The sequence below is a fragment of the Staurois parvus genome, unplaced genomic scaffold, assembly GCF_062004578.1.
Source record: "Staurois parvus isolate SC_StPar_1 unplaced genomic scaffold, SC_StPar_1.0 ptg001405l, whole genome shotgun sequence".
In the NCBI taxonomy this organism is placed as follows: domain Eukaryota; kingdom Metazoa; phylum Chordata; class Amphibia; order Anura; family Ranidae; genus Staurois; species Staurois parvus.
Window position 1 is genome coordinate 1 of NW_028319201.1, and position 144,179 is coordinate 144,179.

At 47.6% G+C, this 144,179-nt stretch overlaps 1 protein-coding gene across 1 annotated transcript; it reads right to left on the reverse strand.

Annotated features, from left to right (window-relative positions):
- Nucleotides 1-1,089: 1,089 nt before the first annotated feature.
- On the reverse strand, nt 1,090-107,579 carry LOC149436184 (nesprin-3-like). Its single transcript, XM_089661916.1, has 15 exons — nt 107,490-107,579; nt 54,456-54,613; nt 41,676-41,848; nt 35,010-35,319; nt 31,246-31,404; nt 27,737-28,081; nt 20,597-20,733; nt 17,828-18,005; nt 16,462-16,644; nt 14,023-14,166; nt 11,860-11,994; nt 8,263-8,412; nt 5,855-6,027; nt 4,422-4,487; nt 1,090-1,890 (listed from the first exon to the last, which is right to left on the reverse strand). The coding sequence occupies exons 2-15, from the start codon at nt 54,597-54,599 to the stop codon at nt 1,818-1,820; spliced, it is 2,370 nt and encodes a 789-aa protein (XP_089518042.1). The 5' UTR covers nt 54,600-54,613; nt 107,490-107,579; the 3' UTR covers nt 1,090-1,817.
- Between the last annotated feature and the right edge of the window lie 36,600 nt (nt 107,580-144,179).

The window sequence follows — 144,179 nt, forward strand, 5'->3', positions numbered from 1 at the left end:
ATATATATATATATTGAATACGGCCAAAATTGTAGCATTTCCAATATATGTCAATATATTTGGGAAGAATATTTTTAGAATATATTTCAAATATATTTTCTTCCAGTGGGAGGCTGTCTCATATCACGTTCTGTGTGATCTCCCTCTTCCAGCGCAGCAGGACCCTCAAACGTGTAGTGATGTTTTCTATTAGAAGTTATGTTTTCGGGCGGAGAGGGAGGAGCCTGTACAGCTGTGCAAGACTGAGAGGGAGGAGTCAGTACACCTGTGAAAGACTGGAGGGGAGGAGCCGGTACACCTGTGCAAGACTGGAGGGGAGGAGCCGGTACACCTGTGCAAGATTGAAGGGGAGGGAGCAAATACACCTGTGTAAGACTGAAGGGGAGGAGCAAATACACCAGTGCAAGACTGAAGGGGAGGAGCCGGTACACCTGTGCAAGACTGAAGGGGAGGAGTCTGTACAACTGTGCAAGACTGAAGGGGAGGAGCTGGTATACCTGTGCAAGACTGAAGGGGAGCAGCAGCTACATCTGTGCAGGACTGAAGGGGAGGAGACAGTAAACCTGTGCAAGACTGAAAGGGAGGAGCCAGTACACCTGTGCAAGTCTGAGGGGGAGGAGACAGTAAACCTGTGCAAGACTGAAGGGGAGGAGCAGGTTCACCTGTGCCAGACTGAAGGGGAGGAGCCGGTACACATGCGCAAGACTGAAGGGGAGGAGCCTGTACACCTGTGCAAGACTCAAGGGGAGGAGCCAGTACACCTGTGCAAGACTCAAGGGGAGGAGCTGATACACCTGTGCAAAACTAAAGGGGAGGAGCCAGTACACCTGTGCAAGTCTGAGGGGGAGGAGACAGTAAACCTGTGCAAGACTGAAGGGGAGGAGCAGGTTCACCTGTGCCAGACTGAAGGGGAGGAGCCGGTACACATGCGCAAGACTGAAGGGGAGGAGCCTGTACACCTGTGCAAGACTCAAGGGGAGGAGCCAGTACACCTGTGCAAGACTCAAGGGGAGGAGCTGATACACCTGTGCAAAACTAAAGGGGAGGAGCCAGTACACCTGTGCAAGTCTGAGGGGGAGGAGACAGTAAACCTGTGCAAGACTGAAGGGGAGGAGCAGGTTCACCTGTGCCAGACTGAAGGGGAGGAGCCGGTACACATGCGCAAGACTGAAGGGGAGGAGCCTGTACACCTGTGCAAGACTCAAGGGGAGGAGCCAGTACACCTGTGCAAGACTCAAGGGGAGGAGCTGATACACCTGTGCAAAACTAAAGGGGAGGAGTCGGTACACCTGTGCAAGACTGGAGGGGAGGAGCCAGTACACCTGTGACAGACTGAAGGGGAGGAGCTAGTACTCCTGTGCAAGACTAAATGGGAGGGGCCAGTACACCTGTACAAGTCTGAAGGGGAGGAGCCAGTAAACCTGTGCAAATCTGAGAGGAAGGAGCTGATACACCTGTGCAAGTCAGAAGGGGAGGAGCCGGTACAATGGTGCAAGACTGATGGGGAGGAGCTGGTACACCTGTGCAAGACTGAAGGGGAGGAGCTGGTACACCTGTGCAAGACTGAAGGGGAGGAGCTGGCACTGTGCAAGTCTGAAGGGGAGGAGCCTGTACAACAGTGTAAGACTGAAGGGAGGAGCCGGTACACCTGTGCAAGACTGAAGGGGAGGAGCTGGTACAACAGTGTAAGACTGAAGGGGAGGAGCTGGCACACCTGTGCAAGACTGAAGGGGAGGAGCTGGCACACCTGTGCAAGACTGAAGGGGAGGAGCTGGCACACCTGTGCAAGACTGAAGGGGGGCGGAGGGAGGATTTAATTACAGTACTAACTTGGGGTTCCCGATCTCCGGAGTCTGGGAGGGGCTCTCTGCGTCTTCATCAGTTAGAAAGCTGCACAAAAGAAAATAAAATAAAGTGTACCTGTGAGCTATACAACAAGAACAGCCATACAACATGATAACGCGCTCCCTTGTCTCCTCCTCCCATGCCCATCTCCAGGACTTCTCCAGAGCCTCTGCCATCCTCTGGAACTCTCTACCCCAATCTATCCGACTGTCACCCACTCAGTCCACTTTTAGGTGATCTCTTCAGGGAGTCCTATCCAGCTAAGAACGGAATCTTCTATTTTTTACATCAGTTCGTCCCCCACAGTTATTACCTTTTGTTCCACCAGCCCCTCCCTATTAGATTGTAAGCTCCAAGGATCAGGGCCCTCCTAACCCTCTTGCATTGCACTGTATTGTCTCCCTTTTATACTGTAAAGCGCTGAGAAAACTGTTGCGTCATATAAATCCTGTATAATATAAATCCTGTATGATATAAATCCTGGATAATATAAATCCTGGATAATAATAGTTCCTGGATAATATAAATCCTGGATAATATAAATCCTGGATAATATAAATCCTGTATGATATAAATCCTGGATAATAATAGCTCCTGGATAATAATAGCTCCTGGATAATAATAGCTCCTGGATAATAATAGCTCCTGTATAATATAAATCCTGGATAATATAAATCCGGTATAATATAAATCCTGTATAATATAAATCCTGTATAATATAAATCCTGGATAATATAAATCCTGGATAATATAAATCCTGGATAATATAAATCCTGTATGATATAAATCCTGTATATTATAAATCCTGGATAATATAAATCCTGGATAATATAAATCCTGGATAATATAAATTCTGGATAATATAAATCCTGGATAATATAAATCCTGGATAATATAAATCCTGGATAATATAAATCCTGGATAATATAAATCCTGGATAATATAAATTCTGGATAATATAAATTCTGGATAATATAAATCCTGTATAATATAAATCCGGTATAATATAAATCCTGAATAATATAAATCCTGGATAATATAAATCCTGTATAATATAAATCCTGGATAATATAAATCCTGTATAATATAAATCCTGGATAATATAAATCCTGGATAATATAAATCCTGGATAATATAAATTCTGGATAATATAAATCCTGGATAATATAAATCCTGGATAATATAAATCCTGGATAATATAAATCCTGGATAATATAAATTCTGGATAATATAAATTCTGGATAATATAAATCCTGTATAATATAAATCCGGTATAATATAAATCCTGAATAATATAAATCCTGGATAATATAAATCCTGTATAATATAAATCCTGGATAATATAAATCCTGTATAATATAAATCCTGGATAATATAAATCCTGGATAATATAAATCCTGGATAATATAAATTCTGGATAATATAAATCCTGGATAATATAAATCCTGGATAATATAAATCCTGTATGATATAAATCCGGTATAATATTAGCTCCTGTATAATATAAATCCTGTATGATATAAATCCTGGATAATATAAATCCTGTATGATATAAATCCTGGATAATAATAGCTCCTGTATAATATAAATCCTGGATAATATAAATCCTGGATAATAATAGATCCTGTGTGATAATGACAGTTTGTGGTAATCAACATATCGCTGAATCAAGGAGAACTTCTGTCTCTATTCTCTCTTTTATGTTCAGGACTAAAACTGAAATAATGTAAAAATGTTTTTGTTTCTTTTATATATATATTTTAGTTACGTAAATCTACCATATTACATATTTGCCAATACCAGCCAGCAGGGGTCACTGCAGACTCAATTTCATATGTTTATCAGGTTACACATAAAGTGGAAATCAATGTGGTTCGGTTCACTGTAAGTATGTATATACCATATGTGTGGAATCCCCATAGAGGCTGGAAATTGCTGCTACTACACCACTACTACAGGGATCTCCGCTAGCTTCCGAGTATATACCTTTGAGATCCCCACGTAAATGACGTAAATTTCATTTGGGTGCAGCATTGCATGACAGTGCAATTGTCAGTTAAAGTCACGCTGTGGCGTAACGCAAAAAATGGCCTGGTCGGGAAGGTGGGGGGGGGGGGTAAATCCTCTGGAGGGGTTAATAGATCATCACTTTGGGATCTCTGAATGTGGCGCCCTTTCTGCACGGTTGGACTATTTCCCAGGGTTCCCCCTTTTCTGGGTGCACTCTCTAGTATTTGACCGAAGCAAATTGGCCAGATTTATGAGATGGTCCCTGACAACCCTGATATCAAACGCAGAAGCTCTGGCGCCTCTGATGCAGTCACTACTGAGACGATCATTTTCTACCCGGCTCAAGTGGCGCTTGTAGGAACACCTACAGCTCAAAGTTCGATTGATTTATGCAGAAATTAGCTGAAGATAAAGCATTTTATGGGGTCCAAACGGCTGGAGCTGGGGGCTCAGACCTCCCGCTATCAACAGGCCTGATATTGGAGGGCGACTATAATGCTTGCCTTTCATATGAAAGAGAGACATCAGTTTGGACCGGAGTGCCCCTTTGTCATAGAGGAACTTACTTAGACGTCTGGTTGACAATGACGGTTCTCGGGTTCCTCCTCTGACTCGCTCGCTCTTTCGTGGATCTGGGAGAAGAGACAGTTACATTGTGTTTATAAGCAGATGCAATTATAAAGTAGATCTCCAGTCTTTCCAACATTAGCAAATCAACAGAAAGACGTGTAACACCGTGTCTCATAGACATCAGGCACCGTATCTCATAGAGGCATCAGGCACCGTGTCTCTTAGAGGCATCAGGTACCCGCGTCTCTTAGAGGCATCAGGCACCGCGTCTCTTAGAGGCATCAGGCACCGCGTCTCTTAGAGGCATTAGGCAACGCGTCTCTTAGAGGCATCTGGCACCGTGTCTCATAGAGGCATCAGGCACCGTGTCTCTTAGAGGTATCAGGAACCGTGTCTCATAGAGGCATCAGGCACCGTGTCTCTTAGAGGTATCAGGAACCGTGTCTCATAGACATCAGGCACCATATCTCATAGAGGCATCTGGCACCGTGTCTCATAGAGGCATCTGGCACCCTGTCTCATAGAGGCATCTGGCACCGTATCTCATAGAGGCATCAGGCACCGTGTCCCACAGAGGCATCAGGCACCGTGTCTTAGTGTGTGCACATGTGCAGTGCAGACTGAAGCTCAGGTTCAGTGGTTCAGGTCAGTTTTACATCAGGTTCAGGACAGGATTTTATCCTGTTCACAACTAATGACATGTGAGGTTTAGAAACGGTTCCCACTGAAGTCAATAGCCTGTAATCTGCACCTGAACTGGATCGCACTGCTCATAACTTGTACAGGGTTCTATTTGAATCTGCACTGAATCTGCACTGCCAGTGAACCAGACATATGTGAACAAGCACCATAGCAAGCAATGTTATTTCACGCCATGGGGATAGGATGCGGTTCAAACTGCATTCAATTCGCATATATGTGAACCGGCTCCCAAAGAGGCATCAGGTACCCTGCCTCATAGAGGCATCAGGTACCGTGTCTCATAGAGGCATCAAGCGTCATGACCCATAGAGGCATCAAGCACTGTGTCTCAAAGAGGCATCAGGCACCGTGTCTCGTAGAGGCATCAGGCACCGTGTCTCATAGAGACATCAAGCACCATGTCCCATAGAGGCATGAGGCACCATGTCTCCTAGATGCAGTCTCCTAGATGCATCAGGCACTGTGTCCCATAGAGGCATCAGGCACTGTGCCTCTAGAGGCATCAGGTGCTAAGTCTCATAGAGGCGTCAGGCAATAAGTCTCATAGAGTCATTAGGCACCATGTCTCATAGAGGCATAAGGCACCATGTCTCATAGAGGCATCAGGCACTGTGTCTCATACAGACATTAGCCACTGCGCAAGATAGAGAGGTGTTAGGGATGCCATGACAAGAATGAGCCAGATGAGTACAGAGGAGGAAGTGCTGCTTCAATGACGGGTTCTCACCTGGATAACTGCTCATAGAGATGTCTGAGTGACTCCCAGGATTCAAGAAGCTGTTTTAGCTCAGTGTGGATGAGAGCGGCTCCCTCTGGAGAGGAGGTTTCAATCACCAGCTGACCCTGAGCCTCCACCTGATGGCGCTGTATATCCCTCTCTGAAAACTCAACCAATAATGCCTGTAAGGAATCCAGGGATAGAGCATGAGAGCGGTACAAGATGGCAGAATCCAGCAATTGTCATATGGCAAAGGATAATGTGCATAATGTGAATGGGGAGGTAAAGTCAGAGAAGAGGAGAGGATAGAGGGCAGAGGGGAGAGGGAGGAGAGAGGGGGGAGGATAGAGGAGAGAGGAGAGAGGGAAGAGGAGAGCAGAGAGAGGGGGGAGGAGGGAGGAGAGAGGAGGGAGAGGAGAGGAGAGAGAGAGAGGGAGGAGGAGAGAGGAGGGAGAGGAGAGGAGAGAGAGGGGAGGAGAGAGGAGAGGGAAGAAGAGAGCAGAGTGCGGAGAGAGGGGGGAAGAGAGAGGAGGGAGATGAGAGGAGAGAGGAGGGAGATGAGAGGAGAGAGGAGGGAGATGAGAGGAGAGAGGGGGGAGGAGAGAGGAGAGAGGGGGGAGGAGAGAGGAGAGAGGGGAGAGGAGAGAGGAGAGAGGGGAGAGGAGAGAGGGGGGAGGAGAAAGGAGAGAGGGGGGAGGAGAGAGGAGAGGGGGGGGGGGGAGAGAGGAGAGCGGAGAGCAGAGAGAGGGGGAGGAGAGAGGAGGGAGGAGAGAGGAGGGGAGAGGAGAGTGAGGAGAGGAGAGAAGAGAGGGAAGAGGAGAGCAGAGAGAGGGGGAGGAGAGAGGAGGGAGAGAGGAGGGAGAGGAGAGGGAGAGGAGAGGAGAGAGGAGAGAGGGGGGAGGAGAGAGGAGAGAGGGGTTGAGAGGAGAGTAGAGAGGAGAGAAAGACTCCCAATGTCTCCCCTGCCCTCCAATGCGACTAATTAAGCACAGATCGTATTCTAATCGCTGTTATCCCGGCCCATAATAGCTGAGGAAAGACAGACATGAGCCAAGAAGTGACACAATACATATTGCTTCCAGGGACATTGGTTGCAGGAGGTGGTTGGGGATGGTTGCAGGAGGTGGTTGGGGATGGTTGCAGGAGGTGGTTGGAGATGGTTGCCAGAGGTGGTAGGAGATGGTTGCAGGGGGTGGTTGGGGATAATTGCAGGAGGTGGTTGGTGATGGTTGCAGGGGGTGGTTGGGGATGGTTGCAGGGGGTGGTTGGGGATGGTTGCAGGGGGTGGTTGGTGATGGTTGCAGGGGGTGGTTGGGATGGTTGCAGGAGGTGGTTGGGGATGGTTGCAGGGGGTGGTTGGGGATGGTTGCAGGAGGTGGTTGGGGATGGTTGCAGGGGGTGGTTGGGGATGGTTGCAGGAGGTGGTTGGTGATGGTTGCAGGGGGTGGTTGAGGATGGTTGCAGGAGGTGGTTGGAGATGGTTGCAGGGGGTGGTTGGGGATGGTTGCAAGAGGTGGTTGGGGATGGTTGCAGAAGGTGGTTGGTGATGGTTGCAGGGGGTGGTTGGGGATGGTTGCAGGAGGTGGTTGGGGATGGTTGTAGGGGGTGGTTGGGGAATGGATGTTCTCTGATCACCTCCTGCTCCCATTGTGGGAGCCATGGGCTCCTCAGAGGGGCAGAAGAGCTTGGGATCTACCATGGGTGCTGCTGGACTAAGGGGGATCTGGGGAGGGGGGGGGGGTGTCACACCTTCAAAGGACATTTGGAATCACCGGTGGAATCGCTGCAATTCTGCCTGCAATTGAAAATGGCAGTACAACGCACAATGCGCGGTTGGGTGCCATTCATTCTTAATGGCACCCCAAAATCAAAGTATGATTTTGTAGAGATTGGCATGTGACAAAGTTGTGGTAAAATGCTCCTTTAAAAATTGTGAGAAGCTCATCTCCTAAAAAGGAGCAAGAGCTTCTTTTGGGTGACAAACCAGCATTGAAGTGAATGGGTTGCCCTATGTGGGACGCGTGGGAACGGGAGTTCCCACTACATGGAGTGTGAATGGGGCCTTTAAGTAATCAGGTAGCTCCAGAGCTGTCCAGATTCCTTCTTTAAAGGTCAATAGCAAGCCGTGAGCTCACCTAGCCCCTTGTATACGGCACCGTTTATAGACAACCATTGGTAGACAAAGGGTTGGTGGAAAATCCAGCTAAACTCAACCAAGTCCTTGGAGAGGATCATGATTATTGTCATTTGTTAATTTTTAGTTAAATGTATGGCCATCAGAAGGAAGGAAACTTGGAAGGCCGGATGGGAACAATGGAGAGATTGTTATATAGAGATAAAGGCAACACCCAATAATATCTGCACTGTATGGTAAACCCTCCCCCACCAAAGGGTCTCCCCAACATATGGACTGGTACCTCCACTTCCCTCTCCCCCCAGTCTCTGCCGCTGTCCAGGCCGGCCTCCAGCTCCTGCCGGGTCTCCATCATCCAGCGCTGCAGATCCAGGAGGCCGTTGTTGAACATCCAGTGGCAGTTGATGTATTCCTTCGTTTTCCGGATGTTGTTCTGGAAGAAAAAAAAAACAACATAAAATCCAACAAACACGTAAAAAAAGACCAACAAACGACATCATCGCTGCACACATGACATCCTCATCCTTCACATACCAGTCGAAGTCCTATGAACCTAAAATGGTTCCTTTCGGTGAGTCTGCATTCGTACTCAAAGGTTGACTGCCCGTTCAGGTCCAGGGGACTTGTTAGGGAAGATCTGTTTACCAGATCCTCTGCTCTATGGCGCTAGCATGGATCCCTGCAGCGCCTTCGTCCCCAGCAGTCTACGGTCAAGACCAATGTAGGGTCCATAGCTATGCATTGGAAATGATGATGCCCAGAAACTGTCCACTTCTGGACCATGGAGGGAGCACTACTTGCTGAGGGAGCGGTGAATAAAGGGGTACCACCAGACCTCTTGTACGGGGGCCCAGGTAGCTGGGTGAATCGGATGTGAGCAGGGAGGATGATCAGCATGGCTGGGGGGTAATTAGTGGAACCGATTCCCTGTATGTGTCTCTCTGCAGCAGCTGAAAGCCGGCTTCTTCTCCTCTCCCTCCTGCTGGCTTTCAGCTGCTGCAGAGAGAGCCATACAGGGGATTGGTTCCAGTAACTGCCCCCCCGCCGTACCCATCACCCTCCCTGTACACCATACATTTCTCCCTGCTGGCCAGGCCCCCCTGTGTGCCCCCACCCCCGCAGTACTGCCGGCTTCCCTCCTCTCCTTCCCACCAGCAGCTTCAAGCACACAATAGGATCCTTCAGGATGGAGAGTGGGGGAAGGCTCCGGTAAATGTCACATTTATCAGCCTCTTCCTTCCCTGAATGAACACAGTCAATGATCAATACCTATCACTCACTGTGCTCATTCATAACTGAAGCATTATAAACTGTACTTTTTTTTTGGGGGGTGGGGGGGGGCGCCTGTCAGGTTGGCTGTATGGGGCCCTGTAGTTTCAAAGAGCAGCCCTAACTGCAAGGGGTCCATTTTTGGGTTTGCAGGAGTTGGCCTTAAAAGCGGAAAGCAATAATTTATTTGGAACCAACATATTCTCTCACTAACGTTTCCTGTACGTGGTGTGCAGGGGCCGACTGACCATTCAAGCACTTGGACACTGCCAGAGGGCCGGGGGTCAGTAGGGGGCCTCATGAGATGCCCCTGGTACCTTTCATTGGCTTTTTCATAGGCTTTTTTGGGTGTGGGTGAGGATACAGAGGCCCCATGATTGCCTATTGCCCGGGGACCCCATGAGTTGTCAGTCCACCCCTGAGGCCGTACAGACTATGATGCCACTGGGACTGTTACTTCATTCTGCGACTTTGAACATGACGTGACTGTGCTATTCCACATCTTGCCAGAGGATGGTGCTGTTGTATGAGAACAAATCCTGGCAATGAAATCCCCGGCTGTGGATTGGCTGAACCCATTTCTGGATTTATGGGCATCATTCCATAAACAAGTAAACCCCTTATAGAGGCAGGACTATATACAGCAACACACAATCCTCCATATATACAAAATATATTACAACTTGAATCCAATAACTACACAATATAAATGGTATTTATTGTAGATATTTGCAGGGATTTTTTTCTCTCAGAGAATAGGGTTCAGGAACTCCCCTTTTCTGAGTCCCCCCTTGTCTCCGCCCCCTACCTACCTCACAGCCGCACCACCCACACAGAGGAATGCGGACACACGGGTGGGTGCCATTATTTTTAGTATTACAGTGGCAGACTTCAGCCGGGCCTGGACATGGGCTTTCTTGAGCAGAGGGACCTTGCGGGCACTGCAGGATTTCAGTCCTTGTCGGCGTAGTGTGTTACCAATTGTTTTCTTGGTGACTGTGGTCCCAGCTGCCTGGAGATCATTGACAAGATCCTCACGTGTAGTTCTGGGATGATTCCTCACTGTTCTCATGATCATTGACACTCCACGAGGTGAGATCTTGCATGGTGCACCAAACCTAGGGAGACTGACACTTGTTTTGTGTTTCTTCCATTTGTGAATGATTGCACCAACTGTTGTCACCTTCTCACCAAGCTGCTTGGCCATAGTTTGGTAGCCCAGTCCAGCCCAGTGTAGGTCTACCATCTTGTCCCTGACATCCTTGGACAGCTCTTTGGTCTTTGCCATGGTGGAGAGTTTGGAATCTGATGGTTTGATTGCTCCTGTGGACAGGTGTCTTTTATACAGGTAACACAATGAGATTAGCAGCACTCCCTTTAAGAGACTGCTTCTAATCTCAGCTTGTTACCTGTATGAAAGACACCTGGGAGCCAGAAATCCTGCTGAACGATAGGGGATCAAATCCTTCTTTCCCTCATGAACATGCAGATCAGTCATCATTTGTTAGACGCATTTCTGCTGAATTTGTTGTTGTATTCTGTCTCTCAGTGTTACACCGAACATTCCATTGTTAGACCGATCATTTCTGTGTGAGGGGCGAACATTCCATTGTTAGACCGATCATTTCTGTGTGAGGGGCGAACATTCCATTGTTAGACCGATCATTTCTGTGTGAGGGGCGAACATTCAAACTCAACCGGGGAGCAAATACGCATTTCCTTCACTATATATGAAGTACAGTATATTGTGGATAAATTCTTCAAGAGAAACTAATTCCTATTACATCACCCTTTGTTGGAGACAATAAATATCAACGTAAACTCCTCTATATATATATATATATATATATATATATATATATATATATATATATATATATATAAAATATATTATAACCCAAACAAAAAAAAAAAATCTTAGCACAAAAATACATAACATACATTTAAAAACCACTTAAAAAAAATTCCTGCCTGGTGTTAGTCACCTGATCTACGTATACTTCAATCATGGATGACAGCGTTCCTTCACACATTAATATCTTTTGACACACAATGATTATTATTGAGGATTATAGACGCGCCTTCCATGGATGAGCAACACCAAGAACTCTGACAGCATGAGGTGAGTCGGTGGTCATTAATTAGAATCATTTGTCAACAGATACGAAACGCACGCCGTATGAAAGAACTCCGTATGAAGGAACTCCGTATGAAAGAACATTCATCAGTGAAATATACAAATACTGTAGGTAGACAAAACAACGGTGACACAAGTCAGGGAGGAATTTTTTTTAGATTGTTTTAGATATGCTTTTGTGTTAAGATTTCATTTGGATTACATTTATAATATATTTCTATGTATATTGAGGAGTTTCTGGCAGTATATAGTGCCGGACATACATATCTCGAATAAAAGGTATATTTGTTTTAAATGATGTAACAGGAATTTGATTCTAACATAACACATTTAATTATAACATAATTAACCACAATATATATATGTGTGTGTGTATATATATAATGTATATGAATATACATTGTCAACAGGACCCCACCCCTTCCCTATCTACTGGCTGTTTGCAGCTATTATGTGTTTATTTCCAGGTTTTACCTCTAAAGACCTCTGTAATGTCAGGTAATCAGACAGGAGTTTGCTGGCTCGGTGGGCATGATTCGGACTGGCTTCCATCTTGGAGTTTAACTCTTTGATCGGAGAATGGAGCTTTGTTAATTCATCCAGGAGGACCTGCAGAGGAGCGAGGTAAGTCATTATCATAACGTCGGCTGGGTTGTGTACTATCTATTTCCCATCCCATGTTACTTTGTATCTCTCTATCTCCTGTCTTATCGATGTTTATAAACAATGTTACTTTGTATCTCCTGCCTGTTCAATGTTTATAAACAATGTTACTGTGTATCTCTCTATCCTCCATCTGATCGATGTTTATAAACAATGTTACTTTGTATCTCTCTAGCTCCTGTCTGATCGATGTTTATAAACAATGTTACTTTGTATCTCTCTAGCTCCTGTCTGTTCAATGTTTATAAACAATGTTACTGTGTATCTATCTCCCATCCGATCGAAGTTTATAAACAATGTTACTTTGTATCTCTTTATCTCCCGTCTGATCGATGTTTATAAACAATGTTACTTTGTATCTCTCTATCTCCCGTCTGATCGATGTTTATAAACAATGTTACTTTGTATCTCTCTATCTCCCGTCTGATCGATGTTTATAAACAATGTTACTTTGTATCTCTCTATCTCCTGTCTTATCGATGTTTATAAACAATGTTACTTTGTATCTCCTGCCTGTTCAATGTTTATAAACAATGTTACTGTGTATCTCTCTATCCTCCATCTGATCGATGTTTATAAACAATGTTACTTTGTATCTCTCTAGCTCCTGTCTGATCGATGTTTATAAACAATGTTACTTTGTATCTCTCTAGCTCCTGTCTGTTCAATGTTTATAAACAATGTTACTGTGTATCTATCTCCCATCCGATCGAAGTTTATAAACAATGTTACTTTGTATCTCTTTATCTCCCGTCTGATCGATGTTTATAAACAATGTTACTTTGTATCTCTCTATCTCCCGTCTGATCGATGTTTATAAACAATGTTACTTTGTATCTCTCTATCTCCCGTCTGATCGATGTTTATAAACAATGTTACTTTGTATCTCTCTATCTCCTGTCTTATCGATGTTTATAAACAATGTTACTTTGTATCTCCTGCCTGTTCAATGTTTATAAACAATGTTACTGTGTATCTCTCTATCCTCCATCTGATCGATGTTTATAAACAATGTTACTTTGTATCTCTCTAGCTCCTGTCTGATCGATGTTTATAAACAATGTTACTTTGTATCTCTCTAGCTCCTGTCTGTTCAATGTTTATAAACAATGTTACTGTGTATCTATCTCCCATCCGATCGAAGTTTATAAACAATGTTACTTTGTATCTCTTTATCTCCCGTCTGATCGATGTTTATAAACAATGTTACTTTGTATCTCTCTATCTCCCGTCTGATCGATGTTTATAAACAATGTTACTTTGTATCTCTCTATCTCCCGTCTGATCGATGTTTATAAACAATGTTACTTTGTATCTCTCTATCTCCTGTCTTATCGATGTTTATAAACAATGTTACTTTGTATCTCCTGCCTGTTCAATGTTTATAAACAATGTTACTGTGTATCTCTCTATCCTCCATCTGATCGATGTTTATAAACAATGTTACTTTGTATCTCTCTAGCTCCTGTCTGATCGATGTTTATAAACAATGTTACTTTGTATCTCTCTAGCTCCTGTCTGTTCAATGTTTATAAACAATGTTACTGTGTATCTATCTCCCATCCGATCGAAGTTTATAAACAATGTTACTTTGTATCTCTTTATCTCCCGTCTGATCGATGTTTATAAACAATGTTACTTTGTATCTCTTTATCTCCCGTCTGATCGATGTTTATAAACAATGTTACTTTGTATCTCTCTATCTCCCGTCTGATCGATGTTTATAAACAATGCAACTTTGTATCTCTCTATGTCCTGTCTGTTCAGTATTTATAAACAATGTTACTTTGTATTTACACACCAACACCCAGCAGCCATGATTTGCTGGAAGATACAAGGGGGTGAGTGGCAGAAGGCCAGGTCATGTGATCTGCGCTCTGTACTTCTATAAATGGTTGCGTGTCACATCCATAACTGACAAGAAAACCTCCAATCTCTACCCAACACCAATCCGCACACCCTCCCCCAACCAACCTGCAGCCGCTGTAGCTGAGCCTCTTTTCCGATGATGTCCGGCTGCATCTCGTTTTCTTTGACGCATTTGATTCGCAGCGCTGACAGCTTCTGATGCAACAACCTGAACGCAGAATCAAACTCTTCGCTCTGAGCCGCCAGATTCTGAAATAGAAAGTGAAGTGAATACATCTTCCTTCTCTGCTCTCCCGGAGTGCTCAGAGGAGCCCGAAGAGTTTTCTTCAGCTCCCATAGGGCCCATTCACACTCCCTTCCTTGTAAAAACGTGCTGGTTGTCGCAATGCGTGCTACGCGTGTCGGCGCCATGTGATGTCATTCATTCCGAGCGGCCCCCCGAGGCACCATGCTGTTGGACGGGCATTACCATGCATGATTTCCAGCCCATTGCGGTGCACTGGGCACCCCTTTTCTTCATCCCTTCTCTCCTTTTCATTCCTTTTACTATTTTTTCTTTACTGTTTATATTCTGCTCATTGTCTTGTGTTTTCATTACATTATAAATATTTACTCTCGCTCAGATTTGTGGGGGAAACACATCAGTCAGGAGGTCCCTGGTGGGTAGTCTGCAGGGGCGGACTGACCATTTGGAAACTCGGGCACTGCCCGAGGGCCCGGGGTCAGTAGGGGGCCCATGAGATGCCCCTGGTACCTTTTTCATAGGTTTTTTTGAGTTTGGGCAAGGACACAGGGGCCCCATGATCCCCTATTGCCCGGGGGCCCCATGAGTTGTCAGTCCGCCCCTGGTAGTCTGTTTTGTTTTTTTTTCCCAGAAAATAAAGTTTTCGGGTTTTTTTGCACTTTTAGTTTAGCGGTCATGTTGGAAAATTCGTGGAAAACTACCGATTTTCACGGCAATGATGGCCAAATCGTACGATCGTTTTAACGAAAAACCCACAAATGATCCAGAAGAAGGCAAAAAAAACCAGCAAAGTACGATCCAATCTGCTCCTGCTGGGGAAACAATTCCTTCCTGATCCCCCGAGAGGCAATCGGATATTCCCTGGATCAACTTTCCCTATAAATGTTATATCCAGTTATATTCTGTGTATCCAAGAAAGAATCCAGGACTTTCCTACAGCAATCCACTGAGCCGGCCACAACCACCTCTGGAGGGAGTCTATTTCTGGCCATACATGGGTCGAAGTTCGACCGATTTTTCGTCCGAAAATCGGACCTAAGAGTAATCGGCCGATTTTCGCTCTGTTAGCGGGTCAATGGCACCGGCCAATTTTCGTGGTTCCTCCCCATTTTAATGATCGGGCATGTTGGAAAATTTGTGAGAAACAACCGATTTTCGACTCAATGATGGTCAAATCGTACGATTGCATTTTTCTGAAAAGAATATGCGCGTGACCTGGAAGGAACAGAAGTTTTGGCTCTTATATGGGGTGAACTTTATGACTCGATCGGCCGATTTTTGTAATCGTTGGTGGTAACGTCGGTTTAACGAACGACCGATTTTTCATTTATCATTCGAAAAAACGCGAGGTTTTCGACCTGTCAATGGCCTGCATTAGGCTGGCCATACACTCAGTAGTGTATTTAGGTTTTGTGCTGCCCTAAGCAACACAAAAATTGGCTCCTCCCTGACATTGACCAACAACAGCCCAGCCCCCCCCCCACCCACACCCGAGAGAGCCTTCCACTACCACCTCCCCCATACACTGGCAACCCCCCCAACCCCTGCGAGAGAGAAGACACTCACCCAGGGGCGGACTGACCATTTGGAAACTCGGGCACTGCCCAAGGGCCCGGGGTCAGAAGGGGGCCCCATGAGATGCCCCTGGTACCTTTTTCATAGGCTTTTTTGAGTTTGGGCAAGGACACAGGGGCCCCATGATCCCCTATTGCCCGGGGGCCCCATGAGTTGTAGGTCCGCCTCTGCCTGGTGCCTTTCATTGGCTTTTGCATAGGCTTTTTTGGGTGTGGGCAAGGACACAGGGGCCCCATGATCCCCTATTGCCCGGGGGCCCCATGAGTTGCCAGTCCGCCCCTGCACTCACCTTCACAGCTCATCCCCGGGAACAAGAGTCAGGCTCTGCATACACCATCAAGCAGCCCCCAGAGCCTCTCTCAGATCCCGCCTGGTCCCCATGCTGCTTGTGTCCCTTCTTCTATCCCTTCTTTCAGGAGACCCTGAAAAATGCTGCTGCCCCCCTGAAAGTTGCCGTCCTAGGGAAATGCCTTGTGGTAAATACGCCCCTGCATACACTATACAATTTTCTGCCCAGTTTTCTTTAGATTTACCTTCAGCTATGTAGCGCAAGGGCCGGCCTAATTGGATACAACTGAAAGTGGTGTTTAGGTTTTACCTCCTATTATATGGTTTTTGGTAAAATCTAAAAATCTCAAGAAAATTGTATAATGTATGGGCAGCCTGAGGCTTGGAATCGGTGCGCTCTGCATGATATGACTAGGGACTCCGCCCTGACATCCTACCTGCAGCTGACTCTTCCTCTCCAAAAGATCGCGGTGTAGCGCCTCTCTCTCAGCGTCGGCGGCGGCGACATCTCTCAGCAGCAGTTTGGTTCTGTCGTCGCCCAGCACGCTGTGTATTCCATCCTTCTTTGCCTCCAGCGCTGACAGGCTCTCTTTAATCATCCGGCTTTCCTCCAGAAGCTTCTAAAAAAAAAAAAAAAAAAAAAAAAAGAAGAAGGAAATGAACACGGGTCAGCGGGTCAGTCAAAAGCATTTTTTTCACAACTTTAACCCCTTCATGCCGACGTCACACAAACACGCGGCCTCACAGAACTGGGCTTTTTTCTGTGGGGCCGCATATTTGCGCACCTGTCTTTCTGCTGGGAGCGCGCCGCACAGCGCACTCCCAGCACAAAGAGCAGGGTGTCACTGAGAGCCCTGGGTCCCGCTCTAATGATCGGGACCCAGGACTCCAGATTCCGGGTCACATGATTGCTGTGATAGCCCCTGATTGGCTATCACAATGATCAGTCACTGTACAGCCCGCCTCCATCACATCAGAGGTTTCCCATCACATCGGAGGTCCTCCATTACAACAGAGATTCCTCCATCACATCAGAGGTCCCCCATCACATCTGAGGTCCCCCATCACATCAGAAGTCCTCCATCACATCAGAGGTCCCCCCATCACATCAAAGGTCCCCCATCACAACAGAGATTCCCCCATCACATCAAAGGTCCCCCATCACAACAGAGATTCCCCCATCACATCAAAGGTCCCCCATCACAACAGAGATTCCCCCATCACATCAAAGGTCCCCCATCACAACAGAGATTCCCCCATCACAACAGAGGTCCCCCATCACATCAAAGTTCCCCCATCACATCAGAGGTCCCCCCATCACACCAGAGGTCCCCCATCACATCAGAGGTCCTCCCATCACATCAGAGGTCCTCCATCACATCAGAGGTCCTCCATCACATCAGAGGTCATCCTATCACATCACAGGTCCCCCTATCACATCACAGGTCCCTCATCACATCAGAGGTCCTCCCATCACATCAGAGGTCCTCCCATCACATCAGAGGTCCTCCCATCACATCAGAGGTCCTCCCATCACATCACAGGTCCCTCATCACATCAGAGGTCCCCCATCACATCAGAGGTCCCCCATCACATCAGAGGTCCCCCATCACATCAGAGGTCCCCCATCACATCAGAGGTCCCCCATCACATCAGAGGTCCTCCATCACATCAGAGGTATATATACATACAGGATACATTATATTATACATTGTATCTTTTTCTTCTTGCAGCAGAGAAAATTGTCAACAAACAAAAGCGTGTAAAGAAAATAAATACAAGCCAAAGGCATTCCTGACTCACCTCAATGCGGTGCAGGTCGTCTGGGTTACCAGACCCATTGTTGGCTGCCACGGCGGTGGAGTCCAGGACGCTCTCAGCGATTGGCTTCCAGTACAGGAATTCCCGCAGGGGGTTCTGGAACAACTGACGCAGCTCGGATTCTGTGTCAGTGCTGAGCTTGAACGCTTTACTTTTTGCCCTGAAGGAATAAAAAATTGTGAGAAAAACATCCCAACACCTTTAATTATCGTCTATTATTTATAATAATGATTCCACAACAGAAAACAGGATCAACTACCATGGAAGACTGCCCCTAGTGGACACAGTCCACAGCAGAAACAAAATTTAGAAAAAAGAAAGCGCATCTAGAGCCAAGTACAAAAATGTAATACATTGTATCTCACCAGTCCATATATACGGCGGCTGCATTCGTTTTATTTTTCTGGCTGTTTTAAAAATTATTTTTGCTTTATGATCCTGCTGGTAACACACTTTCTGTCCTGGGGTGACAACACTCACTCGCTGCACTCAGGGGCGTCCCTAGGGTTGGTGTCACCCGGTGCGATAACACTTGGTGACAACCCCTCCGACGATCCCCGCAGGATGGTTCTGATCTACGGATTGAGCATAATGGATCCGAGTCCAAATCCATTATGCTCCCCAATCCGCAGATCCGATCCATCCTGCGGGGATCGTCGGCTTTCTTTACAACTTACCTTTTTGTGGAGCGGGTTCGGTGTCACCCCGTATAGGTTGCATGCACTCAGGGGCGTCCCTAGGGTTGGTGTCACCCGGTACGATAACACTTGGTGACACCCCCTCCGACGATCCCCGCAGGATGGATCGGATCTGCGGATTGAGCATAATGGATCCGAGTCCGATCCATTATGCTCCCCAATCCGCAGATCCGATCCATCCTGCGGGGATCGTCGGCTTTCTTTACAACTTACCTTTTTGTGGAGCGGGTTCGGTGTCACCCCGTATAGGTTGCATGCACTCAGGGGCGTCCCTAGGGTTAGTGTCACCCGGTGCGATAACACCCCCTCACTTGGTGACACCCCCTCCGACGATCTCCGCAGGATGGTACCGATCTGTGGATTGAGCATAATGGATCTGAGTCCGATCCATTATGCTCCCCAATCCGCAGATCCGATCAGAATCCGTCGGCATGGAACCTATACGGGGTGACACCAGACCCGCTCCGATGATCTCCAGATTGGGGAGCATAATGGATCGGCTCAATCCGCAGATCCGATCCATCCTGCGGTGATCGTCGGCATGCAACCTATACGGGGTGACACCGGACCCGCTCCACGAAAAGGTAAGCTGTAAAGAAAGCCGACGATCCCCGCAGGATGGATTGGATCTGCGGATTAGGGAGCATAATGGATCGGACTATGATCAATTATGCTCAATCCACAGATCGGATCCATCCTGCGGGGATCGTCCGCTTTCTTTAAAACTTACCTTTTCATGGAGCGGGTCCGGTGTCACCCCGTGCGGTAGGTGTCACCCGGTACGGCGCGCACCCCCCCGCACCTGCCTAGGGACGCCACTGGCTGCACTGTATCTATGGAGGAGCAGATTTGTCACCCTAAGACACAAAGAGTAAGGCCGGCCATACATGGTTCAAATTCCAAACTATTTTCGTACGAAAATCGGACCTAAGAATAATCGGACGATTTTCGCTCTGTTAGTGAGGCGATGGCACCGGACGATTTTTGTGGTTCCTCCCCATTTCGGTGATCAGGCTTGTTGGAAAATTTGTGAGAAACAACCGATTTTCGACTCAATGCCGGTCAAATCGTACGATCGCGTTTTTCCGAAAAGAATAGGTGCATGAGCCGTGACCTGGAGCGGACTGACAACTCATGGGGCCCCCAGGCAATAGGGGATCATGGGGCCCCTGTGTCCTTGCCCAAACTCAAAAAAGCCTATGAAAAAGGTACCAGGGGCATCTCATGGGGCGCCCTACTGACCCCGGACCCTCGGGCAGTGCCTGAGTTTCCAAATGGTCAGTCCGCCCCTGGCTGTGACCTGGAAGGATCAGAAGTTTTGGCTGTTATATGGGGGGACCTAAGAATAATGGGACGATTTTCGCTCTGTTAGTGGGGCAATGGCATCGGCCGATTTTTGTGGCTCCTCCCCATTTCGTTTATCGGGCATGCTGGAAAATGTGTGAAAAACGACCGATTTTCAAAATCATTGGTGGCACCATCGGACTACAGAACGAACGACGTTTCGACTTTCGGACGAAAAATCGTTCGGAATTCGAACCATGTATGGCCTGCATTATAGGATGTTAGACACCAACCCCACCCATCTTCTCATCTCCATAACATGGGGAGGTGTTCTGTAGTTCAGAGAGTGAGAGCTTGAAACAGATTCAAGGGATAAGAGTGAAGCGGCGGCTGAACGCACAGTAAGTATTCTGGCAGGATCAACAATTGTATTATTTATTTATTTATTTTAACAGATATAACAAAATGCTGTCAGTTGTGTCTTTAAGAGACAAAAAAAAAAAGCAAAAAAAGAGAAACGAATTGTTAGATTTTACATGCACTTTAATGGTTCCCCCCTCTTTGGACCTCAGCAATTGTTACAATTCTGCGGAGCCATTTGTTTGGCGATTTATTTGTCATTATTTAAGGTGACACATGTATTGTTTTTTGTGACACTTTTTATTTTTAAATCATTTAAACAAAAAACACGGTTTCCTTTTTTTTGTTTTGACATCGATATCGTGGACAGAATTATAACAGACGTCCTTTCCCATGAAAGTGCGCTTACCGTTGGTACTCACGCATGGCGGCAATGACGCTGTCAGACAGAGGTTGGATGTCCTTGGAAAATTTGAAGAGGTCCTTCAACTGCACTTTAACTCTTTCCGCCTTGGCCTCTAACCCCGCCAGGGCCGACTTGGTGACCTAGCAGGGAATAGGAGGTCAGTGTCATATCATTTGGTCATTTCAACGAGCCCATTGCCTGGCCTTATCCAGATTTGTTGGTTCCATCCAGGGGCGGACTGACAACTCATGGGGCCCCCGGGCAATAGGGGATCATGGGGCCCCTGTGTCCTTGCCCAAACTCAAAAAAGCCTATGAAAAAGGTACCGGGGGCAACTTATGGGGCCCCCTACTGACCCCGGGCCCTCGGGCAGTGCCCGAGTTGCCAAATGGTCAGTCCGCCCCTGGTTCCATCCCTTCCCCCATGTCCCTTTAATCACCTCCCATCTGGCCATTGTATATAAACGGCTGGACGGTGGCAGTGCAGGGTCTGGTGGCCGTTTATAAATGGCCTCCCCGCCCCCTGCTTCTGTGCGCTCCCTGGGAGTGCACAGCACCGCGATCCAGTGCCCGCTGTGTCCTCCGGACACAGTGGAACAACGATCATCGTACGGGACCTCTGTGCGAGGTCCCGATCATGTGAACACTGATTGGCCAATCAGTGATCACATGAATAGTATTAAGCAAGATGTCACTTCTGACATGATTGCTTACTACGTGTGAAATCTGTGAATGATCACAGAGGTCACATGGTACAGGGCTATTCACAACAGCCTTGTACCATGTGACAAGCTGTGACCAATCACAGCTCACACAGTAGTTCTCAATGGCTGCAGGAATGCAGCCAGAGAGAAGGAGAAATGATTGCTTTTACAGCCTTTATGGGTGTAAAAGCAATCAGTGTAAAAAAAAAAAAAAAATCTTCATCATCCCTGGAAGGGGGGGAAGTGTCCAGACTGGAAGGGGGGGAAGTGTCCGGACTGGAAGGGGGTGAAAGTGTCCAGACTGGAAGGGGGTGAAAGTGTCCAGACTGGAAGGGGGTGAAAGTGTCCAGACTGGAAGGGGGTGAAAGTGTCCAGACTGGAAGGGGGTGAAAGTGTCCAGACTGGAAGGGGGTGAAAGTGTCCGGACTGGAAGGGGGTGAAAGTGTCCGGACTGGAAGGGGGTGAAAGTGTCCGGACTGGAAGGGGGTGAAAGTGTCCGGACTGGAAGGGGGTGAAAGTGTCCGGACTGGAAGGGGGTGAAAGTGTCCGGACTGGAAGGGGGTGAAAGTGTCCAGACTGGAAGGGGGTGAAAGTGTCCAGACTGGAAGGGGGTGAAAGTGTCCAGACTGGAAGGGGGTGAAAGTGTCCAGACTGGAAGTGGGGGAAAGTGTCCAGACTGGAAGTGGGGGAAAGTGTCCGGACTGGAAGGGGTGAAAGTGTCCGGACTGGAAGGGGGTGAAAGTGTCCGGACTGGAAGGGGGTGAAAGTGTCCGGACTGGAAGGGGGTGAAAGTGTCCAGACTGGAAGGGGGTGAAAGTGTCCAGACTGGAAGGGGGTGAAAGTGTCCAGACTGGAAGGGGGTGAAAGTGTCCAGACTGGAAGGGGGTGAAAGTGTCCAGACTGGAAGGGGGTGAAAGTGTCCAGACTGGAAGTGGGGGAAAGTGTCCAGACTGGAAGTGGGGGAAAGTGTCCGGACTGGAAGGGGGTGAAAGTGTCCGGACTGGAAGGGGGTGAAAGTGTCCGGACTGGAAGGGGGTGAAAGTGTCCGGACTGGAAGGGGGTGAAAGTGTCCGGACTGGAAGGGGGTGAAAGTGTCCGGACTGGAAGGGGGTGAAAGTGTCCGGACTGGAAGGGGGTGAAAGTGTCCGGACTGGAAGGGGGTGAAAGTGTCCGGACTGGAAGGGGGTGAAAGTGTCCGGACTGGAAGGGGGTGAAAGTGTCCAGACTGGAAGTGGGGGAAAGTGTCCGGACTGGAAGGGGGTGAAAGTGTCCGGACTGGAAGGGGGTGAAAATGTTCTCAACACCCAGAGGGCGGGAAGGATTGGCAGTCATATGACCACTGTGATTGACTGTCACAGTGGTCGCAAGCAGGGGCGGACTAACCATTTGGAAACTCAGGCACTGCCCGAGGGCCCGGGGTCAGTAGGGGGCCCCATGAGATGCCCCTGGTACCTTTTTTATAGGCTTTTTTGAGTTTGGGCAAGGACACAGGGGACCCATGATCTCCTATTGCCCTGGGGCCCCATGAGTTGTCAGTCCGCCCCTGGTCGCATGACCGGGATCCGGGCCAGCCAGCTACCAATCAATAGCAGGGACCAAGAGCTGTCTCAGTGCCGGGAGTGCGCAGTGAGCGCGCTCTCGGCACAGGAGCATCGGCCGCCCAGCAACGCATGTCTGCGATGTGTGTTACAGCTCATCCACATATATGTGTCATGCAGACATCAGCAGGATAAAGACATCCTGACCTGGAGCAAGCATGGAGATCCAAGTACTGTCCTCACAACACTTCTTCTGAAGTGCAAACTCTCCAATCAGGGCGGAAGAGAAAAGCCAGGCAGCCGGCATTGTCAGAATGGGGTCAGCAATAGCAGTCTACGTATTTCTCTCTGCATGAGATTCCTCAACCACTTCAGTACCGGGACCTTCACCCCCTTCATGCCCAGGACAATTTTCAGCTGTCAGCGCTGTTACACTATGAATGACAATTGTGCGGTCATGCAACATTGTACCCAAATGATATCTTTTATAATTTTTTTTGAGACAGATAAAGCTTTTTTTTTGGTGGTACTTAAAGTGATCCTAAACCCCGCGTTCACTATATCCTCTCCCCCCGGACCCCGCATTCACTATATCCGCTCTCCCCGGACCCAGCGTTCACTATATCCTCTCTCCCCCGGACCCCGCGTTCACTATGTCCTCTCTCCCCCGGACCCCGCGTTCACTATGTCCTCTCTCCCCCGGACCCCGCGTTCACTATGTCCTCTCTCCCCCGGACCCCGCGTTCACTATGTCCTCTCTCCCCCGGACCCCGCGTTCACTATGTCCTCTCTCCCCCGGACCCCGCGTTCACTATGTCCTCTCTCCCCCGGACCCCGCGTTCACTATATCCGCTCCCCCCGGACCCCGCGTTCACTATATCCGCTCCCCCCGGACCCAGCGTTCACTATATCCTCTCTCCCCCGTACCCCGCGTTCACTATGTCCTCTCTCCCCCGGACCCCGCGTTCACTATGTCCTCTCTCCCCCGGACCCCGCGTTCACTATGTCCTCTCTCCCCCGGACCCCGCGTTCACTATGTCCTCTCTCCCCCGGACCCCGCGTTCACTATGTCCTCTCTCCCCCGGACCCCGCGTTCACTATGTCCTCTCTCCCCCGGACCCCGCGTTCACTATGTCCTCTCTCCCCCGGACCCCGCGTTCACTATGTCCTCTCTCCCCCGGACCCCGCGTTCACTATGTCCTCTCTCCCCCGGACCCCGCGTTCACTATGTCCTCTCTCCCCCGGACCCCGCGTTCACTATGTCCGCTCTCCCCGGACCCCGCGTTCACTATGTCCGCTCTCCCCGGACCCCGCGTTCACTATGTCCGCTCTCCCCGGACCCCGCGTTCACTATGTCCGCTCTGCCCGGACCCCGCGTTCACTATGTCCGCTCTGCCCGGACCCCGCGTTCACTATGTCCGCTCTGCCCGGACCCCGCGTTCACTATGTCCGCTCTGCCCGGACCCTGCATTCACTATATATACATATATATTTTTTTTTTTTATGAACTGACATATTTTGAGATGAAGCTGCATGTTAACATATGCAGTATTTGACCCCCCTGACCCCGTCGTGTTTTCTGGGCACGGCACATTTCCGGACTTTACTGCTGCACATCTGTTATCTAATCTTTTACTAGCAGGATGGTTGTGGAGATGTCATGGAGAGTGAGGGGAGGATCTGGTCAGTGCGCTTGAAGTTTTCTTTGAAGCAATAAAAACAATACCCCTCCCCCCCCCCTTATCCACAACTACATGCAGAGTTGGGTTTTAGCTCCGGGAGTCAGGCCTGTGGCTGTCAAAGTCTTGCAATGCCTCATGGGACTTGCGTGCCGAAGGCCGTCTATCCTTGGAGCAGAGTGACCTCCGGAGAATACGCCGTCTGTGAGTTAGGGCCCCAAGTGAGGGATGTTCCCAATGCCCTGTGACTGATGACGGCACTGAGAAGACGTTTACAGCACCAACCCACTTGGAAAAAGGTGACCACTGCTGACCGCAGGTCCAATGACGGCTCGCGCAACAATGACGTCACTCAACAAAAAACAGCTTTTTTGCAGGTCCTCCATACTGTCAAGCATCCCACCTTGAACTTGCTCCAATCCAATGCACTTCACTCATCCCAGCATAATCTCGTCTCTACGATGAAGCCCCTATTGGGTAAAACGCGTTAGAAGCGGCTCCAAGGTGGGATGTTTGACAGCATGCTGGACCTGCAATGCATTTTCTTTTACTTTGGTAATGTCTAGAGATGGGAATGCCTGGAATAAAAAATGGAAAAACTGGGAAAAATTGTTGTTTTCCAAAGCCGTTATATTTCTGGAAAAATTAAAAACAAAATAAAGGATTGTGGAATGTTTTTTTTTTTACAATGATAAATAATATATCTATGACATGCTATTCAAACTATATAACAGGAAGACCTTCATTGAAGATTTCTGAGACTTTCTCAGAAAGTTCTCTCAGCAGAAGACAAGCAAATCCTGGAATACAATTCAAGTAACACTATACATTTAAATGCAGTTCTCAAACAAGAGAAATATTTATTTCTGTCACTAGGGGCACTGCAGTGGAAAAGCTCCAGATTTAGTTTGCTTGTGGGCTCCATCTTGTACCTCCTACAGTTGGGTGATTGTTGGGATACAGTAAATGTTTTTGTCCTCTCTGGCCTTAATTGACAGGCAGGAGGGTGAATTTGTCTGACAATCTTTGTAACCTTTAATTGATTTCTAATAATGTTTTCCACCATCACACCATAATGTTTACTTATAGTCTGCTCAATAAATAGTTTTTTTTTTCTTTTCCTCCTCTCAGTAAAATGGTAAGACCAACATCTAGAGTCTGGAAACATTTTCACAGTAAAATTTCTGCTGAAAGAAAAGCTAAAATTTGCAAATATTGTGAGAAGAAATATTCTTTTCCAAATGCTACAAAAATGACACAAGAAAAAAACAATTTATTGAGCAGACTATAAGTAAACAATATGGTGTGATGGTGGAAAACATTATTAGAAATCAATTAAAGGTTACAAAGAAACTAATTTTTCAGACAAATTCACCCTCCTACCTGTCAATTAAGGCCAGAGAGGACAAAAACATCTACTGTATCCCAACAATCACCCAACTGTAGGAGGTACAAGATGGAGACCACAAGCAAACTAATCTGGAGCTTTTCCCCTGCAGTGCCTCTAGTGACAGAAATAAATATTTCTCTTGTTTGACAACTGCATTTAAATGTATAGTGTTACTTGAATTGTATTCCAGGATTTGCTTGTCTTCAGCTGAGAGAACTTTCTTAATTTTTTTACCCATGGCTTCAAAAATGTTACATCGCTAGTAATGTCATTGTTGTGCAGCCCATTATTCTTTTGATACTCAGTGGATTGAGCGAGGATGTACTCGTGGGCAAGCACTCAGGACTTCTGAGGACTGTGTAGAGCAGCCGTTCTCAACCAGGGTGCCCAGGCACCCCAGGACGCCTTGAGGTTTCTTCAGGGGTGCTTGGCAAAATGTCTACAAATTGCCCAAAATTTGTATACAAGCCAGTGGGTGGAACAAGCTCGCCTTTTAGTTCCACATCGCCACAGGATTTCATTGAGCACCATTACGACCTTCTAGCCACCGGCGTCCTGAGAGCCAATGACATCATCAGTTGATGAGAAGGATGTCAACTGCCTGCACAGCATCCTAATTTGACCCTCCCCTTCCATTCTTCTTCAGTGCTGGGGGTCACATTAGCTCAGTGATGGAGAAGAGAAACATTGGAATACTAGTCAGTACCAGTGTGCAAAAGTGTATTGGCTTTGGAAGGATAAATCACCTCGAATGTTGGGTGTCCTACGTGTGTGGATGTTGATGTTAGAATAGTTTTCCACATTTTAGAATGTGGCAACCTTTTAAAATGACGGACAGTCTTGAGGCACCCCATTTTAGAATGGAATGGGGTGCCTTGGGACTGTCCATCTTAAAGGGTGCCTTGGGACTGTCCATAATTTTAAGGGGTGCCTTGGGACTGTCCATGATTTTAAAATGGGGTGCCTCAAAACTGTCCATGATTTCAAAGGGTGCCTTGACCGAAAAAAGGTTGAGAAGCACTGGTGTAGAGGACGTGGGTGCCTGTGGTGGTGTTATGGTCAACATTCTCTTCTAACCATTGCTGTCTCCACTTTCAATACTAAGCACTGTGTTTGATGGCACAACTGTACAAAAACTGGACACTGCCCCAGTCCATAACTGGCCTTCAGAGCGAGGGGCACGTGGGAGGGCGACGCATGTCAACCAACAAAAAAGAAACATTCCCAGCTCAACTTACCAAACTGCAAACAAACCTAATAACCTAACAGCATGCGTTAAAAACAGGGGTTTGGTTAGCACACATTTGCAAATACATGCATAAGCTGCAGAATACTGGGGTGCCTCGTCACGGCACCCCAGTATTCTGTAGTTCCTAACTCTCCAATTTTAAGAGCCCCCATAGTAGAGGCACATGTGTCTAATGGATAGATGAAGGGCAGGAGGACCTGAGGGAGCCCACTCCTCCTTAAAGGTACAGGAGCACATTGGACACCCAGCATGTAGCACAATGGCGGCTAAGGTGTCCAGTGGGCCCCCTTGACCAACAAATCAACAGTACAAATAAATGGCCACTGCGCCAGTTTATAACTGGCCTTAACAGCACGGAGCACATGGAAGGGCGACGCATGTTTATGATGGCACAACTAGCCTGACTGGCTGTGAGAAAGGGCAGGTAGAGGACAGGGTGGGCATTCATGAAAGGTATCACATGGATACCACCCAGCAATCATTAGGAGCTGAAAGTGGCATCAACTTCTGCTCCCAAATCCCATGAATGCCCAACACAATCCAGACCAATGGTTGACATATCTCCAGAGACCAACAAGACTTACATTAAGTGTCTTCCAAAGCGCGATGAGTTCTTCCTCACTCTTCACCTTCTCTCCAGACTCCAGGCTCTCCTCCAGCCTCTGCACGGCCTTCCTGAACTCATTGATGTTGGCCTCCAGTTGATGGGCCAGTTGGACAAAGGCATTCTCCGAGTTGTAGGTCTTCAGCAGGCTCTCTTCTTCTTCATCGTTCATGACCTTCAGTTCAGCCAAAGTCCGGCGCAGCTCTTCCAGCTCTCTGCAAATCTTCTCGGCACCCAGGGGTGACGTGTCCTTAATAACCTCCACCGACCTCTCTTCCAGGAGTTCTAACTGTTTCTTGCCAATCTCAACATCTTTCCCGATTTCCTGTAACAGGGAGGAGGAGACATGAACCCGTCTAATGCAGGAAAATTGCAGCAATCTTTCATGGGAACCTTAATGGATATAAATACAAAGCCAAAGTGCCTTAATGGGGGGAAGTGAATGTTTAGCAGAACTCCCATAATGCTGTGCTCCTGTAGAGGTAGAATAGTTACTGCCACCTTGTGGGAACAACGATGGCTTGCAGGGCTATTGGCTGGTGCTACAAACAGACTTTGACAAAGTGTTCCCTGCCCCACCCTCCTGTATCCTGCATGGGGTGTGTTTTGTAAACTCCATACACACCCTTCTGACTGACAAAACAAAGGTCTAATGACATTCCAGAGGTGACAGGGTAGAAAGATAGAGCACCCTTCCTTGAATGATTGGAGGCATGTCATAATTCCTACCTGGGCAAGGAGCACTGACCAGAATCGAGGGTGCAACCATACTGTCGTCAAAGGAGCCCATCAATTGGCCTCGTTAAAGCTGAAGTCCTGGCGTATTGCCAAATATACACAACAGAGTGACATACAGTATACGGCTGCTATTCTACCTGCATACGTATTCGTATTTTCACCCGGCCAGTCCTGAGCAAGGCTTGTGACCAGACGTTTGTCTACACCGGTTAAGCAATAAAGCCAGGTCCCATCCCCCAGTCTGCGACTAGACGGTCAAAACTTTACTGCATTCCACTTAAAACATTTTTTTTACCAAATAAGGTGGGGGTTCCCCCTCCCATCCATACCAAGCCCTTCGGGTCTGGTATGGATTTTGAGGAGACCAGATTTTGAGGTGACCAGACGTTTGTCTACACCGGTTAAACAATAAAGCCAGGTCCCATCCCCCAATCTGCGACTAGACGGTCAAAACTTAACAGCATTCCACTTCATTTCTTTTTACTAATTTGGGTGGGGGGTCCCCCCTCCCATCCATACCAAGCCCATTGGGATTTTGAGGAGAACTCCCCATGCCAAAAATTTTTTAAAAATGGAGTGGAGGTCCCCCCCCAAAGTCCATATCAGACCCTTATCTGAGCATGAAGCCCGGCAGGAGGAAAGGAGGGGGGACGAGCTAGTGCCCCCCCCCCCTCCTGAACCATACCAGGCCACATGCCCTCAACATGGGGGGGGGTGCTTTGTGGCAGGGGGTCTCACCTCCCCCCAAAGCACCTTGTCCCCATATTGATGGGGACAAGGGCCTCTTCTCCACAACCATGGCCAATGGATGTGGGGGTCTGCGGGCAGGGCGACTTATAGGAATCTGGAAGCCCCTTTAACAAGAGATTCCTCAACCCCCCCCTCCTCCTGTGAATGAGTATGAGGTACATGGTACCGCTACTCATTCACAAAAAAAAGTGTAGTGTAAGAAATTACAGCAGATCCAACATCAATCACAATGCCCGCCGCCACCGCCGACCCGAAAAAAGAGAAAACGATACCGCCCTGCTCTCAACATTGGCTCCCACCGTCTGACAGCTGCGACGGGATGACAGTTCTTAAATACTGTGATGACGTCACAAGGGAGCGGGGTAACCCTCGCCCCCTTGTGACATCATCATGTGCTGTGACTGACCAAAGCACTGCACCTGACCTGTGGTCAGGTGCATTGCTTTGGCCAGTCACAATGCACTGTCAGGGTGCAGTGTATTGTGGGGCACAGCGAGCGAACAGATCTTCACACCCATATCTGTTCAGACGAAATGCGTAGGGTGGAGTCATCATGCCCACCAGCTTGCTATTTGCATTTGTGAGCCTGAAAATGTGTTCAATACTATGACACGTTGGAATCCTCTGCCCTGTTTTCCGCCTGTATACATTGGCTGGGATTCATTCTTGGACCATCCATGTGGAGACCACTTGGTCCATTTATGCCAGTTCGGTGAAGGGGGAGAGGAGAGCGCAAGTTGACCTCCATTACCTTGAGGTCTCATTTTTTTGGTAAGATACTCATCTATATTCGGTGGTGGATCACGTGGCATGGAAATTGTTTGGATGGGACTTTTTGTGCCAAGTAGATCCAACATCAATCACTATGCCCGCCGCCACCGCCGACCCGAAAGAAGAGAAAGAAAAAACACTCTGCTCTGAACGTTGGCTCCCACCGTCTGACAGCTGCGACGGGATGACAGCTCTAAAATACTGTGATGACGTCACAAGGGAGCGGGGTAACCCTCGCCCCCTTGTGACATCATCATATGCTGTGACTGACTAAAGCACTGCACCTGACCTGTGGTAAGGTGCATTGCTTTGGCCAGTCACAATGCACTGTCAGGGCGCAGTGTATTATGGAGCACGGCGAGTGAACAGATCTTCACACCCATGTCTGTGCAGACCAAACGCGTAGGGTGGAGTCATCATGCCCACCAGCTTGCTATTTGCATTTGTGAGCCTGAAAATGTGTTCAATACTATGACACGTTGGAATCCTCTGCCCTGTTTTTCACGTGTACACATTGGGTGGGATTCATTCTTGGACCATCCATGTGGAGACCACTCGGTCAATTTATGCCAGTTCGGTGAATGGGGGAGAAGAGAGCGCAAGTTGACCTCCATTACCTTGAGGTCTCATTTTTTTGGTAAGATGCTCATCCATATGTGGTGGTAGATCATGTGGCATGGAAATTGTTTGGATGGGACTTCCAAGGTTTTGTGTATTTTATGTCTAACTCCTGATTCACATCAATGCTACCCCAAAGTCACATGACTTTCAGGTCCAAGTATGATGTGTGACTTTGTTGCCACTTGCTGCCACTTCAGTTGAATCCTGGACAGGGAAGGTGATCTGGGAGGTGGGGGGTCAATTGCAGGAACTGATCCCCTCTGTGTCTCTCACCCTAGAGGGAATTGTCAAACAAAGGTAACCACATTACAGAAAGGCCCCACCTCTCATCTATGAAAGCCGACGGGTGGGAGAGGAGGAGAAACCAGCTTTTAGCTGCTACAGGAAGAGACATCCAGGGGATCAGTTGCTCTGATTGCACCCCCGCTGTCCTGGTCCCCATACAGGAGGACTGGTGCGACCCTCCTGATCAGCAGCCCTGCCAGCGAATGAAAAACCACAATTTCACCAACATGAAATGGTTGCCTTGAATGTCACTTCCAACTAATGAAAAGGCTGAGTCGGCACGCAGCGGGTTCGTCACTCACCTGCAGCGGGTTCCTCACTCACCTGCAGCATGTTCAGTCTGGTCTCTGTGGACTCCGAGGCTGACCCGACGCAGCATTTCAACTTCTCGATGACGCCATTCAGCCAGGACTTGAAGAGGTTGACTTCCTTCTCGTAGGCTTCATGGTCTCTCCAGATCTTCTCCAGATGCTTGGTCCTGTCCTAGAACCACCAAACAAGCCAATCGGTGACAGGTATACAATGTAGTCATTACCGCGACTTTTCTCAGCTGCCAATCGGCAGCAAATATTCCTGTACTGGGATCGTCATGAACTGCCACTGCGGCCTTCCTTTAAAGGGAACCTGTCATCACCATAACCCTTGGACATTGACCCAGCAAAGGGACAGAAGATGGCACCAGGATGTGGCTGAGTGGTTGCAATGCACCCTGGTAACCCTTGAACCTACTTAGGGTGTCTCCCCCTCCCCCTCCCACCACTCCATCCCACAATGCAATGCAGCTTTGGCAATAACTAGCACCCTAGAGATAAAGTTGGTATCACCAGGTGGAGGTGGGGTGGTTCCATGCACTGCTGGTCATCAAGCAGTTAATGAGGACCTAGCATGAGCTACACTGTGTCTTTCTGTGGTATGTGGAGCATGCTCAGTGTGGTGTCAATGTATTTATTGCCTCTCCCAGAGATCACAGTACACCCCTGACGATGCCTTCATCTGCTTTCTTCTCCACAGAGATGGAGCCATATTTGTTCAGGTGTCATCCAGGGCCACCATCCAGCTCAGAGATGGTACAATCATGTCAATCCTTTTGCCGATGCAGCTCCTCGCTGTGTTCACAAATGTCTGACACAGACCAGCCCCATGCTGCCTCCTCCCACCTTCTGACTTGCTACAATGTTGCAGTCTGATCACAAAGAGAGAGAGAGAGGGGAGACTGAGGGAATGCTTCCTGCAGCAGACTGAGGACATCATCTCAGCCTAGGCAAAGTCGCTGACTGGAGCTCAAGGATGGCTTTTTATTAATAAAAGGTGGAGCTTTTCTGAATAATATATGCGGCTGCATATAGAGGACTCCCTCATAACTCAGCACAGGGATGGTGGGAACCCCTCATAGTGGGCACAGCGGGCGTACAGACCTGGGAACTCAGCACAGGGATGGTGGGAACCCCTCATAATGGGCACAGTGGGTGTACAGAGCCGGGAACTCAGCACAGGGATGGTGGGAACCCCTCATAATGGGTACAGACCCGGGAACTCAGCACTGGGATGGTGGGAACCCCTCATAATGGGCACAGCGGGTGTACAGACCCGGGAACTCAGCACAGGGATGGTGGGAACCCCTCATAATGGGCACAGCGGGTGTACAGACCCGGGAACTCAGCACAGGGATGGTGAGAACCCCTCATAATGGGCACAGCGGGGGTACAGACCCGGGAACTCAGCACGGGGATCTCACAAGCAGAGTCCTTGACAGAGAAGAACTATGTTTGGTTGGAGTACGTCTTTAAATCTGTCCGGAGTTCCACTTTATGGGAAATGTTCCGCTCTGATTACGGAGTATCTTTGTATCGGCAGGAAATCTTTATCGAGTTCATGTTTCCTGCACAATGACACCTGCGGCTTGGCAGTCCACGACGGGACAATGAACATGATCTTTCCTGAAAGGCACTAAACTAAATCCAAACAGACGCGACGCTGTGCAAACAGGCTAGACGGAAGCTTGAACCGCGGCCAAAGCAAAGCACTTCCCTGGTAGAGTTCCAGAGAGTTGTCAATGGAGGAGCGGGTGTCGGCTCCAGGGGGGGAGGGGAAGAGAATCAGCCAACAAAGCAGCTCAGGTGATGATGATGGGGGGGGGGGGTCATCAGGTGGGGAGCCGTGCGCGATTCTCATCACTTTACATCTGATACTTCCTGCGATCCAAAATGGCGCTTTCAGTTCACGGAATTTTATTTATACTATTGTATTTTATTTTAGTTTTTTTTTTAGTTTTTTATGTTATTTTATTTTAGTTCTTTATATTATTGTATTTTATTTTTTTCTCTATTTATGTTATTGCAATTTATTTTAGTTCTTTATTTATGTTATTTTAGTTCTGTATTTATTTTATTGTATTGCGGTTATTAAAAAAAAAAAAAAAAATTAATAAAGAACTAAAATAAATTGCAATAACATAAATATTTTATTTTGTTTTAGCTCTTTATGTTATTTTAGTTCTCTATTTATGTTATTGCAATTTATTTTAGTTCTTTATTTATTTTATATTTTTTTTAAATAACCGCAATACAATAACATAAATACAGAACTAAAATAACATAAAGAACTAAAATAAATTGCAATAACGTATATATTTTATTTTAGCTCTTTATGTTATTTTAGTTATGTATTTATGTTATTGTATTTTATTTTAGTTCTTTATATTATTGTATTTTATTTTTTTCTCTATTTATGTTATTGCAATTTATTTTAGTTCTTTATTTATTTTATATATTTTATTAAATAACCGCAATACAAAAACATAAATACAGAACTAAAATAACATAAAGAGCTAAAATAAAATAAAATATTTATGTTATTGCAATTTATTTTAGTTCTTTATTAATTTTATTTTTTATTTTTAATAACCGCAATACAATAAAATAAATACAGAACTAAAATAACATAAATAAAGAACTAAAATAAATTGCAATAACATAAATATTTTATTTTAGCTCTTTATGTATTTTTAGTTATGTGTTTATATTATTGTATTTTATTTTTTTCTCTATTTATGTTATTGCGATTTATTTTAGTTCTTTATATTATTGTATTTCATTTTTTTCTCTATTTATGTTATTGCAATTTATTTTAGTTATGTATTTATGTTATTGTATTGCGGTTATTTAAAAAAAATTATAAAATAAATAACTAAAATAAATTGCAATAACATAAATAGAGGAAAAAATAAAATACAATAATATAAAGAACTAAAATAAAATACAATAACATGAATAAAGAAAAAATAAAATACATACATATGTATTTGTATCAAGATATCCAATGTAATAATTCTAGAGAAGCCTAGAGGGAATTGTCAAACAAAGGGAACCACATTACAGAAAGGCCCCACCTTTCATCTATAAAAGGCTGTTGCTGAGTTCCAGTCTGGGTAATTTTCCTAATCGGGGATGATGTCATCTGTCTGCTGCAGCCAGGAGGAAGCGCTTCCTCAGTCTCCCCTCCCCCCCAGTAATCAGACTGCAACACTGTAAATATGTATTTGTATCAAGAAATCCAATGTAATAATTCTAGAGAAGCCTAGATGGAATTGTCAAACAAAGGGAACCACATTACAGAAAGGCCCCACCTTCACATTTTTAAAAGGCCATTGTTGAATTCCAGTCTGGGTAATTTTCCCAATCGGGGATGATGTCATCCGTCTGCTACAGCCAGGAGGAAGCGCTTCCTCAGTCTCCCCTCCCCCCAGTAATCAGACTGCAACACTGGTGAGAGGCTGCAGCAGGGGGCTGATCTGTGTCAGACAATTGTGAACACAGCCAAGAATGGCACAGGCACCAGGATTTACATCTCTGAACCGGCAACTCAATCCAGAAACTAGGTGGTGACCCTGAATAACGTGGCACCACCCTTCAGTAGAGAAAATCAGATGAAGGCATTGTCAGGGGAGAGTAATGCAACCTCTGTGCTCCGGCTCCCTACTGATTGGCTATGACTCAGCAGGTGACATGTTGGATCTCTGCAGAGAGACTACTGCTTTCCCACAGACAGTAAGGGCCCTTCCCAACATTCTTGGTTCTCCGGCCACTGACCTGCGTCTTCTTCTTGATCTGTTTGTACTCCTTCACCATGGCGTTCTGTACGGTGTCATCCACGCTGGGGTCACCGATGCGATTGTACAGCGAGGAAGCCTCCTCCAGCAGGCGGTCCAGCAGCTTGGAATGGTTGTTGACGTCCCTCAGGAGGACCTGGGACTGTTCGAACTGCCAACTCTTCTCCTTCCGGCCCAGCTGGAGCTCCATATCCGGGTCCAGCATCAGCGTCATGTCGTGGACCCAGGCCGTGAATTCGTCCCGCGCTCGGAGGTACTCGTTCCAGTGCAGCCACACCCACTCGATGCGGCTGTGAACGCAGGAGAACAGGCGTAACGTGACCGCTCTCTACAGCGCGACATCGCATAACAGGTCACACCACCGTATCAGACGCATCAGTCATGGTCAGCGCCAAGCGAGACACGCAGCTTTCTGGGGCCGGAGAGATCAGATTCCACACACAGCTGTAGGGAGTTCGATGGAGGAAACTGAAGAAATCAGGCCATGTGGCTTGTGGTGACCATACAGGCTTTGATAAACGATCGTGATAGAAATAATCGATCTACAGTATCTCCCGGAAGTGAGTCCCCCCTCCCCCGGACTGTATACAGTGTGTATATATATATATATATACAGTATCCCCCTGAAGTGAGTCCATCCCTCCCCCGGACTGTATACAGTGTGTATATATATATATATACAGTATCTCCCGGAAGTGAGTCCCCCCTCCCCCGGACTGTATACAATGTATATATATATATACAGTATCCCCCAGAAGTGAGTCCCCCCTCCCCCGGACTGTATACAGTGTGTATATATATATATATATATATATATATATATATATATATACACACATTGTATACAGTCCGGGGGAGGGGGGACTCACTTCTGGGGGATACTATCTATCTATATATATATACACACATTGTATACAGTCCGGGGGAGGGGGGACTCACTTCAGGGGGATACTGTATATATATATACATTGTATACAGTCCGGGGGAGGGGGGGACTCACTTCTGGGAGATACTGTATATATATATATACATTGTATACAGTCCGGGGGAGGGGGGGACTCACTTCTGGGGGATACTGTATATATATATATACATTGTATACAGTCCGGGGGAGGGGGGGACTCACTTCTGGGAGATACTGTATATATATATATACATTGTATACAGTCCGGGGGAGGGGGGGACTCACTTCTGGGGGATACTGTATATATATATACACATTGTATACAGTCCGGGGGAGGGGGGACTCACTTCTGGGGGACACTGTACAGTCCATTTCATCGATACGCCACACAGAGTTACGTGGATTTAAGTCGATCGTTGGAAACTAGCTGGGACGGGAATATCTTTCCTCTGAGCCAATCAGCAGTCTGTGTAGTCTGATCTCTCCGGAAAGCCAAGTCTATTTCACAGAAAAGCTACCAATACAAACCACAGAAATAAACACGAGAATGCTGAAACATTTGTCATTGCAGCAATTTTCTGGTCGCAGTGGTGCGTTATCTGACAGAAATGCCGGGGGGGGGGGGGGGACAAGATTTTTGGCCATGACTGTATACATGATTGCAGTGGATATAAAAAGTCTTCACACCCCTGTTCAAACGTCAGTTTTCTATGGTGTAAAAAAAATTAGACAAAGATAAATCATTTCGGAACGTTTTCTACCTTTAATGTGAACTATAAACTGTACAACTCAATTGAAAAACAAACTGAAATTTTTTAGGGGGGGAAGTAAACATAAAAAACCAAAATACTGTGGTTGCATAAGTGTTCACACCCTCGTAACTGGGTTCAGTTGTTCAAAATGAAGCAATCGCATTCACAATAGTTACACAGGAGTCAGTACACACCCGCCATCATTTAAAGTGCCTCTGATGAACCCCAAATAAAGTTCAGCTGGTCCAGTCGGTCTTTCCTCTCATTTTCTTAGTCGCATCCTACAGCAAAAGCCATGGTCTGCAGAGAGCTTCCAAAACATCAGAGGGATCTCATTGTTACAAGGTATCAGTCAGGATATGGATACAAAAGAATTTTCAAGGCATTAGATATCCCATGGAACACAGTGATAACTGTCATCATCAAGTGGAGAAAAATGTCAACAGTGACATCACCAACAGTGACCTCACCAACAGTGACCTCACCAACAGTGACATCACCAACAGTGACATCACCAACAGTCACATCACCAACAATGACATCACCAACAGTGACATCACCAACAATGACATCACCAAGAACTGGACGTCCCTCCAAAATGGATGAAAAGATGAGAAGAAAACTGGTCTCGGAGGCGGCCAAGAGGCCTACAGCAACATGAAAGGAGCTACAGGAATATCTGACAAGTCCTGGCTGTGTGGTCCATGTGACAACCATCTCCCGTGTTCTTCATATGTCTGGGCTATGGGGTAGAGTGACAAGATGGAAGCCTTACGAAGAAAGCCATCCAAGCCCGGCTAAATTTGGCAAAAACACATCTGAAGTCTCCCAAAAGCATGTGGGGAAATGTGTTCTGGTCTGATGAAACCAAGGCTAGACATTTTGGCCATAATTCCAAAAGATATGTACAACACAGCACATCACCAGAACACCATACCCACCGTGAAGCATGGTGGTGGCAGCATCATGCTTTGGGGCAGCTGGAACTGGGGCCTTAGTCAAGGTGGAGGGAAATATGAAGAGGTCCAAATACCGGTCAATATCGTCACAAAACCTTCAGGCTTCATGAAGAGGAACTTCACCTTTCAGCATGACAACCACCCAAAGCTTACATCCAACCCAACAGAGGAATGGCTTCACCAGAAGAAGAGGAAGGTTTTGGAATGGCCCAGCCAGAGCCCAGACCTGAACCCGATGGAGAATCTGTGGGGGGATCTGAAGAGGGCTGTGCGCAGGAGATGTCCTCGCCATCGGACAGATTTGAGCGGGCAAATATTGTGCCGTGCTGATAGACTCCTCCCCAAAAAGACTGAGCGCCGGAATCACATCCAAAGGGGCTTCAACAAAGGATCAGTGTGAGGGTGTGAACACTTATGCAACCATTTTAGTTTTTTATTTTTACTTCCCCCCACCTAAAAGATCTCAGTTTGTTGTACAGTTTATAGGTCACATGAAAGGTGGAAAAAGTTCTAAAATTAATTACCTTTGTCTCGTTTTTTTTTTTACATCACAGAAACCTGACGTTTTACCCGGGGGGGGGGGGGGGGGGGGGTGTGAAGACTTTTTATATCTGCTGTCTATCTTACTGCAAGAGGGAAAAGCCCTTATTTTAGGAAATTGTTTTCTTTTTAGTTTATTAAACATGATGAATGAATCTGGAAACAAATCGGATGACTTTTTATACACAGTTGCGCTCAAACATTTTCCTCCCCGGGGCAGAAATGCCGACATTTTGGCATTGAGAGTGCAAATCTGACGGATCGTGCCAGAAAACCGTCTTTTATTTAGGATAGTGATGATATGAAGTCAATTATTATCACGTCGTTGTTCGGCTCCTTTTTTTAAATCCTAATGAGAAATTGGATTGGAAATCTCCGCCCCTTGATCGGAAGTCTCCACCCCCTGTATCAGAAGTCTCCACCCCCTGGAATGTTCGGCCTTGGTACAGACACACAAGGTGACACACACACGGGGTACAATGGCAATGAAAGGTTCATTTCCCACATTTGTGGCTTTTTAGATGGCAATTAGTGTCAGTGTATAAATAGTCAGTGAGTTTGTTCGTTCTCATATGAATGCACTGAGCAGGCTAGATACTGAGCCATGGGGAGCAGAAAAGAACTGTCAATAGACCTGCGTAACAAGGCAATGGAATTTTATAAAGATGGAAAAGGATATAAAAAGATATCCAAAGCCTTGACTATGCCAGTCAGTACTGTTCAATCACTTATTAAGAAGTGGAAAATTCGGGGAACCTTTGATACCAAGCCAAGGTCGAGTTGCCAGAAAGAACTCTTTACTGCGCCAATGCCTCAAAAAAGCCCATTTACATTCTGCCTGACCACACCTTGATACACCTCACCGGGGTTTTTTTTTGTGGCATTGGCACAGTAAAGGGTTCTTTCTGGCAACTCAATCATGCAGCTCATTTTTGTTCAAGTATCGTCGTATTGTGCTCCTTATAAAAAAACACACCGTCTCCTGAGGTGACCAGTGGGGGGTTTTCTTTGTATCCCGAACAATTCTCCCGGCAGTTGTGGCTGCAATCATTCTTGCTCTACCTGACCTTGGCTTGCTATCAAAGGATCCCCGAATTTTCCACGTCTTGGGATATCTTTTTGTATCGTTTTCCATCTTTATATAGTTCCATTACCTTGTTACGCAGATCTTTTGACAGTTCTTTTCTGCTCCCCATAGCTCAGTATCTAGCCTGCTCAGTGCATCTATGTGACAGCTAACAAACTCACTGACTATTTATACACAGACACTGATTGCAATGTAAATGTGGGAAATGAACCTTTAATTGTCATTGTACCCTGTGTGTGTCACCTTGTGTGTCTGTACCAAGGCCAAATATTCCAGGGGGCGGAGACTTCTGATCCAGGGGGCGGAGACTTCTGATCCAGGGGCTGGAGACTTCTGATCCATAGGGAGGAGACTTCTGATCCAGGGGGTGGAGACTTCTGATCCATAGGGAGGAGACTTCTGATCCAGGGGCTGGAAACTTCTGATCCATAGGGAGGAGACTTCTGATCCAGGGGGTGGAGACTTCTTATCCAGGTGGTGAAGACTTCTGATCCAGGGGGCGGAGACTTCTGATCCAGGGGGCGGAGACTTCTGATCCAGGGGGCGGAGACTTCTGATCCAGGGGGCGGAGACTTCTGATCCAGGGGGCGGAGACTTCTGATCCAGGGGGCGGAGACTTCTGATCCAGGGGCTGGAGACTTCTGATCCAGGAGCGGATACTTCTGATCCATGGGGTGGAGACTTCTGATCCAGGGGGCGGAGACTTCTGATCCAGGGGCTGGAAACTTCTGATTCATAGGGAGGAGACTTCTGATCCAGGGGGCGGAGACTTCTGATCCAGGGGGCGGAGACTTCTGATCCAGGGGGCGGAGACTTCTGATCCATAGAGAGGAGACTTCTGATCCAGGGGGCAGAGACTTCTGATCCATGGGGAGGAGACTTCTGATCCAGGGGCTGGAGACTTCTGATCCATAGGGAGGAGACTTCTGATCCAGGGGCTGGAAACTTCTGATCCAGGGGGTGGAGACTTCTTATCCAGGTGGTGAAGACTTCTGATCCAGGGGGCAGAGACTTCTGATCCAGGGGGCAGAGACTTCTGATCCAGGGGCTGGAGACTTCTGATCCAGGGGCTGGAGACTTCTGATCCAGGAGCGGATACTTCTGATCCATGGGGTGGAGACTTCTGATCCAGGGGGTGGAGACTTCTGATCCAGGGGGTGGAGACTTCTGATCCAGGGGGCGGAGACTTCTGATCCAGGGGGCGGAGACTTCTGATCCAGGGGCTGGAGACTTCTGATCCAGGGGCTGGAGACTTCTGATCCAGGAGCGGATACTTCTGATCCAGGGGGCAGAGACTTCTGATCCAGGGGCTGGAGACTTCTGATCCAGGGGCTGGAGACTTCTGATCCAGGAGCGGATACTTCTGATCCAGGGGGCAGAGACTTCTGATCCAGGGGCTGGAGACTTCTGATCCAGGGGCTGGAGACTTCTGATCCAGGAGCGGATACTTCTGATCCAGGGGGCAGAGACTTCTGATCCAGGGGCTGGAGACTTCTGATCCAGGGGCTGGAGACTTCTGATCCAGGGGCTGGAGACTTCTGATCCAGGAGCGGATACTTCTGATCCAGGGGGCAGAGAATTCTGATCCAGGGTGCGGAGACTTCTGATCCAGGGGCTGGAGACTTCTGATCCAGGGGCTGGAGACTTCTGATCCAGGGGGCGGAGACTTCTGATCCAGGGGCTGGAGATTTCTGATCCAGGAGCGGAAACTTCGGATCCATGGGGTGGAGACTTCTGATCCAGGGGGCGGAGACTTCTGATCCAGGGGGTGGAGACTTCTGATCCAGGGGGCAGAGACCTCTGATCTAGGCCATTCGGGGGATTTCTGTTCTCATTAGGATTTTCAACGGAGCCAAACAACGATGTGATAATAAACGGCTTCCTATCATCACTATCCTTCAATAAACAACAGATTTTTGGCAGGATCCGTCAGATTTTCAATATCAATGCCAAAATGTCAGCATTTCTGCCAGAGGAGGGAGACTTGTGAGCACGACTATACACAGTGGCTAAATGGTTAGCACTTCTGCATGGCAGTTGGTTCATATCTTAACCACGGCACTACCTGCCTGGAGTTTGCATGTTCTCCCTGTGCCTGTGTGGGTTTCCTCCGGGTACTCTGGTTTCCTCCCACACTCCAAAGACATGCTGGTAGGTTAATTGGCTCCTGTCTAAATTGTCCCTAGTATGTGTATGTATGAATGTGAGTTAGGGACCTTAGATTGTACGCTCCTCGGGGGCGGGGACTGATGTGAATGTACAAAATATATGTAAAGTGATGTGTAAATTGATGGCTATATAAGTACCTGAAATAAATAAATATATATATCAGATTATAAAACAAAATATGTTTGAATTCCCGGTCATACTCTATTCTGATTGGTCCTCGGTATCTCAGCCTCACCTGTGGCAGTGCGTCATGTAGGTGGTGGTTTCCTCAAACATGGACTTCATCTTCCCCAGTTTCACGTGAATCTCATGCTTCTCGTCATCGCTGCTGTCGCCCAGGAGAGCCTCCGCTTTGGTCAGCAGCAGATCTAGGAGGAGCTTCCCGTCCGGCTCCAGGGCACAGATTTTCTGCAGGGAGGAAACAACTCAATTCTAATGCCGGCCATAGACGGGTCAAAAATCGGCCGATTTTGGCACTGTTAGTGGGTTAATTGGTCGGCCGTTTTTCTGGGTTTTGGCACTTTTTTTTATCGGTCAAGTTGGAAAATTTGCGGCCGATTTTGATGATCGGCCGATTTTCCCGACAATGATGGGTAAATTGGCCGATCGTTTTACCGATAAAAAAATCTGCGCATGAGCCGTGACCTGCAAGAAGAAGAAAAAGAAGAAGAAGAAGCAGAAAAAGAAAAGAAGAGGAAAAAGAAGAAGAAGAAAAGAAGAAAAAGAAGAAGAGGAAGAAAAGAAGGAGAAGAAATAGAAGAAGCAGAAAAAGAAGAAAAAGAAGAGGAAGAAAAAGAAGAAGATGAAAAAGAAGAAGGAGAAATAGAAGAAGCAGAAAAAGAAGAAGAAAAAGAAGAAGAGGAAGAAAAAGAAGAATAATAAAAAGAAGAAGAAGTAAAAGAAAAAGAGGAAGAAGAAGTAAAAAAGATGAAAAAGAAGAAAAAGAAAAAGAAGAAGAGGAAGAAAAGAAATAGAAGAGGAAAAAGAAGAAAAAGGAGAAGAAGAAATAGAAGGAGCGGAAGAAAAGAAATAGAAGAGGAAAAAGAAGAAAAAGGAGAAGAAGAAATAGAAGGAGCAGAAAAAGAAGTAGAAAAAAAAGAAAAAGAAGAAGAGGAAGAAAAAGTAGAAGAAATAGAAGAAGCAGAAAAAGAAGAAGAAGAAAAAGAAGAGGAAGAAGAAGAAGAAGAAAAAGAAGATGAAAAAGAAGAAAAAGAAAAAGAAGAAGAGGAAGAAGAAGAAGGAGAAGAGGAAAAAGAAGAAGAATTCCAGTCCGCTATTATATTTTACATGAAAGTCTTGCGGTTGCAACAATGTATCTATTTGTATCCAAATAAAAACACCTGTATCCAAAATGGATACAAATAGATACATTGTTGCGACCGCAAGACTTTCATGTAAAATATAATAGCGGAGCTCTCTGCAGGGACAGACGTAATTATGGGGTTAAATGCCGATTTTTTTTACCGTTGGTGGTAACATCATCCGATCGAACAACCGATTTTTTGGGTGTGACATGAAAACTGAAAACACTAACGTGTTGGTGGAGCATGAAAGCCAAAATATTGGGGCAGCACGGTGGCTAAGTGGTTAGCACTACCCGCCTAGCAGCACTTGTGTCCTTGGTTAAAATCCCACCCGTGGCGCTACCTGCATGGAGTTTGCACATTTCCCCATCCATCTCAGTATACATATCCAACAGGAGACTTTTCCCCATTCAGATTTTTAACCGCTTCCCGACCGCCCTATAGCAGAAATACTGCTACAGGGCGGCATGGGTGCGCAAAATCACATGTATATATATATGTGTGTGATTTTGCATCTCTGGGTAGGGGGCGCCCTATTCACAGATGTCAATCACCGGGTCCTGACCTGTAATTACTCGCCTGTGCCCGGTGATTTCCAACGATCACCAATGGGGAGGAGGACTGTTTTGTCAGCTCGGGCACACTGCACAGCACAGCCATCCAGAGCAGTGTGAGTACAGTGAAGCACACAGACCCCGCCCCCTAGTAAAACACTCCCAGCACACAGTTAACCCTTTGATCGCCCTCGATGTTACCCCCTTCCTGCCCAGTGCCAGTAGTACAGCGTCAGTGCTTTTTATTACCACTGATCACTGTATTGGTGTTACCAAGTCAGTCAGTCCCCCCCCCCCAGTGTCAGAATGCCCCCCCAAGTCCCGCTATAAGTCGCTGAACGCCACCATTACTAGTAAAAAAATAAATCCCCGTATCTATCCCGCCATTTGTAAACGCTATAACTTTCACGTAAACCAATTAATTTACACGTATTGGGATTTTTTTTAGCGAAGACATCAATTTTATTAATTTATGACGAAATTTGATTTGTTACATTTTTTTACTGGATGTGTTTAATAGCAAAAAGTCAGAATTATTTTTTTTTCAAAATTGTCGATTTTTTTTTTTAAGCGCAAAAAATAAAAATCGCACAGGCAATCCAACACCACCGAAAAAAAGCGTAATTTGTGGAGAAAAAAAGACGTACATTTCATTTGGGTGCGGCGTCGCACGACCGCGCAATTGTGAAAGTAACGCAGCACCGTAACACAAAAAATGGTCTGGTCAGGAAGGGGGGGGGGGATCCTCAGGAGGGGGAGGGGTTAAAGTGTTCCTTTCGTTTTTTGCGCAGTGTGTCTGCGCAGTGCGGCGTAAATGGCTGGCGCTATATAAGAACCTGTAATAAATACATTTCAGCAGATTCAGCCCGGGTTCACATACATGCGGTGCGGTATATCGCATGTGATGCGCACAGGAACCGCACCACATTCCCTGCCAATCACATGCGATTTGTGTGCGGTGCCATTGGACCCTTTTTTTGAGTCTGCATTAGAATCGGATCACACGGGTAATCACACCTATGCGATCCGATTCTGCACATCGCACCGTATTTTGCAGACCACTTTCGGGGTGTTGTTAACTTAACATGCACCCGCAGCAGTTCACATGAACGGGGTGTGCGATTCTGAATTCGCACTGAAAACGCTCAGAATTCCACGCCGCGTCGGTGTGAACCCGGGCTGAAAGCTGACATTTAGGTTCCATTTGTGTGACTCCAAAGCCATGTGATTTCCGACCGTGATGCAACTTTGGATGCAACTGTCACATTGGTAACATTAACCCCCTTGGTGCCGACACCTCCCGGCCCTTTAAGGGATTTGAGGCGGGGTTTAGAGTCATGCGACCGCCGTGATTGGCTGTCACAGAGGTCGCACTTACAGGACTTTGGACACAAAGTCGCATGACAAGTTGCAGCCCATGTATTTCAATGGAAGCTGTTCAAACCTATGCGACTTTAAAAAGTTTCCTGCACTGAAAGGTTGCAATCACTGCTGTCATGTGACCCCTTTAAGGGGTTTGTGGTGCTGGGAGGTGGGGTTTAGGGTTTATGTGACCGCCGTGATTGGCTGCCACAGAGGTCGCACTTACAGGACTTTGGACACATAAAGTCGCATCACAAGTTGCAGCCCATGTATTTCAATGGAAGCTGTTCAAAGCTATGCAATTTTAAAAAGTTTCCTCCACAAACAGCATGAAAGTCGCATCTCAACTCCTTGGCGCCGAGCGCACGCAAATATGCAGCCTCTCGCAGCTGGACCTTGGCGCCAAAGGGGCCGCATACTTGCGCACCCATTGTGAATAGAAGATGCAGCGAGAGCCCGCACCCCGCCCACTCCCGGCACATTTATCGGCGTTTCACTGAAAGGTCACGATCGCTACCGCCATGAGACCTCTGTGACAGCCAATCACGGCGGTCGCATGAACCTAAACCCCACCTCCCAGCACCACAAACCCCTTAAAGGGGTCGCATGACAGTAGCGATCGCAACCTTTCAGTGCAGGAAACTTTTTAAAGTCGCATAGGTTTGAACAGCTTCCATTGAAATACATGGGCTGACACTTGTCATGCAACTTTATGTGTCCAAAATCCCATAAGTGCGACCTCTGACAGCCAATCACGGCAGTCGCATGACCCTAAACCCCGCCTCCCAGCGCCACAAACCCCTTAAAGGGCCGGCACCAAGGGGGTTAATGTTACCAATGCGACAGTCGCATCCAAAGTTGCATCAAGGTTGGAAATCACATGGCTTTGGAGTCGCACAAATGGAACCTAAACGTCAGCTTTCATCCCGGGTTCACACCGATGCGATGCGGAATTCTCAGCCTTTTCTGTACAAATTCTGCACTGCGTAACAATCGCACTCCGTTCATGCGAACCGCGGCGGGTGTGTATGTTGGGTCAACAACGCTCCAAAATTGGTCCGCAAAACGCGGTGCGATGTGCAGAATTGGATCGCATAGGTATGAATACCCGTGTGATGCGATTCTAGTGCGGACCCAAAAAAGGGTCCTACGTGGGTTCTGTGTGATCGGCTCCGATCGCGCCGCACACAAATCGCATGGGATCTGCAGGGAATGCGGCGCGGGTCCTGTGCGAATCACATGCGATATACCGCACCGCATGTATGTGAACCCGGGCTGAATATAATGCAATCCGAACATCCGTCAGAGATGTTTTGGCGCGGGGACGGCTCCGGCACTCGGCCAGGTTGTATATTTTGGCGATCCCTGCGTTTTTCCACAGACGCACAACAGGAGCGGAGAGGATGAGAGCGGGAATCCCTCCAATGATCACACAGACGGCAATACAAGGGCGAGGTTCTGACCCGTCCCAGACCAGGGAAAAGGTTGTGGCCGGTGCAGTTCTCTCTGAATGCCACACGTGACGAGGGGGCGCCAACTTCACATGTTTCAAAGCGGTTACACCGATTAAAGGAGAAGCGCCTATCTTTAGTTATTGTTTTAGATTGTAAGCTCTGAGGAGCCGGGCCCTCGGGCCCCTCAGGTATTCACTTGTGTTGTCATTGTACCGTCCGCCCTCACGCTGTACAGCGCCACGCAAACTGTCAGCGCCATAGAAATCCTGTATAATAATGATTATTTATTCTGCATTCCACAGAGCAGGATCTATTGACAAAGGTAATCTTCCCTCCCCCCGGGGGCGGGGCTCATTCACACCAGTGGGGGGGGGGGTAGCGATTTATTACTGTACGCTGAGACAAGAATGAAGGCCGGCGCATGTCTGTGCGATCTTCTGTGCCGCAATGCAGAGAGTCACATGGAAGTGTAAAACCAGAAGATAGACAACAAGCAATGCAACTTCATGTTCCAGCACGTGACATCACGCATCCACGCCACATGTCAGTGCGCATGTGATGTGAATGAGCCCCGAGGCCCCTCTATCATGGGCGTACCGTGCTCGCATGTCATGTGAATGAGCCCCGAGGCCCCTCCATCACGGGCGTACCGTGCTCGCATGTCATGTGAATGAGCCCCGAGGCCCCTCCATCACGGGCGTACCGTGCTCGCATGTCATGTGAATGAGCCCCGAGGCCCCTCCCTCACGGGCGTACCGTGCTCGCATGTCATGTGAATGAGCCCCGAGGCCCCTCCATCACGGGCGTACCGTGCTCGCATGTCATGTGAATGAGCCCCGAGGCCCCTCCATCACGGGCGTACCGTGCTCGCATGTCATGTGAATGAGCCCCGAGGCCCCTCCATCACGGGCGTACCGTGCTCGCATGTCATGTGAATGAGCCCCGAGGCCCCTCCATCACGGGCGTACCGTGCTCGCATGTCATGTGAATGAGCCCCGAGGCCCCTCCATCACGGGCGTACCGTGCTCGCATGTCATGTGAATGAGCCCCGAGGCCCCTCCATCACGGGCGTACCGTGCTCGCATGTCATGTGAATGAGCCCCGAGGCCCCTCCATCACGGGCGTACCGTGCTCGCATGTCATGTGAATGAGCCCCGAGGCCCCTCCATCACGGGCGTACCGTGCTCGCATGTCATGTGAATGAGCCCCGAGGCCCCTCCATCACGGGCGTACCGTGCTCGCATGTCATGTGAATGAGCCCCGAGGCCCCTCCATCACGGGCGTACCGTGCTCGCATGTGATGTGAATGAGCCCCGAGGCCCCTCCATTACGGGCGTACCGTGCTCGCATGTGATGTGAATGAGCCCCGTGGCCCCTCCATTACGGGCGTACCGTGCTCGCATGTGATGTGAATGAGCCCCGAGGCCCCTCTATTACGGGCGTACCGTGCTCGCATGTCATGTGAATGAGCCCCGGGGCCCCTCCATCACGGGCGTACCGTGCTCGCATGTCATGTGAATGAGCCCCGAGGCCCCTCTATTACGGGCGTACCGTGCTCGCATGTGATGTGAATGAGCCCCGAGGCCCCTCTATTACGGGCGTACCGTGGTTTTCATCAGTTCAGTCACCTTTTTTCCAAGAAAAAACATCAGTTCACATCAGTTTTGCATCTATTTTTATCCGTTTACATCCATTTTTGGCAGTTTTTGTCCCTTTGCATCTGTTTTTCATCCAATTTCATCCGTTTACATCTGGTTTTCGTCTGTTTACATCCGTTTTGTCCATCTACATCCATTTTGTATCTGCTTTTCATCCAATTTCATCTGTTTACATCTGGTTTTCAGCAGTTTACATCCATTTACATCCATTTTGTCCGTTTACATCAGTTTTTGTCCAATTACATGTTTTTCGTCCGTTTACATCCGTATTTCATTCGTTCACATCCGTTTTTGTCCATTTACATCCGTTTATCGCAGTTTTGTCTCTTTAAATCTGTTTTCATCCGTTTACATTCGTTTTTGACTGTTTATATCCATTTTTCATCCATTTACATCATTATTGTCAGTTTACATCTGTTTTTGTCCATCTACATCCATTTTTCATCCATTTTTCATCCATTTACATCCGTTTTTCTTGCAGTTTTTGTCCCTTTACATCCGTTTGTCCATTTACAATCCGTTTTTTGTCTGTTTATATCTGTTTTTCATCCAATTTCATCCGTTTACATCTGTTTTTCATCTGTTTACATCCGTTTTTCATCCATTTAAATCCGTTTTTGGCAGTTTTTGTCCCTTTACATCCGTTTTGTCCATTTACAATCCGTTTTTCGTCTGTTTACATCCGGTTTGTCCCTTTGCATCCGTTTTTGTCCAATTACATGTGTTTTTTTGTCCGTTTGCATCTGTTTTTTGTCCATTTTCATCCATTCACATTCATTTTTGTCAGTTTACATCCATTTATAGCAGTTTTTGTCCCCTTACATCCGTTTTTACCATTTACATCTGTTTTTCGTCCGTTTACATCTGTTTTTGTCTGTTTACATCCATTTTTCATCCATTTACATCCATTTTCGTCTGTTTACATCAGTTTTTGTCCATCTACATCCATTTTTAATCCAATTTCATCCGTTTATATCCGTTTTTCGTCCATTTACATCCATTTTAGTCCGTTTACATCTGTTTGTGTCCGTTGTCCATTTACATCCGTTTTTGTCCAATTACATCTGTTTTTCGTCAGTTTACATCCGTTTTTAGTCCGATTTAATCCGTTTTTTGTCAGTTTTTGTCCCTTTACATCCGTTTTTGTCCAATTACATCTGTTTTTCATTCATTTACATCCGATTTCATCAATTTACATCCGTTTTTGTCCGTTTACATCCATTTATAGCAGTTTTTGTCCCTTTACATCTGTTTTTGCTATTTACATCTGTTTTTTGTCAGTTTACATCCGTTTTTGTCCATTTACATTCATTTTTCATATGTTTACGTCCGTTTTTCATCCATCTTCATCCATTTACATCTGTTTTTTGGCTACTTACATTAGTTTATGTCTGTTTACATCAGTTTTTGTCATTCGCTTTTAGTCCATTTACATCCGTTTGTGTCAGTTTTTGTCCATTTACATCCATTTTTTGTCTGTTTACATCAGTTTTTGTCCGTTTACATTCGCTTTTGGTCCATTTACATCCGTTTGTGTCACTTTTTGTCCATTTACATCCAATTTTTGTCTGTTTACATCCATTTTTAGTCCAATTTTGTCCGTTAACAACCTTTTTTCATCCATTCCGTTTTTTTAACAGAAGAAAAATAGGTTATTCTTCCGTTAAAAAAAAACGGACGTTAACGGATGCGGACATTAACATTTTTCTCCATCCGTTTTTGTCCATTTACATCCATTTTTCATCGGTTCAGTCATGTTTAAAAAAACAAAAACAAAACGGGCAAGTTTACATCCGCTTTTTCATCCTTTTTCATCCGTTTTTTGATCCGTTTTCATCCATTAATTCATCCGTTTACATCTGTTTTTCATCCGTTTACATCCGTTTTTTCATCCGTTTTCAACCGTTTATTCATCCATTTACATCCGTTTTAATCCGTTTATTCATTCGTTTTGTGATCCGTTTACATGTGTTTTTAGTCATCAGCTGTCAACGGGGTTCAAATATTTTTAAAAATGGCGTGGGGGTCCCCCCTCCATCCATACCAAGCCCTTCGGATCTAGTTTGGATTTTGAGGGGAACCCCAACGCCAAACTTTTTTTCAAATGGCGTGGGGGTCCCCCCCAAAATCCACATCAGACCCTTATCCAAACATGCAGCCCGGCAGGTATGGAAAGGGGGGGGATGAGCGAGTGCCCCCCCCCCCCCTCCTGAACCATACCAGGTCACATGCCACCTGAAAAAAAAACAAAGGCTCCGCTCCTGCCGTCTGCCTGCTCCGCTGGCTTGACAGTTCTTAACCCCTCGCCTGCCAGGCACTTCTACCCCCTTCCTTACCAGGCCAATTTCCAGCTTTCAGTGCTATCACACTTTGAATGACAATTGCGCGGTCATGCAACATTGTACCCATATGACATTTTTATCATTTTTTTCTCACAAATAGAGCTTTCTTTTGGTGGTATTTAATCGCGGCTGGACACTTTACTTTTTGCGCTATAAACAAACAAAGTGCAAAAAAATTTGAAAAAAAAAGTTTCTTTGTTTCTATTATAACATTTTTCAAACAGGTAATTTTTCTCCTGATGTGCGTTGATGAGGCAGCACTGATGGGCACTAATAGGCGGCATTGATGGGCACTGATAGACAGCACTGATAGGCGGCACTAATGAGGTGTCACGGATAGACAGCACTGATAGGTGGCACTGACTAGCGGCACTGCTAGGCATTGACTGGGACAACTGCTGGGCACTGACTGGCAGCACTGCTGGGCTACACTGATGGGCACTGGTGGGCACAGGTGGGTGGTACTGGTGGGCACAGGTGGGTGGCACTGGTGGGCACAGGTGGGACAAGGTGGGTGGTACTGGTGGGCACAGGTGGGTGGCACAGGAGGGTGCACTGCTGGGCACTGGTGGGTGGCACCGGTGGGCACAGGTGGGTGGTACTGGTGGGCACAGGTGGGTGGCACAGGTGGGTGGCACTGCTGGGCACAGGTGGGTGGCACAGGTGGGTGGCACTGCTGGGCACAGGTGGGTGGCACTGCTGGGCACAGGTGGGTGGCACAGGTGGATGGCACTGCTGGGCACAGGTGGGTGGCACTGCTGGGCACAGGTGGGTGGCACAGGTGGGTGGCACTGCTGGGCACAGGTGGGTGGCACAGGTGGGTGGCACTGCTGGGCACCGATCATCAGGGCACTGATGATCGGTGCGGATCCCCGCTCTGACAACTGCTGGTTCTCGGCAGTACTTTCCTCACGCATGAGGAAAGTGCAGCCGAGAACCAGCAATTGCATTTCCCGGTGATCAGCGTGTCATTGGACACAGCTGATCACGTGGTAAAAGGCCGCTGTGATTGGCCGTTTACCACATCACGTGATCAGCTGTGTCTGTAGGACGCAGCGATCACAGAAATCAGCGGGTGCGCGCCCCCGGGGGCATGCAGGAGAGTGCGATTTGGGAGGACGTCACATGACGCCCTCCCAGAACTGGCCGGCCGCAGTGTAGCCGTCATTCGGCTACCTGCGGTTGGCAAGTAGTTAAATATGTAAGGGGTGGGGCCATCATGTATGTCACCGGATTCTCCCCCACCACAGGGGTGCTTGTGACATCATCGGTCCAGTGTAGCCACATGACCATACAGGGCGCCCCCTACAGTATGGGTGCGGTGTGCCATGCAGATCCTACGGTTGCAGGTAGAGGAGGATAACTGAAAGGTCCTTGCCCTGCAGGGGTGTGTGCGGTCCCTGAGAATGTCCTCCGTGATCGCCTCTTCTCTGACAACTGATGTTATCAAAGTTCGCACTTTGGACATGAAGCTGCAAGTCTCTCCTGGCGAGGAATGGGAGGAACGCCGCGCACTGTAATTCGAGGAATGGGAGGAATTCTACAATTATTACTGCTCTCACTGGAGGCAAAGAAGATCAAAAATGACCGACAATGATCAGATCGATCAGTTTCAGAAATCCCCCCACCACCACCACCACGCCGATCATCCTACCTCCCCCCATCCGATTCACCCAGCTGCCTGGGCCCTGTACAGGAGGACTGGTGGTACCCCCTTATCCACGGCCCTTTGTGTGATTGGGGGACTCATGATGGGTGGGTCTGCACGACTGGGGGCTCTGTGGTTGGGGTGACTCCAATGGGATGGGGTGATTCTGTGTTCATGGGGGACTCTCATGTATAGGCCTCTGATATATAGGGACAACTCTGAGAACTGTAATGTGGTTGAAGGGCCTATGATGTGATGGGGGACCTCTCATGGTGATGGGAAGACCTCTGATGGTGATGGGAACCTCTGACAGTGATAGGAGGACCTCTGATGTGATGGGGGGACCTCTCATGGTGATGGGGACCCCTGATGGTGATGGGAGGACCTCTGATGTCATGAAGGAGCTCTGATGTGATGGGAGGATTTCTGATGTGATGGGGGAACCTCAGATGTGATGGGGGGAACCTCAGATGTGAAGAAGGAGTTCCGATGTGATGGGAGGATTTCTGATGTGATGGGGGGACCTCAGATGTGAAGAAGGAGTTCTGATGTGATGGGAGGATTTCCGATGTGATGGGGACTTCTGATGGTGATAGGGGGACCTCTGATGTGATGGGGGGGACCTCTGATGGTGGTAGGAAGACCTCTGATGGTGATAGGGGGACCTATGATGGTGATAGGAGGACATCTGATTGTGATGGGAGGACCTCTGATGGTGATGGGAGGACCTCTAATGGTGATGGGGGGACCTAAAATGTGATGGGAGGACCACTGATGTGATGGGAGGACCTCTGATGGTGATGGGAGTACCTCTGATGGTGATGGGAGTACCTCTGATGTGATGGGGGGACCTCTGATGTGATGGGGGGCCCCCTGATGGTGATGGGGACCCCTGATGGTGATGGGAGGACCTCTGATGTCATGAAGGAGCTCTGATGTGATGGGAGGATTTCTGATGTGATGGGGGAACCTCAGATGTGATGGGGGGAACCTCAGATGTGAAGAAGGAGTTCCGATGTGATGGGAGGATTTCTGATGTGATGGGGGGACCTCAGATGTGAAGAAGGAGTTCTGATGTGATGGGAGGATTTCCGATGTGATGGGGACTTCTGATGGTGATAGGGGGACCTCTGATGTGATGGGGGGGACCTCTGATGGTGGTAGGAAGACCTCTGATGGTGATAGGGGGACCTATGATGGTGATAGGAGGACATCTGATTGTGATGGGAGGACCTCTGATGGTGATGGGAGGACCTCTAATGGTGATGGGGGGACCTAAAATGTGATGGGAGGACCACTGATGTGATGGGAGGACCTCTGATGGTGATGGGAGTACCTCTGATGGTGATGGGAGTACCTCTGATGTGATGGGGGGACCTCTGATGTGATGGGGGGCCCCCTGATGGTGATGGGAGGACCTCTGATGTGATGAGGGAACCTCTGATGTGATGGGAGGACCTTTGATGGTGATGGGAGGACCTCTGATGTGATGGGACGACCTCTGATGTGATGGGACGACCTCTGATGTGATGGGGGAACCTCTGATGTGATGGGAGGACCTTTGATGGTGATGGGAGGACCTCTGATATGACGAAGGAACTCTGATGTGATAGGAGGATTTCTGATGTGATGGGGGAACCTCTGGTGTGATGGGGGAACCTTAGATGTGATGGGGAACCTCAGATGTGATGGGGAACCTCTGTTGTGATGGGGGAACCTCTGGTGTGATGGGGAACCTCTGATGTGATGGGGGAACCTCTGGTGTGATGGGGGAACCTCAGATGTGATGGGGAACCTCTGATGTGATGGGGGGATTTCTGATGTGATGGGTGGAGAGCTTTCCCGGTTCCACAACTATAAAAATGGCCCTCCTGTCCCTGACTTTGCCGGAAGGTGTGACTACACAATGACTGCAGAGCCACAATCTGCTGTAGAACTCCACCCAGAACTGACATCATCCATTGAAGGAGAAGATAAAGAGATGAATATGTCTCCAACGCCTCTATCCTCAGAAACCCGGAATGGGACTTTGTTTGGTTCCCCTGCCAACCACAACCATCCACCAAAGACGTCAGACAGCTGATAAATAGACACAGGAATAGAGACACGCCAATGACACGGAAGATGAACACGGAGCCGCCATTCACACCACAACATCCCTAAATTCATCCTGACTCAGATCTCAAACCAACACCACCATAAACTGAAGAGCCCATTACAAGACAATACAACAAAGCCAATGTTCAGCTTCCATCCGGAGATTTTCACTGCAGTACTTTCTTTCTGCCAGTAGATGTCATCAGTCTGATGACCAGCATCATTCAACCCACTTCTTCTGAGCCCAAGTTGTCCAGGACCTGGGAATTGAGGATCTCGCCATCAGATACCCCCACCCCAAGTTAAAAAAAAGACTATCTAGGTTAACTCTCAAGCCCAGGGGCAGACTGACCATTTGGAAACTCAGGCACTGCCCGAGGGCCCGGGGTCAGTAGGGGACCCCATGAGATGCCCCTGGTACCTTTTTCATAGGCTTTTTTGAGTTTGGGCAAGGACACAGGGGCCCCATGATCCCCTATTGCCCGGGGGCCCCATGAGTTGTCAGTCCGTCCCTGCTCAAGCCAACGACTGAACTATCAGTTTTGGGCGGAGTGACCCTTTAACATGCAAGTCCCCGTCCCATGTGTACGACTCACCTCGGTCTCCCGGAGGCGGGATTCCAGGGCCGATCTGGGGCCCTGCGTGTTGTCAATCTCCTTCAGCCTATCGTGGATCTCCTTCATCCAGGCTTCAGCCTTCTCCAGACACGTCTCAAACTCATCCTGGGGCAACTGAGTCATCTCATGAGGTGACGCTGCAAAATAAAGGCGGATGACATCACAAAACCGCACGTCTCAAGCTCCTCCCTCTCCCACCAGGGACAATATTCTGCATTCAGTAGCCTCCCTAGCAGTCTGATTACGTCATGATTTCTGTGCTCAAAGCGGTACTTTTTTTTGCATGGAAATATGTCGTTTTTTTATTGTAGGCTGTAATTCTTAGGAATAACTCACTGAAATCTGTCCGAACAAGAGTCTAGTAAACATCCCGGGGAGGATAAAACTTGAAACACGAAATCATAAATTATAATATAATAAATAATCATAAAAAATAATAATATAATAATAATAAATGTAATTCAATAATATAATCAAACCAAAAACACTGAAATGTGAAATAGAGCGCCAAGTTCGCACATCGCTGAGCTCAGTCGCAGAATCGTTTTCAGTGTCTGATGAGGAATTTCCCCCACCAATCATTATCACTCAATTCTGCAAGTGGTTCTGATTTACTATCGCTGTTCTCTAGCCGGTCTAAAACCGCGTCTGACCTAAAGGGACGCTTTTTGGACGCCATGGACGTTTCTCAGTTTCCAGGCAGAAAGGGCGGTAAAAATGCTGGCAGGGCGCCGGACAAAGCACTCGGGACAAAATGTATGTGAAATGGTTTGATACAGGAATGTTATACGATGTGATTTTAGTGTATTTAGTGAATGTCACTTTTTGACATTTTTGAATATCCCGCCAGTTCCGTCCCCCGTACGTCCCGACGTCGCAGAACGGAACCCGGAAGACAGATGCCGGCATCGGCCGGAGGACATTACAGGGGACACTGCAGGGGGGACATCGCGGGAGCGCAGGACAAGGTAAGAGAAGAACAGATCCCGGAGCAACGCTGCAGTGTATTCCCGAGTGTAGCTCGGGGGGGGGAGGCTACCGCTTGTGGTGCTGAAACTTTACCCCGAGCTACGCTCGGGAATACCACCAGGGGGGTTAAATCTAAAAAAACAACTGGCTGGGGGGGAAGAAGCCACAAAAACACGTGACATAACACGCGTGTTCACTCCCTTCTGTATGGAGTTGTAATTTAAACCATCACATGTGGGCGTTACCTATGCAAATACAGCCTGCCTAGGAACGCCCACTCCTCCAGACTGACGTCCATCCGTCAAAGCATTTTTATATTTGCATAACTCCTCCCACTGACTAAGTGCTGAGGCAGGGTGCTGTGCAGTTTTCATGAAGCCGTATAAAGTCCCTCACACCAGCCATGATGTGCCTGCATTGCATAGAGAAGCAAAGAGACCCAGTGAAGACATCGAAGACAAAAAGCAATAAAATCAGCGCAAAATAATTCCCCAAATCAGGTGCCAGAGAACCAGTAAATGCACATATTAAAGTTCAACGTAGGCAAGTCCACATGGCACGCTCTTGAAGCTGTAGAAGGCTCCGGATGAAACACAATCGAAAAGAGCGCCTCTTAAGTGCAGTTTGAGGACATTTAATGCGGAACAATAGAAAAAAATCACTGACATGACGAAAGAATGAAAAAGGCTCCTCCAGATTGGAGTGTCAAGAGAAGTCCTCGCTGGGTAAGCCGCCATCCGCGCCTGGGGAGACTCTGGAGAGAGCCGGCCGGCTTGTGTGTCTCTCAGCAGATGGGCGAAGGAACACACCTTGGAGCGCAATGTTGACGTCAGCGTGATGACGTGAAGAGGACCAGCATGCGACGCGACGCGTTTCGGAGCATGTGCGAAGCCAATGGATGCCAAGCACGCTGCCTTCTCAATCATAGGCTGATATGATAACGGGAAGGATGTGTACGTATATAAGGAGAGTCTAACGAGGACTACCGATTGGATGGCTGAGCTAATGAATGAAAGCATCGTGGAAATAAACATGGGCAGCACAGTGGTTAAATGGTTAGCACTTCCGCCTGGCAGTACTAGGGTTGTGGGTTCAAATCCCAACCACGGCACCACCTGCATGGAGTTTGCATGCTCTCCCTGTGCCTGCGTGGGTTTCCTCCGGGTACTCCGGTTTCCTCCCACACTCCAGAGACATGCTGGGAGGTGAATTGGCTCCTGTCTACATTGGCCCTAGTATGGGGCCGTTGGTTTGAATCCCAACCACGGCACCACCTGCCTGGAGTTTGCATGTTCTCCCTGTGCCTGTGTGGGTTTCCTCCGGGTACTCTGGTTTCTTCCCAGACTTCAAAGACATGCTGGTAGGTGAATTGGCTCCTGTCTACATTGGCCCTAGCATGTGTATGTATGAATGTGAGTTAGGGACCTTAGACTGTATGCTCCTCAGGGGCGGGGACTGATGTGAATGTACAATATATATGTAAAGTGCCTAACCCTAAGTACCTGAAATAAATAAACAATAAATATTTTTTTCTCCCTATGCCTGCGTGGGTTTCCTTTGGGTACTCCGGTTTCCTCCTGTGCCTGGCTGCACTAGGGGTCCTTGGTTAAATCCCAACCACGGCACCACCTGCCTGGAGTTTGCATGTTCTCCCTGTGCCTGTGTGGGTTTCCTCCGGGCACTCCGGTTACCTCCCACACTCCAAAGACATGCTGGTAGGTTAATTGGCTCCTGTCTACATTGGCCCTAGTATGTGTATGTATGAAGGTAAGTTAGGTACCTTAGATTGTACGCTCCTCGGGGGCGGGGACTGATGTGAATGTACAAAATATATGTAAAGCACGGCGTAAATTGACGGCGCTATACAAGTACCTATGCCTGCGTGGGTTTTCTCCGGGTGCTTCGGTTTCCTCCCACACTCCAAAGATATGCTGGTAGGTGAATTGGCTCCTGTCTACATTGGACATAGTATATGTGTGTATGAATGTGAGATAGGGACCTTAGATTGTACGCTCCTCGGGGGCGGGGACTGATGTGACTACAATATATATGTAGACCACTGCGTAAATTGACGGCGTTATACAAGTACCTATGCCTGCGTGGGTTTCCTCCGGGTACTCCGGTTTCCTCCCACACTCCAAAGACATGCTGGGAGGTGAATTGGCTCCTGTCTAAATTGGCCCTAGTATGTGTATGTATGAAGGTAAGTTAGGGACCTTAGATTGTACGCTCCTCGAGGGCGGGGACTGATGTGAATGTACAATATATATGTAAAGCGCTGCGTACATTGAAGGCGCTATATAAGTACCTGTAATAAATATGGTAAAATTAAAAACAGTTAAAGTAGCGCAGTGCTGAATAGCAAAACCTGGCCTGGTCATGAAGGTGGTAAAACCTATCCAGGAGGGTAAGTGGTTGGTAAGGACAGCCTAGAAGACAATAAGACAGCGTGGAAGAGATAAAACCGACCAATGAAAATGCTAGAAGTCACCCTATATATTATAATAAGAGCAGAATACAGTCTACAGGGGTCACATGATCAGTACCAAAGGGCTGCTTGTGGCCCCGGGGCCACTGGTTGGTCAGCAGGGTTTTCCAGTTGACAGAATCCACCGTCACTGTTTCTGGACAGCGTTCTCCGTCCCACGCGTCACACGCCCGGTCCCACCCTCTCCGAGATGTTTCTGATTCAGCAGCGGAGAAGAAGCTGGAATATAAATCTTGGCTCCCCCTCGCCGTCCTCGGCTCCCCAAATGACTCAGAGCGAAGCTGAATTCAAATCAAAGCAGGAGTAAAATAACGGAAAAGCACGTTCTGGAATGTGAACGCCGGAGAGGCGGCCGCAACGCGATGGGGGGGGGTCAGTCGGACTCTGGGGAATCTTTATACAGCACATGTTCCAGGATCTCCACCTTCCCGCCATCAAGTTAAAGCTGAACTCCGGGGCACAGAACCTTTCATCGAAGTATATTCCTCAATAAAGGATGCAAACCCAGATATTACCTTGTAAAAGTAACAATGACATCAACACGGTGCTGTGCATAGCCTGTGCTGAGAAAAGACCTGTGGGAGGGGCCCAGCAGGCTCCACCCTCTACAGAAAACTAAAGGAGGGGGCAGAGACAAGACCAATTACCCTGCACAAGGAGAGAGAGAGAGCAGAGCTGTGGGAGGGGTCCAGCAGGCTCCACCCACTACAGAAAACTGCAGGAGGGGGCGGAGACAAGACCAGTCACCCTGCACAAGGAGAGCAGAGCTGTGGGAGGGGCCCAGCAGGCTCCACCCACTACAGAAAACTATAGGAGGGGGCGGAGAAAAGACCAGTCACCCTGCACAAGGAGAGAGAGCAGAGATGTGGGAGGGGCCCAGCAGACTCCACCCACTATAGAAAACTGTAGGAGGGGGTGGAGACAAGACCAGTCACCGTGCACAGGGAGAGAGAGCAGAGCTGTGGGAGGGGCCAAACAGGCCCCACCCACTACAGAAAACTATAGGAGGGGGTGGAGACAAGACCAGTCACCCTGCACAAGGAAAGAGAACAGAACTGTGGGAGGGGCCAAGCAGGCCCCACCCACTACAGGAGGGGGCAAAGACAAGACCAGTCACCCTGCACAAGGAGACAGAGCAGCAGTAAGCTGTCTTTATTACAAGAAAATGTAGCAATTTTATTTCCCAGCAGAGCTCAGACTGGGGGAGGGAGAAGCAGCACAAGCAACCAATCAAAACGTTGCGCAGATTATAAAAAAGGGGTCATGCTCATAGAAGGAGAGATCAGAGAGATGATCTTATCAGTCTGCTACTCCCTCCCCCCGACTCTCAATGGCGATCAGAGTAGAGCGGATGGGGGCGCATAGTTTGTGTGGGTGTTGGGAACCCCGAGGCTGTGAGTTTGGAGTCAGAGGACAGGGAAGGGTTAACTGGCTCTTTGGGTTCCTCCCTCGGCTTCCTCATGTGATGGGAGTCATAGAGGTTCCTCCATCGGGACTCTGCATGTGTCTCTGCCAGCACCGCGTCCTCCTGCCAACTCCTCGCCTGGCGCTGTCTGTGATTTCCAGACGTTCTCCCCATTCGGCCAATCGCCGTGCGTTCGCTGCCAAAGCCTCAGCAAAGGTCAGGCCACGCCCTGCCCCTCGTTTGCTTCGACATTTCGGGACACAAACCCCCCCCCCCCGTCCCAGCTATGCAGTTTAATTGTGGATTTATTTGACCTTTAATAACCTCGACGATTAAACCCGATTCTGGGGATGAGGCGGCCTCTCCAGCGCCCCCTACAGAACAAATCTCATCAAACGATTTATAAACGCTTCGTCTGCCTTTGTTTTACCTTCTCGGGTTCCTCCCAGCCCCCCCTCCCCCCCCCTCATCAACAGGATATTAATATTTTTAAACAAACCCTTTCCACTTTTATTACATTCCTTATTCTAGACCCAGTGATATCATCACTGGGTCTCTGTGCTACTCTATGCAATGAAGACCGCTCACGACTGGTGGGAGGGGCAAGCGGGGGGCTGTGCATAGCTTCCTGAAAGTATCACAGTGCCCTGCCTCAGTACTCCTCAGCTCTGATGCACTCAGTGGGAGGAGTCATGCAAAAATCAAAATGCCTGAATGGGTGGGTGTCAATCTGGGGGAGTGGGCGTTCCTAATCAGGCTCTATTTGCATGCAGACCTCCCTAGGTGACCCCAGGGGAAAGAACTGAAATCTAATGAATGAAAGGGGCGGGGCCAGAGACAGTCGGGCTGGGGAGGAAAGTGCTAGATGATGCTAGATGTCCTCCAGCCAGGAGATGAGGCGGAGCTCTATCTGACTGGCTGCAGCTTCTAATGCACATTGTGAGAGGCTCACAGTGTGCAGTGACATCGGAGGAAGACCTGTGCAAGACTGGAGGGGAGGAGCCGATACACCTGTGCAAGACTGGAGGGGAGGAGCCGATACACCTGTGCAAGACTGGAGGGGAGGAGCCGATACACCTGTGCAAGACTGGAGGGGAGGAGCCGATACACCTGTGAAAGACTGCAGGACTGAAGGGGAGCAGCCGATACACCTGTGCAAGACTGGAGGGGAGGAGCCGATACACCTGTGCAAGACTGAAGCACTGAAGGGGAGGAGCCTGTACACCTGTGCAAGACTGAAGGGGAGGAGCCGCTACACCTGTGCAAGACTGAAGGGGAGGAGCCTGTACACCTGTGCAAGACTGAAGGGGAGGAACAGGTACACCTGTGCAAGACTGAAGGGGAGGAGCCGGTACACCTGTGCAAGACTGGAGGGGAGGAGCCCGTACACATGTGCAAGACTGAAGGGGAGGAGCCGGTACACCTGTGCAAGACTGAAGGGGAGGTGCCTGTACACCTGTGCAAGACTGGAGGGGAGGAGCCGATACACCTGTGCAAGACTGAAGGGGAGGAGCAGGTACACCTGTGCAAGACTGAAGGGGAGGAGCCAGTACACCTGTGCAAGACTGAAGGGGAGGAGCCGCTACACCTGTGCAAGACTGAAGGGGAGGAGCCGCTACACTGGTGCAAGACTGAAGGGGAGGAGCCGCTACACTGGTGCAAGACTGAAGGGGAGGAGCCGCTATACTGGTGCAAGACTGAAGGGGAGGAGCCGCTACACTGGTGCAAGACTGGATGGGAGGATTTAAAGAAATCTGTGGACAACCTCTCCAGCACAAGGAGAAAACAGTCCACAAGATACATAATAAATCACATAAAATGACCTTATAGAGAATGTACGGCCGATATCTACATATTTTCTTCAGTTATTAAAAAAATGAAAAATAATAATAATAATACAACTCAAAAATCTAATTTTCTATTTTTGTTAAGAAAATAGCTATTACATTGTTGAGGGTTTTTTTTTTATGCATTCTCCTTTTAAGTCAGCAGGTGGAGCTTTGGCCTCCTTTTCACATGTTATCCTTTATAAAACAGTGACTCCTCCCCCTTCGTACTCTGCGCAGCTTCAATCAAAGACAGAATGATGCTCACATTTTTTGCTGTCTCTTTCATTTCCTGTCCCAGACACGAGGCAAAGTGAAAGGAAATTCCATTTTGGACAGTTGTCGCCGAAACAGGTGTCCCCCTATAGAATTCCCCTGACCTTCTGTTCTGTGACAACTGCAAAAGTTAAATTTCCCATCCCAGTCTTCCCTGCTGACAATGGCAAACCTACAGGAGGGGGGGGGGGAGGGGGGTGGATCCTTCAGCAATCTATGCAAAATAGACAAGTTTTAACTTTACATATCCTTTAAATGTTTATTGTTACACAAAGATTGTGTGTGCATGTATATATATACCAGGGGCGGACTGACAACTCATGGGGCCCCCGGGCAATAGGGGATCATGGGGCCCCTGTGATTATTATTATTATTATACAGTATTTATAAATAGTTGGCTCAGCGCTGTACATTACAAAGGGGGACAGAACATGTGACAGAACAATACCAATACAATGCAAAACATGAGGGGATCGAGGGCCCTGCTCTTTGGAGCTTACAATCTAGGAGGGAGGGGATGGTGGCACAGGAGGAGATAGCTGTGGGGGATGGAGTGGTAGGAAGAGTGGAGGAGGTCGGCAGGTTAGCAGGGGGTGGGGTAGGCTTCCCTGAAGAGGTGGGTTTTCAGGGTGCGCCTAAAGGAGAGGAGAGTAGGTGATAATCTGATGGGTTGGGGCAGGGAGTTCCAGAGGATGGGTGACACCCTGGAGAAGTCCTGGAGGCGGGCATGGGAGGAGGAGACCAGGGAACTAGAGAGAAGGAGGTCTTGTGAGGAGCGGAGTGTGCGTGTTGGGTGGTACTTGGATATTAGGTCAGTGATGTAGTTCGGGGCAGTATGGTGGACGGCTTTGTACGTCAGTGTTAGGATTTTGAATTTGATCCGTTGCGCAATCGGAAGCCAGTGGAGGGATTGGCAGAGGGGGGTGGAGGACACTGAGTGGAGGCCAGTGGAGGGATTGGCAGAGGGGGGTGGCAGAGACAGATCGGTTGGAAAGGTGAATGAGTCTGGCAGCCGTGTTCAGGATGGACTGAAGAGGGGATAGCCAGCGGCGAGGCAGGCCAGTGAGGAGGGAGTTGCAGTAGTCGAGTCGTGATATGATGAGGGAGTGGATGAGGTATTTATTGGTTTCTGGGGTTAGGAACGTGCGGATTTTGGCGATGTTGCGGAGGTGGAGTCTGCATGTTGCGGAGGTGGAGTCTGCATGTTGCGGAGGCGGAGTCTGCATGTTGCGGAGGTGGAGTCTGCATGTTGTGGAGGTGGAGTCTGCACAAGTTTGTTAAAGATTGGACTTGGGGCTGGAAGGATAGGTTGGAGTCCAGAATGACACCCAGTACTCTGGCCTGCGGGGCGGGTTTGATGGTAGCGTTGTTGGACGTGATGGAGAAGTCAATGGGGGGTGGTGTCCGGGTTGGGGGGGAAGACAAGAAACTCGGTTTTGGAGAGGTTCAGTTTAAGAAAGTGGAGCGACATCCAGTCTGATATGTCGCTCAGTAGGTGTGTGATTTGGGCAGAGACCGAGGGGGTGTGGTGGGGGGCGGAGACTGAGGGGGTGAGGTCGGGGGCGGAGACCGAGGGGGTGAGGTGGGAGGTTGAGAGATAGATTTGTGTGTCGTCGGCACAGAGGTGATAGTTGAAGCCGTGAGAGTGTATGAGTTGGCCAAGGGAGGAGGTGTAGATGGAGAAGAGAAGGGGCCCGAGGACAGAGCCTTGAGGGACCCCAACAGAGAGGGGGAGTGAGGGGGAGGTGGTGGCATTATAGGTAACGCTGAAAGAGCGTTGTGACAGGTAGGATGAGAGCCAGGAGAGAGCAGAATCTCTGAGGCTGAGGGAGTGTAGTTTTTTGAGGAGGAGGGGGTGGTCGACTGTGTCAAAGGCCGCAGAGAGGTCAAGGAGTAGGAGCACTGAATAGTGGCCATTAGCTTTGGCGGTTAGAAGGTCGTTGGAGAGTTTGAGTAAGGCAGTTTCGGTGGAGTGTAGGGGACGGAAGCCGGACTGTAGGGGATCGAGGAGGTTGTTGTCGTTGAGGTGAGAGCATAGGCGGGTGTAGACGAGGCACTCGAGGAGTTTAGATGTAAATGGCAGCAGGGAGATGGGTCTGAGGTTGTTCGGGTCATTGGGGTCCAGGGAGGGCTTTTTAAGTATGGGGGTGATGTGTGCATGTTTCAGAGGGGAGGGGAAAGTGCCTGAGGAGAGGGAGAGATTGAAGATGTGGGTGAGGGAGCGTAGGATGGAGGGGGAGGGAGGTCGTAGGAGTTGTGAGGGGATAGGGTCGAGGGGGCAAGTGGTGAGGCGGGCATCAGAGAAGATCTTGGAGACTTCCTCGATGGTAGTAAGGTCAAAGGTACGGAGTGTTGGGGGAGCTTCAGTATGAGGAATGTAGGGTGGGGTGGAAGTGGAGGTCAGAGCAGTGGTGGGGCTGTGGGAGAGGGGTGATGAGGGGGTAGTTGAGTGAGGGGGAACGGGGTTGGAGGGAGCCCGAGGGCATCTCATGGGGCCCCCTACTGACCCCGGGCCCTTGGGCAGTGCCCGAGATTCCAAATGGTCAGTCCACCCCTGATATATACAGTTGTGTTCAAAATAATATCAGTCAGACATCACTAACCGGATCAATCGCTGTTTTTGGTGGAAATGATATTTCTACATGGCAAATAATTTCCTAGCAGGTGTAGTAGAGTCATAGAAATCCAACAGACCCGACAGTCATGACATGCATGCTGCTGATTCTGTGTCATTGAATCACTCACTGAAAGGGGCGTGTTCAAAATAATAGCAGTGTGGAGTTCTATCAGTGAGGTCATTCATTCTTTGGTGGCAATTATTGCCCTTATTTAAGGAAGGAAGGCAGCAAATGTTGTACATGCTGGTTACAGTGCATTTCTCTCTGAAATTCTGAGGAAAATGGGTCGTTCCAGACATTGTTCAGAAGAACAGCGTACCTTGATTACAAAGTTGATTGGAGAGGGGAAAACATATAAAGAAGTGCAGAAAATGATCGGCTGCTCAGCTAAAATGATCACAAATGCTTTAAAATGGCAACCAAAACCTGAAAGACGCGGAAGAAAGCGAAAAACTACCATTGGAATATATAGAAGAATAACCAAAATGGGGCGGACTCAGCCAACAATCAGCTCCAGGAAGATGAAAGAAGGTGTGACGTTCCCTGTGAGGACTCAGCCAACAAACAGCTCCAGGAAGATGAAAGAAGGTGTGACGTTCCCTGTGAGGACTGTTACAATTAGAAGATGCCGATGTGAAGCCAAGCTATCTGCAAGAAGCCCCCGCAAAGTCCCACTGTTGGAAAAAAGACGTGTGCTGAAGAGGTTACAATCTGCCAAAGAGCACATTGACCGGCCTAAAGAGAAATGACGCAACATTTTGTGGACTGATGAAAGTAAGATTGTTCTTTTTGGGTCTAGTGGGCGGAGACAGTTTGTCAGACGACCCCCAAACACTGAATTCAAGCCACAGTACACTGTGAAGACAGTGAAGCATGGTGGTGCAAGCATCATGATATGGGGATGTTTCTCATACTACGGTGTTGGGCCTATTTATCGCATACCAGGGATCATGGATCAGTTTGAATCCATCAGAATACTTGAAGAGGTCATGCTGCCTTATGCTGAAGAGGAAATGCCCTTGAAATGGGTGTTCCAACAAGACAACGACCCCAAACACACCAGTAAACGTACAACATCTTGGTTCCAGACCAACAAGATGGACGTTATGGAGTGGCCAGCCCAATCCCCGGATCTTCATCCAATAGAAAACTTGTGGGGTGACACCAAAAATGCCGTTTCTGAGGCAAAACCAAGAAATAGAGAAGAACTGTGGAATGTGGTCCAATCATCCTGGGCTGGAATACCTGATCACAGGGGCCAGAAGTTGGGGGACTCCATGCAACACAGATGTACAGCAGTTCTCAGAAACAGTGCGACTACAACCAAATATTCATGAAGTCATTCAAAGGAAAGCAAAATCTTCAAACATTTCTCAGTTTATATAGTGAATGTTTGAGTTTGTAAAGAAGAATACAAACACGGCCATTTTTTTGAACCGTCTAATATTCACTTTTCTTCCATTTTTTTAGAGGAAACACAAATTTGATGTATTTTTCTTCATGTTGTGATTTGGAATAGAATGTGTCGTGTTCCCAATGCATTTGTGTGGATGGAAATAAAAGCTATTAGCAGGATTTTCAGCTTTATTCACTTTTTTCAACACACTGCTATTATATTGAACACAACTGTATATACAGTGTGTGTATATATACAAAAACCCATGTACATAAGTATTCCCAGCCTCCCCCCCATGTACATAAGTATTCCCAGCCTCCCCCCCCATGTACATAAGTATTCCCAGCCCCCCTCCCCCATGTACATAAGTATTCCCAGCCCCCCCCCCCCCATGTACATAAGTATTCCCAGCCCCCCTCCCCCATGAACATAAGTATTCCCAGCCCCCCCCCCCCATGTACATAGGTATTCCCGGCCTTTGCCCAATACTTTGTTGAAGCCCCTTTAGCCCCCATTCCAGCCTCAAGTCGTTCTGAGTACGATGCTACAAGCTTGGCACACCTATTTTTGGGCGATTTCTCCCGTTCTTCTTTGCAGAACCTCTCCAGCTCCATCAGGTTGGATGGAGCAATTTTCAGCTCTCTCCAGAGATGTTCAATCGGGTTCAAGTCTGGGCTCTGGCTGGGCCACTCCAGGACATTCACAGAGTTGGCCTGTAGACACTCCTTTGTTATGTGGGCTGTGTGCCGAGGGTCTTTGTCCTGTTGGAAGATGAACCGTCGCCCCAGTCTAAGGTCAAGAGCGCTCTGGAACAGGTTCTCATCAAGGATGTCTCTGTACATTGCTGCATTCATCTTTCCTTTAATCCGGACTAGTCTCCCAGTTCCTACCACTGAAAAACATCCCCACAGCATGATGTTGCCACCACCATGCTTCACTGTAGGGATGGTATTGGCCAGGTGGTGAGCGGTGCCTGGTTTCCTCCAGACATGACGCTTGGCATTCAGGCCAAAGAGTTCAATCTTTGTTTCATCAGACCAAAGAATTTTGTTTCTCAGGGTCTGAGATTCCCTCAGGTGCCTTTTGGCAAACTCCAGGTGGGCTGCCATTTGGCTTCCATCTGGCGACTCTACCATACAGGCCTGATTGGTGGAGTGCTGCAGAGATGGTTGTTCTTCTGGAAGGTTCTCCTTTCTCCACAGAGAAACGCTGGAGCTCCTTCAGAGTGACCATCGGGTGTTTGGTTACCTCCCTGGCTAAGGCCCTTCTCCCTCGATCACTCATTTTGGCCGGGCGGCCCATTCTAGGAAGATTCCTGGTGGTTCCAAACTTCTTCCAATTACGGATGATGGACGCCACTGTGCTCACTGGGACCTTCAATGCTGCAGAAATGTTTCTGTACCCTTCCCCAGATCTGTGTCTTGATACAATCCTGTCTCGGAGGTCTACGGAAACTCCTTGGACTTCATGGCTTGGTTTGTGCTCTGACATGCACTGTTACCTGTGGGACCTTCTATACACAGGTTTATGCCTTTCCTAATCATGTCCAATCAACTGAATGTCCCACAGGTGGGCTCTGATCATCTGAATGTCCCACAGGTGGACTCCAATCCACTGAATGTCCCACAGGTGGACTCTAATCAAGTTGTGGAAACATCTCAAGGATGATCAGTGGGAACAGGATGCACCAGAGCTCAATTTTGAGCGTCATGGCAAAGGCTGGGAATACTTATTTACATGGGGGGTTTTGTGGCGCAGTTGTTGGTACCAGACGAGCTGGTCTGAGGATTTCAAAAACTGTTGATCTACTGGGATTTTCATGTACAACCATCTCTATGGTTTACAGAAAATGGTCAGAAAAAAATAAAATATCCAATGAGGGCAGTTGTGTGGAGGAAAATGACTTGTTGAGGTCAGAGGAGAATGGGCAGACTGGTTCCAGATGATAGAAAAGCAACAGTAACTCCAATAACCACTCGTTACATTCAAGGTATGCAGAATCCCATCTCTGAACGCACAACACGTCCAGATGGGCTACAGCAGGAGAAGACCATACTGGGCGTCACTCCTGTCAGCTAAGAAGAGGAAACGGAGGCTACAATTCGCACAGGATCACCATAATTAGACAATAGAAGATTGGAAAAACTTTGCCTGGCCTGATGAGTCTGGATTTCAGCTGCAGCATTCAGATGGTAGGGTCAGAATTTGGCATAAACAACATGAAACCATGGATCCATCTTGCCTTGTATCAATGGTTCAGGTTGGTGGTGGTGTCATGGTATGGTCGATCCATCCTGCCTTGTATCAATGGTTCAGGCTGGTGGTGGTGGTGTCATGGTGTGGGGGATCCATCCTGCCTTGTATCAATGGTTCAGGCTGGTGGAGGTGGTGTCATGGTGTGGTGGATCCATCCTGCCTTGTATCAATGGTTCAGGCTGGTGGTGTCATGGTGTGTTGGATCCATCCTGCCTTGTATCAATGCTTCAGGCTGGTGGTGGTGGTGTCATGGTGTGGGGGATCCATTCTGCCTTGTATCAACGGCTCAGGCTGGTGGTGTCATGGTGTGGTGGATCCATCCTGCCTTGTATCAACGGTTCAGGCTGGTGGTGGTGGTGTCATGATGTGGTGGATCCATTCTGCCTTGTATCAACGGCTCAGGCTGGTGGTGTCATGGTGTGGTGGATCCATCCTGCCTTGTATCAATGGTTCAGGCTGGTGGTGGTGGTGTCATGGTGTGGTGGATCCATCCTGCCTTGTATCAACGATCCATGGATGTGCAGCCGACAAATCTGCAGCAACTGTATGATGCCATCATTTCAATTTGGACCAAAATCTCTGATGAACATTTCCAACACCTTGCTGAATCTAGGCCATGAAAAATGGAGGCAGTTCTGAAGACTAAAGGAGGTCCAACCTGCTACTAGCAAGGTGGACCTGATAAAGTGGCCGGTGGGTGTACCTAGGTGTATGACCACTAAATTCCTACAGCCTACAAAACCAAAATCTTATTGCGAAGTCCCGGAGAGAGAACTCTGCAGAACATTTGCAGCACTCAGCAGATTGAAGTGTTGAGGGAATTCCTCGCTGTGCGCTGGGCTTCCTGTGACTCACTTTCCCCCCAGTTTCGCGGTTTCCTCTGGTTAGTCACGAGAGTCGTAATAAGTTTATTACTACATCTGGATTTTATTCCTGTATAGCGGGGGAAGGGCTGTCAGAGAACATTTCCTACAAAAGATGTCTCCGTCTTATATACAACCTGATTTTATTACTGGGATGCAGGTCAGCTGACCTCTAAACTCCGGTCAACCTTCCAATGGGAATAAACTATTTATAGTCAACAACCCTTTGGACCGGTATGCCACCCAGTGGGAATTGGCTCGAGGCTTCCAAACCTCATCGAAGAAAAGTTTTCACAGTTTAGTATTTGCCAGGCAACCCATAGATATGGACGGGCCTACATTATTGGGAGCTGACAACACATAGTTTGTTGTGACTAAGTGGTGTCAGCCCTGCCCAGTGTCTTTGGCTATACAGTTTGTGTTGTACAACCTGTAGATAAGAACTAGTAAGGGGCAACACCCCCTTGCGCTGCTGGCTACACCCCCTCCTACTACCATTCGCCAGTGGCGGGAGGTGACCTCATTGCTAGGCATTGGCTCTGCAATGATTGGCCGGCCATACTGTGGTTTGCATTTGTGATACTGTTCCACACTTGCACTAATTTCTAAATGTCTCAGGTTGCTTCATCCTGCCTGACCCTTTATTGGGACATGGACTTCCCCTCTGACTGTAGCCTGCCCTGACCCTTGCCTGGATAACGGAATACACTGTTGACTGCTGCCTGTCCTGACCCTTGCCTGGATAACGGAATACACTGTTGACTGCTGCCTGTCCTGACCCTTGCCTGGATAGCGGAATACACTATTGACTGCTGCCTGTCCTGACCCTTGCCAGGATAATGGAATACACTATTGACTGCTGCCTGTCCTGACCCTTGCCTGGATAGCGGAATACACTGTTGACTGCTGCCTGTCCTGACCCTTGCCTGGATAACGGAATACACTGTTGACTGCTGCCTGTCCTGACCCTTGCCTGGATAGCGGAATACACTATTGACTGCTGCCTGTCCTGACCCTTGCCAGGATAATGGAATACACTATTGACTGCTGCCTGTCCTGACCCTTGCCTGGATAGCGGAATACACTATTGACTGCTGCCTGTCCTGACCCTTGCCTGGATAGCGGAATACACTATTGACTGCTGCCTGTCCTGACCCTTGCCTAGATAACGTATTAAACTATTGACTGCTGTCTGTCCTGACTCTTGCCTGGATAACGGAATACACTATTAACTTCTGCCTGTCCTGACTTTTGCCTGGATAACAGTTTAAGCTACTGACTGCCACCTGCCCTGACCCTTGCCTGGATAACAGAATGTGCTATTAACTGCTGCCTGCCCTGACCTTAGCCTGGATCACGGAATATGCTAATGACTGCTGCCTGCCCTGACCATTGCCTGGATAACAGATTATGCTACTTGTTGCAGCCTTTCCTGACCTTAGCATGGATAACTGAATATGCTATTGACTGCCGCCTGCCCTGACCTTACCCTGGATAACGTAATATGCTTTTGACCGCTGCCAGTCCTGACCCTTTCCTGGATAACAGATTATGTTACTTTGTGCAGTCTCCCCTGACCTTAGCCTGGATAATGAAATATGCTTTTGACTGCTGCCTGCCCTGATCCTTTCTGTTTAATAGATTATGCTACTTTGTGCAGCCTGCCCTGACCTTAGCATGGATAAAATAATATGCTATTGATTGCCGCCTGCCCTGACCCTTTCTGGTTAATAGATTATTCTACTTATTGCAGCCTTCCTTGACCTTACCATGAATAACAAAATCTGCTATTGACTGCCACCTGCCCAGACCTTAGCCTGGATAGCAGAATGAGCTATTATTGACTGCCACCTGCCTTAACCCTTGCTTGCATAATAGAATATGTAATTGGCTGTGGCCTGTCCTGACTCTTGCCTGGACAACAGATTATACTACTTACTGCCACCTGCCCTGACCCTTGCCTGGATAATGAAATATGCTATTGGCTGCCGCCTATCCTGACTCTTTCCTGGATAACGGAATATACTATTGACTGCTGCCTGTCCTAACCCTTGCCTGGATTACTGATTATGCTACTTAATGCAGCCTGCCCTGACCTTTATCTGGATAATGGTTTATGCTAGCAGTTGCTGTCTTGCCTGACCGTAGCCCGTATAATGGACTATTGCAGGGGTCTCAATAGCATATTCCATTAGCCAGGCTAAAGTCAGGGCAGGCGGCAATCAATAGCATATTATTTTATCCATGTTAAGGTCAAGGCAGGCTGCACAAAGTAGCATAATCTGTTATCCAGGAGTGGGTCAGGGCAGGTGGCAGTCAATAGCATATTCAGTTATCTATGCTAAGGTCAGGAAAGGCTGCTACAAGTGGCATAATCTGTTATCCAGTCAATGGTCAGGGCAGGCAGCAGTCATTAGTATATTCCGTGATCCAGGCTATGGTCAGGGCAGGCAGCAGTCATTAGCATGTTCTGTGATCCAGGCTAAGGTCAGGGCGGGCAGCAGTTAATAACACATTCTGTTATCCAGGCAAGGGTCAGGGCAGGTGGCAGTCAGTAGCATAAACTGTCTAAACAAAGGGCCAGTTTATCATCCTTCAGACATTAGGGGGGCTGGACTGTGATTAGAGGGAGTGAACAATGTCCCATCTTTTTGTTCCCCATCATTGGTGTCAGTTGGAGGAATAGTGCCCCATCATTGGTGTCAGTTGGAGGAATAGTGCCCCATCATTGGTGTCAGTTGGAGGAATAGTGCCTCCTCACTGGTGTCAGTAGAAGGAAAAGCACCTTATTGTTGTCGTCAATAGGAATGATAGTGCCCTATGGTTGATGTCAGCGGCAGGAATTATGCCCCATCGTTGATCTCAGTGGGAGGAAAAATGCCTCAAGAGACAGATATATCCAAGCAAAGGGCCACATCTGACCCCCGGGCCGCAGTTTGGAGACCACTGGACTATGCTGTTGAACACTGCCCACCCTGACCCTGCCTTGACTGAAACCTCAAAGTGCCTCCCAGCCCGGCTATTGCCCTGGTCAGCACCTATCCTGTACACCTCAGAACCATCTCAAGCAGGACGTCTCCTCACCCGCTCTCTGTAAGTCTTACTACTTTTGCAGAACACAAACCGGAAATAATACAGAACGGAGTCCGATGACCTGAATGTCTGTAGAAAGTATTTTAAGAACTCTTCTACATGAAGCATGGTGGAGTGTTTGTTTCCATAACCTCTCAAGCTGGCCAGTCTGGCATGGGACCATCTAAGGTTCTCCTGGGACAGTCTAGACTGGTGGCACTTGACACATGGCATGTATGGGTGACAACACGTGTTCTCCAGCATGACAGTGAATCCTGCAGCTGCTGGCCTGGAGGAGTGGAGGAGTAGCCCTGCCCGCCCAATCACAGCTCAGTGGGAGTGGGAGGAAAAATGCCTCAAGAGACAGCTATAGGCAAGTAAAGGGCCACATCCGGCCTCCAGGTCGCAGTTTGGAGACCACTGGACTATGCTGTTGAACACTGCCTGCCCTGACCCTGCCTTGACTGAAACCTCAAAGTGCCCCCCAGCCCGGCTATTGCCCTGGTCAGCTCCTCTCCTGTACACCTCAGAACCATCTCACGCAGGACGTCTCCTCACCCGCTCTCTGTAAGTCTCACTACTTTTGCAGAACACACACTGGAAATAATACAGAACGGAGTTTGATGACCTGAATGTCTGTAGAAAGTATTTTAAGAACTCTTCTACATGAAGCATGGTGGAGTGTTTGTTTCCAGAACCTCTCAAGCTGGCCAGTCTGGCATGGGACCATCTAAGGTTCTCCTGGGGCAGTCTAGACTGGTGGCACTTGACACATAGACTGTCCCAGGAGAACCTTAGACGGTCCCATGCCAGACTGGCCAGCTTGAGAGGTTCTGGAAACAAACACTCCACAACACGTGTTCTCCAGCATGACAGTGAATCCTGCAGCTGCTGGCCTGGAGAGGTGGAGGAGTGGAGGAGAAGCCCTGCCGGCTCAATCACAGCTCAGTGATATACCCAGCTGGTGACTGACATTACCTGGATCTCTCAGCCAAGCATGCCTGGACTGATCCCAAGTCTGGATTACAGCTCATTAATTGTTTTACTCGTCTACGGCTCCTGAGAGCAACTCCAGGAACCAGTACAGACCTCCCGGAGGTCCATGGAACAACAAGCCGCGAAGAAAGTCAGAGCCTAAAAACTAAGGGGGGGGGGGGGAAAGTAAGGAGCGCCTGGTACAAATAGTCAGATCACTTGGCATTGATAGGAAATGTGTGTTGGGTACAATATAGCTGATGCTGAAGGGCAATGAAGGACAAAGGAAGGAACAATCTGAAGACAGAAGAAGGAAAACAATACAAACGTAAAACATAACGAGATTGAATGAAATATATCCAATTTTTAAAATTGTATAAACGTATAAAATGGGAATCAATCAAACATATCCAGAATAAAATGGGTATAAATGTATGTAATGGGATGAAATACAATAGACGTAAAATTAAAATTTGTATAAATGTCTATAATGGGAAAAAAATAAAATATATGCAGAATCCTCCTAGTTAGAGTAAGCTGTTCGGTAAATTTAGTCGGCTCCACTGTAATCGCCGGGGTTGATTATTGCAGGCTGCTCAGTGCCTCACAGGCTCCTGAGGGTTCTTCAGATTTTAGGGGGGCCGGATTGTGGCCAATGGGAGTAGACAATGCCCTGGGATATGTGGGATTACATAATGCCCCAGTGCCAGTGGAAGGAGTTGTGCCCCATCATTTCATATTGGTGGGAGAAATAGTGTCCCATTGCTGGTGCCAGTGGAAGGAATAGTGCCCCATACCCAGTGCCAGTGGAAGGAATAGTGCCCCATACCCAGTGCCAGTGGAAGGAATAGTGCCCCATACCCAGTGCCAGTGGAAGGAATAGTGCCCCATACCTGGTGCCAGTGGAGGGAATAGTGCCTCATACCCCGTGCCAGTGGAAGGAATAGTGCCCCACACCTGGTGCCAGTGGACGGAATAGTGCCTCATACCCAATTCCAGAGGAAGGAATAGTGCCCCATACCTAGTGCCAGTGGAAGGAACAGTGCTGCATCATTTGATATAGTTAGGAGAAATAGTGCCCCATACCCCGTGCCAGTGGAAGGAATAGTGCCCCATACCCTGTGCCAGTGGAAGGAATTGTGCCCCATACCCAATGAAGTGGAAGGAACAGTGCCCCATACCCATTGCCAGTGGAAGGAACAGTGCCCCATCATTGGTGATAGTGGGAATAATGCCCCTTTGATAATGTATGTGGGAGAAATAGTACCCCATTGCTGGTGTCAGTGGGAGGAATAGTGCCCCATTGTTGGTGTCAGTGGGCAGAATAGGGCCCCATCATTGGTATCAGTGGGAGGAATAGTGCCCCATTGTTGGTGTCAGTGGGAGGAATAGTGCCCCATCATTGGTGTCAGTGGAAGGAATAGTGCCCCATCATTGGTATCAGTGGGGGGAATAGTGCCCCATTGTTGGTGTCAGTGGGCAGAATAGTGCCCCATTGTTGGTGTCAGTGGGCAGAATAGTGCCCCATTGTTGGTGTCAGTGGAAAAAATACCAGCCCGTCGCTGGTTTCCAAGGACTGATGCCTCCTCCTTGGTCTCAGTGGTTAGAACAGTGTCTCGTATTAGTGAGAGGAATGGTATCCTAAGGGCCAGATAAAGGCAAGCAAAGGCCCGCATGTGGCCCCCAGGTCACAGTTTGGAGACCACTGCTCTAAATATTTCTAGAAACATAGTGGGAGGAAGGACATGGGCAGCCTGAATATTTATGGGACTTCAGCCAATCCCTGGGAAGGTGTGCCCAGTAGGTAGTGAGAGATCCCATAAATAGTCTGGGTCCAGTCCTTCTGGAGGAGACCCCTATGCAGGGGGATCTGTCCCTGGTGCAGAACACTACAAGGAGCCACTAAGAAGACTCTTGGTCCCAGCTAGGCTAAGCTGAGGGGCCCGGAGGTTGGGTCTGGAGAAGCTCACTGGTGAGGAGGACGTTGGTGGGAAAGAGTCCAGCTGTCCTATGGTGGTGTGAGTCTACATCTCCCTCAGTAGGAGGAGCCTGTTGGACATCGGCACGGGGCAATCGATGATCCTGTGGCTAATGAATGTGAATATTAGTATCTAAACACGTGCGATTTGCTGCGGCGCAATTTCTAAAGTTGTTCTTTCATTACTTTTTCTGCAGTTTTGTTGCGATTTCACGAATATAGAATATCATGAAAATTGCACGGAAAATCGCAACAAATCTTTGAAAATTAAGTTACAAAAAGAAAGTAGCAATAAAGTCTTCAGAAATTGCACACAAATCACGAGATTTTAAATCGCAGCAGTGTGACCGATGACTTAGCTCCTGGTTACACCGATCCGAATTTGAAATCACGCAATTTCAAAGTCGGATGTCATTCCGACTCGAGGTGCGACTTGCAAGACAAAGTTGCACCCGAGAGATCGGTGCGGTTCCAACCAAGTCAGAATCGCACCGATATGACCGCTTTTATTGCAGACAATAGGGTGCAAATCGCACCCGGTGTGACCGGGGTGTCAGACTGCAGCCTCTTGTCATTTGATTTCTCTGCTGTGCAACCTCCCTCTCACACTCCAGTATGGGTGGGTGAGGCTGCAGCGACCTCAGGTCTTGGCAGTGCTGGAGCCAGGAAAAAAGCTGGACTGCATTTTGTCGGGTTCACATTCAGGGCTACCAAGGTGACAAGGCTACAGCAACTGCTGCACGTGATTTTGGCTGTCAGAGATGAACTCGAACCAATCAGGTGTCAGGAATCTACCCTTGTGACAGGCTGCCACTGCCAACCTCTTAAAATGCCACTTGCCTGGCAGTTATGCTGATCCAGCCGCTGATCCGTTGTCACCGCTCGGGATGAAATATGCAGATTGTGTGTTCGATTGCTGCTTGCTTGTTCTGGGTCAGTGACTGGGAAATGACAGAAGCCAGAGACAGCCAGGAAAATAGCATTTTCAGGAGTTCAGTGATTCCCATACCTGGCTGCAGAGCGCCTGCGCTGTTCCGAAAACATTCCCTGATTTTTCTCAAATTACGGGAAGCCGGAAACGTCGGATCGCACACCAGGATTCAAATGGCAGTTTAGCTGCTACAATGTCTCTGACACCTTCAGGATCAACATAATCCCAGAACAAACTTCCGACATTTCCCACAAATGAGCCGCCAGGAGGATCCGTGTCGCTGGATTTAGAGGGATTATCGATAGATAAAGTGTGCGCTGCTTACAGGAGGAAAAACGGAACGCAGAACGGATCACGGAACCCCAACATTCCACAACACACGAAGGATTGAACCAGACATCTTCCAAAGAGCGGGACCAGATTCCTGGTGCTGGGAGAGCGGAAACACGAAAATCGATTTGTGAAACCGAAGGACACCATTAGAAGATGTCTAACCCACGTGACCTCCAGAAGGTTTTACTCCCTTTGTGTCCAGGCCATTTCTTTGCTATTCAGCACTGCGCTACTTTAACTGGTAATTTACTGGAAAGAGGTTAATTTTTTTTCCAGAAGAAAAAAAAAACCGTAAATAAAAAATATATATATATACACACACACATATATATGTAAATAAAAATCTATAATTACAATTTTATATATATATATATATATATATATATATCATATACATTTTTATTTACTGTATATATATATATATATATATATATATGTAAAAAATTTGTATTTTTAAAAAAATGTATATGATAATTATATATATATATATGTATGTGTACACACACACACACACATATATATATATATATATATATATACACACACATATATATATATATATATATATATATATATATATATAATTATCATATGCATTTTAAAAAAATTTTTTTTTTTTACATATATAAACAGTGAATAAAAATGTATACGATAATTATATATATATATATATATATATATAAAACAATATATATATATATATATATATATATATATATATACATACATACATACATAGTAGACAGAAGTAAAGAAAAAAAATCAGAGAAAAATCTCAGTAAAAAACAATATGTCAATAATTTTATATATATATAATTATCATATACTTTTTTTGCTGTTTTTATATATATACACACACTGGAAAGAAGTAAAAAAAAAATTCACAGAAGAAAACCCAGTAAAAAACAATATGCCATTTACAGTAGGGATGGAAAGTTTGGGCACCCCAGCTAAAAATTTGTAATAATGTGCATAAAGAAGCCAAGGAAAGATGGAAAAATCTCCAAAAGGCATCAAATTACAGATTAGACATTCTTATAATATGTCAACAAAAGTTAGATTTTATTTCCATCATTTACACTTTCAAGATAACAGAAAACAAAAAATGGCGTCTGCAAAAGTTTGGGCACCCTGCAGAGTTAATATCTTGTACTGCCCCCTTTGGCAAGTATCACAGCTTGTAAACACTTTTTGTAGCCAGCCAAGAGTCTTTCAATTCTTGTTTGAGGTATCTTTGCCCATTCTTCCTTACAAAAGTCTTCCAGTTCTTTGAGATTTCTGGGCTGTCTGTCACGCACGGCTCTTTTAAGGTCTATCCATAGATTTTCAATGATGTTGAGGTCAGGAGATTGTGAAGGCCATGGCAAAACCTTCAGTTTACGCCTCTTGATGTAATCCCCCGTGGATTTCGAGGTGTGTTTAGGATCATTATCCATTTGTAGAAGCCATCCTCTCTTTAACTTCAGCTTTTTCACAGATGGCATCAAGTTACCATCCAAAATTTGCTGAAATTTTATTGAATCCATTTTTCCTTCTACTCGTGAGATGTTCCCTGTGCCACTGGCTGCAACACAACCCCAAAGCATGATTGATCCAACCCCATGCTTAACAGTTGGACAGAGGTTCTTTTCATTCAATTCTGTGCCCCTTCTTCTCCAAACGTACCTTTGCTCATTTCGGCCAAAAAGTTCAATTTTAACCTCATCGGTCCACAGAACTTGTTTCCAAAATGCATCAGGCTTGTCTATATGTTCATTTGCAAAGTTCAAACGATGATTTTTGTGGTGAGGATGTAGAAGAGGTTTTCTTCTGATGACTCTTCCATGAAGACCATATTTGTACAAGTATCTCTTTATAGTGGAATAGTGACCACAACTCCAGTGTCTGCCAGATCTTTCTGGAGGGATCGTGCAGTCAAACGTGGGTTTTGAATTGTTTTTCTCACAATCCTGCGAGCTGTTCTGTCTGATATTTTTCTTGGTCTTCCAGATCTTGCTTTAACTTCCACTGTTCCTGATGACTGCCATTTCTTAATTACATTCCGAACAGAGGATACTGACATCTGAAAACGCTTTGCTATCTTCTTATAGCCTTCTCCAGCTTTGTGAGCGTCAACTATTTTCAGTTTCAGTTTTCTAGACAACTGCTTAGAAGAACCCATGGTGCTGATTGTTGGGGCAAGGTCAGATGAGTCGGGGCATTTAAAACCTTTGAGATTGACATCACCTGGTCTTCCCAGACGATGATTGAGAACAATCCATGACACTGGCAGGTCTCAGCTTGGCAAAGGGGGCAGTGCATGCTATAAATTCTGCAGGGGGCCCAAACTTTTGCAGACGCCACTTTTTTGTTTTCTGTTATCTTGAAAGTGTAAATGATGGAAATAAAATCTAACTTTTGTTGACATATTATAAGAATGTCTAATCTGTAATTTGATGCCTTTTGGAGATTTTCCATCTTTCCTTGGCTTCTTTATGCACATTAATACAAATTTTTAGCTGGGGTGCCCAAACTTTCCATCCCCACTGTATATGATAATTATATATATATATATATATATATATATATATATATATATATATATATAATTTTTTTATTTTATTTTTTTTCTACTGTTTATATATATTATATTTATTTATATATTTGATATGTTTATATTTATTTATTTATTTGTTCTTAAATATAAAAAAAACAGGTGGGGCAACACTACCCAAATGATGAAATACACAAATAAAAAGGGAAAAAACACAAATGCAGAGAAAAGTACAAAATAAAATAAACTGTTGTGACTCCCCCCCCCCCCCCCCTTTTAAATATAGACAGCAGATCATTTTTCCTGAAGTTGCTCCAATGAGTGAAGTTGGGAGTTTTCAGGACTCTAATGGGTAAAATCGATCGTTTCGCAGCGATATCAATGTCACCGAGATCGCCTCCTTCTTGCCTTTCCACATGCAGCACTAAAACTGCCGCGGCCCACTTATTCCGGACACAGAGAAGCCGGGGGGGGACATTAGAGTGTAAGCTCCTCTGCTACAGAGACTGATGTGACTGTGGAGGAGGGGACATTAGAGTGTAAGCTCTTGTGGGTCGGGCGCGGATGTTCTATACATTCTATAGAGCGCTCCGGTCTATGTTGGTGCTATAGAAGTAAATAAAATGGAATCATTCCCGCCATCATTGTCTCCTCTACGTGTTGTTTCTCTCCATATGTGATTAGACTTGCGTGCAACAAAAAAAAAACAAAAACCCCTCCCCGCCCCCGCACAGCGCCTGAGCCGCCCGCCATTTCTTCAGTCAATTAAGGTTTTAGTATAATCGCCGGGATTACAGAGTCTTCTTGTGTGATGGGTGAGAGCAGCCAGCCCCGCCCCCCCCCGTCGTGTGAGACCGCTTAACACCGAACGTGCCGCTTCCGAGGAGGACGCAGCTGTGCCCAAACCGCGCATAATGAGGACGCAGCCGTGTCCGGGGGGAGCAGTGCGCAGGGCAGATACGCGGCTTCTTCTACGCATTCAAATAAATGGAACCTCTCACTCCATCAAGTGTATATTTAAAAAAAAATGCTTTTATTTTATTAAAAACATATTTTCGCATTTTTTTCATCTTAGGATGCATTTTGGCGCTGCTGATCTCCTGCAGCCTGTTTGCAGCCACTTCCTGACATTGCTCAGATCGGGTTTCCAGCCGGTGACCACGGTGGACCGCGCCTGTACATTGTGAAAACCACTGAGTGCCGTGTGACAGGGTGACAACGCAGAAGAGCAATTGGGGGACAGGGACCGAGCGTTGTCACCTTATAACAGGAAGTGCCCTTCGTGGCAGGATCATCGGAGGTTATTGTAATGGCAGCCAGGGCTGTGGATAAGGGGATACTCCTCCTGTACGGGCCCAGGAAGCTGGGTGAATGGGGTGTGGGGAGGGAGGGTGATTGGAACGGCTGGCGGGGGCAACTACTGGAACCGATCCCCTGTATGTCCCTCTCTGCAGCAGCTGAAAGCCGGCTTCTTCTCCTCTCCCTCCGCCGGCTTCTTCTCCTCTCTCTCCCTCCTTCCGGCTTCTTCTCCTCTCCCTCCGCCGGTTTCTTCTCCTCTCTCTCCCTCCTTCCGACTTCTTCTTCTCTCCCTCCTTCCGGCTTCTTCTCCTCTCCCTCCTTTAGGCTTCTTCTCCTCTCCCTCTTCCGGCTGCTTCTCCTCTCTCTCTTTCCGGCTTCTTCTCCTCTCCCTCCTTCCAGCTTTTTCTCCTCTCCCTCCTTCTAGATGCTTCTCCTCTCCCTCCGCCGGATTCTTCTCCTCTCCCTCCCGCCGGCTTCTTCTCCTCTCCCTCCTTCCGGATGCTTCTCCTCTCCCTCCCGCCAGCTTCTTCTCCTCTCCCTCCTTCCGGCTTCTTCTCCTCTCCCTCCTTCCGGCTTCTTCTCCTCTCTCTCCTTCCGGCTTCTTCTCCTCTCCCTCCTTCCGGCTTCTTCTCCTCTCTCTCCTTCCGGCTTCTTCTCCTCTCCCTCCTCTCCCTCCTTCCGGCTTCTTCTCCTCTCCCTCCTTCCGGCTTCTTCTCCTCTCCCTCCTTCCGGCTTCTTTTCCTCTCCCTCCTTCCGGCTTCTTCTCCTCTCCCTCCAGCCGGATTCTTCTCATCTCCCTCCTTCCGGCTTCTTCTCCTCTCCCTCCAGCTGGATTCTTCTCATCTCCCTCCTTCCGGCTTCTTCTCCTCTCCCTCCTCTGGCTGCTTCTCCTCTCCCTCCTTCTAGATGCTTCTCCTCTCCCTCCCACCACCTTCTTCTCCTCTCCCTCCTTCCGGCTTCTTCTCCTCTCCCTCCTTCCGGCTTCTTCTCCTCTCCCTCCTTCCGGCTTCTTCTCCTCTCCCTCCTTCCGGCTTCTTCTCCTCTCCCTCCTTCCAGCTTCTTCTCCTCTCCCTCCCACCGGCTGCTTCTCCTCTCCCCCTCTTCTGGCATCTTCTCCTCTCCCCCTCTTCCGGCTTCTTCTCCTCTCCCTCCCACCGGCTGCTTCTCCTCTCCCTCCCGCCAGCTTCTTCTCCTCTCCCTCCTTTCAGCTGCTTTTCCTCTCCCTCCCGCCGGTTTCTTCTCCTCTCTCTCCCTCCTTCAGGCTTCTTCTCCTCTTCCTCCTGCTGGCTTTCAGCTGCTGCAGAGAGACCCATACAGGGGATCGGTCCCAGTAATTGCCCCCCTGCTGCACCCATCACCCTCCCTGTACACCATACATTCCCCCTGCTGCCCAGGCCTCCCTGCGTACCCCCACCCCCGCAGTACTGCCGGCTCCCCTCCTCTCCTTCCCACCGGCAGCTGCAAGCACACAATAGGATCCTTCAGGATGGAGAGTCACATTTACAGCCCCTTCCTTTCCTGAATGAACACAATGAGTGACCGGTACCAATCACTCACTGTGTTCATTCATAAGCAAAGCATAGCAAACTCAAAAAAAATACACACTAAACTGAGCATGTACAACAGGTTTCAGCCAATGAATTTGGCCTTGGACCTGCTGATCGGTTGTGTCCAATCACAGAACAGGGCCCTGTGTTCACCAACATGCAGGGCTCTGTGTTCACAGCACAGCGATCTGGCTGTTTCTTCTCCCTGCAAAGCAGAGAGGGAACAACAGCCAGATCTGTCGGTAAAAGGCGCATCTCGCTAGGCACCTCCTGATTGCCCCAGATGTTAACCCCTTCCCAGCCGGTGACATTAGTACAGTGTACAGTATTAGCACAGATCACTGTATTAGTGTCACTATTGTCAGTTTCAGTTAGTGTACCGCCCAGCGCCAAATTGCCCGCCACACTATCACAGTCCCACTGTAAGTCGCTGATCACCGCCATTAGTAGTATAGTGTCCTAGCTGCACAAATTCCAGTATACATCCCATGATTTGTAGACGCTATACCCATTAATATACTTATTGGGATTTTTTGTTTACCAAAGACACGGAGCAGAATACATTTTGGCCTAAATTTATGAAGAAATTTCTTTTGCTTTTTTTTTTTGGTTTACAACAGAATTTTTTTTTTTTTTAATTTTTAAAATTTGATTTTTTTCATTTCATTTGGGTACAGCATTGCATGACCGTGCAACTACCAGTGAAACAAAGAAATTTGCTTTTTTTTTATATTTTTCTTATTGGGTTTTTTGTTTTTTTTTTAAATTAGATTTTTTTTTTTAAATCTTTTTGTGTTTTATAAATATTTTTTTTTTTCAAAATGTTCTGTTTATTTTTGCTTATATTAGAACATGAAAAAACTCGGTGGGGATCAAATACCACCAAGAGAGATCTCTATTTGTGTGAAAAAATGATATACATTTAATTTGGGTACTGCTTTGCATGACCGCGCAACTACCAGTGAAACGAAAAAATTTGCTTTTTTTTATATTTTTCTTATTGGGTATGTTTTATAACAGAAAGAAGTTTTTTTTTTTTTTTTTTTTTAAATTAGATTTTTTTTTTTAAATCTTTTTGTGTTTTATAAATATTTTTTTTTTTCAAAATGTTCTGTTTATTTTTGCTTATAATAGAACATGAAAAAACTCGGTGGGGATCAAATACCACCAAGAGAAATCTCTATTTGTGTGAAAAAATGATATACATTTAATTTGGGTACTGCTTTGCATGACCGCGCAACTACCAGTGAAACGAAAAAATTTGCTTTTTTTTATATTTTTCTTATTGGGTATGTTTTATAACAGAAAGAAGTTTTTTTTTTTGTTTTTTTTTTAAATTAGATTTTTTTAAAAATCTTATTATGTTTTATAAATATTTTTTTTTTTCAAAATGTTTTGTTTTAGAACATAAAAAAACTCGGTGGGGATCAAATACCACCAAGAGAGATCTCTATTTGTGTGAAAAAAATTAAATAAATTTAATTTGGGTACCGGTTTGCATGACCGCGCAATTACCAGTGAAATGAAGAAATTTGCTTTTTTAAAAAAAATTTTAATTGGGTATGGTTTATAACAAAAAGATTTTTTTTTATTTTTTAAATTTTACTTAAAAAATTTTTTTTTATAAGTTTTATAACAGAAAGTAGAAAATATTTTTTTTCAAAATTTCCAGGTTTTATTTTTAATTTATATTTTAAAAAAATATATAAAAATAGCCCGTGGTGATCAAATGCCACCAAAAAAAACAAACTTTATTCTTGTGAAAAAAATGATGTAAATTTAATTTGGGTACTGCTTTGCAGAATTGCCAGTTAAAGTAGCGCAGTGCTGAACAGTAAAAAAATACTGCCTGCTCATGGAAGGGGGTAACGCCTGAGGTGGTTATATTCGTTCTCCCCGCAGATCCGCGCCGCGTTAGTCGGTGGTCTGGCGGGTCACATGGTCGTAGTTCAGACTAAAATAAAAGATCTATTTATAGGCATGGAGTCTCTGCGGGAACGTGCGACTTTCATGGGTGACGGCGAGAGCAGACCCCGCCCACAAACACTACAATAATCTCAGAAGCAACAAAAGGATAGAAATCCCCCCTGTGTGCGCCAAATGCCTCCGCAACCCCAGATATTACCTTGTAAAAGTAGCGGTGACATCATCACTGTGCTGTACAGAGCCTGCGCAGAGCTGTGGGAGGAGCCCATCAGGCTCCACCCACTGCAGAAAACTACAGGAGGGGGCGGGAACCAGACCAGTCACCCTGCACAAGGAAAGAGAGCAGAGCTGTGGGAGGGGACAAGCAGGCTCCTCCCACTACAGAAAACTACAGGAGGGATGGGGGCGGAGACAAGACCAGTCACCCTGCACAAGGAAAGAGAGCAGAGCTGTGGGAGGGGCTCATCAGGCTCCACCCACTCCAGAAAACTACAGGAGGGGGCGGAGACCAGACCAGACCAGTCACTCTGCACAAGGAGAGAGAGAGCAGAGCTGTAGGAGGGGCCCATCAGGACCCACCCACTACAGAAAACTAAAGGAGGGGGCGGAGACCAGACCAGTCACCCTGCACAAGGAGAGAGAGCAGAACTGTGGGAGGGGCCCATCAGGCTCCACCTACTACAGAAAACTACAGGAGGGGCGGAGACCAGATCAGTCGCCCTGCACAAGGAGAGAGAGCAGAGCTGTGGGAGGGGTAAAGCAGGCTCCACCCACTGCAGTAAATTACAAAAGGGGGTGGAGACAAGACTAGTCACCCTGCACAATGAGAGAGAGCAGAACAGTGGGAGGGGCTCAGCAGGCTCCACCTACTGCAGAAAGAAACAGCAAAACTGTGGGAGGGTGCCATCAGGCTCCACCCACTATAGAAAACTACATGAGGGGGCGGACACCAGACCAGTGCACAAGAAGAGAGACAGCAGAGCTGTGGGAGGGGCTCAGAAGTCTCCACCCACTACAGAAAAACCCAGATATTACCTTGTAAAAGTAGCAGTGACATCAACACGGTGCTGTACATAGCCTGTGCTGAGAAAAGAGCTGTGGGAGGGGCCCAGCAGGCTCCACCCACTGCAGAAAACTACAAGAGGGGGTGGAGACCAGACAGAGATTGGCCGCCCTGTCATGTGACGTGGCCTACCACTTGGTGGCTGAGTGGCTGTTGCTCCCAGTCGCTTCCACTTTGTTATAAGTGCCACTTCACACTCCATGCGTTTCTGTTGCTTCTTTTCTGCATCCAAAACGCACCGAAAGTCGGTGACATGGTTGTCAGTGTCATCGTTCACATCAGCGCTCGCAGTTCCAGTGCGTTCTGGTTGCAAGAAAAAAGTAGAGCAGGCGGCATTTTTTCTGCACAGAACTGTACTGGAAATCGGTAAAACGCATCAAAAACGCACATGTACCTATATTGGGAGAGTTCACGCTAGATGCAGTCCAGTGCACTTTTTCTGCATCAAAAATGCATACGCAGTGTTTTCCATGTATTCCAAGGGCCCCGGTTCACACCAGTGCAGTCAGTTTCAGGTGCAGAAAAAAAAAGTAGAAGATGCGGCATTTTTTCTGCACAGAACCGTACTGGAACATGGCAAACGGCAGGAAAACGCCACCGGAACTGCGTGTGGGGGGAGCTGTGAGCAAAAACGGAATACATCTGGAGGGCGCTTCTGTAGTGTGAACCGGCCCCTAAACTGAAGAAAAAGAGGGGAAATAAATGAACTGGAATACATATAAAACGCACCGTAACATGCCAAAAATGTGTCAGAATCGCACTGAAACGCATCAAAACTGCACGTCACTATTTAAATTGAAGAAAAAGAGAGGGGAAAAAATAAACTGGAATACATAAAAAAAACACACTAGAACGTGCCAAAACGCGTCAAAAACGCACCAGAATGCAACAAAAGCGCACGTCACTATTTGAATTGAAGAAAAGGAGAGGGGAAAAAATGAACTGGAATATGTAAAAAACGCACCGGAACACGCCGAAACGTGTCAAAAATGCACATGCAGAATGCATCAGGACTGCGTTTCTATAATGTGAACTGACCCTTAAATTGAAGAAAATTGGAAGAAATAAATGAATTGGAACACATAAACGCACTGAAACGCATCAAAAACACACCAGAACGTGCCAAAAATGCATAAAAAATGCACCGGAATGCATCAAAAATGCACATGTCCCTATTTGAATTGAAAAAGAGAGGGAATACATAAAAAACGCACTGAAACATATCAAAAACGCATCAGCACATGCCATAAATGCGTCACATACGCACCAGAACGCATCAAAATGCACGTCCCTATTTGAATTGAAAAAGAGAGGGGAAAAAATGAACTGGAATACATAAAAAACGCACTGAAACATATAAAAAACGCAGCAGAACGTGCCATAAATGCGTCAAAAATGCACCAGAACGCACCAAAAACGCACGTCCCTAATTTAAATTGAAGAAAAAGAGGGAAAAATGCACCAGAATGTGCAAAAAATGCATCAAAATGCACCAGACCATGCCAAAAACATGTGAAAACTGCACTAGAACACACCAATAACGCACATGTCACTATTTAAATTGAAGAAAAAGAGAGGAAAATAATGAATTGGAACACATAAACGCATCAAAACTGCACCAGAACATGCCAAAAATGCATCAAAAACACACGTCACTATTTAAATTGAAGAAGAATAGAGGGGGAAAAAATGAAGTTGAATGTATAAATAACGTGCCAGACACGCCAAAACCCCTCAAAAACGCACATACAGAAACGCATGCAGATTGCATCAGGACTGTGTTTCTATAGTGTGAACCAGCCCTTAAATTAAAGAAAAAGAGAGGGAAAAATGAACTGGAAAGCATCAAAAACGCACCAGAACATGACAAAAATGTGTCAAAAACGCACTGGAACGTATCAAAAACGCACATGTCTATTTGAATTGAAGAAAAAGAAAGGGGAAAAAAATGAACTGAAAAACATCAAAAACACACCAGAACGTGCCCAAAATGTGTCAAAAACGCACTAGAACGTGCCCAAAATGTGTCAAAAACGCACTAGAACGCACCAAAAACGCACATGTCTATTAAAATTGAAGAAAAAAGAGGGGAAAATGAACTGGAATACATAAAAAATGCACTGAAATGCATCAAAAACGCACATGAAGAAATGCATCGGGACTGCGTTTCTATAGTGTGAACCGAGCCTTAAACTGAAGAAAAAGAGAGGGAAAAAATTAGCTGGAATAGATAATAAAAATGCACTGGAACACGTAAAAAACGCATCAAAAATGCACCAAAACGTGCCAAAAATGTGTCAAAAATGCACCAGAATGTACCAAAAACGCACATGTTACTATTTCAATTGAAGAAAGAGAGAGGGCAAAAAGTAAACTGGAAAGCATCACAAGCACACATGCAGAAACGCATGCGGAATGCATCAGGACTGCGTTTCTATAGTGTGAACTGAGTCTTAAATTGAAGAAAGAGGAAATAAATGAACAGGAATACATAAAAAATGTCCTGCAACACGTCAAAAACACAGCAGAATGTGCCAAAAATGGCTCAAAAACGCACCAAAAATGCATATTTAAATTGAACAAAAAGAGGGGGGAAAAATGAACAGGAATACATAAAAAATGCACTGTAATGCATCAAAAACGCATCAGACCGTGCCAAAAACGCATGAAAAATGCACCGGAACGAACCATAAATGCACCTAATGTATTGAAGAAAAAGAAAGGGAAAAAAAATGAACTGGAAAGCATCAAAAACACACCAGGATGTGCCAAAAATGCCTCAAAAACGCACATGAAGAAACGCATCAGGACTGCATTTCTATAATGTGAACTGAGTCTTAAATTGAAGAAAGAGAGGAAATAAATGAACTGGAATACATAAACGCACAGAAACGCATCAAAAACGAACCAGAACATGTCCCTATTTGAATTGAAAAAGAGAGGGGAAAAAATAACTGGAATACATAAAAAATGCACCAGAACGCATCAAAAACGCACCAGAATGTGCCAAAAATGCCTCGAAAACACACTGGAACGAACAAAAAAAAAAAACGAGTCCCTATTTAAATTGAAGAAAAAGAGGGGAAAATGAACAGGACTACATAAAAAATGCACCAGAATGTGCCAAAAATGCCTCAAAAACGCACATGCAGAAACGCATCTGCAATGCATCAGGACTGCTTTTCTATAGTGTGAACTGACCCTGAAATTGAAGAGAGAGGAAATAAACGCACTGAAATGCATCAAAAAACACAAGTCCCTATTTAAATTGAAGAAAGAGGGGGAAAAAATGAACAGGAATACATAAAAACGCACCGGAACGCCCCAAAAACGCATCAAACACCCATCCGGAACACATCAGAGCTGCGTTTGTACTCTGTGAAGAGACCCCACGTTCAGCTGATCTCCGTATTTCCATACCTGCCAATCCCTCCATCCACCACCTGCGTACACATTGGGTTCCTCGGGAATATCACACGCGACACGTCTCCGCCCAAACCTCCCCGCCGCCGCTCTCCGCTGTCAATAACGCAGATGCAAATGGCGGAGGGCGCGGTGCCCACAAAGGGCGGTAAAACAAGACTTACAATTCCTGGGACAATGAGCCTAGAAGGTGTCGGCGATGGAGCCGGTATTTCCAGACCGTCCGCAGTGCAGGAGGAGCGACACCATCACCGCGGAATTCACAAATCCTGGAAGATGTTTAGAATGTTACAAATAGTTTTCTTGTGTGATGACAGATCTGGCAGCGGGGCGGAGGGGACGGCGGGGCAGTGGGGACGGCGGGGAGGACGGGGCGGTGGGGACGGCGGGGAGGACGGGGCAGTGGGACGGCGGGGCAGTGGGGACGGCGGGGAGGACGGGGTGGTGGGGACGGCGGGAGGACGGGGCGGTGGGGACGGCGGGGAGGACGGGGCGGTGGGGACGGCGGGGAGGACGGGGCAGTGGGACGGCGGGGCAGTGGGGACGGCGGGGAGGACGGAGTGGTGGGGACGGCGGGAGGACGGGGCGGTGGGGACGGCGGGGAGGACGGGGCGGTGGGGACGGCGGGGAGGACGGGGCGGTGGGGACGGCGGAGAGGACGGGGCGGTGGGGACGGCGGGGAGGACGGGGCGGTGGGGACGGCGGGAGGACGGGGCGGTGGGGACGGCGGGGAGGACGGGGCGGTGGGGACGGCGGGGAGGACGGGGCGGTGGGGACGGCGGGGAGGACGGGGCAGTGGGACGGCGGGGCAGTGGGGACGGCGGGGAGGACGGGGTGGTGGGGACGGCGGGAGGACGGGGCGGTGGGGACGGCGGGGAGGACGGGGCGGTGGGGACGGCGGGGCAGTGGGGACGGCGGGGAGGACGGGGCGGTGGGGACGGCGGGGAGGACGGGGCAGTGGGACGGCGGGGCAGTGGGGACGGCGGGGAGGACGGGGTGGTGGGGACGGCGGGAGGACGGGGCGGTGGGGACGGCGGGGAGGACGGGGCGGTGGGGACGGCGGGGCAGTGGGGACGGCGGGGAGGACGGGGCGGTGGGGACGGCGGGAGGACGGGGCGGTGGGGACGGCGGGGAGGACGGGGCAGTGGGACGGCGGCGAGGATGGGGCGGTGGGGACGGTGGGGAGGACGGGGCAGTGGGGTGGATGGGGCGGCGGGGCAGATGGGGCAGCTGGGCAACGGGGCAGATGGGGTGGTGGGGCGGACAGAGCAGACGGGGCAACAGGGCGGATTGGGCAGCGGAGCACCGGGACGACGGAGCAGACAGAGCAACAGGGCAGATGGGGCAGCGGGGCGGACGGGGCGGTGGGGTGGACAGGGCAGCAGGGCGGACAGGGCAGCGGTGGGGTGGACAGGGCAGTGGGGCGCACGGGCCAGTGGGGCGGACAGGGCATCAGGGCGGACAGGGCAGCGATGGGGTGGACGGGGCAGCAGGGCGCATGGGGCGGTGGGGCGGACAGGGCAGTGGTGGGGTGGACAGGGCAGCGGGGCGCACGGGGCGGACAGGGCAGCGGTGGGGCAGACAGGGCAGCAGGGCGGACGGGGTGGTGGAGTGGACAGGGCAGTGGAGCGGTGGGGCGGACAGGGCAGAAGGGTGGATGGGGCGGTGGGGTGGACAGGGCAGAAGGGCGCACGGGGCAGTGGGGTGGACGAGGTGGTGGGGCGGACAGAGCAGACGGGGCAACAGGGCGGATGGGGCAGCGGGGCGACAGAGCGGACAGAGCAGACGGGGCAGACGGGGTCGTGGGGTGGACAGGGCAGCGGTGGGGTGGAAAGGGCAGTGGGGCGCACGGGACGGTGGGGCGGACAGGGCAGCAGGGCGGACAGGGCAGCGGTGGAGTGGACAGAAGCGCCCAGTAGATAGGAAGGGGGTAGAAGTGTCCTGTAGGCAGGAAGGGGGTAGAAGTGTCCTGTAAGCAGGAAGGGGGTAGAAGTGTCCTGTAGTCAGCAAGGCGGTGGTGGAGTCATGTTTTGGGCCGGAATCATGGGAACAGAGCTGGTCGGCCCCTTTAGGGGCCCCGAAGGTGTAAAGATGACCTCTGCAAAGTATGTGGAGTTTATGACTGACCACTCTCTTCCCTGGTACAGAAGGAAGAACTATGCTTTCCGTAATAAAATCATCTTCATGCATGACAATGCACCATCTCATGCTGCAAAGAATACCTCTGCATCAATGGCTGCTATGGGGATAAAAGGAGAGAAAGTCATGGTGTGGCCTCCATCCTCCCCTGACCTCAATCCTATTGAGAACCTTTGGAGCATCCTCAAGCAAAAGATCTATGAAGGTGGGAGGCAGTGTACATCCAAACAGCAGCTCTGGGAGGCTATTCTGACATCTTGCAAACAAATTCCAGCAGAAACTGTCCAAAAACTGCCAAGTTCAATGGATGCCAGACTTGTGATCTGCTATCAGATAAGGGCTCCTATGTTACAATGTAACGTGACCGCTTCAAATGTTTACAAAGTTACAATGTTGGGAAAAGTTGGATTGAAATAGCTTTTGATTTCAGTATATTTGCTGCAAACACAACAAATGACAATTTTCAGTTCTTTACAACCTTTAAAGTGTTTTGAAACTTCCTGTGCGGAATAATCCGGAACACAAATCCTGTTATCATTAGGAGGTTTGTTCAATAAATGTGAATTGTCCTCTTATAGTTGTCACCTGAGAATTCTGCCGACTGATATTTACATCAATTATTGAGGGAAATGAGAAAAATATCATCTGCAGAATAATGTGGAACGCGGTGTAGATATATATAAATAATACAATAAATAATAAAAAATACATTAAAATGCGATAGGGAGGGGGGAGGGGGCGGGGCAATGTGACATATAGGGTGAAGGTCTGCTTCCATTTCTGTAATAAAGTTGCACTGTAGCTAGGGTGATATTACCGCCCCCCCACACACACTGATACGTTTATTTACCGTCCCGCCATGAGCAGGGAAGGACGATTAGTGATGAATCTCATTGTCTGGGCTCTTCGAAGGATAAACATTCATTTCATTTTTTAGGATTGCGTGTTTGGACGGCGGCGCTCCCTTCGCTGTGACAGGTGTCAGGTGTCAGGTGACAGGAGGTGACAGGTGCTCGCTATGTGACTGAATTGATAGGCGCCTTGTGCAATGAATAATGCATTCGCTGGTAATCGGAGCGCACACAACACGGAGCACAGAACACGGAGCACACAACACGGAGCACACAACATGGAGCACACAACACGGAGCGCACACAACACGGAGCACACAACACGGAGCGCACACAACATGGAGCGCACAACACGGAGCACACAACACGGAGCGCACAACACGGAGCACACAACACGGAGCGCACACAACATGGAGCGCACAGAACACGGAGCACACAACACGGAGCACACAACACGGAGCGCACACAACACGGAGCACACAACACGGAGCGCACACAACACGGAGCACACAACACGGAGCACACAACACGGAGCACACACAACACGGAGCACACAACACAGAGCGCACACAACACGGAGCGTACAACACGGAGCACACAACACGGAGCACACACACAACACGGAGCGCACACAACACGGAGCACACAACACGGAGCGCACAGAACACGGAGCACACAACACGGAGCACACACACAACACGGAGCACACAACACGGAGCGCACACAACATGGAGCACACAACACGGAGCGCACACAACACGGAGCACACAACACGGAGCACACAACACGGAGCGCACACAACACGGAGCACACAACACGGAGCACACAACACGGAGCGCACACAACACGGAGCACACAACACGGAGCACACAACACGGAGCGCACACAACACGGAGCACACAACACGGAGCACACAACACGGAGCGCACACAACACGGAGCGCACACAACACGGAGCGCACACAACACAGAGCGCACACAACACGGAGCACACAACACGGAGCACACACAAGACGGAGCGCACACAACACGGAGCGCACACACCACGGAGCGCACACAACACGGAGCGCACACACCACGGAGCGCACACAACACAGAGCGAACACAACACGGAGCTCACACAACACGGAGCTCACACAACACGGAGCACACACACAACACGAAATGCACACAACACGGAGCAGGTAGCAGCACGCACCGCAGCCGAGCTTTGTCTGCGGACAATAACAAAGGAGCCGCCGCCAGGAATCCAAAGGCTCAATTCTAGGAATGACAAAAAACTACCCTGCCCCTCCCCCGCCCTGCAAGAGTTAACAGCTCTGTTAGTCTGCTGCAGGGGATCTCCATAGTTTCTAAACAAAGAGCCAGTTTACTATCTTTCAATCTTTAGGGGGGCCAGACTGTGGCCAGCGGGAAAAAGCTTTGGTGTCAGTGGCAGCAAAAAACGCCCCATGACTGGTGTCAGTGGGAGGAATAGTGTCCCATCATTGGTGTCAGTGGGAGGAATAGTGCCCCATCATTGGTGTCAGTGGGAGGAATAGTGCCCCATCATTGGTGTCAGTGGGAGGAATAGTGCCCCATCATTGGTATCAGTGGGAGGAATAGTGCCCCATCATTGGTGTCAGTGGGAGGAATAGTGCCCCATCATTGGTGTCAGTGGGAGGAATAGTGCCCCATCATTGGTATCAGTGGGAGGAATAGTGCCCCATCACTGGTGTCAGTGGAAGGAATAGTGCCCCATCATTGGTGTCAGTGGGAGGAATAGTGCCCCATCATTGGTATCAGTGGGAGGAATAGTGTCCCGTCATTGGTGTCAGTGGGAGGAATAGTGCCCCATCATTGGTGTCAGTGGGAGGAATAGTGCCCCATCATTGGTATCAGTGGGAGGAATAGTGTCCCATCATTGGTGTCAGTGGGAGGAATAGTGCCCCATCATTGGTATCAGTGGGAGGAATAGTGTCCCATCATTGGTGTCAGTGGGAGGAATAGTGTCCCGTCATTGGTGTCAGTGGGAGGAATAGTGCCCCATCATTGGTATCAGTGGGAGGAATAGTGCCCCATCATTGGTGTCAGTGGGAGGAATAGTGTCCCGTCATTGGTGTCAGTGGGAGGAATAGTGCCCCATCATTGGTGTCAGTGGGAGGAATAGTGCCCCATCATTGGTATCAGTGGGAGGAATAGTGCCCCATCATTGGTATCAGTGGGAGGAATAGTGCCCCATCATTGGTGTCAGTGGGAGGAATAGTGCCCCATCATTGGTGTCAGTGGGAGGAATAGTGCCCCATCATTGGTATCAGTGGGAGGAATAGTGCCCCATCATTGGTGTCAGTGGGAGGAATAGTGCCCCATCATTGGTGTCAGTGGGAGGAATAGTGCCCCATCATTGGTATCAGTGGGAGGAATAGTGCCCCATTGTTGGTGTCAGTGGCAGGAACTATGCCCCACTGTGGCTGACAGAGGGAATAATGCCTCAAGGGCCAGATAAAATGAATCAAAGGGCCACATCCGGCCCCGGGCCGCAGTTTAGAGACCACTGGTCTAGTGGAAAGTAAATCCGGCCATAGATTGATCAAATCTTGACCGGTTCAGCAAGGACCAGCTGAGATTCGATCCATGTATGGGTAGGCTGAATGAACCCAAGCCAATCCATTGCTCGACTTGGTTACAACCAGCATGTCGAATTTTCAACCTGCGATAATTGCCTGCAACTATAGCCAGTAGTAGCAATCATTGTGTTCTCCTGGCAGGGGCGGCTCCCTGGGAGAACACAACAGCTCAGCGGGAAGGATTCCCCTACCAACACTGACTGAGTTGATGGGGGAACCGAGCAATTTTCCTTCCTGCAACCCATGGCTGGAGGAGAGAAAATTGCACCATCTATGGCCAACCTTAAAGTACTTTTACGTACGTGATCTTCCACTCCCCCAAGTAGACGGTGCTCCCCCGTTCCCTGGCAGTGGACTATTCTGCTACGTCATCATGTCCAACTGAGGGCTGTGGACACTTCATTGGTCTTGATGGCATCTTGAGGACCTTAGACCGCTGGATCATGGAAGCGAAGGTGCTGTGAGGACCAGACTAGCAGCGTGGAGGATCGGGTAAGTAAATCTACTTGCCTGTCCCCCCCAGGACCCTCTGCAGGGGAGACTTTTTACATCACCTGGAGTTCAGCTTTCAACTGAAGGTCCAGAAATCTCCTCCAACATTCAACTGTTTTTTACAGCAGAGGCGGGAAATACAGACCAATATTCAACTCATAAATTGCCTTCAGGGCCTTCTGTCGGCTTTTATGACCGGATGCAAATCTGTCATCATCATGTCACAGAAATACAACCTGTCTCTCAAGGTGACATCATCTGCCAGGGGCCACACACACCTCCCCCATGGAGATCTCCGATGTCTACAACTCGTTGGCCATGCTGGAGGATCACGTTGGACAACCTACTGTATTTATCACCTGTCCCTTCAGCTCATAGATCATTCATAAGCAGCAACCAGTATTTTTTCCTGGGTATCACGCTACGATTTTCCACCAAACCCCTTTTGGTCATTCGTGGAACCAATATATCACATTCCTGGACTCTCAGAATCTGCATCTGGCTATCCTCCTGGCTCTGATTGACTTACCCAGGCTCTCAGCTTTCAGTCCATTGGCTACTCTGCTAAGCCCTGATGAAGGAGTGTTTGGTCCCTGAAACGTGTCGGCTGTCATTTGTTGTCATTTTTTGGCCATTCTTGGACTCAATAAATCACATTTCTGGACGTGTTTGGTGCTTTTTAGCCCAAATATAAATAGACTTCTCAAGCAAGGTGACCCCCATCTCTAGGGGATACCCCTGTTTTGTTGGGAGCTGCTCAACCTAGATTATTCAGCGATACTAAGATCTCTCACCTAGCAGCTAGAGTTGGATTTACATCTTTACCCCCACTTCTTCTGGGAAAGACTCGCTGGCCATGTTGGAACCATGTATTGGTAGACTTCTCAAGCCAGGTGACTCCCATCTTTAGGGGGGAACCCCCATTCTGTGAGGAGCTGTCTAATCCAGACTATCCAACTTTTACTAAGATCTCCCACATACTGGCTAAGGAGTTGGATCCAGCGCCCCGCACCCACTTCTTCTGGGAAAGATTTGTTGGCCATGTTGGAACCAATTGTAAGTTGACTTCCTAAGCAAAGCGACACACATCTCTAGGGGGGAACCCCCTATCAGTAGACTTCCTAAGCCAGGCGACCCCCATCTCTAGGGGGGAACCCCCTATCCGTAAGACTTCCTAAGCCAGGGGGACTCCCATCTCTAGGGGGAACCCCCATTTTGTGGCGAGCTGTCAAATCCAGACTATCCAACTTTTACTAAGATCTCCCACCTACTAGGTAAAGAGTTTGATCCAGCACCTTACACAAACTTATTTTGGGAAAGACTCGTTGCCCGTGTTGGAACCAATTGTAAGTAGACTTCCTAAGCCAGGTGACCCCCATCTCTAGGGAGGTAACCCCCATTTTGTGGGGAGCTGCTGAATCCAGCTAAAGAGTTGAATCCAGGGCCTCACAACCACTTCTTCTGAGAAAGACTCGTTGGCCAAGACATTTGACTCCCATGCCTGTTGGGTTAGGGAACCGCCATTTTGTGGGGAGCTGCCGAACCTAGACTATCCAGCTCTCACTTCTTATGGGAAAGACTCGTTGGCCATGCTGGAATCAATTATAAGCAGACTTCTTAGGCTACGTGACCCCCATCTCTAGGGAGGAACCAGAATTTTGTGGGGAGCTGCTTAACACAGACTATCCAGCTTTACTAAGATCCTGCACCCACCAGCTATAGAGTTGGATCCAGGGCCTTACACCCACTTCTTCTGGTAAAGACTCGTTGGCCAAAACATTTGACTCACATGTCTGTTGGGTTTGGGAACTGCCATTTTGTGGGGAGCTGCCGAACCTAGACAATCCAGCTCTCACTTCTTCTGGGAAAGATTCGTTGGCCATGTTGGAACCAATTATCAGTAGACTTCTCAAGCCAGGTGACCTCCATCTCTAGGGGGGAACCCCCATTTTGTGGAGCTGCCAAACCCAGACTCTTGGATTTAGCATCTCAGCTCCACTTTTTCTGGGAAAGACCTGGTCGCTGTGTTTGAAACAATTATATATAGACTACTCAAGACATTTGACTCCCATGCCTGTTGGGTTAGGGAACTGGCGAACCTAGACTATCCAGCTTTCAACTTCTTCTGGAAAAGACTTGTTGGCCATGCTGGAAACAATTATAGGTAGACTCAAGCCACCCCCCCCCCCATCTCTAGAGAATGAACCGCCATTTTGTGGGGAGCTGCCGAACCTAGACTATCCAGTTCTCACTTCTTCTGGGAAAGACTTGTTGGCCTTGTTGGAAACAATTATAAGTAGACTCAAGCCAGGCCACCCCCCCCCCCATCTCTAGAGAAGGAACCACCATTTTGTGTAGAGCTGCTGAGCCTAGACTATCCAGTTCTCACTTCTTCTGGGAAAGACTTGTTGGCCTTGTTGGAAACAATTATAAGTAGACTCAAGCCACTCCCCCTCATCTCTAGAGAAGGAACCACCCTTTTGTGTAGAGCTGCTGAGCCTAGACTATCCAGCTCTCACTTCTTCTGGGAAAGACTTGTTGGCCATGTTGGAAACAATTATAAGTAGACTCAAGCCAGGCCACCCCCCCCCCCCCCATCTCTAGAGAAGGAACCACCATTTTGTGCAGAGCTGCTGAGCCTAAACTATCCAGCTCTCACTTCTTCTGGGAAAGACTTGTTGGCCATGTTGGAAACAATTATATGTAGACTCAAGCCACCCCCCCCCCCCCATCTCTAGAGAAGGAACAAGCATTTTGTTGAGAGTTTCTGAACACGGACTATCCAGCTTTACTAAGATCTCCCACCCATCAGCTAAATAGTTGAATCCAACGCCTCACACCCACTTCTGGAAAAGGTTTGTTGGCCATGTTGGAACTAATTATAAGTAGACTTCTCAAGCCAGGTGACAACCATCTCTTGGTGGGATCCCCCATTTTGTGGGGAGCTGCCAAACCTAGACTAACCAACATTTACTAAGATCTCCCACCTACCAGCTAAAGAGTTGGATCCAGCAACTTGATCAAGACTGGTTGGCCATGGTGGAATCCTAAAGTCCCTCAACAGCTGAAGAATCACATTGGAAAACCTGCCGTACTTTTGTGCTGCCCCTTCAGCTCACATTTTTTAAATCATAACTATGGGCAGAAGGAAATAGATTACAGTTAGCAAATGTTTTCCCCAATATTTGTTCCTGGGTATCACACTTCAAAGCAATTTATCCTCTGGATCCCAAAGGCAAACACTTGCCGATGAAATAGATGCCCCTCCCCCGCCAAACCATTGTGTTGGTTGAATACAGTGTATCACTCTTCATCCGGGATAAAAGGATCTTTGTGTACCTAAATTTGCTTGTTTTGCGTCTGCAATTAATTAGCAACACAAATGAGATCGCTGTGCGACCCAAACCAGAACACGGCATGCGAGGGATTTCATGAGAAAATAAAAGACAAATGCAATGCAGAGCGTGTGATCCCGGCTACAATATACTACATATACAGCACAGCTGCGCATGATCCCGGATGGAACGTGTGATCCCGGATGGAGCGTGTGATCCCGGATGGAGCGTGTGATCCCGGATGGAGCGTGTGGTCCCGGACACAATATACAACATACACAGCACAGCTGCGCATGATCCCGGATGGAGCGTGTGATCCCGGATGGAGCGTGTGATCCCGGATGGAGCGTGTGATCCCAGATGGAGCGTGTGATCACGCCGCCTCCATGCCACAGATTTCACTACAAAGAGGAAACAGACGCAGCCAGGAATACCCTACAGGAGGATGAACCAGCATGGCTGCTACGTCTTCACTCTTCCACGCTATTCTGTCGTGCAGCAATCCCTGCATTTCGGGTTCTATTAAGGATAAATGCGTTGTGCGTTTTGCGGCGATTTGTAATCACGGGCAGAATCGCAGTGACTGTGCTGGTGGTTCCAAATCACCAAGTATGGAGGGGGCTTTAACCCCTACCGGGCACTTCTACCCCCTTCCTGCCTACAGGGCACTTCTACCCCCTTCCTGCCTACCGGGCACTTCTACCCCCTTCCTGCCTACCGGGCACTTCTACCCCCTTCCTGCCCACCGGGCACTTCTACCCCCTTCCTGCCTACCGGGCACTTCTACCCCCTTCCTGCCTACCGGGCACTTCTACCCCCTTCCTGCCCAGGGCAATTTTCAGCTTTCAGCGCTGTTGCACTTTGAATGACAATTGCGCGGTCATGCAACACTGTACACATATGAAATTTTTATCATTTTTTTTGCAACAGATAGAGCTTTCTTTTGGTGATATTTAATCATCTCGGGGTTTTTTATTTTTTCCTAAACAAACCAAAAACAACTGAAAACTTTGGAAAAAAAAGTTTTTTTCTTAGTTTTTGTTATAAAATTCTGTAAATAAGTGATTTTTCTCCTTCAATGATGTGCGCTAATGAAGCTGCAGTGATGGGCACTGATAGGTGGCACTGATGGGCACTGATAGGCTGCAGTGATGGGCACTGATAGGCTGCAGTGATGGGCACTGGTAGGTGGCACTGGTGGGCAGTGATAGGTGGCACTGACAGGCACTGATAGGCGACACTGACTGGCACTGATAGGTGGCACTGAAAGGCAGCTCAGATGGGCACTGATAAGTGGCATTGATGTGCACTGGTAGATACTGATATGTGGCCAGGGGCGGACTGACCATTTGGAAACGCGGGCACTGCCCGAGGGCCCGGGGTCAGTAGGGGGCCCCATGAGATGCCCCTGGTACCTTTCTCATAGGCTTTTTTGAGTTTGGGCAAGGACACAGGGGCCCCATGATCCCCTATTGCCCGGGGGCCCAATGAGTTGTCAGTCCGCCCCTGTATGTGGCATTGATGTGTCACTGATGGGCACTGGCAGCTGGCATTGGTGGACACTGACACTGACAGGTGGCACTGCTGGGGCTACACTGATCATCAGTGTACATGTCCCCTCTGAGGGATGCTGATTACCGGCTCTCCTCTCCTGTCAGCGTGACAGCTCGTGGAGAGAAATGCAGATAACCAGCATTTCCCTGTTTACATGCGATCAGCTGTGATTGGGCACACTGATCACATGATTGAGCCGACATCGTTGACTCTTTCTGTTGATCGGTGATCCGCTGTGTCCGAGGCGCCCCCGCAGCTGCGCATGCGCGGTTACAGTGGGAGGACGTTATATGACGTCCTCTCAGAGCGAGAGAACCGCCTTGCGCCCGTCATTACCTTATATTGTAGGTGGGAGGCGGTTAAAGAAGCTGACTTTCTACTGGGGTGTTTCGTTTCATCTTTCTGCGTGTTGTAGGAGGAGAGCTACCGCCATCCAACAACGCAGCCAACAAGAAGACGACTTCTCAAGCTCCAAGCACCGGCGTCACCCGAGACCAGCCTCACTCTGCAGACTTACTGCCAATGGTTGTCTCAGGTGAGTCTTGGAGCTGAAGACAAGCGCCGGCTAACAATGCAGCGTCTCCTTGCTATCTGTGTTGCTGGACGCAGGGGGAGTGATGGTGGCGCCCTCTCCAACCATGTAGCATACAGGAAAATCCGACAAAGTACTTAGAAAAACACTAACAAAGAAACATGACTTCTACTATAACCACTTACTGCCTGTAGGACATCATATGATATCCTAGGGATTCAGTGGTTATACACGATATTGCCCCAAGAATTGGGCCGCCGGCCTTTCCAGCCACATGACCTTGAATGGCCTCCCAGTCTTAGTCCGTAGGGTTCAATATTGAGTTGGCCCCGCCCTTTCCACACACATGACCTTGAATGGCCCCCCAGTATTAGCCCGCAGGGTTCAATATTGAGTTGGCCCTGCCCTTTCCACACACATGACCTTGAATGGCCCCCCAGTCTTAGCCCGTAGGGTTCAATATTGAGTTGGCCCCACCCTTTCCACACACATGACCTTTAATGACCCCCCAGTCTTAGTCCTTAGGGTTCAATATTGAGTTGGCCCCGCCCTTTCCACACACATGACCTTTAATGGCCCCCCAGTCTTAGCCCGTAGGGTTCAATATTGAGTTGGCCCCGCCCTTTCCACACACATGACCTTTAATGGCCCCCCCAGTCTTAGTCCGTAGGGTTCAGTATTGAGTTGGCCCCGCCCTTTACAGCTATAACAGCTTCAACTCTTCTGGGAAGGCCGTCCACAAGGTTTAGGAGGGTGTCTATGGGAAGGTTGGACCATTCTTCCAGAAGCACATTTGTCAGGTCAGGCACTGATGTCGGGGGAGGAGGTCTGGCTCGCAGTCTCCGCTCTAATTCATCCCAAAGGTGTTCTATGGGGTTGAGGTCAGGACTCTGTGCAGGTCAGTCAAGTTCCTCCACCCCAAACTGGCTCCTCCATGTCTTTATGGACCTTGCTTTGTGCACTGGTGCACAGTCATGTTGGGACAGGAAGGGGCCATCCCCAAACTCCTCCCACAAAGTTGGGAGCATGAAATTGTCCAAAATGTCGCCTTAAGAGTTCCCTTCACTGGAACTAGGGGGCCAAGCCCAACCCCTGAAAAACAACCCCACATCATAATCCCCCCTCCACCAAACTTTACACTTGGCACAATGCAGTCAGGCAAGTACCGTTCTCCTGGCCACCGCCAAACCCAGACACATCCATGGGATTGCCAGACAGAGAAGCGTGATTGGTCACTCCAGAGAACACGTCTCCACTGCTCTAGAGTCCAGTGGCGGCGTGCTTTACACCACGGCATCCGACGCTTTGCATTGCACTTGGTGATGGAAGGCTTGGATGCAGCTGCTCGGCCATGGAAACCCATTCCATGAAGCTCTCTACGCACTGTTGTTGGGCTCATCTGAAGGCCACACCAAGTTTGGAGGTCTTTAGCTATTGACTCTGCAGACAGTTGGCGACTTCTGCGCACTGTGCGCTTCAGCATGCGCTGACCCCGCCCTGTCATGTGACGTGGCCTACCACTTGGTGGCTGAGTGGCTGTCGTTCCCAGTGGCTTCCACTTTGTTATAATCCCACTAACAGTTGAGCGTGGAATATTTAGTAGCCAGGAAATGTCACGGATGGACTTATTGCCCAGGTGACCACCTATCACGGGACCACGCTTGGAGTCACTGAGCTCCTGAGAGCGACCCATTCCTTCACCAATGTTTGTAGAAGCCGTCTGCAGTCACCCGTGGCAGTACAGGGGTGGATTCATTTTTACATCAACTAGTTTGAGTAAAACTGAAGATTTTGTCATCTACGTTCTATTATGACCTTCCTTTCATGTCATGAGCCGAGCAAATGTTCTAGAAAACTCAGTTTTGTCAAAATTTTAGAAATTGTTTTTGTGTTCACTGAGATATTGATTAAAATCGTACTTTTTCAGAATTGTGGACTCATTTATGCTGCGCATTATATATATATATACACACAGCTCTGCAAACCAACAACAGTCCCAGCTGGCACGCCGCTCAGGAATGCCGCCTATCTTGCCTACAGCATGGCAGCCCCTGTGGTGGGTGGTGTCTGCAGACAGCCGAATTCCTGTACACCGCCACAGACCACAGCGCCTCTTCAAAGGCCAGAATACAACCCAAGCACAACGGCGTGCAACCAGCTACTTCACATCCTGCTTTACTGCAGAACCGAAAAGTCTCCGCGCCACAAACATCGCCCTACAACCACGCCGGACTGATCGAGAAAAACGACACAACAGACAACGACACGTCGCATCAAATATTTAACTGATCCCCATGAAATATTCAGTTTTATAAAAGTGCGGAAGACGTTGACGGCTTAAAGGGGAAGTCACGGGTTTTCAGCCATCATACAATTCACGTTATTTTTGGAGTGTTGGCCTGGAAGGGATTTTTATGGGACGTTCACACTTTGGCTGGCCCTTTAAGGACTATGTAAAGCCAACATTTAATGTTCCTGATCTGTGCCGGCTGTACCACATACCTGTATAAAGAAGTCTCCTGTTCTCTTTGTATTGCTTCCCTTTTGTTCCTGCCAGTCCCTCTGCTTTCCTATTAAAAACTGACCACACAAGGCATGGGAGCACAGCGTGGTCAGTTTTCTAGTTGTGCTGGGAACTCCGTCTGGTCTCCTTCAAGCATCAGACATCTACTGACAAAAATCCAAGAGCCACAAGGCCAATTGTCTCCACCCCCCTTCTGTAGTGGGTGGAACCTGCTGGGCCACTCCCACAGCTGTGCTCTCTCTTCCTTGTGCAGGGTGACTGGTCTGGTCTCCACCCTCTCCTGTAGTGGGTGGGGCCTACTGGGCCCCTCCCACATCTCTGCTCTCTCTCCTTGTTCAGGGTGACTGGTCTGGTCTCCGCCCTCTCCTGTAGTTTTCTGTAGTGGGTGGGGCCTGCTGGGCCCCTCCCACAGCTCTGCTCTCTCTCCTTGTGCAGAGTGATTGGTCTGGTCTCTGCTCCCTCCTGTAGTTTTCTACAGATATAGTGAATGCTGGGTCCGGGGAGAGCGGATATAGTGAATGCGGGGTCCGGGGAGAGCGGATATAGTGAATGCGGGGTCCGGGGAGAGCGGATATAGTGAATGCGGGGTCCGGGGAGAGCGGATATAGTGAATGCGGGGTCCGGGGAGAGCGGATATAGTGAATGCGGGGTCCGGGGAGAGCGGATATAGTGAATGCGGGGTCCGGGGAGAGCGGATATAGTGAATGGGGGGTCCGGGGAGAGCGGATATAGTGAATGCGGGGTCCGGGGAGAGCGGATATAGTGAATGCGGGGTCCGGGGAGAGAGGATGTAGTGAATGCGGGGTCCGGGGAGAGCGGATATAGTGAATGCGGGGTCCGGGGAGAGCGGATATAGTGAATGCGGGGTCCGGGGAGAGCGGATATAGTGAATGCGGGGTCCGGGGAGAGCGGATATAGTGAATGCGGGGTCCGGGGAGAGCGGATGTAGTGAATGCGGGGTCCGGGGAGAGCGGATATAGTGAATGCGGGGTCCGGGGAGAGCGGATATAGTGAATGCGGGGTCCGGGGAGAGCGGATATAGTGAATGCGGGGTCCGGGGAGACCGGATATAGTGAATGCGGGGTCCGGGAAGAGCGGATATAGTGAATGCGGGGTCCGGGAAGAGCGGATATAGTAAATGCAGGGTCCGGGGAGAGCAGATATAGTGAATGCGGGGTCCGGGGAGAGCGGATATAGTGAATGCTGGGTCCGGGGAGAGCGGATATAGTGAATGCGGGGTCCGGGGAGAGCGGATATAGTGAATGCGGGGTCCGGGGAGAGCAGATATAGTGAATGCGGGGTCCGGGGAGAGCGGATATAGTGAATGCGGGGTCCGGGAGAGCGGATATAGTGAATGCAGGGTCCGGGAGAGCGGATATAGTGAATGCGGGGTCCGGGGAGAGCGGATATAGTGAATGCGGGGTCCGGGGAGAGCAGATATAGTGAATGCAGGGTCCGGGGTTTAGGAACACCCTACCCTATGCAGTACAGACACAGCCCCACTTCATGGAAACACTTTTCCTGGAATTCTTCTTAAAAGAAATGCAAGACAGAAAGTGAAAGTTCCTGCAGACTTTGTACAATAGTGCGACATGGCGGTGCTGACAGACAGATTACAATGTGGAGGTGACGCGGCGCTTTCAAAATGCAGCTTCAGCGTGCCAACCCTACAGCAGAGAATGCCAAATGTGCCGCTACAAGGACTGACATGACCCTCCAGTGTGAGAGCTCCACAGGCTGTGCTGTGCAGACCCCTCCCCCCCCAGTCTGACCCCCCTCTGTATGGGCCCTGCACCCCAATCCTTGGGCAGTAATGTGTATTTCTGACTTGCGTTACTGCATGAAATATTTGGTCATTTTTTGCATTTTGCAGCATGAAGAAGGAGGAGGAGCATCCAGGGTGAAGATCCCCCATTGGGGTGGATGAGTTGTGTTTTTGTGCATTTCCTGAGCCGATACATTTACAGATCTATACAAAGAATGCTGCGCGCCTCATTATTCTGTCTGTGATGTCTATAGGCCTCCTAATGCCCGTCAATGTAGAGAAGAATGGACACCGACCGTCACATGACCCCCCCGAAGATTTTACCCCCAATTATATAAACAATGTTACTTTGTATCTCTCTATCTCCCGTCTGATCGATGTTTATAAACAATGTTACTTTGTATCTCTCTATCTCCCGTCTGATCGATGTTTATAAACAATGTTACTTTGTATCTCTCTATCTCCCGTCTGATCGATGTTTATAGACAATGTTACTTTGTATCTCTCCGTCTCCCGTCTGATCGATGTTTATAGACAATGTTACTTTGTATCTCTCCGTCTCCCGTCTGATCGATGTTTATAAACAATGTTACTTTGTATCTCTCCATCTCCCGTCTGATCGATGTTTATAAACAATGTTACTTTGTATCTCTCTATCTCCCGTCTGATCGATGTTTATAAACAATGTTACTTTGTATCTCTCTATCTCCCGTCTGATCGATGTTTATAAACAATGTTACGTTGTATCTCTCTATCCCCCGCCTGATCGATGTTTATAAACAATGTTACTTTGTATCTCTCTATCCCCCGCCTGATCGATGTTTATAAACAATGTTACTTTGTATCTCTCTATCTCCCGTCTGATCGATGTTTATAAACAATGTTACTTTGTATCTCTCTATCTCCCGTCTGATCGATGTTTATAAACAATGTTACTTTGTATCTCTCCGTCTCCCGTCTGATCGATGTTTATAAACAATGTTACTTTGTATCTCTCTATCTCCCGTCTGATCGATATTTATAAACAATGTTACTTTGTATCTCTCTATCTCCCGTCTGATCGATGTTTATAAACAATGTTACTTTGTATCTCTCTATCTCCCGTCTGATCGATGTTTATAAACAATGTTACTTTGTATCTCTCTATCTCCCGTCTGATCGATGTTTATAAACAATGTTACTTTGTATCTCTCTATCTCTCATCTGATCGATGTTTATAAACAATGTTACTTTGTATCTCTCTATCTCCCGTCTGATCGATGTTTATAAACAATGTTACTTTGTATCTCTCCGTCTCCCGTCTGATCGATGTTTATAAACAATGTTACTTTGTATCTCTCCATCCCCCGCCTGATCGATGTTTATAAACAATGTTACTTTGTATCTCTCCATCCCCCACCTGATCGATGTTTATAAACAATGTTACTTTGTATCTCTCTATCTCCCGTCTGACAAGAGGAAAGTGAGTGAATGGATCCTAGAAAGGGACATGTGCCTTTTTGATGCGTTTTACTGGTAATGTTCTGTGCAGGAACAATACCACCTGTTCTACTTTTTTTTCTGCGATCGGAAGGCACTGGAACTGCGAGCGCTGATGTGAACTATGACATTGACAACCATGTCAGCGACTTTCTGTGCGTTTTGGATGCAGAAAAGAAGCAACAGAACTGCATGGAGTGTGAACCGGCCCTAAAAGTGCGGTAGGCGGTCCACAAGCGGATATACACAGACAGTCTCGTTATCAGGCCTCAGGCGCACTGCCGCTCCGGAATTCACGTTTAGGAGCTTCTGCTGGTTTTTTTGCCGCTCAATAAAAGTCTATGGGAGGGATTTACTACTGTAAAAGCAGAGAGTGCAGAACCCGGTGCAGCGGTGCATGGCAGCCAATCAGCTTCTCACTTCAGCTTGATCAATGAAGCTTTGACAATAAAACCTGGACGCTGATTGGTTTCTGCGCAGAGCTGCACCAGATTTTGCGATCCGGTTTTAGTAAATCCCCCTCAATGCGTCCATCCACACACCTAGGGGGAGATTTACTAAAAATGGAGAGCGCAAAATCTGGTGCAGCTGTGCATGGCAGCCAATCAGCTTCCAGATTTCATTGCCAAAGCTTCACTGAACAAGCTGACGTTAGAAGCTGATTGGCTGCCATGCACAGCTGCACCAGATTTGGCACTCTCTAGTTTCAGTAAATCTCCCCCCCCCCCCCACACATAGGCTTTTACCAGAGTTTAGGGCAGCAAAATGCTCCCCTCCTGAAGGCAGGAGAATCGCACCCGGGAGAGGAGTGGCTTCACAGAAAAACGCCAAGCGCGGTAAAAACACGTGTCAGCGCGGTAATACTAGACGCGTTACTAGACGCATACCAGCAACCAGTGTCTGGGGCGGGCGCTCTCGGCGTCTGCGATGGGTGCTCTCCGCATTCGGGGAGGGTTGTCTCCGTGTCTGTGGCGGGCGCTCTCAGCATCTGGGGTTCTCAGCATCTGGGGCGAGTGCTCTCAGTGTCCGGGGCGGGTGTTCTCAGCATCGGGGGTTCTCAGCACCAGGGGCGGGCGCTCTCAACATCCGGGGGGCGGGGGTTCTCAGCACCAGGGGCGGGCGCTCTCAACATCCGGGGGGCGGGGGTTCTCAGCACCAGGGGCGGGCGCTCTCAACATCCGGGGGGCGGGGGTTCTCAGCACCAGGGGTGGGCGCTCTCAACATCCGGGGGGCGTGGGTTCTCAGCGTCGGGGGTTCTCAGCACCCGGGGTGGGCGCTCTCAGAGTCCGGGGCAGGGGTTCTCAGCGTCGGGGGTTCTCAGGGGCGGGGGTTCTCAGGGGCGGGGGTTCTCAGGGGCGGGGGTTCTCAGCATTGGGGTTCTCAGCGTCGGGGATTCTCAGCGTCGGGGGCGGGAGTTCTCAGCGTCGGGGGCGGGGGTTCTCAGCATTGGAGTTCTCAGCGTCGGGGGTTCTCAGCGTCGGGGGTTCTCAGCGTCGGGGGGCAGGGGTTCTCAGCATTGGGGTTCTCACCATCGGGGCAGAAGTTCTCAGCGTCGGGGGTTCTCAGCATTGGGGTTCTCAGCATCGGGGGGCAGGGGTTCTCAGCATTGGGGCAGAAGTTCTCAGCATCAGGGGGCGGGGGTTCTCAGCATTGGGATTCTCAGCATCGGGGCGGGGGTTCTCAGCGTCGGGGGGCGGGGGTTCTCAGCATTGGGGCAGAAGTTCTCAGCGTCGGGGGGCGGGGGTTCTCAGCATCGTGGCGGGGGTTCTCAGCGTCGGGGGGCGGGGGTTCTCAGCATTGGGGTTCTCAGCATTGGGGCAGAAGTTCTCAGCGTCGGGGGGGGGGGCGGGGGTTCTCAGCGTCGGGGGGGGCGGGGGTTCTCAGCGTCGGGGGGGGCGGGGGTTCTCAGCGTCGGGCGCTCTCAGCCTCCAGTGTGCATGCACCCTAACGGCCGATAATGTTTCCTCCCTGCAGTAACAGGACACACAGGGGCCCCTGGAGTCACATGCAGTGATAGGGGCCCAGCCCCACCATGACAATAAGTTCTAACAGTCACCTAGAACATGTGATCAGTGACAGTCCCTGTTGATGGGGAGCCCAATGGAGTGACATTCAATGACAGGGACTCAGCCACACAACTGGTTCTAACAGTCCCTTATGTGATCAGTTCCTGCAGAGCCCCCACATGTGGAAGTGCAGCCCCCCCTCCGCAGAGAGAAGACATTCCCGGGAGGTCACAGTCACCGCTAATGTCCCAGCATGACGAGGACCTCCAACACTCTCCGGTAATACGTTACTGACAGGTCCTGTCCATATCCTGGGGGGGGGGACATTCAGCCATCTCTCCATGACATGAAGTTCTAACACTCTCTTCTATAGATCGCCCCCCAGCACAGCTCATGTCCCCCCCCCCCGGGGTCGGATCTCTAACGCTCTCCTGTGTGACCAGTGACAGGGATTCTAGTACACAGCCCATAATAGTCCGGTCACAGAGCACCCCTCCCCTCCCCCACAGCCCGGACCGGGTCCCCCCCGCAGCCCCTGGTGGTCGGTGACGTACCTGGTCCGGAGGGCAGCGGCGGCCGGCGGGGGATCGGACCGGATTTGAAGCTGATCGGAGCTCTGGAGGGGGCGGGGCCTGAGCTATATATGGGCACAGTACTGTATGCCAAGGCACTGAGCATGTGCGGAGAGCGAGGCGCGCTCCCGAGAGCTGGCAGCTGCCCCGCTGATACAATGTCACCACAGGACCGCCACCGATACAATGTGTCCACAGGAGCGCCACCGACAGGAGCGCCACCGATACAATGTAGCCACAGGACCGCCACCGATACAATGTGTACACAGGACCGCCACCGATACAATGTAGCCACAGAACCGCCACCGATACAATGTAACCCACAGGACCGCCACCGATACAATGTGTCCACAGGAGCGCCACCGACAGGACCGCCACCGATACAATGTAGCCACAGGACCGCCACCGATACAATGTAGCCACAGGACCACCACCGATACAATGTGTCCACAGGAGCGCCACCGATACAATGTAACCCACAGGACCGCCACCGATACAATGTGTCCACAGGAGCGCCACCGACAGGAGCGCCACCGATACAATGTAACCACAGGACCGCCACGGATACAATGTAACCACAGGACCGCCACCGATACAATGAATCCACAGGACCGCCACCGATACAATGTAACCACAGGACCGCCACCGATACAATGTATCCACAGGACCGCCACCAATACAATGTGTCCACAGGACCGATACAATGTGTCCCCAGGAGCGCCACCGATACAATGTACCCACAGGACCGCCACCGATACAATGTATCCACAGGAGCGCCACCGATACAATGTGTCCACAGGACCGATACAATGTGTGCACAGGACCGCCACCGATACAATGTGTCCACAGGACCGCCACCGATACAATGTGTCCACAGGACCGCCACCGATACAATGTGTCCACAGGACCGCCACCGATACAATGTAACCCACAGGACCGCCACCGATACAATGAATCCACAGGACCGCCACGATACAATGTAACCACAGGAGCGCCACCGATACAATGTGTCCACAGGAGCGCCACCGATACAATGTAACCACAGGAGCGCCACCGATACAATGTAACCACAGGAGCGCCACCGATACAATGTGTCCACAGGACCGCCACCGAAACAATGTATCCACAGGACCGCCACCGATACAATGTGTCCACAGGACCGCCACCGATACGATGTAACCACAGGACCGCCACCGATATGATGTAACCCACAGGACCGCCACCGATACATTGTAACCACAGGACCGCCACCGATACAATGTAACCACAGGACCACCACCGATACAATGTATCCACAGGAGCGCCACCGATACAATGTAACCACAGGACCGCCACCGATACAATGTATCCACAGGACCGCCACCGATACAATGTAACCACAGGACCACCACCGATACAATGTATCCACAGGAGCGCCACCGATACAATGTAACCACAGGACCGCCACGGATACAATGTAACCACAGGACCGCCACCGATACAATGAATCCACAGGACCGCCACCGATACAATGTAACCACAGGACCGCCACCGATACAATGTGTCCACAGGACCGATACAATGTGTCCCCAGGAGCGCCACCGATACAATGTACCCACAGGACCGCCACCGATACAATATATCCACAGGACCGCCACCGATACAATGTGTCCACAGGACCGCCACCGATACGATGTAACCACAGGACCGCCACCGATATGATGTAACCCACAGGACCGCCACCGATACATTGTAACCACAGGACCGCCACCGATACAATGTAACCACAGGACCACCACCGATACAATGTATCCACAGGAGCGCCACCGATACAATGTAACCACAGGACCGCCACCGATACAATGTATCCACAGGACCGCCACCGATACAATGTAACCACAGGACCGCCACCGATACAATGTAACCCACAGGACCGCCACCGATACAATGTAACCCACAGTACCGCCACCGATACATGAATCCACAGTACCGCCACCGATACAATGTGTCCACAGGACCGCCACCGATACAGTGTGTCCACAGGACCGCCACCGATACAGTGTATCCACAGGAGCGCCACCGATACAATGTAACCACAGGACCGCCACTGATACAATGAATCCACAGGACCGCCACCGATACAATGTAACCACAGGACCGCCACCGATACAATGTGCCCACAGGAGCGCCACCGATACAATGTAACCCACAGGAGTGCCACCGATACAATGTGTCCACAGGAGCGCCACTGATACAATGTGTCCACAGGACCGCCACCGAAACAATGTATCCACAGGACCGCCACCGATACAATGTGTCCACAGGACCCCCACCGATACAATGTGTACACAGGACCGCCACCGGTACAGTGTAACCCACAGGACCGCCACCGATACTATGTGTCCACAGGACCGCCACCAATACAATGTGTCCACAGGACCGCCACCGATACAATGTGTCCCCAGGACCACCACCGATACAATGTAACCCACAGGATCGCCACCGATACAATGTGTCCCCAGGACCGCCACCGATACAATGTGTTCCCAGGACCACCACCGATACAATGTAACCCACAGGACCGCCACCGATACAATGTGTCCACAGGACCGCCACCAATACAATGTAACCCACAGGACCGCCACCGATACAATGTGTCCACAGGACCGCCACCGATACAATGTAACCCACAGGACCGCCACCGATACAATGTGTTCCCAGGACTGCCACCGATACAATGTGTCCCCAGGACCACCACCGATACAATGTAACCCACAGGACCGCCACCGATACAATGTGTCCACAGGACCGCCACCAATACAATGTAACCCACAGGACCGCCACCGATACAATGTGTCCACAGGACCGCCACCGATACAATGTAACCCACAGGACCGCCACCGATACAATGTGTCCCCAGGACCACCACCGATACAATGTAACCCACAGGACCGCCACTGATACAATGTAACCCACAGGACCGCCACCGATACAATGTAACCACAGGACCGCCACCGATACAATGAATCCACAGTACCGCCACCGATACAGTGTGTCCACAGGACCGCCACCGATACAATGAATCCACATGACCGCCACCGATACAATGAATCCACAGGACCGCCACCGATACAATGTGTCCACAGGACCGCCACCGATACAATGTAACCCACAGAACCGCCACCGATACAATGTGTCCCCAGGACCGCCACCGATACAATGTGTCCCCAGGACCACCACCGATACAATGTAACCCACAGGACCGCCACCGATACAATGTGTCCACAGGACCGCCACCGATACAATGTAACCCACAGGACCGCCACTGATACAATGTGTCCACAGGACCGCCACCAATACAATGTAACCCACAGGACCGCCACGGATACAATGTAACCACAGGACCACCACCAATACAATGTAACCACAGGACCGCCACCGATACAATGTAACCACAGGACCGCCACCGATACAATGTAACCACAGGACCGCCACCCATACAATGTACCGAGTCAGTCCCGCTATAAGTCGCTGATCGCCGCCATTACTAGTATAAAAAAATAAAAATCCCCCTATCTATCCCGCCATTGGTAGACGCTATAACTTTCACGTAAACAAATTCATTTCCACGGTTTGGGATTTTTTTGTAGTGAAGACACGGAGCGGGAGACATCTTGGCCAAAATTTATGACGAAGTTTGATGTTTTCAATTTTTTTACTGGATGTGTTGAATAGCAAAAAGTCCAAAATATAGTTTTTTTCCCCAAAATTATCGGCCTTTTTTTGTTTATAGCGCAAAAAATAAAAAGTGCACAGGAGATCAAATACCACCGAAATAAAGCTCTATTCGTGGGAAAAAAGGATGTACATTTCATTAGGGCGTGGCGTTGCATGACCGCGCAATTGTCAGTTAAAGAAACGCAGCGCCGTATCGCGAAACATGTCCCGGTCAGGAGGGGGGTGGGGGGGGATCCTCGGGAGGGCAATATTATGAATACTTTTTTGTTCTTCCTCCACCAAACAAAACGCAGAGATTTATTCTGTGGCACACTAACAAAAAGATAGAAATGAAATATTTTCTAGGAAACATTCCGCATTGAACAATGAAGCCAATCAAGGGCAATGGGAGACAGGCCTGGCATGCTGGTTCTTGTAGTTCCAGTGGCACTAATGCAAGCTTGGGCACCCTGTAACTTCCATCTGCTGTGGAACTACAAGCACCAGCATGATAGACATTACCCGCATGAACCAGGCCATGTTTCCAGAGCAGCAGGCATATGCTGGGACTTGTAGTTCCCCAATAACAGTGTATGGCAGTTAGAGCTCATGTGTTCTTAGGTGTCAGGTCACACGAGGAAACTTGAAAAAAGGGGTCACTTTTGCAGCGGTTGTTTTCTGACTCCGGGTCACAATCCTGCGCAATGTCCTTTTGTCTCCTTCGGTCAGATGACCCTGCCGACCGCACTTATCAGACGACGTTTTCCCAGAAACTGTATGCGCCGCCATAACCTCTAATACGGGACCTCGCAAATACCTTGCCAACTTCAGTCACAGAGGAGCTGGCTAAGCGGCACCAACAATTCCCATCTATGAAGCTCAGTAAGCTCTGACATGACTCCGTATTACTGGCAGCGAATGAGGAAAGTGAGGCTTCCCACCTGTTAGCTGGGTGTCTCATCACACAGCGGGAGCAAAAGAATGCTACATCAATTTCAACTCCAAACATGTCGTCTAATCATGTAGTGTTTCCATATTTTTGTCTAATCACTGTATATAATCCAGGGGCGGACTGACCATTTGGAAACTGGGGCACTGCCCGAGGGCCCCGGGTCAGTAGGGGGCCCCATGAGATGCCCCTGGTACCTTTTTCATAGGCTTTTTTGAGTTTGGGCAAGGACACAGGGGCCCCATGATCCCCTATTGCCTGGGGGCCCCATGAGTTGTCAGTCCGCCCCTGATATAATCACAATACTACTTTAGGTAAATAAAAATAATTTAAAAAAATATATATATATATATACACACACACTATATTGCCAAAAGTATTGGGCCGCCTGCCTTTCCACGCACATGACCTTTAATGGCCTCTCAGCCTTAAGCAGGCCATAGACGGGTCAAAAACCGGCGGTTTTAAAAAAAAAAAAAAAACCGAAAAATCGGTCGTTCGATCGGCCGACGTTACCACCAACAGTAAAAAAATCAGCCGGTTTTCGTCCCGTCTACGGCCGGGATTTAACCCCATAATTACTTCTGTCCCTGCAGAGAGCTCCGGTTGTGGTTGCAACAATGTATCCATTTGTATCCATTTCGGATACAGATGGTTTTATTCGGATACAAATGGATACATTGTTGCAACCGCAAGACTTTCATATAAAATATAATAGCGGACTGGAATTCTTCTTCTTCTTCTTTTTCATCTTCTTCTTCTTACTTTTCTTCTTCTTTTTCTTCTTCTTGCAGGCCACGGCTCATGCGCAGATTTTTTATCGGTAAAACGATTGGCCGATTTGCCTATTATTGCTGGGAAAATCGGCCGCAAATTTTCCAACATGCCCGATAAAAAAATTAGCAAAAAACGGCCGACCAATAAACCCACTAACGGTGCAAAAATCGGCCGATTTTTTTTCCGGACATAAAATCGGCTGATTTTCAACCCGTCTATGGCCGGCATTAGGCTGGCCATACACTATACAATTTGTGATGCAACTATACAATAGAGTTGCTGCATGGGGTTCATGTGAATCTTGCAAAGTGCATGGAACGTTGCATCACGAATGGTGGAGATCGCATTGAAGACGTTATTGATTAATATTCCAATAAAATAAAATGTTGAAAAATGTATTGAAATTGATTGAAAACGTGCCTTTTGCCTATGTGCTCAGACTTGGGGGGCGCTCTGCAGGGGTGGACTGATAACTCATAGGCAGGGGCGGACTGACAACTCATGGGGCCCCCGGGCAATAGGGGATCATGGGGCCCCTGTGTCCTTGCCCAAACTCCAAAAAGCCTATGAAAAAGATACCAGGGCATCTCATGGGGCCCCATACTGACCCGTGCCCTCGGGCAGTGCCCGAGTTTCCAAATGGACAGTCCACCCCTGCTCATAGGGCCCCTGGGCAATAGGGAATCATGGGGCCCCTGTGTCCTCGCCCACACTCAAAACCACACCCAAAAAAGCCTATGAAAGGTACCAGGGGCATCTCATGGGGCCCCCTACTGACCCCGGGCCCTCGGACAGTGCCTGAGTGCCCGAATGGTCAGTCCGCCCCTGGCACCCTGTACAGGAATAAAATACAAAGAGATCCCAGTTCCGCTTTGGGTCAGCCATAGACACTGGGCTGCGGGTCCACCTTCATATGAAGTAACATCGGGGAGAGCCGTCTCGGCATATCTGGTGACGCGGAAATAAAATATAATACCGGCTGAGCGTTCAGTCTGCCGTCTCTTCAGGAGAGCAGACGGGTCTCACCATGTGTTGTGACATATGTTGTGGCAGCCCCCACATACACACCACGCTGTGATACCCCAACGCTGGCAGGAACCATCTCTCCTGCTGTGCCTAGTGATCCGAGCTGCATTGTGCGAGATGGAAAATCCGCTCACAGACACAGAAAGCCTTCCGAAAAAACCCGAATCCATCGCTCTAAGGGCCCATTTTTAAAAAATACATTTCAAATATGTTTGTCTTTAAAAATACAAATCTACATTTTTGGATTGCATTTACAAATATATGTATATATATATATATTTACTGAAATATATACAGGTTAGACCTGAATGCATTATTTTGGGCAGTATGGGGATTATGGACATTATGGGGATTATGGGGTTTATGGACATTATGGGGATTATGGGGTTTATGGACATTATGGACATTATGGGGATTATGGGGTTTATGGACATTATGGGGATTATGGGGTTTATGGACATTATGGACATTATGGGGATTATGGGGTTTATGGACATTATGGGGATTATGGACATTATGGACATTATGGACATTATGGGGATTATGGGGTTTATGGACATTATGGACATTATGGGGATTATGGGGTTTATGGACATTATGGGGATTATGGGGATTATGGACATTATGGGGTTTATGGACATTATGGGGATTATGGACATTATGGGGATTATGGACATTATGGGGTTTATGGACATTATGGGCATTATGGACATTATGGGGTTTGTGGACATTATGGGGATTGTGGACATTATGGGGATTATGGACATTATGGGCATTATGGACATTATGGGGTTTGTGGACATTATGGGGATTATGGACATCATGGGGATTATGGACATCATGGGCATTATGGGGATTATGGGCATTATTGGGATTATGGACATTATGGGGATTATGGACATTATGGGGATTATGGGCACTATGTGATTATGGACATTATGGACATTATGGGGATTATGGACATTTTGGGATTTATGGACATTATGGGGATTATGGACATTATGGGGTTTGTGGACATTATGGCTATAATGGACCGGGCCCAAAGACTGAAGCTCAGCTGCTCTGGTTCTGTGCTTTATAAGCAGCATGCAAAGGATCATGGGACATGAAGTCCGGATGCAGTAGATCACACTGATGGGTAGTTACGGGGACTCGGCAGAGATCTTTCAAAAAGAGGAAATGTAATTTATTAGAACAAACCGCAAGAACATAAAGTTCGTCTTCCAGATGGTAAAGCTGAGTGAGATATTGAACTGGACGTTACTGATAAACATTTCTGAGTTCGGTGATTCTACAATAATGTATGAGGGGTCGTCAAATAGTTTCCGCACTTTTATATATATGATAGAGTTTTAAAAAAGTGCAGAAACTTTTTGAAGACCCCCCTCGTACCATTGTAAGACCCCCTTCGTACCATTGTAAGACCCCCCTCGTACCATTGTAAGACCCCCTTCGTACCATTTTAAGAGCCCCTTCATACCATTGTAAGACCCCCTTCGTACCATTGTAAGACCCCCTTTGTACCCTTGTAAGACCCCCTTCGTACCATTGTAAGACCCCCTTCGTACCATTGTAAGACTCCCTCGTACCACTGTAAGACCCCCTTTGTACCATTGTAAGACCCCCTTTGTACCCTTATAAGACCCCCTCGTAGCATTGTAAGACCCCCTTTGTACCCTTGTAAGACCCCCTTTGTACCCTTGTAAGACCCCGGCCTTACCAAACTAGCAAATTGTGACTCACGATGGAATTTATGGAACGTCTTCATGCGTCCTCATTTCTCCCACAGAAGACACAAAGAACAAAGCGAGAGCCGGAGATCCCAGCCCAGGAAACAGATCAGCACTCGGCCTCCTCTGGAAATGTCAGATCTCAGAGTTGTTTGCCTTCCCAGCTGATGCCAAATGAGGGCGCCCATCACGAGTCCGCTGTAGATACAGGAAAGCAGGTGACACCTCATGTCTTGTGTTCTTTCTTTAGAGTCCCGGAGCCCAGCCTGCAGCACCTTCACATTTATTGTGGTGCCCTTGGCCCCAGCAGCCAGTAGTGGAAGTGACAGCAATGATTATAAAAAGTGTCAGTGATCTCTGTCCCCCTCATGTGACATGTCCCCCAGTCTCCGGCTGTCTTCTACGGCATCCTAGAGAGACCCTTGTAATCATTTTCAGGCCTAAGAAGACCCCTGAGAAACCTTATTTCTACTTCTTCGAGTATATTAGAGAGATCAGCAAGCAGGGTGCCCTCTAATATTGGTGGTCAGTGCAGAAGGACACTTGCATTTGTGGTCGATGGAAGGCGGCTACCAGCGAGAAGAGGACCCCACTTATGTTGGTGGTCAGAGATGTGCTTGGATACATTGGTGGTCAGTGGGGAGAATGTCCCTTACATTGGTGGTCAGTGGGGAGAATGTCCCTTACATTGGTGGTCAGTGGGAAGAATATCCCTTACATTGGGGGTCAGTGAGAAGAATGTCCCTTACATTGGTGGTCAGTGGGAAGAATATCCCTTACATTGGTGGTCATTGGGAAGAATGTCCCTTACATTGGTGGTCAGTGGGAAGAATGTCCCTTACATTGGGGGTCAGTGGGAAGAATGTCCCTTACACTGGTGGTCAGTGGGAAGAATGTCCCTTACATTGGTGGTCGGCGGGAAGAATGTCCCTTACATCGGTGGTCAGTGGAAAGAATCTCCCTTACATTGGGGGTCAGTGGGAAGAATGTCCCTTACATTGGTGGTCAGTGGGAAGAATGCCCCTTACATTGGGGGTCAGTGGGAAGAATATCTCTTACATTGGTGGTCAGTGGGAAGAATGTCCCTTACATTGGTCGTCAGTGAGAAGAATGTCCCTTACATTGGTGATCAGTGGGAAGAATGTCCCTTACATTGGTGGTCAGTGGAAAGAATGTCCCTTACATTGGTGATCAGTGGGAAGAATGTCCCTTACATTGGTCGTCAGTGAGAAGAATGTCCCTTACATTGGTGATCAGTGGGAAGAATGTCCCTTACATTGGTGGTCAGTGGAAAGAATGTCCCTTACATTGGTGATCAGTGGGAAGAATGTCCCTTACATTGGTGATCAGTGGGAAGAATGTCCCTTACATTGGGGATCAGTGGGAGGAATGTCCCTTACATTGGGGGTCAGTGGGAAGAATGTCCCTTACATTGGTGGTCATTGGGAAGAATGTCCCTTACATTGGTGGTCAGTGGGAAGAATGTCCCTTACATTGGTGGTCAGTGGGAAGAATGTCCCTTACATTGGTGATCAGACGGAAGATTGTCCCTTACATTGGTGATCAGTGAGAAGAATGTCCCTTACATTGGTGGTCAGTGGGAGGAATGTCCCTTACATTGGTGATCAGTGAGAAGAATGTCCCTTACATTGGTGATCAGTGAGAAGAATGTCCCTTACATTGGTGATCAGTGAGAAGAATGTCCCTTACATTGGTGGTCAGTGGGAAGAATGTCCCTTACATTGGGGGTCAGTGGGAGGAATGTCCCTTACATTGGGGGTCAGTGGGAAGAATGTCCCTTACATTGGTGGTCAGTGAGAAGAATGTCCCTTACATTGGGGGTCAGTGGAAGAAATGACCCCCCTTACAAAGAGCTTAAATGATCATTGGGATCAGTAGTTACTTATTTAAGTTTCGTAAGCAGAGGCTCCACTGGTCCCATGTTGCTTTCTCTGCCAAATGACGCCAACTCTGGAAGTAGAGTGGGAGATCAGTCAAGGAATCCCCTAGAAAACCTTCAAGGAATACTAGTTGAGAAAGGTGGCCTTGCAGCGTGTCTCCAGTGTCCATTCACATCAATTATGTCTTCAGAGATTTTCCTGGAGCATTGCACAGATTGACTATTGTGTGCTCTCTGGGTGATGGGAGGGGCAATAGTTGAGGTTCTATATATACGGTATATAGTGTGTTGCTCCCACTCTTTCAAAATGATGGGATGGGCAGTGGCACAGCAAGCTACACCATGATATTGGTTCCCCACCATTGGTGGAGCTACAAATCCCAGAAGGACTGGAACAAAGTGCTTCATAAGGAAGTAATATTACTAGTAAATCGTACGATGGTAGGGCATACACACGTGATTGGACCACTGGTTTGTTTGGACAAATGCTGTCAAAGCATTCTTGGAGTCTGGGGAATAAAGCAGAGGAGAGGAGACACCTCCTGTACTGGTTGTAGGAATAGGGCTGTCTTAATGCATGGACACCCCTGGGAACTGTCCACTGTTGGTGGTGATGTCATGGTGTGGTGGATTGATCCTGTCTTGTATCAATGGTTCAGGCTGGTGGTGGTGGAGTCATGGTGTGAGGGATCCATCCTGCCTTGTATCAATGGTTCAGGCTGGTGGTGGTGATGTCATGGTGTGATGGATCCACCCTGCCTTGTATCAATGGTTCAGGCTGGTGGTGGTGGTGTCATGGTGAGGTGGATCGATCCTGCCTTGTATCAATGGTTCAGGCTGCTGGTGGTGGTGTCATGGTGTGGGGGATCCGTCCTGCCTTGTATCAATGGTTCAGGCTGGTGGTGGTGGTGGTGTCATGGTGTGGTGGATCCATCCTGCCTTGTATCAATGGTTCAGGTTGGTGGTGGTGGTGTCATGGTGTGGGGGATCCATCCTGCCTTGTATCAATGGTTCAGGTTGGTGGTGGTGGTGTCATGGTGTGGGGGAGATATTCTTGCCACACTTTGGGCCCCTTAGTACCAACTGAGCATTGTTTAAACCCCACAGCCTACCTGAGTATTGTTGCTGACCATGTCCATCCCTTCATGACTCCAGTATCCCCATCTTCTGATGGCTCCTTCCACCAGGATAATGCTCCATGTCACAAAGCTCAGATCATCTCCAACTGGTTTCTGGAACATGACAATGAGGTCTCTGCACTCCAATGGCCTCCACAGTCACCAGATCTCCATCCAATAGAGCACCTTTGGGATGTGGTGGAACAGAAGATTCTCTTCATGGATGTGCAGCCGAGAAATCTGCAGCAAATGCGTGACGCCATCATGTCAATATGGAGCAAAATCTCTGAGGAACGTTTCCAACATCTTGAATGTACACCACAAAGAATGAAGGCAAAAGGGGGTCCAACTCGGGACTAGCAAGGTGGACCTCATAAAGTGGCCAGTGAGTGTAGTTTGCAAGAGGAATCTGTTAGATTGTAAGCTCTTATGCACAGGGCCCTCTTAATCTTTCGTTTTCATTGTATCATTGCTGTATTGTCTCCCGTTATATCGTAAAGCGCTGAGCAAACTGTTGGCGCCATAAATCCTGTATAATAATAATAATAATAATAATGAAAGAGGCTATTTGGCGTCAAACTGGAACAATGATAATACAGGGTGCGGCAACATAACTTCCTTTTTTCAAAACGCAATAAAACCCATTTTATGAATCAGAATTGTTTTTATTGTCTTTAATAATGTACAGTGGGGATGGAAAGTTTGGGCACCCCAGCTAAAAATTTGTATTAATGTGCATAAAGAAGCCAAGGAAAGATGGAAAAATCTCCAAAAGGCATCAAATTACAGATTAGACATTCTTATAATATGTCAACAAAAGTTAGATTTTATTTCCATCATTTACACTTTCAAAATAGCAGAAAGCAAAAAAATGGCGTCTGCAAAACCCTGCAGAGTTAATATCTTGTACTGCCCCCTTTGGCAAGTATCACAGCTTGTAAACGCTTTTTGTAGCCAGCCAAGAGTCTTTCAATTCTTGTTTGAGGTATCTTTGCCCATTCTTCCTTACAAAAGTCTTCCAGTTCTTTGAGATTTCTGGGCTGTCTGTCACGCACGGCTCTTTTAAGGTCTATCCATAGATTTTCAATGATGTTGAGGTCAGGAGATTGTGAAGGCCATGGCAAAACCTTCAGTTTACGCCTCTTGATGTAATCCCCCGTGGATTTCGAGGTGTGTTTAGGATCATTATCCATTTGTAGAAGCCATCCTCTCTTTAACTTCAGCTTTTTCACAGATGGCATCAAGTTACCATCCAAAATTTGCTGAAATTTTATTGAATCCATTTTTCCTTCTACTCGTGAGAAGTTCCCTGTGCCACTGGCTGCAACACAACCCCAAAGCATGATTGATCCAACCCCATGCTTCACAGTTGGACAGAGGTTCTTTTCATTCAATTCTGTGCCTCTTCTTCTCCAAACGTACCTTTGCTCATTCCAGCCAAAAAGTTCAATTTTAACCTCGTCGGTCCACAGAACTTGTTTCCAAAATGCATCAGGCTTGTCTATATGTTCATTTGCAAAGTTCAAACGATGATTTTTGTGGTGAGGACGTAGAAGAGGTTTTCTTCTGATGACTCTTCCATGAAGACCATATGTACAAGTATCTCTTTATAGTGGAATAGTGACCACAACTCCAGTGTCTGCCAGATCTTTCTGGAGGGATCGTGCAGTCAAATGTGGGTTTTGAATGGTTTTTCTCACAATCCTGCGAGCTGTTCTGTCTGATATTTTTTTTGGTCTTCCAGATCTTGCTTTAACTTCCACTGTTCCTGATGACTGCCATTTCTTAATGACATTCCGAACAGAGGATATTGACATCTGAAAACGCTTTGCTATCTTCTTATAGCCTTCTCCAGCTTTGTGAGCGTCAACTATTTTCAGTTTCAGTTTTCTAGACAACTGCTTAGAAGAACCCATGGCGCTGATTGTTGGGGCAAGGTCAGATGAGTCTGGGCATTTAAAACCTTTGAGATTGACATCACCTGGTCTTCCCAGACGATGATTGAGAACAATCCATGACACTGGCAGGTCTCAGCTTGGCAAAGGGGGCAGTGCATGCTATAAATTCTGCAGGGGGCCCAAACTTTTGCAGACGCCATTTTTTTGTTTTCTGTTATTTTGAAAGTGTAAATGATGGAAATAAAATCTAACTTTTGTTGACATATTATAAGAATGTCTAATCTGTAATTTGATGCCTTTTGGAGATTTTTCCATCTTTCCTTGGCTTCTTTATGCACATTAATACAAATTTTTAGCTGGGGGGCCCAAACTTTCCATCCCCACTGTAGGTACATATCTAAAGTTCTGTTTTACACAGTTTTGAAAATCATATCAGGTAGGTGACGCCCCCCATTGTCCATACACTGAATAAGCTGATTTCTGGCGTTTTTCATTACCAGCATAGCAGCGGGTATGTTGGCAATTTTCCGAAAGTCCATGGGCAGACGCATGTTTGCGCGCAGAACGCTGCGGGGATCGCAAGATTGAAGCTCTCACTGCTTCGATGTTCTCTGGTGATCTGATGGGTCGAGGGACTCCAGCTCTTCGTCTTGTCGTACTCGCGGTTTGTCTGAACGTAGTGAGCCACGTAACAATTGATTTCCGGTCCGGGACACGGCCCAACGGGGCTACATTGAAGCGATGTCGGAAGGCGCGTTGGGTTGGGATCACAGAAAATCCGTTCGAAAAGTAGGCCTCTACGGCAAACGCACGCTGCTCACTGTTCCAACGCATGATGATGACTGACCTGGAAGAGAACAAAAACTTTAGAACTACGCCTGTCGCCTGAGACCACTCCCGCCCCGCTATGGCCGCTACAGCCTGAATGGCACGCATTTCAAAAAAGGAAGTTATGTTGCTGCACCCTGTATATGGATGCAGTGCTAGAATCAAAATTAAAGTGCTTATGCAAATGACAAATAATGAATCATCGATTATCAATATATAGATAATAAAGTGCTATAAATGCTAATAGGCAGGGGTGGACTGATCATTCAAGCACTCGGGCACTGCCCGAGGGCCCGGGGTCAGTAGGGGGCCCCATGAAATGCCCCTGGTACCTTTTATAGGCTTTTTTGGGTGTGCTTTGAGTGTGGGCAAGGACACAGGGGCCCCATGATCCCCTATTGCCCGGGGGCCCCATGAGTTGTCAGTCCGCCCCTGCTAATAGGTGACCATAAATCATCAAATAAAGTGACACAAGTGTTTGTGATAAGATCATATACAAGAGTCCAATAAGTGATCCAATATAAATGAATCTAAAGAGAACCACTCAAGGTGGCTATAGTGCTATATAAGTCCAAATATTGAACGCGGGGATCCTCCAAGAGATCTCAGCAAAGGTGTTCCAACCTCCTATCTCCAAATCAAAGGTGGTATATCTGGTAATAGAAAAATTGCGCACTCACCAGATGCGCAATATCATCACGCATTTGAGAACACAACTCTCTCATCAGGTCAGCAAGATCATCTAGTGGTGTGTACAGCCCGGTTACAGTTCCCTCTTTGGATCCTCTGCTTGGTATCAGCACCTCGGGTTTTCTCTTTAACGGGCTCTGTGAATGGTTAGACTCACTTTCACCACCCGGGCAACTTGGGGTCCATCGCCTTGTGCTCAGACATGTCCGGATGGAGTGTGCAAACTGGAACAGCCATCCCAGAACAGGGGTAGGGGCCCCTGGGAGCTCCTGTCTGCCACAGATAATGTTGTTCTAACATTTCTATCCCGGCCACTTGACAACCGTTCACACCTTCAGCCACGTGATTCAAATGATTGACACCTACGCAGACACCAAGGATGGGACCATGAAACTCGAACAGTTCCACAAGTTTCACCCCCCATCCCATCCTGTTTTTGGACAATCAGCGTCTGCCTTGACGTATTCCATAGTGATTGGATGAAGGTGTCGGTGCTCCCCGCGTGGATATAAATGTCGGGGTGTCACCCCGACTCTCATTAGAACTTGGAGAAGTCTTCCAGAGCAAGTCCGGGCGAATGTGACCGACTTCTACTAGATGTAACATGACCCAGATACGTGGGAACCTTCACACACAGTGAATATGCAACGAGAAGATGAAGATTGCATTTCCAAAAAAAAAAAAAGAAAAAAAATGAACATTTTTTGCCTCCAGCTGAAACAGCTGCTAGTATGCAAATTAGCACATTTCCTGCAGCGAACCCCCAGAATATCTCCTCCCTGGGATCTCTATGTGAATAATTATCCCAGACAGGCAGCAGGAGGAGGATCCTTCTCCACTCCAACTTTGTTTAGAAACTTTGAAGCACAGAAGGCACTTTTCGTGGTCATTGGTTTAAAGGGGAACCCCGCGTGTTTATTTTTCAAATTTCCTCTAAAAAAAAAAATCCCCTCTAAATAAAAAAAGGACTGACCCAGGCAGCCAATCCAGCGGCGTGGTGTAGTGATTTCCACTCCCACGCGGTGTGCGCCGAAATAAAGTACCGCGTGTAGAAGTTTCTCTAGCGCAGTGCGGGTCACTGCATGGCGGCTCTATGAAATGTCACTGTGTGCCATATCAATAAAGTTCAGTAAAAAAAAGAGTGAACGGTGCGCTGGTATTGGTGCATTATCCCTGCGCTGGTCCGGCCGAGCCGCAAGGCAACGCACACCAACCCCTGTGCTGCAACGCAGCGGCTGCTGTGAACGGACCTCAAGACATTTTTATTGGACCAATGCTTATGTAACCTTCCATGTCTTCCATGTGTGGTGTAACAATGTAGAACCTTCCATGTGTTGTGTAACAATGTAGAACCTTCCATGTGTGGTGTTCATATAATGTAGAACCTTCCATGTGTGGTGTTTACATAATGTGGAACCTTCCATGTGTGGTGTTTATATAATGTAGAACCTTCCATGTGTGGTGTTTATATAACGTGGAACCTTCCATGTGTGGTGTTTCTATAACGTAGAACCTTCCATGTGTGGTGTTTATATAACGTAGAACCTTCCATGTGTGGTGTTTATATAACGTGGAACCTTCCATGTGTGGTGTTTAGATAACGTGGAACCTTCCATGTGCGGTGTTCATATAACGTGGAACCTTCCATGTGTGGTGTTTATATAATGTAGAACCTTACATGTGTGGTGTTTATATAACGTGGAACCTTCCATGTGTGGTGTTTCTATAACGTGGAACCTTCCATGTGTGGTGTTTATATAACATAGAACCTTCCATGTGTGGTGTTTATATAAAGTTGAACCTTCCATGTGTGGTGTTTCTATAACGTGGAACCTTCCATGTGTGGTGTTTCTATAACGTGGAACCTTCCATGTGTGGTGTTCATATAACGTAGAACCTTCCATGTGTGGTGTTCATATAACGTAGAACCTTCCATGTGTGGTGTTTATATAACGTGGAACCTTCCATGTGTGGTGTTTATATAACGTGGAACCTTCCATGTGTGGTGTTTAGATAACGTGGAACCTTCCATGTGTGGTGTTCAGATAATGTGGAACCTTCCATGTGTGGTGTTTAGATAACGTGGAACCTTCCATGTGTGGTGTTTCTATAACGTGGAACCTTCCATGTGTGGTGTTTCTATAACGTGGAACCTTCCATGTGTGGTGTTTATATAACGTGGAACCTTCCATGTGTGGTGTTTATATAACGTGGAACCTTCCATGTGTGGTGTTTCTATAACGTGGAACCTTCCATGTGTGGTGTTTATATAACGTAGAACCTTCCATGTGTGGTGTTTATATAACGTGGAACCTTCCATGTGTGGTGTTTATATAACGTAGAACCTTCCATGTGTGGTGTTTATATAATGTAGAACCTTACATGTGTGGTGTTTATATAACGTGGAACCTTCCATGTGTGGTGTTTATATAATGTGGAACATTCCATGTGTGGTGTTTCTATAACGTAGAACCTTCCATGTGTGGTGTTTAGATAATGTAGAATCTTCCATGTGTGGTGTTTCTATAACGTAGAACCTTCCATGTGTGGTGTTTATATAACGTGGAACCTTCCATGTGTGGTGTTTAGATAACGTGGAACCTTCCATGTGCGGTGTTCATATAACGTGGAACCTTCCATGTGTGGTGTTTATATAATGTAGAACCTTCCATGTGTGGTGTTTATATAACGTGGAACCTTCCATGTGTGGTGTTTATATAATGTAGAACCTTCCATGTGCGGTGTTCATATAACGTGGAACCTTCCATGTGTGGTGTTTATATAATGTAGAACCTTCCATGTGTGGAGTTTCTATAACGTGGAACCTTCCATGTGTGGTGTTTATATAACGTAGAACCTTCCATGTGTGGTGTTTCTATAACGTGGAACCTTCCATGTGTGGTGTTTATATAACATAGAACCTTCCATGTGTGGTGTTTATATAAAGTGGAACCTTCCATGTGTGGTGTTTCTATAACGTGGAACCTTCCATGTGTGGTGTTTCTATAACGTGGAACCTTCCATGTGTGGTGTTCATATAACGTAGAACCTTCCATGTGTGGTGTTCATATAACGTAGAACCTTCCATGTGTGGTGTTTATATAACGTGGAACCTTCCATGTGTGGTGTTTATATAACGTGGAACCTTCCATGTGTGGTGTTTAGATAACGTGGAACCTTCCATGTGTGGTGTTCAGATAACGTGGAACCTTCCATGTGTGGTGTTTAGATAACGTGGAACCTTCCATGTGTGGTGTTTCTATAACGTGGAACCTTCCATGTGTGGTGTTTATATAATGTAGAACCTTCCATGTGCTGTGTTTATATAACGTGGAACCTTCCATGTGTGGTGTTTCTATAACGTGGAACCTTCCATGTGTGGTGTTTATATAACGTAGAACCTTCCATGTGTGGTGTTTATATAACGTGGAACCTTCCATGTGTGGTGTTTAGATAATGTGGAACCTTCCATGTGTGGTGTTTCTATAACGTGGAACCTTCCATGTGTGGTGTTTATATAACGTGGAACCTTCCATGTGTGGTGTTTATATAACGTGGAACCTTCCATGTGTGGTGTTTATATAATGTGGAACCTTCCATGTGTGGTGTTTCTATAACGTGGAACCTTCCATGTGTGGTGTTTATATAACGTGGAACCTTCCATGTGTGGTGTTTATATAAAGTGGAACCTTCCATGTGTGGTGTTTATATAACGTGGAACCTTCCATGTGTGGTGTTTAGATAACATGGAACCTTCCATGTGTGGTGTTCATATAACGTGGAACCTTCCATGTGTGGTGTTTATATAATGTAGAACCTTCCATGTGTGGTGTTTATATAATGTAGAACCTTCCATGTGTGGTGTTTATATAACGTAGAACCTTCCATGTGTGGTGTTTATATAATGTAGAACCTTCCATGTGTGGTGTTTATATAACGTAGAACCTTCCATGTGTGGTGTTTATATAATGTAGAACCTTCCATGTGTGGTGTTCATATAACGTGGAACCTTCCATGTGTGGTGTTTATATAATGTAGAACCTTCCATGTGTGGTGTTTATATAATGTAGAACCTTCCATGTGTGGTGTTTATATAACGTAGAACCTTCCATGTGTGGTGTTTATATAATGTAGAACCTTCCATGTGTGGTGTTCATATAACGTGGAACCTTCCATGTGTGGTGTTTATATAAAGTGGAACCTTACATGTGTGGTGTTTCTATAACGTGGAACCTTCCATGTGTGGTGTTCATATAACGTAGAACCTTCCATGTGTGGTGTTTATATAAAGTAGAACCTTCCATGTGTGGTGTTCATATAACGTGGAACCTTCCATGTGTGGTGTTTCTATAACGTGGAACCTTCCATGTGTGGTGTTTCTATAACGTAGAACCTTCCATGTGTGGTGTTTCTATAACGTGGAACCTTCCATGTGTGGTATTTATATAACGTGGAACCTTCCATGCGTGGTGTTCATATGACGTAGAACCTACCACGTGTGGTGTTTATATAACGTGGAACCTTCCATGTGTGGTGTTCAGATAACGTGGAACCTTCCATGTGTGGTGTTTAGATAACGTGGAACCTTCCATGTGTGGTGTTTCTATAACGTGGAACCTTCCATGTGTGGTGTTTCTATAACGTGAAACCTTCCATGTGTGGTGTTTAGATAACGTGGAACCTTCCATGTGTGGTGTTTAGATAACGTGGAACCTTCCATGTGTGGTGTTTCTATAACGTGGAACCTTCCATGTGTGGTGTTTCTATAACGTGGAACCTTCCATGTGTGGTGTTTATATAACGTGGAACCTTCCATGTGTGGTGTTTATATAACGTGGAACCTTCCATGTGTGGTGTTTCTTTAACGTGGAACCTTCCATGTGTGGTGTTTATATAACGTAGAACCTTCCATGTGTGGTGTTTCTATAACGTGGAACCTTCCATGTGTGGTATTTATATAACGTGGAACCTTCCATGCGTGGTGTTCATATGACGTAGAACCTACCACGTGTGGTGTTTATATAACGGGAACCTTCCATGTGTTGTATTTATATAACGTGGAACCTTCCATGTGTGGTGTTCAGATAACGTGGAACCTTCCATGTGTGGTGTTTAGATAACGTGGAACCTTCCATGTGTGGTGTTTCTATAACGTGGAACCTTCCATGTGTGGTGTTTCTATAACATGAAACCTTCCATGTGTGGTGTTTATATAACGTGGAACCTTCCATGTGTGGTGTTTATATAACGTGGAACCTTCCATGTGTGGTGTTTCTATAACGTGGAACCTTCCATGTGTGGTGTTTATATAACGTAGAACCTTCCATGTGTGGTGTTTATATAACGTGGAACCTTCCATGTGTGGTGTTTATATAACGTGGAACCTTCCATGTGTGGTGTTTAGATAACATGGAACCTTCCATGTGTGGTGTTCATATAACGTGGAACCTTCCATTTGTGGTGTTTATATAATGTAGAACCTTCCATGTGTGGTGTTTATATAACGTAGAACCTTCCTTGTGTGGTGTTTCTATAACGTGGAACCTTCCATGTGTGGTGTTTATATAACGTGGAACCTTCCATGTGTGGTGTTTATATAACGTGGAACCTTCCATGTGTGGTGTTTCTTTAACGTGGAACCTTCCATGTGTGGTGTTTATATAACGTGGAACCTTCCATGTGTGGTGTTTATATAACGTGGAACCTTCCATGTGTGGTGTTTATATAACGTGGAACCTTCCATGTGTGGTGTTTAGATAACATGGAACCTTCCATGTGTGGTGTTCATATAACGTGGAACCTTCCATGTGTGGTGTTTATATAATGTAGAACCTTCCATGTGTGGTGTTTCTATAATGTAGAACCTTCCATGTGTGGTGTTTATATAATGTAGAACCTTCCATGTGTGGTGTTTATATAAAGTGGAACCTTCCATGTGTGGTGTTTATATAACGTGGAACCTTCCATGTGTGGTGTTTCTATAACGTGGAACCTTCCATGTGTGGTGTTTATATAACGTAGATCCTTCCATGTGTCGTGTTTATATAACGTAGAACCTTCCATGTGTGGTGTTTCTATAACGTGGAACCTTCCATGTGTGGTGTTCATATAACGTGGAACCTTCCATGTGTGGTGTTTCTATAACGTGGAACCTTCCATGTGTGGTGTTTATATAACGTAGATCCTTCCATGTGTCGTGTTTATATAACGTAGAACCTTCCATGTGTGGTGTTTCTATAACGTAGAACCTTCCATGTGTGGTGTTCATATAACGTGGAACCTTCCATGTGTGGTGTTTCTATAACGTGGAACCTTCCATGTGTGGTGTTTATATAACGTAGAACCTTCCATGTGTGGTGTTTATATAACGTAGAACCTTCCATGTGTGGTGTTTATATAACGTAGATCCTTCCATGTGTGGTGTTTCTATAATGTAAAACCTTCCATGTGTGGTGTTCATATAACGTGGAACCTTCCATGTGTGGTGTTTCTATAACGTGGAAGCTTCCATGTGTGGTGTTTCTATAACGTGGAACCTTCCATGTGTGGTGTTTCTATAACGTAGAACCTTCCATGTGTGGTGTTTCTATAGCGTGGAACCTTCCATGTGTGGTATTTATATAACGTGGAACCTTCCATGTGTGGTGTTCATATGACGTAGAACCTTCCACGTGTGGTGTTTATATAACGGGAACCTTCCATGTGTTGTATTGATATAACGTGGAACCTTCCATGTGTGGTGTTCATATAGCGTAGAACCTTCCATGTGTGGTGTTTATATAACGTGGAACCTTCCATGTGTGGTGTTTCTATAGCGTGGAACCTTCCATGTGTGGTATTTATATAACGTGGAACCTTCCATGTGTGGTGTTCATATGACGTAGAACCTTCCACGTGTGGTGTTTATATAACGGGAACCTTCCATGTGTTGTATTTATATAACGTGGAACCTTCCATGTGTGGTGTTCATATAGCGTAGAACCTTCCATGTGTGGTGTTTATATAACGTGGAACCTTCCATGTGTGGTGTTCATATGACGTAGAACCTTCCACGTGTGGTGTTTATATAACGGGAACCTTCCATGTGTGGTGTTTCTATAATGTAAAACCTTCCATGTGTGGTGTTTCTATAACGTGGAACCTTCCATGTGTGGTGTTTCTATAACGTAGAACCTTCCATGTGTGGTGTTTCTATAATGTAAAACCTTCCATGTGTGGTGTTCATATAACGTGGAACCTTCCATGTGTGGTGTTTATATAACGGGAACCTTCCATGTGTTGTATTTATATAACGTGGAACCTTCCATGTGTGGTGTTCATATAGCGTAGAACCTTCCATGTGTGGTGTTCATATAACGTGGAACCTTCCATGTATGTTGCAGCTCAGATCCGCCATCCAGGGAAGGTGAGATGGGTGACAGAGGCGGCTCGGGGCAGATGTTCTCCCTCATCATCCTGACCCTCGCACACAGGTGTCGGCCTCATGGCTGCTATTAGAAACCACGGGGTCCCATACAGTCAACCTGAAAGGGCCCCCCAGCCCAAAACCACAGTATTGAACGGACACAGTGAGTAATTGATACTGATCACTCATTGTGTTTATTCAGGAAAGGAAGGGCCTGGTAAATGCGACATATTTAGCAGACCCTTCCCCCACTCTCCATCCTGATTGATCCTATTGTGTGCAGTTGCCAGTGGGAAGGAGAGGTGGCAGTACTGCGGGGGTGGGGGCACACGGGGGGGGGGGGCCTAGGCAGTAGGGGAAATGTATGGTGCACAGGGATGGTAATGGGTGCAGTAGGCGGGGCAATTACTGACTCTCTGGGGGGGGAGAGGAGAAGAAGCCGGCTTTCAGCTGCTGCAGAGAGAGCCATACAGGGGATCGGTTCCAGTAATTTCTCCCCCAGCCACACCCATCACCATCTCTGCCCTCATCCATTTCACCCATCTGCCTGGGCCCCCCTGCTAGCCTGGGCCCCATACAGGAAGACTGGTGCTACCCCCTTATCCACGGCCCTGGGCGGCCCGGCTGTCCTATACAGACCATTTCCTCTGCCATACGTCTGCAACCAGAGACAATACCGGATTCCACCAACCACAGGAGGAACATTGTAGGTCAGGGGTGTCAAACTTCATTCATCGCGGGCAGTATCAGCATTATGGCTGCCCTCAAAGGGCCAGTTGTATCTGTCAGACTAGATGTCCCCCCATTACATCAGATGTCAAGAATCCTCCCCCCTCCGTTACATCACCGTGCACTCCCTTTGGGGGCAGAGCTGGAAAGCAGAAAGTGCTGGGTCTGGAGGAGGACCAGAGGGGGAGAGGAGTCAGGTACCAGAGTCTGCTGAATGCTGAGACCAGGGGAGGCAGAGATGAGGGGGAGCTGCAGCTGCACTGAGAGGTGCAGGATTTGGCATAGGAGTTCTATTCTCCTCTCTGCTGCTGAGACAAGGTGGGGGCGGAGACTAGGGGGTACCTGCAGGAGAGGTGCAAGGGCCACATGAAATGGCCTGGAGGGCCAGATTCGGCCTGCGGGCCTTGTGTTTGACACCTGTGTTGTAGAATCTTCCATGGCATTCACCAGGAATAAAGAGTCATCCAGGTAAGCTGCATGCAGAACAAAAATGGGATCCATAAAAACCACATAAAAAAAGAAAAGGAATGCAGCCGTCACATCGAAGGACTGGCAAGCTGCAATATGTTACATTGTGTTCTTCTTGGGATTAGTTACGCAGGATTTGTGGTTTCACACATCGAACTCCTCTTCTGTACACATCTACAACAAAGACGATCGCTGCTCACGGCCAAGATCTCCGATATACAACAACACAGCACAATGCTGAGAAGAGCTCGCCTGGAGGAAGAGAATCTGTTCTTGTCTGACCGAGGTGAGGACCGAGATGAGGACCAAGGTGAGGACAGAGGTGAGGACCAAGGTGAGGACAGAGGTGAGGACCGAGGTGAGGACAGAGGGGAGGGAAGAGGTGAGGACCGAGGTGAGGACCGAGGTGAGGACAGAGGTGAGGACCGAGGGGAGGACAGAGGTGAGGGAAGAGGTGAGGGAAGAGGTGAGGGAAGAGGTGAGGACAGAGGTGAGGACAGAGGTGAGGACCGAGGTGAGGCCCGAGGTGAGGCCCGAGGTGAGGACCGAGGTGAGGACCGAGGTGAGGACCGAGGTGAGGACCGAGGTGAGGACCGAGGTGAGGACAGAGGTGAGGACCGAGGTGAGGCCCGAGGTGAGGCCCGAGGTGAGGACCGAGGTGAGGCCCGAGGTGAGGACCGAGGTGAGGACAGAGGTGAGGACCGAGGGGAGGACCGAGGGGAGGACAGAGGTGAGGACCGAGGGGAGGACAGAGGTGAGGCCCGAGGTGAGGCCCGAGGTGAGGACCGAGGTGAGGACAGAGGTGAGGACCGAGGTGAGGACAGAGGTGAAAACAGAGGTGAGGACAGAGGTGAGGCCCGAGGTGAGGCCCGAGGTGAGGCCCGAGGGGAGGACAGAGGTGAGGCCCGAGGTGAGGCCCGAGGTGAGGCCCGAGGTGAGGACAGAGGTGAGGCCCGAGGTGAGGACCGAGGGGAGGACCGAGGTGAGGACAGAGGTGAGGCTGCACAAAGGAATGCGACGTCTCGTCAACAGGAGCCGGATTAGTCAAGACGCATAAACAAATCCTTCTGGTGAATAGTTTTTTTGCGCACATTGACCCCGAGGCTGAACTCCATCAGATATGAAAGACACAAAAATGCAACTCTGTAATCATGAATACATTTATTGTTTTTCATACAAGCAGTGAAAGCACCTGAATGTGACCCGGCTTCAGCCTCTTGCAGTCCCTGTACAGCGGGGCTCAAGTGTGAAAGGAAGAAGCAGTAAAAGGAGCCAATCCATTCATGTGCTGAGAAGACGCACACTAATAGTAGGAGAGAGCAAAGTGACAAAGAGTTAAGTTCATCCCTGCGCTGCTTCTTCTGTCACTGTCCATACACAGTGTGGGGGCTCGTCCGGGACTAGCAGGGCTCAGAGGAGGTGGATGGAATGATGCCGGCCATCAGACCGAGGACATCTAGCAGCAGGAAAAAAAAAAAAAAGTACTGCAAGGGAAATCTCTAGATTAACCACTTCCCATCCGGTTGTTGTATATAAACAGTGCAGAGGCGGGTGGCCATTTATAAATGGCCTCCCCGCCGACTGCTTGTGTGCGCTCCCTGGGAGCGTGCAGTACCGCGATCCGGTGCCCGCTGTGTCCTCCGGACACAGTGGAACACCGAGAGGAGGGCGGGATCTCTGTACGAAGTCCTGATCATGTGATCACTGATTGGCGAATCAGTGATCACATGAATAGTAGTAAGGAGGATGTCACTTCTGACATCAATGCTTACTACGTGTGAAATCTGTGAATGATCACAGAGATCACATGGTACAGGGCTATTCACAACATCCTTTTACCATGTGACAAGCTGTGACCAATCACAACTCACTCAGTAATTCTCAATGGCTGCAGGAATACAGACAGAGAGGAGAAATGATTGCTTTTACACCCATAAAGGCTGCAAAAGCAATCAGTGTAAAAAAAAAAAAAATCTTCATCACCCCCCCACAAGTAGTACAATGTCACCATGGTGTCACTGTACTGCTAGGGTGACGGTATGTAGAAAAAACATAAATAATCTAAAAAAATTAAATAAAAATGCAAAAAAAAAGTTTAAAAATTATAATTTTTGGTTATAAACTAATTTGGGTTATTTTTTTCTAACTAAAAATGTAACAGAATAAATGTTGGCCAAGATTTATGATGAAATTTTTTTTTCAAAATTTTTGGACTTTTTCATTTATATAGCAAAAAAAAAATAAAAAATCTCAGCGGTGAATAAATAAAGTTCTTGTGTAAAATGTACTTGTGAGCCACTGAGGAATACAAATATCTGTGTGTATAAACAAAGTGTCGCAGGCTTCCTTGCTCACCCTCACCTGATGTGCGTTAGAAAAATAGCTATAAAAGGGGGAGGGGCAGTGACGTCACCACGCATCCGCAGTCGGACACGGCGAGTATTGACAGTGTGCGCGGGCACGCCAACAAGGCTGTCCTCACCGCTATCCGCGGCTGTATATATACATACGAAAAGCGCATTATATTTTATCTACATGTGAGTGCATTACTGGCGCACATTAACCCCCCTGGCGGTATTCCCGAGTGTAGCTCGGGGTAAAATGTCTATACCAAAAGCGGTAACCCCCCCGAGCTACACTCGGGCTTACCATGTGGCGTTGCTCAGGGATTCCCTGCAGCACTTACCTTGTCCTTCGCTCCCACGATGTGTCCCCTGCAGCGTCCCCGGCCATCTCCTCCAGCCGATGCCGGCATCCAGCTTCTGTGTTCCGGTCCCTGTGACGTCGGGACGTACGGGCGCTGGCGGCGGCGGGAAATTTGAAAATTTAAAAAAATTTCATTTTTTTCCAAACAAATTTTACATAGTAAAACATTCCTGTATCAAACCATTTCACATACATGTTGTCCCGAGTGCTTTGTCCGGCGCCCTGCCTGCATTTTTACTGTTCTTTCTGCCTAGAAACTGAGAAACGTCCATGGTGTCCAAAAAGCGTCCCTTTAGGTCAGACGCGGTTTTAGACCGGCTAGAGAACAGCGATAGTAAATCAGAACCACTTGCAGAATTGAGTGATAATGATTGGTGGGGGAAATTCCTCATCAGACACTGAAAACGATTCTGCGACTGAGCTCAGCGATGTGCCAACTTGGCGCTCTATTTCACATTTCAGTGTTTTTGGTTTGATTATATTATTGAATTACATTTATTATTATTATATTATTATTTTTTATGATTATTTATTAAATTATAATTTATGATTTCGTGTTTCAAATTTTATCCTCCCCGGGATGTTTACTAGACTCTTGTTCGGACAGATTTCAGTGAGTTATTCCTAAGAATTACAGCCTACAATAAAAAAACGACATATTTCCATGCAAAATAATGTACCGCTTTCAGCACCAAAAATCTGAGATAATCAGACCACCAGGGAGGTTAAAGTTCCTTACCCAGGATAAGACACTATGTACCTTTTTTTCTTTTCCTTATCATTAGAGATGAGCGAATCGAACTTGGCGAAGTGGAATTCGTTTCGAATATTAGGAAAAATTTGATTCGCGTCGAATCCGAAATTTAGCAAACTTCGGATGCACGAATCGAATTTTTCCCGATCTGCCGATTTTCATCCCTTCTACAGCCGGCAAAAAGTGTCCCTGCAGAGAGCTCCGCTATTTCTGACAGTTCTCTGACAGTTCCTTCACATTTACAGCGGTTGAAACATTGTATCTATTTGTTTCCATTTAGGATACAGATGTTTTTATTCGGAAACAAATAGATACAATGTTTCAACCGCTGTAAATGTGAAGGAACTGTCAGAGAACTGTCAGAAATAGCGGAGCTCTCTGCAGATACACTTTTTGCTGTACTGGAATTCTTCTTATTTTCATCCTACTTCTTCTTCTTCTTCTTCATCCTCATCCTCTTCTTCTTCTTCTTCATCCTCATCTTCTTCTTCTTCATCCTCATCCTCTTCCTCTTCTTCTTCTTCTTCTTCATCCTCATCCTTTTCTTCTTCTTCATCCTCATCCTCTTCTTCTTCTTCTTCTTCTTCTTCTTCATCCTCATCCTCCTCTTCTTCTTCTTCTTCATCATCATCCTCATCCTCTTCTTCTTCTTCTTCTTCCTCACCATCATCCTCTTCTTCTTCATCCTCATCTTCTTCTTCTTCATCCTCATCTTCTTCTTCTTCTTCTTCTTCTTCATCCTCATCCTCTTCTTCTTCTTCTTCCTCATCCTCATCATCTTCTTCTTCTTCATCTTCTTCTTCTTCATCTTCTTCATCTTCTTCTTCATCTTCTTCATCTTCTTCATCCTCATCCTCTTCTTCCTCATCCTCATCATCTTCTTCTTCTTCTTCTTCTTCATCTTCTTCATCTTCTTCTTCATCTTCTTCTTCATCTTCTTCTTCATCTTCATCTTCTTCTTCTTCTTCTTCTTCTTCATCTTCTTCTTCATCTTCTTCTTCATCTTCTTCTTCATCTTCTTCTTCTTCATCTTCTTCTTCTTCATCATCTTCTTCTTCATCTTCTTCTTCTTCATCATCTTCTTCATCATCATCTTCTTCATCATCTTCTTCTTCATCTTGTTCTTCTTCTTCTTCATCTTCATCTTCTTCATCTTCTTCTTCTTCATCTTCTTCTTCATCTTCTTCTTCTTCATCATCTTCTTCATCATCTTCTTCTTCATCTTGTTCTTCTTCTTCTTCATCTTCATCTTCTTCATCTTCTTCTTCTTCATCTTCTTCATCTTTTTCTTCTTCTTCTTCTTCATCTTCTTCTTCTTCTTCTTCATCTTCTTCTTCATCTTCTTCGTCGTGCCCCGTGACTGCCCAAATGAGTGAAGTGTGCGGTGATTCTAAGATCGACGGCACTCATCTGCATGTCATACTGACTGACAGTATTATTTCTCTTCCCCAGCAGACTCCAAGGGCATTTAAATTAAAGGTACAGTGTTCTGCACTAATATAAAGGCTCTCTGAAGCCTAGAAACCCTTTTAATAAGTTAAATTTGCAGCGAATAAATTCGCATCGAATCAAATTTATTCCGCAAATTCGGCGAATCAGCCGAATCGAATTTTTGAATAATTCGCTCATCTCTACTTATGATCCATGGGAGGAGAACTGGACTAAGGAGAGTGCTGGGGAAGGAGAGATTTCGTCTATCACAGTGATTCACAATGCAGCTCTTATTGTTAACCTCCCTAGTGGTCTGATTATGTCAGTATTTCTGTGCTCAAAGCGGTACCATTTTTTTGCATGGAAATATGTTTTTTTTTTATTGTAGGCCTGTAATTTTTAGGAATAACTCACTGAAATCTGTCCGGACAAGAGTCTAGTAAACATCCCGGGTATGATAAAACTTGAAACACGAAATCATGAATTATAATTTAATAAATAATCATAAAAAATAATAATATAATAATAATAAATTTAATTCAATAATATAATCAAACCAAAAACACTGAAATGTGAAATAGAGCGCCAAGTTGGCCCATCGCTGAGCTCAGTCGCAGAATCGTTTTCAGTGTCTGATGAGGAATTTCCCCCACCAATCATTATCACTCAATTCTGCAAGTGGTTCTGATTTACTATCGCTGTTCCCTAGCCGGTCTAAAACCGCGTCTGACCTAAAGGGACGCTTTTTGGACGCCATGGACGTTTCTCAGTTTCCAGGCAGAAAGGGCGGTAAAAATGCAGGCAGGGCGCCGGACAAAGCACTCGGGACAAAATGTATGTGAAATGCATTGAAACAGCAATGACAGCAAAAATGACATTTTTTAAAAAATTCAAATTTCCCGCCGGTTCCGGCGCCCGTACGTCCCGACGTCACAGGGACCGGAACACGGAAGCCAGATGCCGGCATCGGCCGGAGGAGATGGCCGGGGACGCTGCAGGGGACACATCGCGGGAGCGAAGGACAAGGTAAGTGCTGCAGGGACCCCCAGAGCAACGCCGCATGGTAAGCCCGAGTGTAGCTCGGGGGGGGTTACCGCTTTTGGTATAGAAATTTTACCCCGAGCTACACTCGGGAATACCGCCAGGGAGATTAACCATTGCAGCCACACAGCACAGGCTACTACAAAGGAGAGAATACTGCATTCACCTTTCTGTGAAACTTATATGGAAATTGATATCATCTCCGTGAATATGGGACTATTCATTTATATTTTATTTGCAATTTAGTATCATTATTATTTTTATTCACAGGTATTCTTTGTCTTATGCAAATATTGGCACAAGGTGCATGAATATTTACTCACGGTGTCAATTGAGAATATATATTGATTTTTTATTTTTATTTTCATCTTAAAACAATGAATAGAGCGCGGTGAATAAATAAAGTTTTATCTGTCTCAAAAAAATGCTAAAAAATTCATATGGGTACAGTGTTGCATGACTGCGCAATTGTCATTCAATGTGTGATAGCGCTGAAAGATGGCCTGGACTGGAAGGGGGGGAAAGTGTCAGGACTGGAAGGGGGTGAAAGTGTCCGGACTGGAAGGGGGTGAAAGTGTCAGGACTGGAAGGGGGGGGGAGTGTCCGGACTGGAAGGGGGGAAAGTGTCTGGACTGGAAGGGGGGGAAAGTGTCCGGACTGGAAGGGGTGGAAAGTGTCCGGACTGGAAGGGGGGGAAAGTGTCCGGACTGGAAGGGGGGGAAAGTGTCCGGACTGGAAGGGGGGGGGGAAAGTGTCCAGACTGGAAGGGGGGGGGAAGTGTCTGGATTGGAAGGGGGTGAAAGTGTCCGGACTGGAAGAGGGGGAAGTGTCCAGACTGGAAGAGAGGGAAGTGTCCGGACTGGAAGGGGGTGAAAGTGTCCAGACTGGAAGGGGGGAAAGTGTCCGGACTGCAAGGGGGGGGGGGAAGTGTCCGGACTGGAAGGGGGTGAAAGTGTCCGGACTGGAAGGGGGGAAAGTGTCCGGACTGGAAGGGGGGGAAAGTGTCCGGACTGGAAGGGGGCAAAAGTGTCGGGACTGGAAGGGGGGGAAAGTGTCGGGACTGGAAGGGGGGTGAAAGTGTCGGGACTGGAAGGGGGGTGAAAGTGTCGGGACTGGAAGGGGGTGAAAGTGTCGGGACTGGAAGGGGGTGAAAGTGTCGGGACTGGAAGGGGGGTGAAAGTGTCGGGACTGGAAGGGGGTGAAAGTGTCGGGACTGGAAGGGGGTGAAAGTGTCGGGACTGGAAGGGGGGGAAAGTGTCCGGACTGGAAGGGGGTGAAAGTGTCCGAACTGGAAGTGGTTAAGGGCCAGTTCACACTCCATGCGTTTCAGCTGCTTTTTTTCTGCATCCAAAACACACAGAAAGTAGGTGATATGGTTGTCCGTGTCATAGTTCACATCAGTGCTTGCAGTTCTGGTCGCAGAAAAAAAAGAACAGTCTGCGCTTTTTCTGCACAGAACTGTAATGGAACGCAAAAATCCCCCAAAAAAATTGTCCAAAAAAAGAAAAAGAAAAGTCCAAAGAAAAGTCCAGTGTTCAAAAAAGTCCCAGATTTCCAAACCTTTTCATCCAATAGGAAGGATTGAATCCTATTCCATCCCGTAAGAACCTCAAAAATAAAAATAAATATTCTAGTGCATTACCTTTATATAAAAGAATAATCGCTCCGTGCAAAAACACAACCTCTTAAAAATGTGCCAAAACCTTTTAAAAAGTAAATTAATTATTTGATATAGAGCACATATCTACTACAAGGTAAACTGTGAGCTCTGTGATCTCTGCAACACTGCAAACACCAAAAACACCAAAAACACCAAAAACCAGCACCAATACTATTAAATACTATTACCCTCTGTGTGTATATAATCAGCTTATCAGCATTATAGATCAGAGATCTTCCATTCTCTCTTCAAAGATATTTTCCAAGGTCCTCAGAAAGACAAGAAGGGTCTCAGGACTCATATTCAAAGTATAGGGAAAATTTTAATAGCCACTTACATTTAAAATTTAGAATTTCCAGCTCCAAACATGGCTCCTATGCAAGTTCCAACAAACAAATGCAGAAAACCATGTGTGGATAACCAACAAAATGGCCGAGGCGACACTTCCGGTTTGCGTACGTGCGTCTTGACGTCACTCCTCTAACGCGTTTCGTCACTTCCGGACTTCGTCTGAAGGGATACAGACGTCTCACTTGCCGCTCCTTTTAAATCAATGCCTCCTAATGGTCTGAGTGTCAGGGATGCGGGTGTGACCAGAAGTGTGTGGACTGACGCAGGGAAACGCAGGCTTCAGATATAGTAAATAATATAATTTATTAAGACTAACAATACAAATATAAACGCAGTGCACCCAACCCCAAGCTAACACAAATACATACAACAAGGTGAAACAAACCCAAACCTAAACTGATACAGATACACAGGTACATACACATATAGAGCACAACGTAGTCAGGCAGGCCGGGTCGATAACTATCGGGCAGGTCGGTACAGGAGGAGCAGGCGGAGAGTAGTCAGGTCACGAGCCGGGTACAGCAGCTAACGGACAGGTAGGTACAGGGGGTCAGGCAGAGAATGGTCAGGGTCACAAGCCAGGGATCAAACAGGAGAAGTCAGCAGAGGTCAGGATCAGGCAGGGTCAGCAACAAGTCAGGCAGAAACAGAAACAGGAACGCAGGTTACAAGATACAGGGGCCCATGGAAAAACACACACCAAGGCCCTGACTGTGAGTCTGGCCATCCCTTAAATACACCTGCAATCAGCCCCAGGTGATGGCTAATTGCCAAAGTGAACCTCTGGTTGTTGAGAGCACCCGCTGGCCAGCCCTGGTACTGCAGCCCACAAGGCAGGTGAGTCCCACCACTATTGGCAAGTCCATTCCTGACACTGAGGCTACCGCCGCCATTTTTGAAGAGGGAAAACTAGTGATACCAATTCCTCTGTCATTCTTATAGGTACATAAGACCTTACACATATCGGTCTTATCTAAATGACATACCCAAAGTATAACAGAGGACTAAGGATTACTTATACATACATCAAATCACAATTACAGTATACAAACATAGATCCGCTAGTTCTTACCTCTGCACTCAAAAAAATAACTAGATAAAATATTACATCACATACCTAAGCTATCCTACATATAATCAACACCATAATTCTAAAACAATATTAGTAAAAATAATAATAATAATAATAATAATAATAATAATAATAATAATAGCCCCTCAATGTTTAATTTAAATTTCTATATTCTTATCTTGGACTCTCATTATCATCTTAATACTTTACTCCCTCTAGTGGTCACTCTAATACACTATCCGACCATACAAATAACTTGAAAGAAATTCATTTAATAGCTCATAAAATTTTGGTTATCAAGGTCAAAAATCAAATATCTCCTACACTTCTAATCATATTATCATATTCCCTTTACTAAGACTACAATAAAACTACATAGATATGCAACTTTAAAAATAAAATAATAAAATAATTAAATTCAATAAATAAATATATCAGTACTTCATTAAATTTCTTATAATACTTAACTGTATAGCCATCCGGACCTGGGCTTTTCCTCCCCCCCTGTGCTTCTTAATGCTGTTTTAATTTCTTCCTGGGAAATTTCTACGTCTAAGGAGTTCAACTGTGCTTCACTTAGTTTTGGTAATCCCGCATTTTTTAAGCATATCTTCTTTTTTTCATTACTTCCCTCTTGGGCTTCTTTTAGAGGGCCTTGGGGACTAATATTATATAAATTTTTGTAATACTCCGTGTTACCCAAGTTGGAGAAATATATGAATGCTCTGGGAGGTGGGATGGAAGTGAGGAGAGAATCCCTACAGGCCCATGTAGTACTTATTCACAAGGAGGGAAAAGATCCATCTCAGTGCTCCAGCTATAGACCTATCTCACTATTGAACACAGATACTAAACTGTATGCAAAGGTGTTAGCAAACAGGTTGAAAGATCTAATGCCTGAATGGATCCATGGAGATCAGGTGGGCTTTGTACCGGGGAGAGAGGGTAGAGATAACAGCTTGAGAACCCTGATGCTTATTCAGAAAAGTAGAAAAGGGAAAGCCCCGGTGGTGCTCTTGTCAATTGATGCAGAGAAGGCATTTGATAGAGTGGACTGGGGCTTTATGATGGACAACTTAAAAGTGCTGGGGATAGGTGATAGAATGCGTGAGTGGATAAGTAAATTATATAGGGAACCTACTGCAATCATCACGGTAAATGGGGAGAGATCTGAACCCATTGGAATGTCTAATGGTACAAGACAGGGCTGCCCACTGTCCCCTTTACTATATGTGTTGTCACTCGAACCTCTGTTGTCAATAATAAGGAACAGTGGATCGGTAAAGGGAATTCAGATAGAAACCATAGAACATAGAGTAGCGGCCTTTGCGGACGACTTATTGTTCTATGTGGGGAATCCCCCGAATAACTCTCCCAAATATAATGAAGATTCTGAAGGAGTACGGTGAACTATCAAATTTAAAAATTAATCCAACGAAAACAGAGATCCTGAATAATAACCTCTTGCCGACCGTGCATAGCCGAATGACGGCTTCACCGCGGCCGGCCAGTTCTGGGTGGACGTCATATGACGTCCTCCCAGAACGCGCTCTCCTGCGCGCCCCAGGGGGCGCGCACCCGGCGATCTCCGTGATCGCTGTGTCCTACGGACACAGTTGATCACGTGATGTGGTAAAAGGCCGATCATACCGGCCTTTTACCACGTGATCAGCGGTTTCCAATGACACGCTGATCACAGGGAAATGCAAGTGCCGGTTCTCGGCTGCTTTTTCCTCACGCTGTCAGATCATGAGGAAAGTACTGCCGAGAACCGGCAGTTGTCAGAGCGGGGATCGGCACCGATCATCAGGGCACTGATGATCAGTGCCCTGATGATCGGTGCCCAGCAGTGACACCCGCAAGTTCCGCCCAGCAGTGCGCCCACTAGCTCCGCCCACCCGTGCCCAGCAGTGCACCCACCTGTGCCCAGCAGTGCCCCCACCTGTGCCCAGCAGTGCACCCACCTGTGCCACTCTGCAGTGCCACCTACCTGTGCCCAGAAGTGCCACCTACATGTGCCCAGCAGTGCCACCCTCCTGTGCCCACCCACCAGTGCCCACCAGTGCCACCCACCTGTGCCCACCAGTGCCACCCACCTGTGCCCACCCACCAGTGCTGCCAGTCAGTGCCACCAGTCAGTGCCCAGGGGTTGTGCCAGTCAGTGCCGCCAGTCAGTGCCCAGCAGTGATGACAGTCAGTGCCGTCTATCAGTACCCATAACCAGTGTCACCTATCAGTGCCGCCTATCAGTGCTGCATATCAGTGCCGCCTATCCGTGACCCCTAATTAGTGCTGTCTATCAGTGCCGCCTATCCGTGCCACCTCATTATTACTGCCTATCAGTGCCCTTTAGTGCTGCCTATCAGTGCCCATCAGTGCCCATCAGTGCTGCCTCATCAACGCACATCAGTGAAGGAGAAAAAATACCTGTTTGAAAAATTTTATAAAAGAAACAAATAAACTTTTTTTTTTTCAAATTTTTTGCATTTTTTTATTTATAGCGCAAAAAGTAAAGCGCCCAGTGGCGATTAAATACCACCAAAAGAAAGCTCTATTTGTGAGAAAATGATCAAAATTTCATATGGGTACAATGTTGCATGACCGCGCAATTGTCAATCAAAGTGCGGCAGTGCTGAAAGCTGAAAATTGGCCTGGTAAATAAGGGGGTATAAGTGCCTGGTAGGCGAGGGGTTAATATATCTAAGAATGAAAAAGAAAAACTACAAAAAGAATTCCCCTTTATATGGAGAGAAAAAGAGATAAAATACCTAGGAATAAAACTCACTGCCTCATCTAAGCATTTGTATAGATTAAACTATATCTCTTTGATAAATGAGATCAGGGAAGATTTAAAAAGACTAGAAGGAGGAAACCCATCCTGGATAGGACGTATAAACCTAGTCAAAATGGTAATTATGCCTAAAATACTGTATAGATTTCAAATGGTACCAATTAAAATTCCAGAGGCCTTCTTTAAGATAATGAAAAATATGTTAACAAGATACATATGGAAGAATAAAAAACCTAGAATAGCATATGAAACATTGAGTAGGACTAAAGAGAAAGGGGGATTGGGTCTACCAGATGTCAAGAGATACTATAAAGCAGTGGTCTTAGCAAGAATATATGACTGGACATTTAACCATAAGGGGAAAAGTTGGGTAACAATTGAAAATGACCTTAGTGGCATTAGATTGAGCCAGATGTTATGGGTTCCACCACAGTTTAGAGGAATTAAAGAAAGCACAAGTATCTACACCTTAAATGTTTTAAGGGTATGGGACAACCTACACAAAAACATGAAATGGGAATTTAATTCTACATTAATGCCTCTCACAAATACTGAGTACTTTCCCCCGGGAAAGGATAAGATATCAGGGAGATGGTTTAGAAAGGAGGATATCCAACTGAGAGATGTTTGGTGGAGGGGGAATTGAGATCACTAAAAGATTTAATAGAGAAGAAGGGAGATATTTTTATTAGAATAGATGAGTGGAAATATCATCAATTGAAATGTTTTATTGGAAATCTACCGAAACCCCTGAGAGTAAAACAGGAGTGGAATATGTTTGAAAGGTTGTTAGAAACACGAAGGGATGGGAAGCACGGTATTTTGAAAATCTATAGAATACTCACAGAATTAGACACAAACACAAAGTTAATTTTTATGACAAAATGGGAAAGAGATATGGGAGTTGGGTTTGATGAAGATAGACAGAGAAAGATGTTTAGATTGATACACGATAATGTTAGTATTAGAGATGAGCGAATTATTCAAAAATTCGTTTCGGCTGATTCGCCGAATTTAAGGAAGAAATTCGATTCGATGCGAATTTATTCGCTGTGAATTTAACTTATTAAAAGGGTTTCTAGGCTTCAGAGAGCCTTTATATTAGTGCAGAACACTGTACCTTTAATTTAAATGCCCTTGGAGTCTGCTAGGGAAGAGAAATAATACTGTCAGTCAGTATGACATGCAGATGAGTTCCGTCGATCTTAGAATCACCGCACACTTCACTCATTTGGGCAGTCACGGGGCACGACGAAGAAGAAGAAGAGGAAGAAGAAGAAGAAGAAGAAGAATGAAAAGAAGAAGAAGAAGAATGAAAAGAAGAAGAAGAAGAAGACGAAGAAAAAGAAGAAGAAGAAGAAGAAGAATGAGAAGAAGAATGAAAAGAAGAAGAAGAAGAATGAAAAGAAGAAGAAGAAGAATGAAAAGAAGAATGAAAAGAAGAAGAAGAAGAATGAAAAGAAGAAGAATGAAAAGAAGAGGAAGAAGAATGAAAAGAAGAAGAAGAAGAATGAAAAGAAGAATGAAGAGAAGAAGAAGAAGAATGAAAAGAAGAATGAAAAGAAGAAGAAGAAGAATGAAAAGAAGAAGAAGAATGAAAAGAAGAATGAAAAGAAGAATGAAAAGAAGAAGAAGAATGAAAAGAAGAA

Coding starts and splice junctions, on each gene's coding strand:
- LOC149436184 (XM_089661916.1), bottom strand. CDS start 54,599: ATGACTCAGTTGCCCCAGGATGAGTTTGAGACGTGTCTGGAGAAGGCT. Junction 11,995..14,022: donor CTCAGCTACAGCGGCTGCAG/GTTGGTTGGGGG, acceptor GCTCCTCTGCAG/GTCCTCCTGGATGAATTAAC. Junction 6,028..8,262: donor GGGGGGAGAGGGAAGTGGAG/GTACCAGTCCAT, acceptor GATTCCTTACAG/GCATTATTGGTTGAGTTTTC.